General features: G+C 44.7%; 1 long non-coding RNA gene across 2 annotated transcripts; it reads right to left on the reverse strand.

The window, feature by feature from the left end:
* Positions 1 to 13,955: 13,955 nt before the first annotated feature.
* Positions 13,956 to 103,417, reverse strand: LOC135028246 (uncharacterized). Of its 2 annotated transcripts, none has more exons than XR_010224600.1 (4): positions 103,183 to 103,417; positions 102,797 to 102,957; positions 41,765 to 42,171; positions 13,956 to 14,161 (listed from the first exon to the last, which is right to left on the reverse strand). It is a non-coding gene; the product is annotated as an uncharacterized LOC135028246 (long non-coding RNA). The 2 variants fall into 2 exon arrangements; XR_010224606.1 differs by having other exon boundaries at positions 41,761 to 42,171.
* Between the last annotated feature and the right edge of the window lie 40,762 nt (positions 103,418 to 144,179).

Below are 144,179 nucleotides of genomic sequence, written 5' to 3' on the forward strand. Positions count from 1 at the left end.
AAAACACAGTAGTTAGAACTTACCACGACGATAAACAGTATCAAGCTGTAACCTGTAAAATTGAAGTAAACACTAAAAAATATATGTTCTATGATAGTGAGCAAGATATATTTTAACACTTTAACGTTTTTTATTTGTTCACGGCAAATCTATACTACTGTGGTAAAACAAGATTTCTCAGTCATGCTAATAAATATTAACAGGCACAGAAACATAGGATATTTCTCAAAATAACCAAATGCCATACAGCACAAAATATGTTTAATTGGAGATAGAAAATATAGTACATAATATGCACTTTCCAATTATTAATATTTATTTTTATAAAATGATCTTACTTTGATGGCACATTAATATATATATATATATATATACACTGCTCAAAAAAATAAAGGGAACACTTAAACAACACATCCTAGATTTGAATGAATGAAATATTCTTATTAAATACTTTGTTCTTTACATAGTTGAATGTGCTGACAACAAAATCACACAAAAATTATCAATGGAAATCAAATTTATTAACCCATGGAGGTCTGGATTTGGAGTCACACTCAAAATTAAAGTGGAAAAACACACTACAGGCTGATCCAACTTTGATGTAATGTCCTTAAATAAGTCAAAATGAGGCTCAGTAGTGTGTGTGGCCTCCACATGCCTGTATGACCTCCCTACGACGCCTGGACATGCTCCTCATGAGGTGGCGGATGGTCTCCTGAGGGATCTCCTCCCAGACCTGGACTAAAGCATCCGCCAACTCCTGGACAATCTGTGGTGCAACGTTGGTGGATGGAGCGTGACATAATGTCCCAGATGTGCTCAATTGGATTCAGGTCTGGGGAACGGGCGGCCCAGTCCATAGCATCAATGCCTTCGTCTTGCAGGAACTGCTGACACACTCCAGCCACATGAGGTCTAGCATTGTCTTGCATTAGGAGGAACCCAGGGCCAACGGCACCAGCATATGGTCTCATAAGGGGTCTGAGGATCTCATCTCAGTACCTAATGGCAGTCAGGCTACCTCTGGCGAGCACATGGAGGGCTGTGCGGCCCCCCAAAGAAATGCCACCCCACACCATTACTGACCCACTGCCAAACCGGTCATGCTGGAGGATGTTGCAGGCAGCAGAACATTCTCCTTGGCGTCTCCAGACTCTGTCACGTATGTCACATGTTCTCAGTGAGAACCTGCTTTCATCTGTGAAGAGCACAGGGCGCCAGTCGCAAATTTGCCAATCTTGGTGTTCTCTGGCAAATGCCAAACGTCCTGCACGGTGTTGGGCTGTAAGCACAACCCCCACCTGTGGACGTCGGGCCCTCATACCACCCTCATGGAGTCTGTTTCTGATCATTTGAGTAGACACATGCACATTTGTGTCATTTTGCAGGGCTCTGGCAGTGCTCCTTCTGTTCCTCCTTGCACAAAGGCGGAGGTAGCGGTCCTGCTGCTGGGTTGTTGCCCTCCTACGGCCTCCTCCACGTCTCCTGATATACCGGCCTGTCTCCTGGTAGCGCCTCCATGCTCTGGACACTACGCTGACAGACACAGCAAACCTTCTTGCCACAGCTCGCATTGATGTGCCATCCTGGATGGGCTGCACTACCTGAGCCACTTGTGTGGTGTTGAAGACTCCGTCTCATGCTACCACTAGAGTGAAAGCACCGCCAGCTTTCAAAAGTGACCAAAACATCAGCCAGAAAGCATAGGAGCTGAGAAGTGTTCTGTGGTCACCCCCTGCAGAACAACTCCTTTATTGGGGGTGTCTTGCTAATTGCCTATAATTTCCACCTGTTGTCTATTCCATTTGCACAACAGCATGTGGAATTGATTGTCAATCAGATTGACTTGGAGTTACATTGTGTTGTTTAAGTGTTCCCTTTATTTTTTTGAGCAGTGTGTATGTGTATGTATATATATATATATATATATATATATATGTCCAAGGAAGTCCTGCACTCACATCCGTGTGCAATCAACTGTGGGGTGCACCCAGTAGATTCCACACAATCATGGTGGGTCTACACATATAGTCGTAGTTCCAGTTTCCTGGGGGGCACTCTCCTTCAAAAATTGAGTCCAATCGTATTCTCTTAGATCATAACCGGCTTTATTGGGTCGATGTTTCGGCTCAACAAGCAGAGCCTTTATCAAGACAAGCCTTACATATTTTCATATTGCCAAATAGTCATAACCTGTCAGAATAACAGATACATGAAATAAATAAATACAATCAGTCTCACGGGCCCAATCAGAAATTCACCACTAAAGTGCAATGTGCTAATAAAGAAAAGTGCCAAGAGTAATGCTACCAAACATATGGATATACCTCCTGGATACCAAATATGGTGAAGAAAGGTAGATCAGTATCACCCAACAAGAACCAATCACCCAGAGGTACTAGTATCATACTTACTAGGATGAAATAACTCAACAGTATAACACTGTAATAGGAAAGACGACCAAGTCGGCATATAAGCCCTATTAGAAGAACAACACAAATATATATATGTTTGCAAATTCCCAATCAGGTGTGCTACTAAAAGATACCTAAATGTATCATGAGCAGAACTGTTAAAGAACTCTACTTACTTCACACATAATTCCAGAAAAGTAATCCATTCAAGGACACATCAGTCAATAAGCCCTCTGTAATATGAGTAATGCAACATAAGGACATCTCAAAGGTAAACCAAACCTGATATCAAATCAAATAGTCAAAGGTGTACTCATCAGGAGAGGACAAAATAACTCTTACCACTGGAGGCTAAAGGTGAACGTCCATTCAGTGTGACTGTGTGTTCCTAATGAGCACTGGGCGCCTTATATGAGTACACAACCGTAAGTGCAATCAGCACAAGCAAATTAATGCATCACCCTATTACAATATTACAGAAGGGTATATGTTAAGTCCCCTCTGATTTCTTATCCGTGAGTCCCACATCAATACCGCATGTTCATACATATCCATCACAGAAACCTGTGGAGGGAAGCTCAAAGCCGCTGCTCGTCTGAGCGGCGTGCGTTCCACAACCCGGAAATGGCGCGCCGGGTGCGTTCCACCAGCCGGAAGTGCCCAGCAAGCATTGCGGCAGTTGCCTAGCACCGCCGCACGCTAGAGGTATATTGAATTATAGGGAAAACAGCTAGCGGGGTGCGTGTCATGACTACAGACGACCACCATGTTATAGGCAAAACAGATCACATATAGCACCCTCGCAGGGCGCTTCATGGCAATCACCACACAACACATGCACACGATCACAAAACCAGTGTGCCGACGCCGGGGACAACACGATCCCAAAGTGGATACTCACTGTTCACCACAAATAATCTGCACTAGCATCTGGGCGCTCCCCCAGTAATCCCACCACAAGCAGGCAAAAACACAGGACAAAAGGCAGTATAGAGTAACTCACGCAACCTGTCCGCAAATTATAACAGATATCTTCAATTAAAGTATGCATCGAGTGCTGATGCGCCAGGGTCTCATACCAATAGACAAAAAGGTACAGATGCTAGTGCAGATTGTTTGTGGTGAATAGTGAGTATCCACTTTGGGATCGTGTTGTCCCCGGCGTCGGCACACTGGTTTTGTGATCGTGTGCATGTGTTGTGTGGTGATTGCCATGAAGCGCCCTGCGAGGGTGCTATATGTGATCTGTTTTGCCTATAACATGGTGGTCGTCTGTAGTCATGACACGCACCCCGCTGGCTGTTTTCCCTATAATTCAATATACCTCTAGCGTGCGGCGGTGCTAGGCAACTGCCGCAATGCTTGCTGGGCACTTCCGGCTGGTGGAACGCACCCGGCGCGCCATTTCCGGGTTGTGGAACGCACGCCGCTCAGACGAGCAGCGGCTTTGAGCTTCCCTCCACAGGTTTCTGTGATGGATATGTATGAACATGCGGTATTGATGTGGGACTCACGGATAAGAAATCAGAGGGGACTTATCATATACCCTTCTGTAATATTGTAATAGGGTGATGCATTAATTTGCTTGTGCTGATTGCACTTCCGGTTGTGTACTCATATAAGGCGCCCAGTGCTAATTAGGAACACACAGTCACACTGAATGGACGTTCACCTTTATCCTCCAGTGGTAAGAGTTATTTTGTCCTCTCCTGATGAGTACACCTTTGACTATTTGATTTGATATCAGGTTTGGTTTACCTTTGAGATGTCCTTATGTTGCATTACTCATATTACAGAGGGCTTATTGACTGATGTGTCCTTGAATGGATTACTTTTCTGGAATTATGTGTGAAGTAAGTAGAGTTCTTTAACAGTTCTGCTCATGATACATTTAGGTATCTTTTAGTAGCACACCTGATTGGGAATTTGCAAACATATATATATTTGTGTTGTTCTTCTAATAGGGCTTATATGCCGACTTGGTTGTCTTTCCTATTACAGTGTTATACTGTTGAGTTATTTCATCCTAGTAAGTATGATACTAGTACCTCTGGGTGATTGGTTCTTGTTGGGTGATACTGATCTACCTTTCTTCACCATATTTGGTATCCAGGAGGTATATCCATATGTTTGGTAGCATTACTCTTGGCACTTTTCTTTATTAGCACATTGCACTTTAGTGGTGAATTTCTGATTGGGCCCGTGAGACTGATTGTATTTATTTATTTCATGTATCTGTTATTCTGACAGGTTATGACTATTTGGCAATATGAAAATATGTAAGGCTTGTCTTGATTAAAGGCTCTGCTTGTTGAGCCAAAACGTCAACCCAATAAAGCTGATTATGATCTAAGAGAATACGATTGGACTCGATTTTTGAAGGAGAGTGCCCCCCAGGAAACTGGAACTACGACTATATATATATATATATATATATATATATATATATACACATACACACACAGGGACGGATTGGGATCGAACACCAGCCCGGGAAATTTATGAAAGCAGCCCTAATGGGGGCGGAGTCTGTTGAGGGGGAGTGGTCTGTCACTGCAGTCATGCCTTTAATCTACTTCTGATGTTATTGATTTTTCATTCTACAAACCCATTTTTTTAACCTTATATGTTTCAAAGTACAAGGAGGGGGAGCACACACTACTTACAGCACAGTACAGGGAGGGAGCACACACAAGTAGTGAAACACAGACACAGGGGTCCAGCGCATTAGAATCTGCCCCAGTGGTCAATCCGCCCCTGATTACATACATAGCCACCACATTATTACAGGAATAGCACCGCACTACACGTATAGCAGGTCATTAGACAAATAGCAGCACATTACACGAATAGCACCACATTACACGTATAGCACCGCACTACACGTATAGCACCACATTACACGTATAGCACCACACTACACCAGTGGTGCAAGTAGAAAAAATGACTTATGGGTACTGTGTGCGCGCGCCTTCGGCGCGCGCGAAAAAATGGGTGTGGCCAAATGCCACATGGGGCGTGGCCAATGAAAATGGGGGCGTGATACACATATGGGGGAGGGGCAGATACACGTATGACCCCAATAGTGCCAGATACACGTTGCCCCACAGTGCCAGATATACATTGCCCCACAGTGCCAGATATACATTGCCCCACAGTGCCAGATACACATTGACTAACAGTGCCAGATACACATTGCCCCACAGTGCCAGATACAGAAATGCCCCCAGAGTGCCAGATATACATTGCCTCGCAGTGTCAGATACACGTTGCCCCACAGTGCCAGATATACATTGCCCCACAGTGCCAGATACACATTGCCCCACAGTGCCAGATACACAAATGCTCCCACTGTGTCAGATATACATTGCCCCCCGTGCCAGATACAGAAATGCCCCTACAGTGCCAGATATGCCCCCAGTGCCAGATATCCCCCAGTACCAGGTATACATGCCCCCCCAGTGCCAGATATCCCCCAGTGCCAGGTATACATGCCCCCCTGTGCCAGATATCCCCCAGTGCCAGGTATACATGCCCCCCTGTGCCAGATATCCCCCAGTGCCAGGTATATATGCCCCCCAGTGCCAGATATCCCCCAGTGCCAGGTATATATGCCCCCCAGTGCCAGATATCCCCCAGTGCCAGATAGAAATGCCCCCCCAGTGCCAGGTATAACATGCCCCCCTCCCCTGCTCACCGCTGCCGCTGGCCGCTGCCGTCCTGTGTGAGGGAAGGAGAGCGCAGCCTGTGCCTCTCCTTCCCCTCAGTCTCCGGCGGGTGTCTCACAGTTTAATTCAGCGCCGATCCGTGAGCCAATCAGAGCTCGCACGGCGAGCTCTGATTGGCTCACGGATCGGCGCTGAATTAAACTATGACACCCGCTGGAGACTGAGGGGAAGGAGAGGCACAGGCTGCGCTCTCCTTCCCTCACATCAGCGGCGGTGCGAGGAGCGGCGGCCCGTCGGTGTGGGTACGGCGTACCCACGGCTAAATTCTTACGGGTACGCCGTACCCACCCGTACCCGCCCACTTGCACCACTGCACTACACGTATAGCACCACATTACACGTATAGCACCACATTATACAAATAGCACCACATTACACGTATAGCACCACATTACATACATAGCCACTACATTACATACATAGACACTACATTACATACGTAGCCACCACATTAAATAAATAGTCCCATCATCATAGACAGACATTGGGCAGCTATAGGGCTGAAGGACTTTGCATTAGAGATTGTCCCAGGGCTGGCTGTGAGTGCTGCCTGATCAGCTGGCATCCTGAGAACAAGGTACATCCTGCTCCTGTCCAGTCCCCACACCATTTACTGTGACACCCTAACCCTTACACCATCATGATAATGCAAATAATGTAATTAAAAATAACCTCTCTATGGGTATAGTGAACCTGGCTCTGACGATCGCTATGCTGCTGCTCCCGGGTCGGGCTCATAGAAGAGACCTTTGGCCGGGGCCAGGGAGAGGATGCTGCTGGGCTGGTTAACTTTCTCCAGGTCCCCCGTTGGTAGAACAGCTTCACCACTTTTCATAGCTAGCGGCACCCAGAAGTCCTTTCTAGCCTAACTTCCGGATTGCGTTCCAATGAACCGTAAGTACTGGAAGCAGTGTGAGCCAGCCCAGCCCGAGTGTGAATCAGCCTGGCTGAGGGGAATGTGGGACCAGCCCATCGGAATCTGTCATGGTGTCCTGGTGGGCCAATCCACCCCTGTATATATAACAAATAGTGATAAATGACGCTTAGCTTAGTAATTAAACACAAACATATCACACATGTGAATTTAAGAGGATAAACACTTCCCTCTTAACTGTGCACTCTCCCTATTTGTCAGTGGCAGCCATATGCCAGGTCCTACATTCGAGGTAGGTGTGATTTTCTGTAGCAAAAGACAAAAGGGACACCTCCTAGTGCAATACAACAATGATTCTTTTCAATTGTGAAGAATATATATATAGGTCTCACGTACCGTATAGTAACCCAAAAGGTTTTAATTGTGTCCCAAAATAAGGAGCATCTCCTGATGAAGTTCTAGCTGTTGGAAAGGGATGAAACGCATAGAGGCTGTTTCTGGTTTAAGACCTTTTAATCTTGATGTCCTCCTGGCTCAGATAAGCTATCTTTGCCACTGAGAAATCTGTGCCAATACTCATTGTACACTTAATATTTTTTAGTCTTAATAAATATGTTTGTTTTTTTTAAAATACTGTACTATATTCTCTATTCACTATTATTTCATGTGCACATATGATGTGAAGTCTTCTGGAAAACCAGTGAAGCCGATATACAAGTCACAGTTATTCTTATAACACAAGCTTTTATACCCAAAGGAAATTCTTTTAGGTTACTAGTGAAAAAATAATGGGTGGAAGGAAGATCAAAGGCGCTGCTATACAAGTGACGAATATAATAAAGAAAGGTGTAATATACTTGCAAAACCTTGTAATCCTTCGTTAATCTTTTTCTATTAATCCAATGATTACCAGATGTTTACATGCAATAAAAACAAAAATAAACAACATGTGTAGTAACTCTTCTCTTCCAAAAAGAATTAGTTTATTGGTGCGTGATACAATTTAAAAAACAATTAAATAAAATCTCCTTAATCAGTTACCAAAAAAATCCAGGATAGAACAAATTGTGTGTCAGAATGGAATACGACAATCACAAGTGAATTCCGGACTTACACTTGCGAACACAAATGTTGCATATTACCTTGGATTACACCAATCCAAGGTAATATGCACCAATAAACTAATTCTTTTTGGAAGAGAAGAGTTATTCATCTATTTAAAGAAACTGCTACGTGTGGAATACTATCTGCTGAAAACGTGAGTGTGGTACGTTTCATTGAACAGATCTCGTTTCACGTGTTATGATCAGAAGTAGAAAAGAAACCTTTTTGTGTATGGTGATATTTAACTCTAAGTGAGTTTTGGTACGTGTACCTATGTTTGTGAAGTGGTGGTGAGAAACTATCCTTATCTCCTATCAAGAAAAACCTCCACATCATAGGGCTCTGCTTCATCGGAGAACACACAAAAATTGAACTTATTATAGACATTACTACACATTTGTTGTTTATTTTTGTTTTTATTGCATGTAAACATCTGGTAATCATTGGATTAATAGAAAAAGATTAACGAAGGATTACAAGGTTTTGCAAGTATATTACACCTTTCTTTATTATATTCGTCACTTGTATAGCAGCGCCTTTGATCTTCCTTCCACCCATTATTTTTTCACTTGTATCTCTTTGTGATCTGGATTTGGGCAGATCATAGGAAGGTTAGGATTGGGCAGCTAGCCTTTGCGCCAGAACTCACACACATCTATATTCTTGACCTTTTAGGTTACTATATGGCATGTGAGACTTATATATATATTCTTCACAACCGAAAGGAATCACTATTATATTGCACTAAGAGGTGCCCTTCTGCCTTTTGTTTTTTGCTATAGACAGATAGATAAGCCAAACAAAGGGGTGCACTCACCAGACTTGTAGTTGAAAGTGGAAAGTTTATTCAAGCATAGGAATAATCCATATTATCAATGTTTTGGTCCCCTCACAGACCTTTGTCAAGATGAGGGGACCGAAATGATGACCTTTGGATTTCTTGATATGGGTAGCTACCTCAGCAACGAGTGTTGACAATTTGGACTATATATGTATATATACAGTATATATATATATATATATATATATATATATATACAAACAAAGAACCCAGCACTCACCAAAGTAAACTCACTTATCCTCAACAATTCAATAAATAAATGATGGGGGTTTAGTTGGTGGATTGGCCAATGCACGGAAGCCTGCATACCGATTTTCAAGGTACCCCACCATCATGCAGGTCCTACACTATCACAGAGTCTTAAAATCTATGGTTAGCTCTTATTAACCGTGGCCACTAGCTTTCTCATGCACCCCTGTGTGGACTTTATTATCCTGAACCTGTCTCAGCTGTTCCTTAGCAATCATCTTTGAGCCAGTGCAATAGGTGACTAGTGTGCCTTTAAAAGCCATAAAGTCTGTGGCAGGTACACATTAAATCTAGCAGGCAGATGATGTGTGTAACAGCAGTGAAGTAGTCAGGTTTTAAGACTCTGTGATAGTGTAGGACCTGCATAAAGGTGGGGTACCTTGAAAATCGGTATGCAGGCTTCCGTGCATTGGCCAATCCACCAACTAAACCCCCATCATTTATTTATTGAATTGTTGAGGATAAGTGAGTTTACTTTGGTGAGTGCTGGGTTCTTTGTTTGTATTTATTAGAGCGATGTGGTCATGGGCTACATGCACCCCGCCCTGTGAGTGGTAAGTACAGCTGTGTACCCCGCTTTTGTGGTGGAGAGTGCTGTGTTACATGCACCCCACCCTGTGAGTGGTAAGTGCATAGCTGTGCCCCGCTTCTGGTGCGGTGAGTGCTGTGGTTTTTACTCTGTGTGTATATGAAGGGGTTAATCTATGGTTAGCTCTTATTAACCGTGGCCACTAGCTTTCTCATGCACCCCTGTGTGGACTTTATTATCCTGAACCTGTCTCAGCTGTTCCTTAGCAATCATCTTTGAGCCAGTGCAATAGGTGACTAGTGTGCCTTTAAAAGCCATAAAGTCTGTGGCAGGTACACATTAAATCTAGCAGGCAGATGATGTGTGTAATAGCAGTGAAGTAGTCAGGTTTAAAGACTCTGTGATAGTGTAGGACCTGCATGAAGGTGGGGTACCTTGAAAATCGGTATGCAGCTTCCGTGCATTGGCCAATCCACCAACTAAACCCCCATCATTTATTTATTGAATTGTTGAGGATAAGTGAGTTTACTTTGGTGAGTGCTGGGTTCTTTGTTTGTATTTATTAGAGCGATGTGGTCATGGGCTACATGCACCCCGCCCTGTGAGTGGTTAGTACAGCTGTGTACCCCGCTTTTGTGGTGGAGAGTGCTGTGTTACATGCACCCCACCCTGTGAGTGGTAAGTGCATAGCTGTGCCCCGCTTCTGGTGTGGTGAGTGCTGTGGTTTTTTCTCTGTGTGTATATATATATACATATATACTATAAAGATACCTTGCGTGGAAATGAAAATCTTTATTCCCATGACCTCTTGTCAACTATTTTAATTACTCTCATATGTATTAAAAAACTTTTTTATTATTTATATATCTCTAGCTTTTTACAAATCATTCATGGTTTAATAACCTTTTAGTAGCAACACTGGTCGCCGACATCCCTATCCCTCCATTCTCCATACATTTTATGCAATATTGTACCAGTATTGCAGTATTTAGGGTCTGGCTGACACCTAGCAATAAGGTCATGTGTGCTTTTTTATGGTGTTTTTTATGATACTTTTATCTATATTCACATAGTATACTGAGATTCCTTCTCACAAGTGGCGCTATGCCACTCTTTTTGCACATATATATATATATATATATATATATACATATATACTATAAAGTAGTAATGAGCGGGTTCGGTTTCTCGGAAACCGAACCCCCCCGAACTTCACCCTTTTTACACGGGTCCGAGCCATACTCGGATTCTCCCGTATGGCTCGGTTAACCTGAGCGCGCCCGAACGTCATCATCCCGCTGTCGGATTCTCGCGAGATTCAGATTCTATATAAGCAGCCGCGCGTCGCCGCCATTTTCACTCGTGCATTGGAAATGTTAGGGATAGGACGTGGCTGGCGTCCTCTCCGTTATTGTTGAACTTGATTGTGCTTTATTGCTTAATTGTGGGGAGGACTGGGGAGCAGCTGTATAATATAGGAGGAGTACAGTGCAGAGTTTTGCTGATCAGTGACCACCAGTTTTATCCGTTCTCTGCCTGAAAAAAACGCTCCTTATCTGTGCTCAGTGTGCTGCAAATATCTGTGCTCACACTGCTTAATTGTGGGGACTGGGGAGCAGCTGTATTATATAGCAGGAGTACAGTGCAGAGTTTTGCTGACAGTGACCACCAGTATACGTTGTCTGCCTGAAAAACACTCCATATCTGTGCTCAGTGTGCTGCTTTATTGTGGGGACAGGGGACCACCAGTATAATATTATATAGGAGGAGTACAGTGCAGAGTTTTGCTGACCAGTGACCACCAGTATATAATATATAGCCTTACGGTACAGTAGGCCACTGCTGTACCTACCTCTGTGTCATCAAGTATACTATCCATCTAGATTCTATACCTGTGGTGCATTTCAGTTGTGCAGTTTGCTGACACAGTGACCACCAGTATATATAGCAGTACGGTACGGAAGGCCACTGCTGTACCTACCTCTGTGTCGTCAAGTATACTATCCATCTACATTCTATACCTGTGGTGCATTTTAGTTTTGCAGTTTGCTGACACAGTGACCACCAGTATACTATATATAGCAGTACGGTACGGAAGGCCACTGCTGTACCTACCTCTGTGTCGTTATTAAGTATACTATCCATCTACATTCTATACCTGTGGTGCATTTTAGTTTTGCAGTTTGCTGACACAGTGACCACCAGTATATATAGCAGTACGGTACGGAAGGCCACTGCTGTACCTACCTCTGTGTCGTCATTAAGTATACTATCCATCTACATTCTATACCTGTGGTGCATTTTAGTTTTGCAGTTTGCTGACACAGTGACCAGCAGTACGGTACGGAAGGCCACTGCTGTACCTACCTCTGTGTCGTCATTAAGTATAATGTCCATCTACATTCTATACCTGTGGTGCATTTTAGTTTTGCAGTTTGCTGACACAGTGACCACCAGTATATATAGCAGTACGGTACGTAAGGCCACTGCTGTACCTACCTCTGTGTCGTCATTAAGTATACTATCCATCTACATTCTACACCTGTGGTGCATTTTAGTTTTGCAGTTTGCTGACACAGTGACCACCAGTATATATAGCAGTACGGTACGGAAGGCCACTGCTGTACCTACCTCTGTGTCGTCATTAAGTATACTATCCATCTACATTCTATACCTGTGGTGCATTTTAGTTTTGCAGTTTGCTGACACAGTGACCACCAGTATATATAGCAGTACGGTACGGAAGGCCACTGCTGTACCTACCTCTGTGTCGTCATTAAGTATACTATCCATCTACACTGCAGTGCCACTCCTAGATGGGCCAGGTGTTTGTGTCGGCCACTTGTGTCGCTTAGCTTAGTCACACAGCGACCTTGGTGCGCCTCTTTTTTTCTTTGCATCATGTGCTGTTTGGGGACAATTTTTTTGAAGTGCCATCCTGTCTGACACTGCAGTGCCACCCCTAGATGGGCCAGGTGTTTGTGTCGGCCACTTGTGTCGCTTAGCTTAGTCACACAGCGACCTTGGTGCGCCTCTTATTTTCTTTGCATCATGTGCTGTTTGGGGACAATTTTTTTGAAGTGCCATCCTGTCTGACACTGCAGTGCCACCCCTAGATGGGCCAGGTGTTTGTGTCGGCCACTTGTGTCGCTTAGCTTAGTCACACAACGACCTTGGTGCGCCTCTTTTTTTCTTTGCATCATGTGCTGTTTGGGGACTATTTTTTTGAAGTGCCATCCTGTCTGACACTGCAGTGCCACTCCTAGATGGGCCAGGTGTTTGTGTCGGCCACTTGTGTCGCTTAGCTTAGTCACACAGCGACCTTGGTGCGCCTCTTTTTTTCTTTGCATCATGTGCTGTTTGGGGACTATTTTTTTGAAGTGCCATCCTGCCTGACACTGCAGTGCCACTCCTAGATGGGCCAGGTGTTTGTGTCGGCCACTTGTGTCGCTTAGCTTAGCCATCCAGCGACCTCGGTGCAAATTTTAGGACTAAAAATAATATTGTGAGGTGTGAGGAGTTCAGAATAGACTGGAAATGAGTGGAAATTATGGTTATTGAGGTTAATAATACTATGGGATCAAAATGACCCCCAAATTCTATGATTTAAGCTGTTTTTTAGGGTTTTTTGAAAAAAACACCTGAATCCAAAACACACCCGAATCCGACAAAAAAATTTCGGTGAGGTTTTGCCAAAACGCGTCCGAATCCAAAACACGGCCGCGGAACCGAATCCAAAACCAAAACACAAAACCCGAAAAATGTCCGGTGCACATCACTACTATAAAGATACCTTGCGTGGAAATGAAAATCTTTATTCCCATGACCTCACTGCTTAAATAATTCATGAAGTGACTGTACACTTCTCCTGTCTCTCAGTATATGAAAGCTAAAGCTGAGAATTATCAGTACGCTTCGATGGATCTCTAAAGATTACACCTGTCTAAACTTTAGATGTAATAAAAAATTCAGCAGCATCTGATAATCTGACTCTTTTGAGTAATGGAAATATCATTGTTCTCATCACAGAACACATTGCAATATTGTAAACTGTGTTCTGTGTTAATTATTAATGGCTGCTATATGATCTATAAATGTTAAACACAACAGTGGAATAACAATTCATTCTACCATACAGTATATTGGCAGAAACGTTCATTTGCAGGAATAGAAAGGAAAAATACGGGAAACGTGTTGTGATAAATTAACCATTTACTAGATACAGTTGCTAATAGATTAGCATGCAAGCATAATTACTAGCTATAATTAAGGGAACGCACATGAAAGCGGGTAACAGATTACCACATGCTGGCCTTCATTGATTCTTGTTGGCGCAATATGGTACGACAGACTTTCTTATGTTGAAATTGAATAGATTCACAGGGTCCATAGAAGTCAATACATTCCATTTTCTCTGGATTTCTGCCAACACAATGCAGAAATAAATGATTTAAAGTGTACTGCAAGATGCACTGTATGGTAATCATTTGTTATAACATAAATACATTTGTTTCTGAACTTCCTTTTTTTAATATTATCTTTATTATATTAGCTAAATACTTTTTAAACAGCATTCATAAAAAAGAGTGAATGTCTTTTCAGGGGTATTTAATGCATACGGACATTATTTTTTGTTTCACCTCCCAGTATCATTGCTTTAATTTGCTTTTACAATGTAAGAGAATTAAATCCAAAGTATACATACTGTAAATCGTTCTTGAGATGGTTGCATGCTTTAAGGAACATTGGGGTAGATGTATTAACCTGTAGAAGGCATAAGGAAGTGATAAACCAGTGATATGTGCAAGGTGATAATGCACCAGACAATCAGCTCCTAACTGTTCATTTACATATTGGAGCTGATTGGCTGGTGTGTTTATTGGTTCCGGTATGAATGGTCGACAATGTTATGGTCGACAGTCATTAGGTCGGCCACTATTGGTCGACATTGACATGGTCGACATGGACACATGGTCGACACATGAAAATGGTCGACACGTGAAATGGCGACACATGAAAAGGTCGACATGAGGTTTTTTTTACTTTTTTTGGTGTCGTTTTTTGCGTAAAGTGACTGGGAACCCCAATTAGTGCACCGCGTCCGCTCGCCATGCTTCGGGCATGGTGCCTTCGCTCCGCTACCGCTTCGCTCGGCACAGATTACCGTTCCAATCGTAGTCCACGTGGATCGTAAAGTATGGAAAAGTTCCAATGAGGTTGTGAAAGCATGTGAGGACTGGATTAGGACCATGACTTCAAGTCCAGATACTAGGGAGAAGGAAGTCACAGTTCATAAAATTGGAGAAGATGGGAAGAGGCATTGGGAAGAGGCATGGTGAGAAAGAAGAGAATTGGATGATGAGGGTCTGGTAGGATGTGTTGTCATGATTTATGGATTCAATGTTAGATTTGAAGTGGATGGGAAGAGGCACTGGGAAGAGGCATGGTGAGAAAGAAGAGAATTGGATGATGAGGGTCTGGTAGGATGTGTTGTCATGATTTATGGATTCAATTTTAGATTTGAAGTGGATGGAAAAGTTAAAGGCATAGATTAAGGAGGGGAGGTGAGGAGGAGGAGGAGCAGAGGAGGGAGATGAAAGTGGATTTTGTTGGTCTGGGAGGAGATAAGGGTCTTGAAATGAGATTGTTTAGAGAGGGACAGGGCTTCACTGTAAGTCAAGAGCATAAAAGTGAAATGGAGAAAGACAACATTGGAGTGTGATTTCCTCTACTTTCGCTCAGCGGTTCATGAACACTTTTGCAGGTATCTAGTGCATTTGGAATGCCAAGGTTGAGGTGTGGATCTGCGTAGGAGGGAAATGACCACCGGAGAAACAGTGTATAGCAAAAGTAAGGGAGATATTGCATAGGGAAACAGCCTGGGCAGAAAAGAGATATGGACATAGTGTAAATAATGTCAGGTCTATGTCGGTTCCCAGAGGGGGCACTAGGGGGTCAGTGGTGGTGCGGTGGAGGAAACTGCAATAAGTTCCTGCGCATGTGCACAATGATGTTTTATTGAGAGTACACAGAAAATATAATGATTACTGGAGTAATGACAAGCACAGGGTAATCTCGGCGTGGAAGCTGACAGAGTCTTTGAATAAATAGTCACATACAAAGGATCAGTCTGGAAACCAATAACACCTTCCAAATAACGATGGTTGACCTGGAAGCAATGGGGGTAATTCAGAGTTGATCGTAGATGTGTTAAATTTAGCACATCTATGATCATTTACTCTGACATGCGGGGGGACGTCCAGCACAGGGCTAGTCCGCCCCTCATGTCAGGCCCTGCCCCCCTTCCCACCCCCCCGCACAGGTGCAAAAGCATCACACAGCGGCGATGCTTTTGTACCTGACAAGCAGCTCCCTGCCAGCGTAGCTCCTTGGCAGGGAGTTACTGGCAGCGTCCCGGGTTGCAGTGTGTGACATCACGCAGCCGCGAGACGCCCCCACAACGGTCCGTCTGGACCACGCCCCGCCAACAGTGTTCTAACGCCATTGTCACACCCCCTCCCACCCCGCAACCGCTTCTGCCTGTCAATCAGGCAGAGGCGATCGCACCAATAAGATGCTGATGGCATCTCACTGGCTGCACATGCGCAGTGCACCCGCCGCGCGCTCGCACTGCGCATAGTAATTCAGACTGCAGTGATCCAGTCTAAATTACCCCCAATGTCCTGAAGGTGAGTAGTAAAACAGATGATCGGCCTGGAAACCGATGGTGATTTGAGCAGGATAATACAGGCAGTTAACACTGATAATCTGCCTATTAAACAGCCAATTACTCACTCAAGTACAAATAGTGTTTCCTACCCCAAGCTCTTTTAGTTTGAGAATTAGTCTCCTGTGTGGAAATTTGTCAAAGGCCTTAGCAAAGTCTAAAAAGATCACATCCACTGCTTGACCCTGATCAATTATATCGCTCACTTTCTCGTAGAAGCTTATTAAGTTAGTTTGACATGACCTGTCCTTCACAAATCCATGCTGATTCCTAGTAATATCCTTGGAGGTATCCAAGTACTCTAGTATGCTATCCCTTAATATACCTTCTAGTATTTTCCCCACTATATATGTCAAGCTTACCGGTCTATAGTTCCCGGGGAGCATTTTAATACCCTTTTTAAATATTGGGAATACCTCTGCTATACGCCAGTCCTTTGGTATCATTCCTGATCTAATTGACTGGCTGAAGATCAAATATAGAGCTTTCGATATCTCTACGTTGCGTTCCATAAGAACCCTGGGGTGGAGTCCATCCGGCCCAGTAGATTTATTTATCTTAATTTTACTTAGTCTCTCCCGGACTATTCCCTCGTTTAACGAAGTACCAAGCAACGGGTCGTTATTATTTTTTATGTTATGGTCTACTCCCGTCAACCTGTCCTCTTTCGTGAATACTGATGAAAACAATTTATTAAATAAATCCACTTTTTCCCTATCATCATTAATCAAGACATCCAACAATGGCCCTCATTCCGAGTTGACCGGTCGCAAGGCGAATTTAGCAGAGTTACACACGCTAAGCCTACGCCTACTGGGAGTGAATCTTAGCTTCTTAAAATTGTGACCGATGTATTCGCAATATTGCGATTACAAACTACTTTGCAGTTTCTGAGTAACTTCAACCTTACTCTGCCTGTGCGATCAGTTCAGTGCTTGTCGTTCCTGGTTTGACGTCACAAACACACCCAGCGTTCACTCAGACACTCCCCCGTTTCTCCAGCACTCCTGCGTTTTTTCCGGAAACGGTAGCGTTTACATCCACATGCCCATAAAACGCCGTGTTTCCGCCCAGTAACACCCATTTCCTGTCAATCACATTACGATCGCCGGAGCGATGAAAAAGCCGTGAGTAAAAATACTATCTTCATTGTTAAATTACTTGGCGCAGTCGCAGTGCGAATATTGCGCATGCGTACTAAGCGGATTTTCATTGCGATGCGATGAAAAATACCGAGCGAACGACTCGGAATGAGGGCCAATATTCTCCTTTTTCAACCTTTTACCGTTTATATACTTAAAGAACTTTTTGAGGTTTGTTTTACTCTCCTTTGCTATTTGTTTTTCGTTTTCTATTCTAGCTGCTCTGATTGCTATTTTGCATTTTTTGTTACATTCCTTGTAGAACTGGAATGATTCCACCGTTCCGTCAGACTTAAATGCTTTGAAAGCACGCCTCTTTTTATCCATTTGTTCCTTGACCTTCTTATTAAGCTACATCGGTTTGAATTTCCTACTTCTGTTTTTGTTGACTTTGGGAATATATAAATTAGTGTACTTATTGAGCGCAGTTGTAAAAACGTCCCACATTTCAGCAGTATTCTTACCATGAAATACAATTTCCCAATTGATCTCCTTCATTGCTTGTTTCAGCAATGTGAAATTAGCTTTCCTAAAGTTAAAAATCTTAGTTAAACCCTTATATTGTTGTTTTTGGAAGCTGATATCGAATGTGATCATATTGTGATCGCTATTTCCTAGGGTCTCCCCTACTTTAGTATTTGTTATTATTTCCTCATTATTAGTTAGTACTAGGTCCAGTATAGCCCCTTGCCTAGTTGCTTCCTCAATTACCTGGGACAAGTAATGATCTTTTAGCATGTTTAAGAACCTGTTACCCCTAGCTGTATTTACTGTTTCGGTGTTCCAGTTTATGTCAGGGTAATTAGAGTCCCCAACAATAATGACGTCCCCCATACCTGCAGCTTTTTCGATTTGCCGCAAGAGTTGTAATTCGTCTGCCACACTAATATCTGGCAGTTTAAAGCGTGTCCCTATTAAAAGTTTTTTTGTATCTTTACCCTCACTCGAAATCTCAAACCATAACAACTCTACGTTATCTCCAGTCCCCTTGTAAATTACCTCCTTTAAATATGGTTTTAAGAATGGTTTAACATAGAGACAAACACCCCCTCCCTTTTTATTAGTCCTATCTCTCCTGAAGAGAGTGTATCCATCAATGTTTGCCGCCCAGTCATGAGAATCGTCCCACCATGTCTCAGTAATGCCTATTATGTCATAATGGTCATTAAGTGCAATTGCCTCTAATTCCCCCATTTTACTTGTTAGGCTTCTCGCATTTGCAATCATACACTTAAGTTTATTAATTCCCTGATCCGCAAGTTTTGTTGTACATAACATTTCCTTAGGAACCTGGGTTTCCCTTAAATTACCATTGCTGACTATTTTTCTCCTTCCCCCCTCTCCACCCCATTATACTTTATCCATCCCACTATTCTTCACTCTCTAATTGTCCCACTAATTCTTTCTAATCCCTCCCCCCAGGCACCTAGTTTAAAATCTCCTCCAACCTTCTAATCATCCTTCCCCCTCCAGCACCGCTGCCCCCTCCTCATTCAGGTGCAATCCATCATGACAAAATGATGGCGCCTGACTGAGAAGTCCGCCCAGTGTTCTAAGAACACAAACCCCTCCTTCCTACACCAGTCTATAAGCCACACATTTACCTCCCTAATCTCCCTCTGCCTTCCTGGAATAGTGCGTGGCACAGGTAATATTTCAGAGAATATTACCTTAGATGTACTTGCCTTTAATTTTTGTCCTAGGTCCCTATAATCTTTCTTAAGGACATCCCACCTACCACTAACTTTGTCATTGGTGCCAACGTGCACCAAGACCGCCGGGTCGTTCCCGGCCCCTCCCAACAATCTTTCTACCCGGTCTGCAATGTGCCGTACCCGAGCACCCGGGAGACAACAGACTGTACGGCGATCACGGCCCCGGTTGCAGATTACCCTATCTGTCTTCCTGATAATAGAATCCCTTACCACCACAATTTGACTAGGTACCTAACTTTCTTTTTTACCCTTTGTCCTGGAGGGACCGCTCCTCTGGTTGTTAGAGGGAACGGTATCCTCCAGTGCCGTCATTTCCTCACTGCTATCCCCAGAATCTTCGTCCAGTCGGGCGAATTTATTGGGGTTTGGCAGATCGGAGATGTCCTGTCTCCCCCTCTTCTTCCTTCTAACGTGACCCAGCTTGCTACCTGATTGTCCTCGTCCTCGACTACTGGTGGCCCCCCCTGCAACTCCTCCACCGTTCTATCTAAGCTCAGTTCAAGATTGTGAATACTCCTCAGTCGCATAACGGTTTGCTCTAGATCAGTTCCCTGGGCTTCCAGGGCAACCGTTTGCGTAGACCTCGGGCAGATGTATTCACACTGGGCCGGTTGCTCCAGGTGCGCATACATCATGCACGACATGCACTGAGTGGGATTCCCAACTACGGACTCCCCCATTTTGTCTAAAAACTCTAACTCCCTGTACCTTTATAAAAACTATACAATATAATACAAACAATACCGACTATGTATTACAATACAACTAGTACAGACTATGCTACACAACACAATACTATAGCCTAGCTGTGGAAAGAAACAATTTTCAACACAGTAAAGTAATTGGTAATGCAATGTAAATCTATAAATGTAATAGTGTATTAATGGAAAACAGTAAAAAAAAAAAAAAAAATAGTGTTTAAGAGATGTGATACTTGCGTGTCCGGCCCGCGTATGGCCTGCCCTCAGCGATGTTCTTCTACTTTGGTGATCACCTTCCTTGTAGCAGCACTGTACAACAGGTTTTCTTTTTACTTTCAAGCACTCACACACACATAGGACAGCATTAGCTGCACTCTAACCTGTAACTCACACCCTCACCTGCAGCCTGTTCCGCTCAGTCCCTGGCTCACACTCAGTCTCCAGCTTACACTCAGTCCCCAGATCACACTCAGTCACCGGACCACAATCACACTCAGTCCCCGGCTCACACTCACACTCGGAGCAGCACACTCTCTGCTCAGACCTCGGCTCACACACACATGGAGCAGCACACTCCCCTGCTCCTGTTTGTCCCTGGCTCACACACACACAAACACACGGAGCAGCAGCACAATCTCTTGCTGCCTGCTCCGCTTGCCCCCTGGGTTCAGCGCGAGAGCCCGATCGGCTCTTAGCCCTGCTGCCCCTCCGACCTGCACAAGCGCGTCCTGTTCGTGCTTCCAGCGCCTGGCAACTGGCTCACGTCACTTCCGGGTCACGTGTCCTCTCAGCGTCTCCTCCTCTCAGCCAAGCGTCTCCTCCTATCACCTTTTCCAAACTGTGCTGCCATAAGTCCAGTGCTGCTGCTGTATAAGTCCAGTCCAGTGGTGGTGTCCTGTGCTGCCATAAGTCCAGTGCCGTTGCTGTATAAGACCAGCGCAGTGGTGCTGTGTTGTGCTGCTTCAGTCCAGTGGTGGTGTCCTGTGCTGTCATAAGTCCAGTGGTAGTGTCCTGTGCTGCCATAAGTCCATTACTGCTGCTGTATAAGTCCAGTGCAGTGGTGCTGTGTTGTGCTTCACCAGTCCAGTGGTTGTGTCTTGTGCTGTCATAAGTCCAGTGGTGGTGTCCTGTGCTGCCATAAGTCCAGTGGTGGTGTCCTGTGCTGCCATAAGTTCAGTGCTGCTGCTGTATAAGTCCAGTGCAGTGGTGCTGTGTTGTGCATCATCAGTCCAGTGGTGGTGTCCTGTGCTGTCATAAGTCCAGCGCTGCTGCTGTATAAGTCCAGTCCAGTGGGGGTGTCCTGTGCTGCCATAACTCCAGTGGTGGTGATCTGTGATGCTATAAGTCCAGTGCTGCTGCTGTATAAGTCCAGTGCAGTGGTGCTGTGTTGTGCTGCATTAGTCCAGTGGTGGTGTGTTGTGCTGCCATAAGTCCAGTGGCGGTGTCCTGTGCTGCCATAAGTCCAGTGCTGCTGCTGTTTAAATCCAGTGCAGTGGTGGTGTCCTGTGCTGCCATAAATCCAGTGGTGGTGTCCTGTGCTGCCGTATAAGTCCAGTGCTGCTGCTGTATAAGTCCAGGGGTACTGATGGATAAGTCCAGTGGTACTGCCGTATAAGTCCAGTCCAGTGGTACTGCGTATAAGTGCAGTGGTACTGCCGTATAATTCCAGTGATACTGCCGTATAATTCCAGTGATACTGCCATATAAATCCTGTGGTACTGCCGTATAAGTCCAGTCATACTGCCATATAAGTCCAGTGGGACTGCTGTATAAGTCCAGTCCAGTGGTACTGCCGTATAAGTCCAGGGGTACTGCCGTATAAGTCCAGTCATACTGTCCTATAAGTCCAGTGGAACAGCAGTATAAGTCCAGTGGGACTGCCGTATAAGTCCAGTCCAGTGGTACTGCCGTATAAGTCCAGTGGTACTTCCGTATAAGTCCAGTGGTACTGCCATATAAGTCCAGTGGCACTGCCATATAAGTCCAGTGGTACTGCCGTATAAGTCCAGTGATACTGCCTACTGCCGTATAAGTCCAGTGGTGCTGCCGTATTAGTCCAGTGGTACTGCCGTATAAGTCCAGTGGGACTGCCATATAAGTCCAGTCCAGTGGTACTGCCATATAAGTCCAGTGGTACTGCTGTATAAGTCCAGTGATACTGCCGTAAATGTCCTGTGGTACTGCCGTATAAGTCCAGTGCTGCTGCTGTATAAGTCCAGGGGTACTGCTGGATAAGTCCAGTGGTACTGCCGTATAAGTCCAGTCCAGTGGTACTGCGTATAAGTGCAGTGGTACTGCCGTATAATTCCAGTGATACTGCCGTATAATTCCAGTGATACTGCCATATAAATCCTGTGGTACTGCCGTATAAGTCCAGTCGTACTGCCATATAAGTCCAGTGGGACTGCTGTATAAGTCCAGTCCAGTGGTACTGCCGTATAAGTCCAGGGGTACTGCCGTATAAGTCCAGGGGTACTGCCGTATAAGTCCAGTCATACTGTCATATAAGTCCAGTAGAACAGCAGTATAAGTCCAGTGGGACTGCAGTATAAGTCCAGTCCAGTGGTACTGCCGTATAAGTCCAGTGGTACTTCCGTATAAGTCCAGAGGTACTGCCATATAAGTCCAGTGGTACTGCCATATAAGTCCAGTGGTACTGCCATATAAGTCCAGTGATACTGCCTACTGCCGTATAAGTCCAGTGGTGCTGCCATATTAGTCCAGTGGTACTGCCGTATAAGTCCAGTGGGACTGCCGTATAAGTCCAGTCCAGTGGTACTGCCATATAAGTCCAGTGGTACTGCTGTATAAGTCCAGTGATACTGCCGTTAATGTTCTGTGGTACTGCCGTATAAGTCCAGTCATACTGCCCTATAAGTCCAATCCAGTGGTAGTGCCATATAAGTCCAGTGGTACTGCCGTATAAGTCCAGTGGTACTGCCATATAAGTCCAGTGGTACTGCCGTATAAGTCCAGTGGTACTGCCGTATAAGTCCAGTGATACTGCCGTATAAGTCCAGTGGTACTGCCGTATAAGTCCAGTGATACTGCCCTATAAGTACAGTGATACTGCCGTTTAAGTCCAGTCCAGTGGTACTGCCGTATAAGTCCAGTGGTGCTGTCCTGTGCTGTATATTATTTACTCCAAATAAAGGGGTTATTAATATTTAATCCAAATAATGTTTACAGGGTTTGCCCTATGTGGTGTAGGGGTACGCTCTCCTGTGCCGCATATTGTTATATAACTCCAGAAAAATAATGGAGAACAAAAATTTGGAGGATAAAATAGAGAATGATCAAGTACCACTTCCTACTAGTGCTGAAGCAGCTGCCACTAGTCATGACATAGACGATGAAATGCCATCAACGTCGTCTGCCTAGGCCGATGCCCAATATCATAGTAGAGGGCATGTAAAATCCAAAAAGACAAAGTTCAGTAAAATTAACAAAAAATAATAATTTAAATGGCCTGAGGAGAAACGTAAACTTGCCAATTTATGACACGGAGTGGCAAGGAATGGCTAAGTCCCTGGCCTATGTACATGACTAGTGGTTCAGCTTCACATGACGATGGAAGCCCTCATCCTCCCGCTAGAAAAATGATAAGAGTTAAACTGGCAAAATCACAGCAAAGAACTGTGCGTTCTAAGATGGTATTACAAATTCCCAAGGAGAGTCCAAGTGTGTCGACGGTTGCGATGCCTGACCTTCCCAAAACTGGGCGGGAAGAGGTGACTCCTTCCACCATTTGCACGTCCTCTGCAAGTGCTGGAAGGAGCACCCGCAGTCCAGTTTCTGATATTCAAATTGAAAATGTCACTGTTGAAGTACACCAGGGTGATGATATGGGTGTTGCTGGCGCTGAGGAGGAAGTTGACGAGGAGGATTCTGATGGTGATGTGGTTTGTTTAAATCAGGCACCGGGGGAGATGGTTGTTGTCCATGGGATGAATAAGCCCATTGTCATGCCTGGGCAAAATACCAAAAATGCCACCTCTTCAGTGTAAAATAATTTCTCCACAAATCCGGACAACAGGGGCAAAATTTACTAATATTCGTGTTTGATTCGGTTTGTGTAGTGTTTAAACTCGTTTTGTATCGGGTGCATTTTCATGCAACTTTTTGAATCCATGGGGGGTAATTCCAAGTTGATCGCAGCAGGACATTTTTTAGCAGTTGGGCAAAACCATGTGCACTGCAGGGAGGCAGATATAACATGTGCAGAGAGAGTTAGATTTGGGTGGGTTATTTTGTTTCTGTGCAGGGTAAATACTGGCTGCTTTATTTTTACATTGCAATTTAGATTGCAGATTGAACTCACCACACCCAAATCTATCTCTCTCTGCACATGTTATATCTGCCCCCCCTGCAGTGCACATGGTTTTGCCCAACTGCTAAAAAATTTCCTGCTGCGATCAACTTGGAATTACCCCCCATATACGCAAAATTACTTTATGGTTTTCGTGTTTTCCGATGTCGATGGCAGTCGTTTTTTTTGGGCACATTTACGGCCGTCATTGTCGTTTGCATACGTGTTTTTGTTGTATTTGCTGGGTTTTTTCCTACATTAAACGCGGCAGGGTTTTATTTTTCCCGAGGCCGCATTTTCACTTTCAGTTTCGATTTTCATCCCCGTTCGTGATTGGTTGTGTTTCAGATGGTAGGAGTGTCTGTGCGCAACCATAAATACGCCCCAAACCGTCCGCACCTCGTGGGTTTAGTTAGTGGTGAGGAGGAGGGAGGTTGTGCTGTGGAGGTAGGTGAATTTGTGGTTTGGTGTGGAGTGTTGGTAGCGATTTCTGAGTGTGGTATTGTGTTTGAAAGTCATCTCGTCATTCTTGTAGTCTTGTATTTTGTGGAATTGTTTCATTTTTAGTCCAAGTTATTTTTCTTTATAGTCCCTTGTCAGTGTTTGTTTGTTTGTTTGTGTGTGTGTGTGTGTGTGTGTGTGTGTGTGTGTGTGTGTGTGTGTGTGTGTGTGTGTGTGAGTTGTGTAGTGGTAGTGGAGGAGTATGTTGTTTGTCTTTTTTTTTCTGTGTTAACTGTTTACACACACAATTATGTGTGACTCAGAGGTGGGCGAGGTGGAGGGTGTGAGTGAGGGGGAGGAGGTTGGTCAGGTGGAGGAGGTGAGTGTTAGTGAGGTTAGTGAGTTGGAGGAGGTGGGTGAGGTTGCTGCAGCAGCCTCAAGTGATAGTGACAGTCAGAGTGCTCCGCAGCCACGCACCACTACTAAGACTGGGCGGAATGTAAAGTTTAGTTTTGCAGAAAATGTGGCATTGGTGCGTGAGCTGATGAAGTATCAGAGGCAGCTATTTGGCCCTGAGTCCACCAAGGTGCCAACACGGAGGAAGACGGTGTTGTGGGCGAAAGTTGTTGCTGCTGTCAATAGTGAGGGGGTGGTGAAGCGGACGAAGGACACGTGCCGCAAACGGTACTATGACATAAAGCGACGTGTCAAGTCCAAAATGGCCAAGGAGGCCAAGTCCGCTCGAAAAAACGGTGGTGGGCAGCCCTATATTGCAAGATATCTGGAGTATGAGGAGCCCATGCGGAGTGTAATACCTCCTGAAGTTGTCTCTGCAACCCATGTCCGGGATTCAGATAGGCCCAGGAAGAATGGTGAGCATGTGTATTTGCATTTACATTCTATGACCTTTTTTTTTTTTTTTTAATGTGTGTCATGTGACGTTGCATATTACTCCCATCTTCAAGTGTGTGTCAGCAAATACATTGTTTTGGTTAATGTTTTATACAAAAGCCAATGTAACATCTTACTTTATTGTATGTCATGTGTTTTTTAGAAAGATATTTTGCATGTGTAGTTTGGACTTGGTGTGTCTCTGAATTGTCCTGCAATAATGTTTTCCTTTTGTGCCTTTTTTTAAAAATAATTGTGACTATGTTTTATATTTATGTGATCCATGTGCAATGTTGAAAAAACAGTGGTTGTCATGTTAGAGGCTGGAGTAGTGGAAAGTGGTTTGGAAACCACTTACATGTGTAATGTCATTATTAGATAATGTAATATTTTTAAACAAAATAACACTATTTCTTTGTTAATATTTAGCTTGTATTTGTACCGTGACACCACACTGCAGTGTAATTTTAAAAAGATTTATACATTTTGGTTTGGCTCATATAGTGGTAATGTGTGTTTGGAGTGCCACATCACAGAGCAATTTATATATTGCATCTGTAATATTTTTCCTTTCATTACAAAATGAAGATGTGTGTGTTTTTGGTTGGTAATGTTTTTTTTTTTTTACTTGTGGCCTATGTCAGTGTCCTGTACATGTTTTCCTGTGTTGATTTTTCCATAGTGCATATGTCTATTGGACAATGTTTATTGTTTTATGTATTGTATATTTTTTTCCGGTCCTTATTTTTTTTAAGAAATAAAGCAAGCATTTCTTAAAGAATAAATGTTTATAAGCATAATGGGTGGATGTATCAACAATAGCATGATTTTTATTTTTTATTTTTTTATTATACAGTGTTTGAAAAAAGCAGTACTACTCGTCGGCCAGTAACTCCTATCACATCTGATGATGATGACGCTGCGGAAGCAGGTAAAGTGTCCATTGTAGTATAGGGTATGTTTGTAAAGGAATGGCCATAACAAAATTGCACTTTCATTAAAAGGTCCATCAAAAGAAGTATGGAGCAGCAGAAGTGGGACTTCTGTAAGACATCACCACAAAAAACCTGTGGCCGAAAAGAAAGCAAGGTCATATGTCCCGGGCCAACCACAGCAGGCTACCCCGCCACGAAGATTATCGTCCGTATGTTCTGTCCCCCCACTCCAAATTTTGGACACACCTCCAAGATGTCATCCACACTCCCCTCATCTTGATTGTGAGTATCAAACTGAAATAAATGTAAAAAATTTCAGAACGTAATCAAAATTTTTCTTAACCGCATTAAGTGAAAACACATCAAAAACTTAGATACTTACCGCAGTAAGTAAAACCTGAAATGGAATCCAAGCTAAATGGCCTTGTCCACATCCAGTAAAGATATGTATGTCCACTTGAGCCATACAGTATGACATTGTGTGTAAGATGCTGCAACAAAAAAGCATGTTTTTTTTATTGAAAAAAGTAAGGTTGTTTTTCCAAATTTCACATGTGTGTTTGAGGTAATATTGCAAAATACATATAAAAACATTACTATGTTTGTTTGATCAAAGCTATAAGGTAACACATTATGGATTCTAATGTGTTTTTATGGTGGAGTATGTGTCAGCTACAATAAAACTAAAGTGTTTGCTTTGACAATTAAGTAACCACACACATTTGCCACAAACAGGCATATGTATGTATTTAAGTTATGAGTGATGATGTTGCTAGGCAGAATAGTTGAAAGCAACAGTGAATGACATGTGTTCCATGTGTAGTGATTTGTTTACATTTCTCAAACATATGGATAGCTAACAGAGATTTGTTTAACATTTCAGCTTCTAGTCCTGGGAACAGCATCCCTCCGCAACAACAGCAACACAGTGACATGGAGACAAACATCTTAGAAATGCAGCCATTAAGGCAAGGAATGAGCCCCCCAGCACCTGTGAGTACACCACCACCACAACACAGCCCAACAACACCAGTAACACAAGGCCCTGATCAGGTGTTTTGGACCATTTGGACTAGACAGCAGGCCACTAATGAAGATTGCCTGCGTAGGCAGACACAAATGTTTGCAAGCCTACCATCTCACCTCAGAAGAATATCAAGAAATCTGAGTAGACAAAATGAACAAACAACCAGAATTGGCAATACCATGGAACTCATGCGTACAGACATTACACAGGTCATGGGCAACTTACAGTGCATAATGGAAGAACAGCACAGACTAATGGAAGAACAGCACAGACTAATGGAAGAACAGCACAATACAACAGCAAAGTTATATGAACATTTTTCAAAACAATCAAAAGATTAATGAAAGTTTATTCCGAATTGTAGACAATCAAAATGCTGCTACACGTGAACTCAATGCCACCCTCACTAACCTGAATGAAACACTCAGATGCATGCACAAACAGCAAACAAGCAGCAGTTCTGGTACGACTACTCCAAATATCACGCCAGTCTCATCAATACCCAGATTCTCCACCAGAGCACGACAACATGACAGTGCTAAAGGCAAAGGGCAGGACAAGCAGCCACCAAAAAAAGTGAAAAAAATACAAGTTAGACATTTGTGATAAGTAACTCAAAATAGTTAGTAAGTGTATGTTTGGCAAAAAATATATAACACTTAGCTCCTTGACAATTTATACAACATCATTAATTATAAGTGGTACAAACAACAACATACAATTTGTACGCACATTTATTCTTTACCATTTTTTTTTGTATTGGAGGAGGGAAATGTTGAAGGAGCCGCACATATATGTTAGCAGGAAGTAAACAGACCACTTAATTTTTTTCTAATCATTACTCTTTCTAGATTCCAATCATTCTCATATCCTGCAGACACAATAATTGGCAGCCAGGCAGAATGTCTTTAGCAGGAAGTAAACAGACCACTTGATTTTTTTCTAATCATTACTCTTTCTAGATTCCAATCATTCTCATATCCTGCAGACACAATAATTGGCAGCCAGGCAGAATGTCTTTAGCAGGAAGTAAACAGACTACTTGATTTTTTTTCTAATCATTACTCTTTCTAGATTCCAATCATTCTCATATCCTGCAGACACAATAACTGGCAGCCAGGCAGAATGTCTTTAGCAGGAAGTAAACAGACTACTTGATTTTTTTCTAATCATTACTCTCTCTAGATTCCAATCATTCTCATTTCCTGCAGACAATCCAAATTACAATGTTATTGACAACTATTTTACCTTTCTTCTCTATACAACATTACAAGAAGAACACAATTGAGTTGCGTAAAAAGCTTTTAATATGTTGGCATTTAATTTTTATAAAAACATTGACAAAATGAATGTCAGTATTGATGGGACATGTTTGTGTGTGTTAAAATTAGTAAGAATGTTATTACACATGATGCAGAAACCAACAAATAAGAACTTTTTAACCAAAAAACAAAGAATGTGTATAATAATGTATATATGTGGCAAACTGTGTATTTACTTACACATCAGCGAGTTTACTGCGTCAAACATTAGGAAATAAATTATTTCTGATTACAGTAAGTTTGTGTCCCTTAAATATGATGGTGCATCACACATAGGGACACATGTATTCCTCAAGGCTAACATATTATATGCTGAGGAGTGTTTTTTGGGAACACAGGTTCTCAAACTCGGCCCTCAGGACCCCACACAGTGCATGTTTTGCAGGTCTACTCACAGAATCACAAGTGACATAATTAGCTCCACTTGTGAACCTTTTAACATATGCCTGTGAGTAATTCATACACCTGTGCTTCTACTGGGTTACGTGTAAAACATGCACTGTGTGTGGTCCTGAGGGCCGAGTTTGTGAACCTGTGCATTAGGACGTTACACACAATGATAAAGTAAAATACTAAATGGATTATGTGTGCTTGTAATAAATTAGCACTGCAAGTTTACGATCACTTATCCAGACTTAATGCATGCCACTCATAATCTGTTGTTTTGAGTTTAAAAATACACACAATACACATGTGACATTTGTTTTGCATAAAGCGAGGGTATGTTTGTATGTGTCAAGGAGACAGACACATTTTGAGTAATGGTTTTGCCAATAAAAATGGCAACACATCTATTTATGATTACACAACAAATGAAATAAGCAAACCAAACTTACCTTAGAAATAGCGAGTGATGAGCTCTTGCCTAACCTGCCTCCCTACATCTGTACTCCAAGTATCACCAGATGTCTCTAATTCCTCTGCTTGCTGGCTGCTTTCTTCCTCCTCCTCCTCCTCCTCCTCCTCAACATGTGGCAGATGTTGTTGCAAACACATGTTATGAAGAAAGCAGCAGCAGAACACAATTTGAGTCACTTTGGAGGGACTATACAACAAAAGGCCACCAGACTTATCCAGACACCGAAACCTAGATTTCAGCACACCAAAACATCTCTCTATTACATTCCGCGTGGACTTATGTGCATGATTGTAATTGTGTTCAGCAGGGGTATCAGGTCGGGACAATGGAGTTAGAAGCTAAGAGAAACAGCCATATCCTCCATCACCTAAAAGACAGATATAGTAACGTGATTCATGTTAACATACAGCAACACATAAGTAACACAGTGTGGGGCAGATGTATTAACCTGTAGAAGGCATAAGGAAGTGATAAACCAGTGATATGTGCAAGGTAATAAAGGCAGCAGACAATCTGTTCCTAAATGTTCATTTACATATTGGAGCTGATTGGCTGGTGCCTTTATCACCTTGCACATATCACTGGTTTCTCACTTCCTTATGCCTTCTACAGGTTAATACATCTGCACCTGTATTTGGACAAAGTATACGCAGGCCTACACATATCAAATTACATACCCAGCAGCCATCCATCTGGCATTTGTCTGTCCTCAAACTTATCAAAGAGGGATGACTGACTGAGGATGAAGGACTCATGGCAGCCCCCAGGGTAACCAGCAACAACACTCATTATTTTGAGATTTGCATCACAAACCACCTGCACATTTGTGGAGTGTTCGAAATGGCGATTAGTATATATGTGCTGCCTGCCCCTAGGTGGTCTCAGCTGAATGTGTGTGCAATCTATGGCTCCAAGCACATTGGGCTTGCCAGCCAGCTCATAGAAATCTACCCTGACTGCATGCCACTGAGACTCCTGGGTAGGGAAGCAGATTGAGGCCTCGATGTGGGGCTACAAAACAGCCAACACCTGTGTGTATATTTTAAAGAACAATAAACATGATATTTTAGGACAGAACTGGCCACCGAGAAATTAAAACAAAAAACTGAAGAGGTAGTTAGGTATACATCACCTGTGTTAAGATTCTGGAAAATGTGGGCTGTGAGATTCCTATGACATCCCCAGACACAGCCTGAAAGCTGCCAGTAGCCAGAAAGTGCAACACAGCCAGGAGTTTGTGCAGGCCTGAGACAGAGCGAGAGCGTGCTGTCTCAGGGTCTAGGCCCAGTTTGACAAGGTCATACAGACGGAAAATGTTGTTACGATTTAGACGGAACATCTGTATGACCTTATCATCGGACAATGCGTTCAAGTTTAAACGCCCCCTAAAAAAACGAGGCCTGCGCAGCCTCCGTGGAACCTGTACAACCTGCTGACCATGTTCAGTTTCTTGGCCCTGGGTACTTACAGGCTGATGTCTGAGTCTGAGGAATCCCACAGCACACAAAAGATCACTGGCCCACAGTCCTGCTGCCATTTCTGAGTGTAGGTGTATTGAAATGGGCCTAACATCCTTTTATAGGCATCCTAATTCAGGTGTGATTGATTTTTGAGTTGCAACACATGTAAACACGATTGAAAAAAGCAGGTCTATTTTTTTGCCGCTTTTTTTACCGATTCGCAAAAAAATACGACCGCAATTGAGCACTCAGAAATTAACACCCAAATACGAATGAATAGTGAATTCCCGTATTGTATGAAATAACAGCCGCGTTTGACCGATGGTCTATTCATTCGTATTTCGGAACTTTGCAAATCAAACCATTACGAATAGTCCAAACACTGCCGAGATTGGTGCTTAGTGAATTCCCGGATTGGGACTTAGAAAAAAAACACAAAACGGACAAACTCGAATTCTTAGTAAATATTGGCCCAGGTGTCAAGCCGTGTGTTCCCTTTGTCAATCCGTAATAAGTAGGAGAAAGGATGTTAACTACCTAGGAACATCCTCCCTTATACGTCACCTGCAGCGCATTCATCAGAAGTCATTGTCAAGTTCAGAAACTTTGGGTAAGAGTGTAAGCAGTCCACTGACACCTAAATCCCTTCTTCCTCTTGTACTTAAGCTCCTGCAAGCCACACCACCATCTTTTCAACGTCAATTTCCTCCTCAGTCAGGAACATCAGTAGTCATGCAGGCCTAGTCCCTGGCATGACTGACGAGTCCTCTCCTAACCGGGATTCCTCCGGAGGATCCTTGAGTGGTACACCTAATGCTGCTGCTGCTGCCACTGTTGCTGTTGGGAGTCGATCATCATCCCAGAGGGAAAGTCGGAAGACCACTTGTACTACTTCAACTAAGCAATTGACTGTCCAACAGTCCTTTGCGAGGAAGATGAAATATGACAGCAGTCATCCTGTTGCAAAGGGGATAACTGAGGCCTTGACAGCTATGTTGGTGTTAGAGTGCGTCCGATATCCGCCATTAGTGCAGTGGGATTTAGACAAATGATGGAGGTAGTGTGTCACCGATAGCAAATCCCATCTAGATTCCACTTCACTAGGAAAGCGATTCCTGGACTGTACAGGGACATTAAGAAAAGTGTCCTCAGTGTCCTGAAAAATGCGGCTGTACCCAATGTCCACTTAACAACGGACATGTGGACAAGTTCAGCAGGGCAAACTAAGGACTAGATGACTGTGACAGCCTCATTGGGTAGATGTATTGTCTCCCACAGCAACAACAGCAGCGGCAACAGTAGCAGCATCTCACAAATGCCAGCTCGTTCCTAGGCAGGCTACGCTGTATATCACCAGTATCCGTATGAGGCACACTGTTGACAACCTCTTACGGAAACTGAGGGACATCATCGCACAATGACTTACCCCACTTAAACTCTCCTGGGGATTTGTGATATCGGACAATGCCACCAATATTGTGCGTGCATTACATCTGGGCAAACTCCAGCACGTCCCATGTTTTGCTCATACAATGAATTTGGTGGTGCATAATTTTTTGAAAAATGACAGGGGCATGCATGCTGTCGGAATTACGGGCCACTTTCGGCATTCATCCACCGCGTGCCGAAGACTGGAGCACCAGAAAACACCCCTGAACCTGCCCTGCCATCACCTGAAGCAAGAGGTGGTAACGAGGTGGAATTCAACACTCTATATGCTTCAGAGGATGGAGGAGCAGCAAAAAGCCATTCAAGCCTATATGTCCACCTACGATATAGGCAAAGGAGGGGGAATGCACCTGACTCAAGCGCAGTGGAGAATGATTTCCGTCTCCAACCCTTCGAACTTGCCACAGGTGAAGTCAGTTCAGACACTGTCAGCTTGAATCAAGTCATTCCCCTCATCAGGCTTTTGCAGAAGCAGCTGGAGAAATTGAAGGAGAAGCTAAGACGGAGCGATTCCGCAAAGTATGTGGGACTTGTGGATGAAGTCCTTCATTTGCTTTGCCAGGATTCAAGGCTGGTCAATCTGTTGAAATCAGAGCACTACATTTTGGGCACCGTGCTCGATCCTAGGTTTAAAGCCTACGTTGTATCTCTATTTCCGGCAGACACAAGTCTGCAGAGGTTCAAAGACCTGCTGGTGAGACAATTATCAACTGAAGCTGAACGTGACCCGTCAACAGCTCCTCCTTCATTTTCTCCCGCAACTGGGGCTGCGAGGAAAAGGATAAAATTTCTGAGCCCAAACGCTGGCGGTGATGCAGGGCAATCAGAAGCAAGTGCTGACATCTGGTCTAGACTGAAGGAGCTGCCAACTATTACTGACATGTCTACTGTCCCTGCATATGATGCTTTCACCATTGAAAGAATGGTGGAGGATTATGTGGGTGACAGCATCCAAGTAGGCATGTCAGACAATCCTTATGTATACTGGCAGGAAAAAGAGGCAATTTGGAGGCCCTTGCACAAACTGGCTTTATTTTACCTAAGTTTTTTTGTTGGGGCCCAAACAAACCAGTCATTTCAGCCACAGTCATGTGGCAGACCCTGTCACCGAAATGATTGGTTTGTTAAAGTGGGCAAGTCCTGTTTATACAACATAAGGGTGGGTGAGTGGGAGGGCCCAAGGACAATTCCATCTTGCACATCTTTTTTTCTTTGCATTATGTGCTGTTTGGGGCTTAGTTTTTAAAAGTGCCATCCTGTCTGCCACTGCAGTGCCACTCCTAGATGGGCCAGGTGTTTGTGCAGCCCACTTGGGTCGCTTAGCAAAGTCATCCAGCTACCTCATTGCACCTCTTTTTCTTCTTTGTATTATGTGCTCTTTGAGGCCTATTTTTTAAATCTGTCATCCTGTCTGACACTGCAAAGTCGCTTAGCAAAGTCATCCAGCTAACTAGGTGGAACCTTTTGGCCTAAAAATAATATTGTGAGGTGTGAGGTGTTCAGAATAGGCTGGAAATTAATGTTATTGAGGTTAATAATTAGAGATGAGCGGGTTCGGTTCCTCGGGATCCAACCCCCCCGAGCTTCACCCATTTTACACGGTTCCGAGGCAGACTCGAATCTTCCCGCCTTGCTCGGTTAACCCGAGCGCGCCCGAACGTCATCATCCCGCTGTCGTATTCTCGCGAGATTTGTATTCTATATAAGGAGCCGCGCGTCGCCATTTTCACTCGTGCATTGGAGATGATAGGGAGAGGACGTGCAGCATTCTCTCAGTTGTGTTCAGTGTGCTGCCAATATCTGTGCTCAGTGTGCTGCAAATATCTGTGCTCAGTGTGCTTGCAAATATCTGTGCTCAGTGTGCTGAAAATATCTACGTTCTCTGCCTGAAAAACGCTCCATATCTGTGCTCAGTGTGCTTTATTGTGGGGACTGGGGACCACCAGTATTAAATAGTAGGAGGACAGTGCAGAGTTTTGCTGACCAGTGACCACCAGTATTATACGTTCTCTGCCTGAAAAACGCTTCATATCTGTGCTGCATTGCAGTATATAGTAGGAGGACAGTGCAGAATTTTGCTGACCAGTGACCACCAGTATTATATCAGTACGGTACAGTAGTCCACTGCTCTACCTACCTCTGTGTCATCAAGTATACTATCCATCCATACCTGTGGTGCATTTTAGTTGTTGTGCGCAGTATATATAGTAGGAGGACGTGCAGAATTTTGCTGACCACCAGTATATAATATATAGCAGTACGGTACAGTAGGCCACTGCTCTACCTACCTCTGTGTCATCAAGTATACTATCCATCCATACCTGTGGTGCATTTTAGTTGTGCGCAGTATATATAGTAGGAGTACAGTGCATAATTTTGCTGATCACCAGTATATAATATATAGCAGTACGGTACAGTAGTCCACTGCTCTACCTACCTGTGTCGTCAAGTATACTATCCATCCATACCTGTGGGGCATTTTAGTTGTGTGCAGTATATATAGTAGGAGGACAGTGCAGAATTTTGCTGACCACCAGTATATAATATATAGCAGTACGGTACAGTAGGCCACTGCTCCACCTACCTCTGTGTCGTCAAGTATACTATCCATCCATACCTGTGGTGCATTTTAGTTGTGCGCAGTATATATAGTAGGAGGACAGTGCATAATTTTGCTGACCACCAGTATATATTATATAGCAGTACGGTACAGTAGGCCACTGCTCTACCTACCTCTGTGTCGTCAAGTATACTATCCATCCATACCTGTGGTGCATTTTAGTTGTGCGCAGTATATATAGTAGGAGTACAGTGCATAATTTTGCTGACCACCAGTATATAATATATAGCAGTACGGTACAGTAGGTCACTGCTCTACCTACCTCTGTGTCATCAAGTATACTATCCATCCATACCTGTGGTGCATTTTAGTTGTGCACAGTATATATAGTAGGAGGACAGTGCATAATTTTGCTGACGACCAGTATATAATATATAGCAGTACGGTAAAGTATGCCACTGCTCTACCTACCTCTGTGTCGTCAAGTATACTATCATCCATACCTGTGGTGCATTTAGTTGTGCACAGTATATATAGTAGGAGGACAGTGCATCATTTTGCTGACCACCAGTATATAATATATAGCAGTACGGTACAGTAGGCCACTGCTCTACCTACCTCTGTGTCGTCAAGTATACTATCCATCCATACCTGTGGTGCATTTTAGTTGTGCGCAGTATATATAGTAGGAAGACAGTGCATAATTTTGCTGACCACCAGTATATAATATATAGCAGTACGGCACAGTAGGCCACTGCTCTACCTACCTCTGTGTCATCAAGTATACTATCCATCCATACCTGTGGTGCATTTTAGTTGTGCGCAGTATACATAGTAGGAGTACAGTGCATAATTTTGCTGATCTCCAGTATATAATATATAGCAGTACGGTACAGTAGTCCACTGCTCTACCTACCTGTGTCGTCAAGTATACTATCCATCCATACCTGTGGTGCATTTTAGTTGTGCGCAGTATATATAGTAGGAGGACAGTGCAGAATTTTGCTGACCACCAGTATATAATATATAGCAGTACGGTACAGTAGGCCACTGCTCTACCTACCTCTGTGTCGTCAAGTATACTATCCATCCATACCTGTGGTGCATTTTAGTTGTGCGCAGTATATATAGTAGGAGTACAGTGCATAATTTTGCTGACCACCAGTATATAATATATAGCAGTATGGTACAGTAGGTCACTGCTCTACCTACCTCTGTGTCGTCAAGTATACTATCCATCCATACCTGTGGTGCATTTTAGTTGTGCGCAGTATATATAGTAGGAGTACAGTGCATAATTTTGCTGATCACCAGTATATAATATATAGCAGTACGGTACAGTAGTCCACTGCTCTACCTAACTGTGTCGTCAAGTATACTATCCATCCACACCTGTGGTACATTTTAGTTGTGCGCAGTATATATAGTAGGAGGACAGTGCATCATTTTTCTGACCACCAGTATATAATATATAGCAGTACGGTACAGTAGTCCACTGCTCTACCTACCTCTGTGTCGTCAAGTATACTTTCATCCATACCTGTGGTGCATTTTAGTTGTGCACAGTATATATAGTAGGAGGACAGTGCATAATTTTGCTGACCACCAGTATATAATATATAGCAGTACGGTACAGTAGGCCACTGCTCTACCTACCTCTGTGTCATTAAGTATACTATCCATCCATACCTGTGGTGCAATTTAGTTGTGCGCAGTATATATAGTAGGACGACAGTGCATAATTTTGCTGACCACCAGTATATAATATATAGCAGTACGGTACAGTAGGCCACTGCTCTACCTACCTCTGTGTCGTTAAGTATACTATCCATCCATACCTGTGGTGTATTTTAGTTGTGCGCAGTATATATAGTAGGAGGACAGTGCATAATTTTGCTGACCACCAGTATATAATATATAGCAGTACGGTACAGTAGGCCATTGCTATAGATATATTACTGGCATATAATTCCACACATTAAAAAATGGAGAACAAAAATGTGGAGGGTAAAATAGGGAAAGATCAAGATCCACTTCCACCTCGTGCTGAAGCTGCTGCCACTAGTCATGGCCGAGACGATGAAATGCTATCAACGTCGTCTGCCAAGGCCGATGCCCAATGTCATAGTAGAGAGCATGTAAAATCCAAAATACAAAAGTTCAGTAAAATGACCCAAAAATCAAAATTGAAAGCGTCTGATGAGAAGCGTAAACTTGCCAATATGCCATTTACGACACGGAGTAGCAAGGAACGGCTGAGGCCCTGGCCTATGTTCATGGCTAGTGGTTCAGATTCACATGAGGATGGAAGCACTCATCGTCTCGCTAGAAAACTGCATTGCCACTCCTAGATGGGCCAGGTGTTTGTGTCGGCCACTTGGGTCGCTTTGCTTAGTCACACAGCTACCTCATTGCACCTCTTTTTTTCTTTGCATCATGTGCTGTTTGGGAACTATTTTTAAAATCTGCCATCCTGTCTGACACTGCAGTGCCACTCCTAGATGGGCCAGGTGTTTGTGTCGGCCACTTGGGTCGCTTAGCTTAGTCACACAGCGACCTTGGTCCACCTCTTTTTTTCTTTGCATCATGTGCTGTTTGGGGACTATTTTTTAAATCTGCCATCCTGTCTGACACTGCAGTGCCACTCCTAGATGGGCCAGGTGTTTGTGTCGGCCACTTGGGTCGCTTAGCTTAGTCACACAGCGACCTTGGTGCACCTCTTTTTTTTCTTTGCATCATGTGCTGTTTGGGGACTATTTTTTAAATCTGCCATCCTGTCTGACTCTGCAGTGCCACTCCTAGATGGGCCAGGTGTTTGTGTCGGCCACTTGGGTCGCTTAGCTTAGTCACACAGCGACCTTGGTGCACCTCTTTTTTTCTTTGCATCATGTGCTGTTTGGGGACTATTTTTTAAATCTGCCATCCTGTCTGACACTGCAGTGCCACTCCTAGATGGGCCAGGTGTTTGTGTCGGCCACTTGGGTCGCTTAGCTTAGTCACACAGCGACCTTGGTGCACCTCTTTTTTTCTTTGCATCATGTGCTGTTTGGGGACTATTTTTTTTAAGTGCCATCCTGTCTGACACTGCAGTGCCACTCCTAGATGGGCCAGGTGTTTGTGTCGGCCACTTGGGTCGCTTAGCTTGGTCACACAGCTACCTCGGTGCAAATTTTAGGACTAAAAATAATATTGTGAGGTGTGAGGCATTCAGAATAGACTGGAAATGAGTGGAAATTATGGTTATTGAGGTTAATAATACTATGGGATCAAAATGACCCCCAAATCCTATGATTTAAGCTGTTTTTGAGGGGGTTTTGTAAAAAAACACCAGAATCCAAAACACACCCGAATCCGACAAAAAATTTTCAGGGAGGTTTTGCCAAAACGCGTCCGAATCCAAAACACGGCCGTGGAACTGAATCCAAAACCAAAACACAAAACACAAAAAATTTCTAGTGCACATCTCTAGTAACTAATAAAGATTGTACAGAAAGAAACAGAAAAAAAGCCAGCTCTCTCTGGACAGGTGAACAAAACCCAAGAAACACAACCAAAAACAATTACTTTTCATCAGTATCAATTAAATTGTCTTACCACACAACATATTAGGACAGAATTGTTACAAACATACATAGGGTGGGATGTACTAATGGCAAAATGTGATCAAAACTCAGAAAACTAGAGTTTTCTGCATTTTCCATAGGTACAAAGCTCTAGAAAGCAAAACTGATAGGCAACAGCATTTATGGATGGTATTATATATAGTAGTCTATGGTCTCCATTTCATATAATTCCCATAGAGGGATTTAATAGGATCTCTCACAGTGTCCCACCATGACTCTCACATTCGTTGGAATCCAGATCCAAAACACGAGCAAGGATCCAGATCCAAAACCAAAACATAAAACACGAAAAGTGCCCGCCGCACATCATTAGTTAAAAGTAGTCCCACAGTAGCAGAAATTTCTGGCAGAGTGCAATTCTTGGGAACTAATATAATATTGGGAAGTGCTTCATCATCTTGTGCATTCCAATGATCAGATTCACATACTGTAGGTGAGACTGTTAACTTTTGGATTATATGAATTGTTTTTGCCTAAAGATTACCTTTCTATGTTTTTGTGTATACTTTAAGCATTGCTAAAACTTAATTTTAAAAGATTGGTCTTTGATTCTTATTCGATCCATTTTGTCTGTATTTTTGGCTAATCCATGGTACATATCTGTACTACAGGGTATAATTTGGGGAATGATACATGAAGCTTAATTATAGTTTTAGGGAGGACTTAAGGTTACTTATTTGGAGTGAGGAGCTCCTGAAAAAGCTTAAGTAAGTCAGACAACTTAATAGTGAGTGGGAGAGATATGGTTGAGTGTAATCATTTCTGTAGACAGACCAGAGGTTATTTTTTATTAACTCTGTGCCACGCCCACGTCACACTCGCTAAAGTGAGGGCTGATCTTAAAAAAAGTGCATTTATACCATTTAAAAATTGGAGTATCTGGAATGCAGGTCCATTACATTTTGGAAAGACAACAGGAAAGATATGATTTGTTTGGGTTTTTATCTTTTTCTTGGGATCAAATAGCAGCCTCTTGCTACCAAAGATCTGATATAGCCACCGGGGCTAGAACAGGGCTCAATGCTGAAAGTGCTGACCCCACCCCTTAAACCTGTGGCCTCGTGATTTCATGCCTAAAGGTCTGAACACGCTAGACAACGTTATTCTATACTAGAGATGTGCGGCGGTGGGCACTTTTCGTATTTTGTGTTTTGGTTCTCGTTCCATGCCCTTGCTTTGGCTTTGGATTGGTTTTGCCATCATCACCCTTTTGGGTTTTGGTTTTGGATGGGGGGAAAATGAGTGACGTCGCACATTTTCTCAACAAGTGTGTATGGGCCTTAAGGGGTGGGGCACTGACCTCCCAGAACGTCCATCTACAGCAGTGCTCCTGGCTACTGTTTATTCCAGGCACCCTGCCAGCCACATGCAGGTGCTGTCATCAGGGCAGTCTCTTTGTATAGGCTTAAGGGCCCCATGATCCTAGAGTCCCACACCGTTTTGGCCAGTAACCCCCTCCACCCCCAGCTTGCAGCCATGGTGGTAATGCCCAACCACACCCCCTCCCCATAACTTGCAGCCGTGACAGGTAAAGGATCCCCACCATACCTTGCAGCCACGCTTAGCTCCACCCCGACAGTTCCCATAGGGCTTTGAGTGGTGGCCTGCCAGGACGACATGCTGTTTCCTCCTGACTCCAAAGAGCCACAACCCACAGGCAAGTGAGCGGGGAGGTGGGCAGCACACAGGAAGGTAGAGGACCACAGCCATGCAACAGTCAGGGTGAGCAGCAGCAGTCATGCATACAGATGGAGGGGGAAGCAACAGAAGCCATGCATACAGCTGGAGTGAGAGCAGCAGCAGCCATGAATACAGTGGTGTGGAGGGATAGCAGCAGCCATGCATACAGCTGGGGATGGGAGGAGCTGCAGCAGCCATGCATACAGTGTGTGGAGGTGGAGCAGCAGCAGCCATGCACATAGTGGGGGGGGGGGTTGCAGCAGCCATGCGTACAGTGGGGGGTAGTAGCAGACATGCATACAGTGGGGGGTTGGGGGAGCAGCAGCAGCCATGCATACAGTAGGGGGTGGGGGGTAGCAGCCATGCATACAGTCAGGTGGATGGGGGCAGAAGCAGTCATGCATACAGTGGGAAGCGCATCAGCAGCCATGCATAATTCTTTTTTGTTGGGGGGTCAGGGCATTGCTTTGCTGTGATTTTTATGATACTGACTTTAAGAAGTAATACAATAAAAATGATTTAACTAATAAAATGAAATTAAAATATTATGATTTCTCCCCTGACAAACAATTTGTCTATAAATGAAATCGCATGAATATGCAAAGGTACATTCTCTTGGAAAAATTTTATACTGTATACTGTATAATGACAGAATGTAAATTTTGTACAAAAAAAGTATGACCATATTGTATTAATGTTAAAACATTCGGATAGTCCAAATTCTGGAAAAAAATTATGTTGATTTGAAAATCACCTAAAAATGCAAAGGTATACTATATATAGCGTTTTTTCTTATTACTTGTGTGAAAAGGATACGTTCAAAGCAGTGCCAAATCAAAGGATGCACAAAGCAGTGGGGGGCTGCCTCATTAAGCTCAGAATGTACTTCTTCAATAACTTCTCTTCTGCTTTTTAGTGGTAATATATCCGAAACTTTTAAATGATATCTTCTTTATTCAACAATATTCTCTACAACCACAATTCTTGGTAAATGACCCAACCTGCAGGGTTATTGCTGGTGACAGTAGTTTTATTGCAGACAGTAACCCTGTACAGTATAGGGCAAAACATAACAAAACTATCACTCCTGTGAGTGTACTAATGAGGTTTGAGCTTAATGAATAGGATGCAACAAATGTTTACTCAGCAGAAGTGATCAAAATCTAAATATATTGCTTACCTACCATCATCAGATTCATTTATACGGTGTTGGACACAGTTGTGGGGAGAGAGAAGGCAGGGCTGGATTAAAGCAGGGGCAACAGGGGTAGTTGTCCGGGGGCCCCAACTATTAGGGGCCACCACAGAGTGCATTGTCAATCAGAAGAGTCTCCCTCCAACGGCTCAGCTGTTTATTAGCAGCGGTCACCGAGGAGCACCTCTGTGTCAGTGTCGTGGGATAGTGTGACAGTGACTGTGAGCCGCCTGATGCTTCTGCGCTGTTCCGTGACAACCAGGTACTCTGTACTGTGCATTGAGTGTGTGTGTGTGGGGGGGAGGGGGGGAAGGTAGGGGATGATTTGTTGCTTCTGCAGTGGTGGGAGCCCCCACACTTTCATTGCCCTGGGCCTCCACCAGACTTATTCCGGCCCTGGAAGAAGGTGAAAAGCAAGATAAATAATGCATTATTAGGGGCACAGGGTGGTGGGGAAATAAATAAATAAACAGACACACACACACACACACACACACACACACACACACACGAGACAGAAATGCGCACACAGAGACAGAGACACTGCAATCTGTATTTCAATGTGGTTGCAGTGTAAAAATATCTCCCCTACTCGCAATGCAGTAATGTAAATTACCGCATGCATTTGCCATTCTAGAGATACCTGGACACAGCTTCCGAGAAAGCCATGTCTTGGCGAATGATTAGAAGCAAAGTGATAGCTTTAGGGTACGGACCCAACGAACCAAGGGGGTCATTCCGAGTTGTTCGCTCGCTAGCAGATTTTAGCAGCATTGCACAAGCTAGGCCGCCGCCCTCTGGGAGTGTATCTTAGCTTAGCAGAATTGCGAACGAAAGATTAGCAGAATTGCGAATAGAAAATTCTTAGCAGTTTCTGAGTAGCTCCAGACTTACTCCTACACTGCGATCAGCTCAGCCCGTTTCGTTCCTGGTTTGACGTCACAAACACGCCCTGCGTTCGGCCAGCCACTCCCCCGTTTCTCCAGACACTCCTGCATTTTATCCTGGCACGCCTGCGTTTTTCCGCACACTCCCTGAAAACGGTCAGTTTCCGCCCAGAAGCACCCACTTCCTGTCAATCACACTCCGATCACTTCAACAATGAAAATTCTTCGTTCGGACGTGAGTAAATCTACTAAGTTTTGTGCTAAAATACTTAGCGCATGCGCACTGCGTACCATGCGCATGCGCATTTTTGCCTTAATCGCTCCGTTGCGAAAATCGGCAACGAGCGAACAACTCGGATTGACCCCCCAAATGCACTTGTGCAGCCTTTGGGATGCGCATGTACGTGGACAGGCCGGCAGAGAGGGATGTGAACAAAACATGATAGAGTACTAGGGGGCTGCTTCTACAAGCAAAAATGAAGGGACTGAAAAAGATATCAAAGATATGTCTAATGCTGCGGCCCTCATTCAGAAGATACAGTACTTAGTCAGGGCTGAGCCAAGCCTAATTTTTTATACAGATATGAGCACTTCTTGGTGGACTTTTGCGTGTACCAAAGTCATATGTCCAAAAAAGAATTGGGGTGTGGTCTCACGGGAAATGTTGTCCCCACAATCCATGCCCCTCTCCATTTTCATTATATTGATGTTGCTACAGTATGTTATCAGCCTATTGATCATAAACATACTGGACATAAAGCCATGGAACGTCCCAGCAGCACTCTCACAGCAGCTGAATAGATTATGTGCACATATACACAGTCTGAGGGAGAGCCTGGGGGGCAGCACAGCATCTTCGGGAGTTCTGGCCTCGCCCCCAGAGCAATGAAATCGGGGTTGTGTCACAAGGCCATGCCCCCGCCTCATAAGGCCTTGCGTCTTTTCAGATCAGGCCTGAATCACCCCCATAGTCCATAGAAAAGGTCAATGGCAGCAGCTCACCCAACAGCTGTTTCAACCAAATACCAGTTGATTGACCTCTGAAGAAATCCAACTGGCAGTGCCAGATTAAGGTCCTCATGGGCCTGGAGTTGAAACCTAAAAAGGGCATATTGTGTGCCGCAGGGGGTGTGACCAGTGCTCTAGGGTGTGGTTCAACCACCCCAACCTCCCTCACCTCTTCAGGTATAAAAGGCCCTGTTAACCTCGCACACATTTTGGTAGGCCAATATTTGTTGCCTATGGGGCGGCCATATTTCACACTGCATTTGTGCATGCACATGTGTTGCTGCCTGTAATACACTACAGTACATTACTTCACCTATTGCTATCACCCACTGAAATACCTCTTGCCCATCAATCAGTGCTGTATCCAGAATTTCTTACCACTATTACAGATACCGGGCTAGATGCGTCATCGCTTGAAGAGTGATAAAATGGAGAGAGAAAAAGTACCAGTAATAGTCAGGATACAGGGGTGTCTCTTCAGTGAGCAGCTGTGCCAATGGTGGTGCCCACGTAGGGTCCTGAGCCCGCCAGCAACTATGTTATGTGTGTGACATCATCCAGTGCAGCAGGGCTCAGGCACACTATGCAGCGCAAGGGGAGGGCTTTTGCAGGGAGGGCTTTTGCAGGGAGGGCTTTTGCGATGCCCTCTGAATCTTTTGTATGCTGCAGGACTGGGATGCGGGAGAAGAAGAGGTTGTCCCAAGTAGAGGGGGTTAGTGGGTTTGAGTGGTGAGAGGAAGAAAAAAAACTTTACTGTCTCCAGCGCATCCCCCGTGTGATCTGGGCAGGGCCGGTGCTAGGGTGTTCGGCGCCCTCCTGCAAACTATCAATTTTGCGCCTTTCTACAAATACAAATGTGACCGATCTCATCCTCAAGGCTGTAACTAGATAGTTTGGTGCTCCCCTCCCCTTCAAGATCCACAACATGGACAGTGTGTTACAAAGGCACGCCGCAAAAATCTAGGGGCATAAAAAAATTACGTAAAGTATAGCGGCGTAAAATAATTACGATGCACAGTAGTCTCCATTATTCAAAATTACGGCACACAGTAGTACCAGTTATATACATTACGCCAGGTAGAGTCCCTTATATACATTACACAAGACAGAGCCCCCTTTTACATATTGCACCAGGATTATCTTAGACCGCAAAGCTATACCACAAGATACACTATTACCGTTGAGCCGATATGGGCGCTAGACTACGTGCACGTGTTACGCACTTTGTACGCTATTTGCGTACAGAGTCCTGCACGTGGTACGCACTTGGCGTACGCACGCTGCGCTGAGTGTACAGAGTACACACAGCGAGCGCACACACAATTGATAACCTTTAAACCTTTATAATGATACAATGTAATGATATGCTTATACTTTAAACCCTTAACAGCAAAGTACTGTAATGATGTAATACCTTTAAACCTTAAGTAGCACTAGCGATACAAAGTACTCACAGTGCGTACACCTTAACAATGCTTATACACCTTAAACAGGTTAATCTACTTTAAAGCCCAGGCAGGAAAGTGAAAACACAACACCGTTTGTAGTTGAAACCACAGGGTTCTAAGGCCTCCGTGGATTGATTCCAAAAAGGTAAAACAATACAAGTTATACACTACAGACTAACAAATAAATCTAAACAGAATAATGGCTACAGAGAATGTACGTACGTGAGAATATTCGCAAGCGCAACCCAAACTCGGTCTTCCGCTCATCATGCAGATAGCGTTTAGAGTCATCTGACCGGTCAGGCAACAATGGTCCTTATATACACAACATGCATACACAATACAATGGTCACTGTAATCTCATTGTTCATTGGACACAGAGATATGTCTCCACATTACAGCAAAGGTCATAGGTGGATTTGAAAAGGTGGACGATGTCATTCTCAACTGCTCTTGTGGGTGGTATCCTTTGGATTCCCGCCGCATATGTAATTTACAGTAAATACAGTTAATGCTCATAATCTACTTTTGTACATAACTATACGCAGGAGCAAGCGATCTTTCTCTAACTAACACCTGAATATTACCCTCAAAATACCCTACAGCTGGATACTAGACATCACCTTCCAACCTTTATCTGACCCTTCCTATCATGCAAAGGCGAATCTCTCTGTCCTGGAACTGTTTAAACTAATAATACTCGCTGTCATGGTCTAGGGGAACTATATCTACAAAATGCACTATTTGGGTTAAATATGCTATGTGCTAATAACACGCTACACACCCACAAACTCCGCCGTAAATACCCATACGGCGGAGCGATCTTACGCAACTTGCGGATATGTGCAAGTACGGCGGACTGAGTGCACGAGCAGCGGGCATGTGCATGGGATTAGTACAAGACATATGCATTATGATATTTTTCGACTTTGACAGTCCACCCTTTGGCAGTCAACAATAATTGCCACTATCTGAACATTTAAACAGAAAAATATACACTACAATATCTATAAATGATTGGGTGGTAGGAGGAGAGGAGTAGGCGGGAAATGCATGACCTAGTGGGATAGTAAAAGCATGTATGTATGAAATTCATGTCTGAGGGGCATGTATCATCGTGCCGTACATGTTCTAGATAAGCTTCGAGGTATTGCGAAGTATACATTAAATCCTTCTTATCCCGTATTAAGGGTCTGTAAGTGGGCCAACAAACACTACCGAGCTCTTTTCGGCTTCTTGTTCCAACAAATGGGGTGCACATTTAGTTGATGATACATGCGGGGGGGGGGGGGGGGGACATGTGAGTGCTAATATGTGGATATCACCTGTCGACTATGTGTGATACTACCTGAAGATTGTAGAGATGAAGATAAGACACGTATCACAAATACATTCACATAAAATTTTGTGCAATCGTCCTTGGGTGTTGATTGAAGTCTTGTCCGTATGGGTGTATCCTTGCTGTGGGTGGTAATCAAAGTCTTTCAAGTGTCCATAAAAAGTCTTTAAAGTCTTTAAAGTGTCTATCAAAGTCTTTAGAAATGTCCATCAAAGTCTGTAGTCTTCTTCCGAATGGATATATTTTTGCTTGGGAGAAAAACAAATGAGAAACGGGTGAAAGAAACGGACCGTGGAATCACGTTTTATCACAATATTGTCTCAATTGATGGGTCATAAATTAAACCAGTTTGTGTAACAATGCCCCCGCTCCTTAAACTCATCACTTTGGTACTGCGCTTGCACTGCATTAAAATCCGAACACATCTAAATATCAAACCAATCATTATGACAACTCCCAGGATACAAAGGAGAAACTTTCCTACATTCACGATAACATTTTGAGCCCATTCTCCTAAACCTGAGAACCAATTGCGTGGGTTCAACCATGAGACCCAGCCGGTCAGTTCATTACTCACAGCAGTAAGGGTAAGGTTGTGTCTCCTTCGGTACTCCCATTTCAACTGCAAGATATCGTCCATCTTTTGATCTATGACCTCGGTGGGGTCATCAGTGCTGTTTGTAATATACGTGCAGCACTTCACACCATACTGAGTTGCTAGGGTGACACAATACCCGCCTGTCACCGCTGTGATGTAATTGAGAACTATCCTGTGCTGGATCAGTTCCGTTTTGTAAGCTTGCAATTCCCTCCCAGTATACCTGAAGGTGTCATCATACATCTCGGTGATATTGTCTATCAGGTTCGCTAGCGCATGAATATACCTAAAATTTATAATTCCTCTGGCGGTATGGGTGATATCTAACGCGAGTAGGAATTGAATCCCGGTGGATTCGTGGATCAAATCAGAGGCTGCGTGCTCTGTCCTATCTATAAGGTGTCTCTTAACGATGTGTTCATAATGAGTGTGAGTGTAAGGAGCTTGAGCATTGCGGTGAACGTCTTTCATCTTATTATGGGTTATGGTCATTACTTCTGGCAACACTCTTCCAATGTAACACAATCCCTCTGAGTTTGGGGCAAACCACTTATACGCCTTCCTCCCACATATGAAATATGCATCATCGGGGAGAACATATGGGACAGAATATGACATTACCATATTGCAAACCTTCCAGGTGAAAAATCCTACCCCTAACTCTCTCATCTGTTCAGTACACGTATCAGGCTGTATGATATGCTCACAGTACCCTGGAGATACTTCTCCAACCCGCATGGTCCTACTTCCTAGCGTATACCTTACCGAAAATATCTCCCACCGTCGGCTATTTGGCGTATAAGTTCTGAGTCTACGGGCATTCTGTCAGCTCTGTGTGAAAATGCCATGGTTTGGTTATTCCATGTCACTTCCCAATTTCCCGGCTTTCGGGGATTGGAAATGTTGAAACATACTAAGGACCTATCCACATGATATTGGTGGAGCTTCAGACTAGGGGGCCTAGAAATATAAAATTTCTTGTCCACCGGTCTCCCACCCCTTAATTCAACTACCTCATCTATTGTTAAGGGATACGGTACTAGTCCTGACTTGCTCTGACCTTGAGGTACTTGTGAGCACACCCAGCATTCTGTTTGGTTTAAAACCTTACCCACTAATGAGTGATAGTCACTCAATGGATGACGGTCCATGTTGATATTAAGGCTGGACTGACATCTCTGGATGCACCCGTCCTCAACTATGTTTTCACAGTTTCTACAAATACAATTTTCCTCAGCCAATAACCCTTCACAGTGCTTCCTAGTTTCATGACTACCAGATCGTTTTCTGATACTCGCCTTTGCTCGGTGAATGTGTTGCTCTTGGAATTCTATAAATCCGTCCTTGCCATCAGAACCCATTCCAGATCCTTTCTCGACCTCTCTGGTACTTTCACCGAAACAGACTGCTCTGGTCAACAACAGGGTCAACAGGAAAACCCGGAATGCAGTCTCTTGGGGTAAGTCCACCTTGTTAAGGGAAGAGGAAAAGAATGAGAGGGGGGGAGGAAAGGAGGGTGATGGGAGGTGGAGAAAATAATAAAAGGGAAAAGAAATTTCGTGCGACAACCGCCTTTGGTCTTGTAGTTCTCTGTGCTCAGGTGCCGTCTCAACAGTGCTGCCTCTCAGTCTTCCTGTGATACGATGTTCTCTCCGAGTCAGCGACCTTTCTGTTAGGGAACATAAATCTTGCATTACCATGTGTTTAACTGTTGTGTGAAATAAACCATCCGTAGAACATGAAAAAACGAAAAAAGAGAGAGAGAGAATAATAAAAAGAAAAAATTGTCAGATTTCCGTTCACCATCAGGCTGTCACACCAACATGTATATCGGTATCTCTGCACAGTCTCCCTCCACCAGTATTTTCACTCTGCACCCTTTGTGCATGGCCAGGCACAATGATGCTGGTGAGATATACCGGGGTTGCGCAGACCTCTGAAAAGACCGAGTAGACATGTGACGCTTGAGCTGTAGTTCTGTCGGTGAACGTCAGAGATGAAAAAGGAAACTTTAAAGATAAATCACAGAGTTTACCTGGCCGCCCCTGTATCTACAAGATATGATCTACCAACTACATCAACTGTGACCTCAGGTTTACTACCAAGGCTAGCAATCAATTTCACTGGCTGCAGACTACAGGTGTGGCCCAAAATTTTTCCTATATGATCCCTGATCCCAATTACGTGTATCATAACTTTGCTCATGTTCTTGTCTAGGGGGTCTGAACTATGTGTGCTGTTACAGTTGCTGGCATAATGCCCTTCCCTTTTACACAGATAACAAACTCTTCGCTTCCTCCATGTGCCAGGGGCCTGGGGTTTTGGTCGAGTTGATGCTTCTTCCAGTGCTTGGATGCTCATCACCATCAACCGCTCTCCCTGTGCTTCCCTGGTTCTTTGGATATTACGGTCATGCTCGATAGCGGACTCTCTTAATGCAGCCACCGAAATACCTCTCCAGTTAGGTAGAGAGGTTTGTACCCTGGTTCTTAGTGTGTCTTTTAACCCATCCATTAATACGGACACAGCTACCTCTCTATGATGTACATTTTCCTCAATGTCTTCAATCCCAGTGTATCTAGACATTTCCTGCAGTGCTCGATGGAAATATTCAGAAGCAGTTTCACCTTCTTTTTGTCTAATGGAGAAGATTTTATTCCACTTGACAACAGTTGGGAAATATACTCCTAATTGCAGATTGATTTGTCGTACATTCTCCTGATTGTATTCATCAGTGAGAGGTACCTCTGCTTCTAATTTACAGTCAGCAATGAATTTCACGGGGTCAATATTAGAGGGCAAACATGCCCGTAGCACTGTCCGACAATCTTTGTTAGTGGGTTCGGTGGCATTACCTAATTCTTTAATAAACCTCTGGCATGCGACTAGATCTTTTCTGGGATCGGGAAATTCAGACATAATTGTCCTCAATTCTGTCCGGGACCAGGGGCAATGCATAGCAATGTTCCTGACAGGAGTGATTCCCAGAGCGTCAGTCTTCCCATTGGGGACTGCGATCACCCTGACAGGATTTAGTTCAATTACACCATTTTGTGTTGACTCTACAGTCTGAGGTGCTATTATTTCTGCATAATAAACAGTACCATACTTACCTGTGGACACGACCTCACCTATCCCTCCGCCAGGAGGCTTTACTACTGCTCTTACCGGTTGGGCCGTGCCCACCTGGGTAGGACACCCAGGTGGGCACGGCCCAACCGGTAAGAGCAGTAGTGGCTGCTAGGGAAACTGCCGACATTGTGCTGGGTTCATCTTCTTGCTTGTAATCCTGAGGGAAGTTTAAAATGGGGTGCAAATTGCACGGGTTAGAATTAATACATTTATCAGTTTTACTCCTATCGTCATTAATACATTTATCAACTTTACTCTTATCATATATCAGTATGCCATTCTCTGTAGCCATTTTCTCTCCTGTAATGTACGATGGTGGTGCAGTTGCTATCAGTTTCCTGCTAGGGTTGGAACCAGCTGTGTAAGCTAGCTCCCTCTGCATATCACTCTCTCGTTGCCATAAATGTAAACAGTTTGTGTGTCTGATCCTCTGTATTTGGGACTTTATCAGACAGATCCTAAGCCTTAGATTATGCAATACCTTTGAGTCAAAACTACCTATCCCAGGAAATGGTGCTTTATCCCCCACAGTCATTCGTGTCCATTCATCACAAAAGGTCTCAGTGTGGGGACCATACTTCCCCCACATTACTAACCGAGCTGACCCCCTGGGTCTGAAATCTGCAGTCTGAACCCTGACTGCTGAATGTCCCTGTGTTGTGCACTTGGCTTCCATTGTGGAACTTTTTAACACGGGAAAACTTCCTAAAATGCACCAAACACAGTAGTCTACCGGTGGAAGTCCTCAAAGTTCTTCCACTAACTTCTTCTGCTCCGAGTACCACAAATCCGCCTTCTTTAGCAGACACGTGTAGCCGTTGCAGGCCCTACCTCTAGAGATTTTCCTGAGAGACCAGCGAAAACTCCCTAAACCTTTACTTTACACAAATCACGCTTGCATGTGCTTCCTATAATGCGTATGATGACGAGATTTACGCACAAATATGCAAAACTTCGTATCACGTTGCGTCACGTGTTGCCCATACAACCGTGCGGTCCAATCGTACCGCTTATAGACACTTGCTATCTATAAGTGGTAGGATCACTGGAGTCTCCACACTGTGCTCCAAAACAGCCGGAGCGTAATACCACGAAAACTTTATCACACTCCGTCGCACGTGTACACCTGGACCGTGCTCACCACGTTTTCACCTAGACCGTGCTTCACCAAGCTTCACCAAGACCACCAAGTGGGGTTCAATATATTCACACCTTATTCAGCCCACACTAACATTCTATAGTTTTCTGATCAGAAAAATCCTTTCCTGTTAACTGATAGCTTTCCCCAGAGGTAATACAGAAAAAAAGTTTTTTTAAACTAAATATTGGAAACTGAACAAATTTGTGCTATTATCGCGTGGCTACCGTCTCGCGCTTAAACTAAAACAATGCTATCGTGTGATTTGTATTTAGTGGGCGTATCTGTACGCACGTTGCGTAAACACGCCACGTGCGTAGGCCTTTACGTTGCGTACGCAGTCCCGCATGCTGTCCGAGACACGTGTACAAAGGCCGTACCTCCGCAGTACTACAAATCCCACACTTCTATAAATGTAAGCGATATTTAACTATAATCACTTACTTAACACACACACAGTTTCCACTGTATCAACCTTTACAACTAGGCCAGGCTGTGTGTGCGTTTTACACTTACTCCCTTAAATATTAACTCTATATGTTAACTAAATAGCAACAAATTTTCCAGTACAGGTCAAAATAAATCTAGTAATCAGTAATTATGGCAATCATGTGAGTAGATATGCAAAATACAAAATACAGGTGTGTGCGTATGATGTGTTGCGTGCGCATTTGGCGCCAAGACAGAAATTTACAGATTTTAAAAGGAAAAATAGCTTTTGCGTTCTTACCTTACGGGTCCCTCCAGCATCCCTTCAAACCATGCAGGGCAGACGCTTATCTAATCAGCACTTATTGTATCCCCCGACCAAGAGAAGGTGTACAGGGGATACTCCTCCGCCCTTTGCTGATAGATAAAGTCTGCAAAAACTCTGCTAGGCTGCGGGTATGAGAAGGAACCAGACGAGCCCTCAATTGATAATGTCGGTATTATCTTAGACCGCAAAGCTATACCACAAGATACACTATTACCGTTGAGCCGCTATGGGCGCTAGACTACGTGCACGTGTTACGCACTTTGTATGCTATTTGCGTACAGAGTCCTGCACGTGGTACGCACTTGGCGTACGCACGCTGCGCTGAGTGTACAGAGTACACACAGCGAGCGCACACACAATTGATAACCTTTAAACCTTTATAATGATACAATGTAATGATATGCTTATACTTTAAACCCTTAACAGCAAAGTACTGTAATGATGTAATACCTTTAAACCTTAAGTAGCACTAGCGATACAAAGTACTCACAGTGCGTACACCTTAACAATGCTTATACACCTTAAACAGGTTAATCTACTTTAAAGCCCAGGCAGGAAAGTGAAAACACAACACCATTTGTAGTTGAAACCACAGGGTTCTAAGGCCTCCGTGGATTGATTCCAAAAAGGTAAAACAATACAAGTTATACACTACAGACTAACAAATAAATCTAAACAGAATAATGGCTACAGAGAATGTATGTATGTGAGAATATTCGTAAGCGCAACCCGAACTCGGTCCTCCGCTCGTCATGCAGATAGCGTTTAGAGTCATCTGACCGGCCAGGCAACAATGGTCCTTATATACACAACATGCATACACAATACAATGGTCACTGTAATCTCATTGTTCATTGGACACAGAGATATGTCTCCACATTACAGCAAAGGTCATAGGTGGATTTGAAAAGGTGGGCGATGTCATTCTCAACTGCTCTTGTGGGTGGTATCCTTTGGATTCCCGCCGCATATGTAATTTACAGTAAATACAGTTAATGTTCATAATCTACTTTGGTACATAACTATACGCAGGAGCAAGCGATCTTTCTCTAACTAACACCTGAATATTACCCTCAAAATACCCTACAGCTGGATACTAGACATCACCTTCCAACCTTTATCTGACCCTTCCTATCATGCAAAGGCGAATCTCTCTGTCCTGGAACTGTTTAAACTAATAATACTCGCTGTCATGGTCTAGGGGAACTATATCTACAAAATGCACTATTTGGGTTAAATATGCTATGTGCTAATAACACCCTACACGCTCACAAACTCCGCCGTAAGTACCCATATCATGCGCCCGATCGCCGGAGCGATCTTATGCAACTTGCGGATATGTGCACGTACGGCGGACTGAGTGCACGAGCAGCGGGCGAGTGCACGAGCAGCGGGCATGTGCATGGGGTTAGTACAAGACATATGCATTATGATATTTTTCGACTTTGACAGTAGTATCCGTTATTCACATTACACCGCACAGTAGTGTCCGTTACTCACATTACACTGCATAGTAGTGTCCGTTAGTCACATTACACTGCACAGTAGTGTTCGCTAGTCACATTACAACGCACAGTAGTGTTCACTAGTCACATTACACCGCATAGTAGTATCCGTTATTAACATTACACCGCACAGTAGTGTCCGTTACTCACATTACACCGCATAGTAGTGTCCGTTACTCACATTACACTGCACAGTAGTGTCCGTTACTCACATTACACCGCACAGTAGTGTCCGTTACTCACATTACACCGCACAGTAGTGTCCATTAGTCACATTAAACGCATAGTAGTGTCCATTAGTCACATTAAATTACACCGCACAGTAGTGTCCGTTAGTCACATTACACGCATAGTAGTGTCAGTCACATTACACAGCACAGTAGTGTTCGCTAGTTACATTACACCGCACAGTAGTGTCCATTACTCACATTACATGCATAGTAGTGTCCGTTAGTCACATTACACCGCATAGTAGTGTCCGTTAGTCACATTACACTGCTCAGTAGTGTTCGCTAGTCACATTACAAAGCACAGTAGTGTTCGCTAGTCACATTACACTGCATAGTAGTATCCGTTATTCACATTACACCGCACAGTAGTGTCCGTTACTCACATTACACCGCATAGTAGTGTCCGTTACTCACATTATACTGCACAGTAGTGTACGCTAGTCACATTACAATGCACAGTAGCGTTCGCTAGTCACATTACACCGCATAGTAGTATCCGTTATTCACATTACACCGCACAGTAGTGTCCGTTACTCACATTACACCGCATAGTAGTGTCCGTCACTCACATTACACTGCACAGTAGTGTCCGTTACTCACATTACACCGCACAGTAGTGTCCGTTACTCACATTACACCGCACAGTAGTGTCCGTTACTCACATTACACCGCACAGTAGTGTCCATTAGTCACATTACACGCATAGTAGTGTCCATTAGTCACATTAAATTACACCGTACAGTAGTGTCCGTTAGTCACATTACACACATAGTAGTGTCAGTCACATTACACCGCACAGTAGTGTTCGCTAGTTACATTACACCGCACAGTAGTGTCCATTACTCACATTACACGCATAGTAATGTCCGTTAGTCACATTACACCGCATAGTAGTGTCCGTTAGTCACATTACACCGCACAGTAGTGTTCGCTAGTCACATTACACCGCACCGTAGTGTCCGATACTCACATTACACTGCACAGTAGTGTCCGTTACTCACATTACACCGCACAGTAGTGTCCGTTACTCACATTACACTGCACAGTAGAGTCCGTCATACACATTACACCACACAGTATTGTCCGTTATTCACATTACACGCATAGTAGTGTCCGTTAGTCACATTACACCGCACAGTAGTGTTCGCTAGTTACATTGCACCACACAGTAGTGTCCGTTACTCACATTACACGCATAGTAGTGTCCGTTAGTCACATTACACCGCACAGTAGTGTTCGCTAGTTACATTACACCGCACAGTAGTGTCCGTTAGTCACATTACACTGCTCAGTAGTGTCCATTAGTCACATTACACCACACAGCACAGTAGTGTTCGCTAGTTACATTACACCACACAGTAGTGTCCGTTACTCACATTACACTGCACAGTAGTGTCTGTTAGTCACATTACACGCATAGTAGTGTCTATTAGTCACATTACACCGCATAGTAGTGTCCGTTAGTCATATTACACTGCACAGTAGTTTCCGCTAGTCACATTACACTGCATAGTAGTGTCCGTTAGTCACATTACACCACATAGTAGTGTCCGTTAGTCACATTACACGCATAGTAGTGTCCGTTAGTCACATTACACCGCTCAGTAGTGTCCGTTAGTCACATTACACCGCACAGTAGTGTCCGTTAGTCACATTACACCGCACAGTAGTGTCCGTTAGTCACATTAAACAGCATAGTAGTGTCCGTTAGTCACATTACACACATAGTAGTGTCAGTCACATTACACCACACAGTAGTGTCCGCTAGTCACATTACACTGCATAGTAGTGTCCGTTAGTCACATTACACTGCACAGTAGTGTTCGCTAGTTACATTACACTGCACAGTAGTGTCCGTTAGTCACATTAGACTGTACAGTAGTGTTCGCTAGTCACATTACACTGCACAGCAGTGTCCGTTAATCACATTACACTGCACAGTAGTGTTTGCTAGTCACATTACACTGCACAGCAGTTTCCGTTAGTCACATTACACTGCACAGTAGTACTCTTATACACGTTACACTACACAGGACAGCCGCTTATACATTTACGCCAGAGTAAAAGCCTCTAATACACGTTACACCTCAGTAGAGCACCCTATACATGTTATGCCAGGTAGAGCTGCTTATACACATTATGCCAGGTAGAGCTGCTTATACAAATTATGCCAGGTAGAGCCCATTATGCCAGGTACAGCCCATTATTCCATGTACAGCCCATTATACACATTATGTGGGTCATTTAGACCCCGCCACATTAGTGGCCCCGCAGTGCAGTTTGCCAGTGGCAGGAAACTGTGCATGCGCAGTGGGCATATACATTGCGGTCACATCCCGATGGATGCAACCCCAATGTGATAGACAGGCGACAGCGCAGCAGGGTTAAGGTGATGCGGGGGTGGCGACGGAAAAACGGGGGTGGTTCGGGACCATTTTTGGGGCAACTGCATGATGTCACACACAGCCACTTCGAAAAAAAGGCTGCTGACAGCGCTGCCAGGGGTCAAACTTAGATCAGATGCGTCGGCAATGTAATTGCGGATGCATCGGGAGGCGGTGCTACACATGCTGGATAGCCTTGCTTTTTGCTGGGCGGCCCTCAGCATGTACAGAGATGAACGCAGAACTGGCTGCATATGCAGCGCACTGCGTTCATCTCTGAATGAACCCCTATGCCAGGTACAGCCTCCATTCCCTCCACAGTGTGGCCCCGGTACCTGCAAAAGTTCCCGGCATGGGCGCTGCTCCTCCTCTCCCTTCTTCTCCGGTTTCTTGCTGGCTCCTTTACTCCAGTGGCTCTGTAGTATGTTGTCAGTGACCACGAGAGGAAGGGGGGGAGCGGGTACTAATTACCCGGGCCTGGGACTGATGGTGGGGTGTGGCGGGGGCCCTGGTCCGCTGCACTCCCACCCCACCTCCTACCTTATGATAAAGCTAAATATTTATCTTATATAACACCCTTTATGAGGTCTAAGAACACTGTACGCTATTCACGTATGGAGTACCGTAAGGGTACGCACGTTGCGTAACAATCGCTTAGCCGTAGTCGAGACGCTCAAGCGTCACGTTCGCTCACGGCCAAGAGATCACAGGCAGGCACGCTATTGGCTGCCGACTAACGTAATGATTCGCTATAGCGTAGCGGACGCTCGGGACCACGAGGAGATCACCAGCGGCGCAGACGCTCACAATGTTAAACCTTTATATCTAAACCATAAACAATGTAATATGCAGTAAAACCTTAGTGTAATGATAGAGTGTAGATGCAACCTTGTGTAACCTTATTAACTTAAAAGCTGTTCGAGCGTCACCGACGCTCTGAGAATACTTAACACTATAAGAAATACACAGATACCGTGCTTAGGGTCTAACGCCTTATATGAATGTTATTACTTGCAAAAAGAATAATACAATACAAGTCACACACTACAATATAACATAGACTAACTAACCAGATAACTACACAGGAAATACAATATAATACAATTACGTTTGCAGGAAAATTAAGAGAGAAAGGGGAGAAGAGAGAGAGAGAGAAATGGCCCACAATAACAAGAAATACAATATGATTGCGGAGAAAAACTTACGCACAAAGGGGAACGATCGCATGCGCCTCTGGACATCCAGCTCCCGATTATCAGCAATGAGAACCGTTGAAGAGTGAGAGCTGGATGTGATCGGCTTGTCTATTTATGCCCCACACACAATACGATTCAATGGTCCCTACAATCTCATTGTTCATTGGACACAGGAATTCCTCCTCGCATTATAACAAAAGGTCATAGGTTGATTCATACAGGTGGGCTGTGACAATTTCCAACTGCTCAGGTGGGTGGGAAACTAGGTTTCCCGCCGCATGGATAAGTAAGTGCAAATAATAGTAAATGGACATAAACTTCTTATGTCCATAACTATTCGCACAAGCGATTTATACGCTTCAAACCAACACCGGAATATTGCTAATTAAATACTCTTCCGATGGATACTAAACACCACTGTATTACTCCTGTCTGACCCTTCGTATCAAACAAAGAGGGATTTCTCCGTCCATGAACATTCTACATTAACCAAACTTTCAGATTCTATCAAAGGGACCATAATCTACAAAGTACATTATATGGTGAAAATATGTAACGAAAGAGTCGCCCGCTAGACGCATACAATCTCTACCGTAAATGCGCATACCGTGCGCCTGCGGGTGCCCGCAACAGCGAGTATGCGCACGCACGGGAGAGCGCACGCATGCGCAGCAGGGACACATATGAGGTGCAAATATGGCAGTGTGCATAGTGATATTTTTCTGACTTTGACAGTCCACCCTTTGGCAGTCAACAATAACTGCCACTTCCTAAAACATTTCAAAACGAGAAAAATATATGTCAGGGGTTAATACATTTCCATGGTTGGGTAGGGGAGGAGAGGAGAAGGTAGGAGAAAGGGTATGACCTAGTGAGATAGCAGAAGCATGTGTGTATGAATCCGTGTTTGGGGGTCATGTATCATCGTGCCGTACGTGTTTTAAATCAAGCTTCGAGGTATTGCGAAGTATACATTTGAATTCCTTCTTATCCCGTGGTACGGGTCTGTGGATGGGCTGTCAAACTTTACCGAGCTCTTTTCGGATTTTGGTTGCAACAAAATGGGGAGCACATTTTAGTTGATGATACATGAATGGGGGAATATGTGATTGCTGATATCTGTGCCTGTATTCCCTATCGACTATGTGTGTAATTACCTGAAGGTTGTAGAGATGAAGAAAAGACATAATTACGGTAAATGCAGTGGTATTCTATGTCAGGTTAATGAACATTTGTCGGTTGAAGTCTTGTTCGGTGTCTGTTGAATGCAGTCTTCTTTGTGCTTTTGCCAAAAGGCGTGTGGGCAAAAAGCTTGGTCAATGTCCATAGGCTTACAAAAGTGTTGGGCTAGCGTAATTTTAACATTTCTAGGGAAACTGGGGGTCTATGGCATTGTTCATCAAATATCTGTGTATTAGGTTGTCAAAACTTCTTCTTTAATCCATCAGTTGTCTGTATACAGGATCATCAAATTCCTCGTCAAAAGTGGGTCTTTTTACCTTGGAAAAACCAGAAAAAACAGGTGAAAGAAACGGACCGTAGAAATCGCATTTTCATCACATCATTGTTTCTACATTTGGGTCATAAATCAAATCCATTGGAATTACAATTTCCTCACTCCTTAAACTCATCACCCTGGTACTTCGTTTGCACTTCATTAAAGCCTGACCGCATCTAAATATCAAGCCAATGGATATGACGACACCTAAGATACATAGAAGAAACTTCCCAACATCCATTATGACTCCTTGAGCCCATTCTCCTAAACCAGAGAACCAATTTCGCGGGTTCAACCATGACACCCAACCAGTCAGCTCATTACCTACAGCAGCAAGAGTGAGATTGTGTCTCCTGCGAAATTCCCACTTCAGTTGGAGAATATCGTCCATCTTTTGGTCTATGACCTCGACCGGGTCCTCGGTGCTATTCGTAATATATGTGCAGCATTTCACGCCGTACTGCGTTGCCAGTGTGACACAATATCCGCCTGTCACTGCTGTGAGATAATTAAGAACCATTCTATGCTGGACCAGTTCTGTTTTATAAGCTTGAAGTTCTCTTCCAGTATACCTAAACGTGTCATCATACATTTCTGTGATATTGTCTAGCAAATTTGCAAGCGCAGATATGTATTTATAATTCAACACTCCTCTGGCGGTGCGAGTGATGTCTAACGCGATTAGAAACTGAATCCCGGTGGATTCATGGATCATGTCAGAGGCCGGATGCTCTGTTCTTTCTATCAGGTGCCATTTAACTACGTGCTCGTAGTGGGTGTGAGTATAAGGAGCTTGGGCAACACGGTGAATATCTTTCATTTTGGCATGTGATACAGTCATTACCTCAGGCAGTACTTTTCCAATATAACACAATCCTTCAGAGTTTGGGGCAAGCCACTTATACGCCTTCCTCCCGCATATGAAATATGCATCATCGGGGAGAACATATGGGACAGAGTAGGACATAACCATATTACACATCTTCCATGTGAAATCTCCTAACCCTAATGCTCCCATCTGTTTAGTACACGTATCAGTTTGTACGATATGTGCGCAGTATCCTGGTGATACCTCTCCAACTCTCGTAATCCTACTTCCTAGGGTATACCTATACCGGAAAGATTTTTCTCTACTGGCTATGTGGCGTATAAGTTCTGTATCTGTCGGCATTCTATCTGCTCTATATGAAAAGGTCATGGTTTGGTTGCTCCATGACACTTCCCAATTTCCCGGCTTTCGGGGATTGGTAATGTTAAAACATATTAGGGACCTATCCACATGATATTGGTGGAGCTTCAAACTAGGAGGACTGAAGATATTAAACCTCCTGTCCACCGGTCTCCCACCCTTTAGCTCAAGTACCTCCCCTATCGTTAAAGGAAATGGTACTAGTCCTGATTTGCTATGGCCTTGAGGTACTTGAGAGCATACCCAACAATCTGTCTGATTTAACACACTACCCACTAAGGAGTGATAGTCACTCAATGGATGCCGGTCCATGTGGATATTAAAACTGGATTGGCATTTCTTAATGCACCCATCCTCAACCACATTGTCACAGAGCCTACAGATAGTTTTCTTCAGCTAACAATCCTTCACAATTCCTTCTATTGTCAATGTTATCAGATCGTTTTCTGATACTCGCCTTTACTTGTTGATTAGGTTGCTCTTGGAAAACTACGCCTCCATCTTTGTCATCAGAACCCATTCCAGAACCTTTCTCGACCTCCATGGTACTCTCGCCGGAACAGACTGCTCTGGTCAACATCATGGTCAACAGGAAAATCCGGATCACAGTCTCTTGGGGCAAGTCCATCTTATAGGAGGAAACGGAGAAGAATGAGAAGGGGGAAAAAAATAATTGAGGGAGAGGGGATGGGAAGTGGAGAAAAACAATAAAAGGGAACAGGGAATCGACAACTGCTTTAGATCTTGTGATTTTCAATGCTCAGGTGCCGCCTCAGTCCTCCTGGAACAGACACTCCAGTGATACAACTTCCTCTACCGTCTGTTCCTTATCACGAGACCTCTCTGGATCAGCAACCTTCTTACAATGGGACGAATGAACCCAAGTCTCTCTCTCGGCAACCTTCAATGCTGTAGTGCTAGTCAATAAGACTTGGTATGGTCCTTCCCATCTGTCAATAAGGCAACCTGAGCGTAGAAAATTCCGTATCATTACATAATCCCCAGGTTCAATGTCATGACAATTACTATCTGGTAAATCAGGAATCACCAACTTCAAATTATCATTTTGATTCCTTAGCTGTTTACTCATGTTAATCAAGTATTTTACAGTCACTTCATTGTTACACTTCAAATCATCCTGAGGGTTAATCATAACATGCGGTTGTCGACCAAACAAGATTTCAAAGGGAGACAGATTAAGAGGGGACCTGGGAGTGGTTCTGATGCTGTACAGTACAATGGGTAAAGCTTCTGGCCATGTAAATCCTGTTTCTGCCATAACTTTGCTCAGTTTATTTTTAATAGTGCTGTTCACTCTTTCCACCTTCGCACTCGCCTGTGGACGGTATGGAGTGTGCAGCTTGCTATCAATTCCCATCAACTTACACATTCCTTGAAAGACATCACCTGTAAAATGGGTACCCCTATCACTTTTGATAATTCTATGGATACCATATCTACATACAAATTCCTGCACAATTTTCTTAGCAGTAAACATAGCGGTATTTGTGGCCGCAGGAAATGCTTCGACCCAATTTGAAAAAACATCTATACAAACAAGTACATATTTCAAATTTCGACAAGGGGGTAATTGAATGAAGTCAATCTGTATTACCTGGAAAGGGCCGCCTGCAGGTGGGATATGAGATGGTTCTGTTGGTATTGCCTTTCCGATGTTCTTTCTCAAACAGGTAAGGCATGACATTGCTCTCTTACCTGCATGAGATGAAAATCCTGGGGCGCACCAATATGCTCTTACCAACTTGCACATTCCTTCCTTGCCCAGATGAGTCAGCCCGTGAGCTGCCTCAGCTAAACATGGGAGATATGCTCTGGGGGCCACCGGTTTACCATGTCCATCCATCCAGAGTCCTGAGGACTCCTGGCCATATCCCTTTGCCTTCCAGACTGCCTTTTCCTGTGTGGAACACAAATTTTGCATTTCACACAACTTCTGTGTGTTGATGGTATTAAATACCATCAGTTGTGTGGTGTCTGTCTGTCTGGGGGTACCGGCTGCTAACTTAGCAGCTTCGTCTGCTCGGCTGTTACCAAGTGATACTGGGTCTTGGCTATATGTGTGTGCTTTACACTTGATAACAGCCACTCTGTCGGGTTCCTGTATCGCTGTTAGAAGCCTTTTGATGTGAGCTGCATGCGCTACCGGTGTACCAGCTGCCGTCATGAAATTTCTGAGGCGCCATAGGGCTCCGAAATCATGGACTACCCCGAATGCGTATCTAGAGTCGGTGTAGATATTGGCTGATTTGCCCTTAGCCAATTCACATGCTCTGGTTAGGGCGACCAGTTCAGCAACCTGGGCTGAGTGAGGTGGGCCTAGCGGTTCTGCTTCTATGGTGCCTTGGTCATCTACGACTGCGTATCCAGTACACAAGTCTCCCGAGTCTGACTGTCTGTGACAACTACCGTCCGTGTAGAAAGTTAGATCTACATCTTCCAGTGGGTTGTCACTGTTGTCAGGCCTTGCGGTAAAATTTTGGGTCAAATATTCCATACAATCATGTGTGTCCTCCTTTGTATTAAATTCTCCTTCCCCACCACTCTCATCCTCCACCCTTTGTGCCTGTCCAGGCACACCTGGGAGATATGTTGCAGGATTTAATGCACTGCATCTCCTTATGGTGATGTTTACGGGGGCCATTAGTGCCAATTCCCATCTTGTAAACCGCGCTGATGAGACGTGCCTGGTTTGGGCAGAATTTAGCAAGGCTGACACTGCATGTGGTGTATGAATTGTGAGGTTGTGACCTAGCACTACATCTTCGCTTTTTGTTACTAGCAATGCTATCGCAGCAACGCTTCGCAAGCATGTGGGGAGGGATCGCGCTACCGTATCTAGCTGAGCGCTGTAGTATGCTACCGGCCTGCTGGCATCACCGTGCTTTTGGGTTAGGACGCCTGCCGCGCAACCAGCACTTTCTGTTCCGTACAGCTCAAAGGGTTTCCCATAGTCTGGCATACCTAATGCTGGTGCCTGCGTTAGGCACTGTTTAAGTCTCTCAAATGCCATCTCGGACTCGTCTGTATGCGAAATCCGATCAGGTTTGTTTGAGGAGACCATCTCCTGCAAAGGTAACGCTAGAATGGAAAATCCTGGGATCCAGTTATGGCAATACCCACACATTCCTAAAAATGTTCTGATCTGTTGCTGGGTTTGTGGCAGAGTCATGTCTCTAATTGCTTGAATTCTATCAGCGGTCAGGTGTCTCAGTCCTTGTGTTAGACAGTGTCCTAAATATTTTACCTTAGTTTGGCATAATTGCAACTTGTCTTTGGAAACCTTGTGTCCTGTGTCTGAAAGATGAAACAGGAGCTGTTTCGTATCTTTCAGGGATGCTTCCACTGAATCAGAACACAGTAGTAGATCATCCACGTACTGTATTAATACTGATCCACTCTCTGGTTGGAAAGACTGTAAACAATCATGCAAAGCCTGGGAAAATATACTTGGACTGTCTATGAAACCTTGTGGTAATCGAGTCCATGTATATTGGACTCCTCTGTATGTGAATGCAAACAAGTATTGGCTGTCAGGGTGCAGAGGTACCGAAAAGAAAGCGGAGCAGAGGTCAATAACAGTGAAAAATTTCGCAGTGGGAGGGATTTGCATAAGGATGACAGCTGGATTTGGCACTACGGGGAACTGACTCTCAACTATTTTGTTAATCCCCCTTAGATCCTGCACTAGCCTGTAACCCCTCCCCCCACTCTTTTTAACAGGGAAGATGGGACTATTGGCAGTGCTGGACGTTCTTACCAGAATGCCCTGTTGTAGCAAGCGCTCTATTACGGGATACACTCCTAACTCCACCTCTGGCTTCAGAGGGTACAGTGGGATTTTTGGAGCTATCCTACCATCTTTTACTTGTACAACTACCGGAGCTACGTTCGCCATTAATCCAGTGTCCTGTCCATCTTTAGTCCAAAGTGACTCTGGTATCTGGGATGTAATTTCTTCTACTTGGGATGGAGTCCTACTTGTCATAATGGTATGTGACATTAAGTTTGATGGGGAGTCTAACATGTCTCGCACTTCCTGAGCGTGATTCTCAGGTATGTCCAAGAATACACCTTCAGGAGTACAATAAATGACGCACCCCATTTTACACAATAAGTCTCTTCCCAGGAGATTAGTCGGTGCCGATGCAGCCAGCAAAAAGGAATGCTTGGTATGTAAAGGCCCTATTGTAATCTCGGCTGGTTTGCTAACAGGGTAGTGCTGGACTACTCCCGTTACTCCTATGGCTGGAATTGTCTTACCAGTGGTTCTCATGCCCACTGTCGAATTTATCACTGATTTGGCCGCCCCCGTATCTACAAGAAAGTTTAATGTTTTACCAGCTACATCTATTGCAATCTCGGGTTCACTTCCAAGATTTGCAATCAATTTTACTGGCTGGAGATTACAGGTATGGCCACACCCCTATTGGGTATGGTGACCTCCCTGAATCCCGCTGGCAGCAACTACTTGTAAGGGAGTTAGCTGGGAACTACCAGAGGCGTGCCAGTCTCTGTTCGGGGGGTATCTTTTTGTTTCCCCTGTATGTGGCTCATAACTCCGTCTCTGCGGACCCTGATCCCAATGTCGTGTGTCGTGTCGTTGTCTAGGGGGTTGGTATGATCTTTGCGAATTCTTCGCTCTACAGTCTCGTGCTATGTGTCCCTGTTTATGACAAAAATAACATGTTACCACATTTGACTTACCCACAGGGTTTGCTGATATAAACACAGGCTGTTTTGTGGTCAGGGCCTGTATACTTACTGACATTAACTTATCACCTTGTGACTCCCTGTGTCTGGTGATATTCCGGTCATGATCAATAGCAGCCTCTCTCAAAGTAGCCACCGACAGACCTCGCCAACATGGTTGTGTGGTCTGTACCCTGGTCTTTAATGCCTCTTTTAAACCATCCATTAGCACAGATACTGCTACTTCTTGATGGTTTGCATTGGTCCTAATGTCCTCTATGCCAGTGTACTTTGCCATTTCTAATAATGCCCGGTGAAAATAATCAGCAGCTGTTTCTGACTCTTTTTGTTTAATGGAAAAAATTCTATTCCATTTGGCTACAGCTGGGAAATACTCCTTTAACTGTAAATTTATTCTTTTTACGTTATCTTTGTTGTACACATCTGTAAGAGGTACATCCTGATCCAATCCACAGTCAGCTAAAAATTGAGCTGCGTCGACATTGGAGGGTAAACAAGCCCTCAGCAATATCTGCCAATCTTTGTTATTGGGCTCTAAAGTGTTTCCTAGGTCTCTGATGTATTTTTGGCTAGCAACTAGATCTTTTCTGGGGTCAGGGAATTCAGACACTATGGTCCTTAATTCCATTCGGGAAAACGGGCTGTACATGGCAATGTTCCTGATAGGAGTGACTCCTGTAGTGTCCGTTTTCCCATTTGGGACTGCTATTACCCTCACGGGAGCAAGTTTAACAACATCATTCTGTGTAGATTCTACAGTCTGTGGTGAAATGGTTTCAGCATAGAGTATGGTGTCGTACTTACCCGTTGATACGACCTCACCTGTCCCTCCGCTAGGGGGCTTTGTTACTAATCTTATGGGTTGGGCCATGCCTACTGTCGTTTCCGATATAGTGGCTGCTAGAAAGAGCGCCGATATTGTTGCCGATTCGTCCTCTTGATCACACTCCTGGGGAAAGTTCAAAACAGGGTACAACTTGCACGGGTTAATACTTGCATGGGTTAACTTATTAACATTATCCTTAACATTTATACAGTTGCTAAGTGCCTGTTTGTTACCCCCTGATGCGTCATTCTCCGCAACCAATTTCTCTCCTGATATGTATGGTGGCGGTGGGGCCGTGGCTATCAGTTTCCTGATAGGGCCAGATCCCGCCGCCTGAGCCAATCCTCTCTGTATTTCACCCTCCTGTTGCCATAACTGCAAATAATCATAATGTTGGATTCGTCTCTTTGTTGATTTAATGAGACATATCCTTCTCCTTAAATTTTGCAACACTTCTGGGCTGAAGCTGCCTACTCTTGGGAATTTCTCCCCGTCATGTACAGTCATCTTCTCCCATTCATCACATAAAATTTCTGTGTGTCTTCCGTATTTTTCACACATTACATACCTTGCCGACCCGACTGGTCGGTTTACAGAATCAACCCGAACCGAGGTTGATCGCCCCCTTCCTGAACAACTGGCCCCCATAATTTGCAGGTGTTGCTTGCTCTACCTCTGACCTTTATATCAGGGTCTTCAGCGAACCCTTACAAAAAACCAAAATATTCAAAGATAGGTTGACGGTGAAGTTTACCGAGCACCTCACTCACTCGCCCACGCCGACCAATATGCCCACACACTGATATAGTGCTGGCGTACTCGACCCAGGGCCCCTATTAACCTTCGTTTACTGGAACATGTGAGTGTGATCCGAAGAGCACTAACCCTTTCCAGTAAAGGTGGGGTTGTCGGATAATTCCTGAGTGACCAGCGAACTTCCCTTTTTGAAAAAAGAAAAAATTACACAAATCACGTTAGAATGTACAAATAGCGTTTATGACCGGGTTCGTACACAAATGGTACTGGTCAGGTTACTAACTAATGCACACAATTACGTGCGGTACAATCGTTCAGTACATAAGCAACTAATCTTATGTACGGAGCGACCAGTGGAATCGACATTCAGCAGCTGCGAATTCCTTCAGCCTGAGCTTTATGGCCTATATGGGTGTTGCACCAACCCTTCTTGGTGTTGTGCCTTGTCTCTATAGCGGACTTCTTTGTACCTAGACCTCCTGGTCTGTTATATGACCTCCTGGTCTGACCTCCTGGTCTGCTATACCTCCTGGTCCGCTACACTCTAATGCTCAAATTTTATGTTTAACCAGAGATGCCTCCCTAGCCACCACGTATGTCACTTACACGTATGTACCTTCACGAGAACTCGATGATTTCTGTGGTTCAATCCCCAAAATTGTAAAAACAAACACTCACTCACCACATATACACTCTTGTTTCTATTTCTATTTCTGCGCAGAAATTTTCTTTAGACCAGATGTGTTGTAAATTCGGAGAAGGATCTGTTAATTTAAATTTCGAATACTAAAATAAACTTGCGCTATTTATCGCCTGTTGCGCTACTTATCGCCTGTTGCGCTATTTATCACCTGTTGCGCTATTTATCGCCTGTTGCGCTATTTATCGCCTTGCCACCTTTTCGCTTGTTAAAAATCAACACTATCGTGTGACTTGAGTTACGTGGGCGTACCCAGACGCTCCGTTGCGTAATTTACGCTGCGTGCGTCGGCCTTTGCGTACGCGAGTCTCAGCCCTTTGTTAGAGACACGTGTACACAAAACCAATGTCCACCGTAACACAATGTACACGTTTATCAATGTAGATAATCCTCGATCATCTACTGAACCCCACACCAATCTCTCCTTGTACCTTTAGGTAGAGCTGCGTGTGTGCTTTACACTTTATCCCTTAATGCATTACTTTTACACTTTAACTATGAAATAGCGACAAATCTCTCTTAGCACGTTTTATCAATTATAAAATGGCAAACAGGAGAGTGATATATGAAAATACACGAAAAAGAAATGCAGATATGCGTGTGTGCGTACGCAAGATAAAAATAAACAGTTTTAAAAGACACTAGCGTGTTGTTCTTACCTCCGGTTCCGGATTCCCTCAGCACCCTTTACTAAGCGAAGCAGACGCTTATCCCGTTAGCACTGCGAAGAATATGATCTCCCGCCCTTTGCTGATGGATAATGTCTGCTGAAATTACCTAGCAGAGATATGTGAAGGACAGGACGAGCAGCCAATTGATAAAGCTAAATATTTATCTTATATAACACCCTTTATGAGGTCTAAGAACACTGTACGCTATTCACGTATGGAGTACCGTAAGGGTACGCACGTTGCGTAACAATCGCTTAGCCGTAGTCGAGACGCTCAAGCGTCACGTTCGCTCACGGCCAAGAGATCACAGGCAGGCACACTATTGGCTGCCGACTAACGTAATGATTCGCTATAGCGTAGCGGACGCTCGGGACCACGAGGAGATCACCAGCGGCGCAGACGCTCACAATGTTAAACCTTTATATCTAAACCATAAACAATGTAATATGCAGTAAAACCTTAGTGTAATGATAGAGTGTAGATGCAACCTTGTGTAACCTTATTAACTTAAAAGCTGTTCGAGCGTCACCGACGCTCTGAGAATACTTAACACTATAAGAAATACACAGATACCGTGCTTAGGGTCTAACACCTTATATGAATGTTATTACTTGCAAAAAGAATAATACAATACAAGTCACACACTACAATATAACATAGACTAACTAACCAGATAACTACACAGGAAATACAATATAATACAATTACGTTTGCAGGAAAATTAAGAGAGAAAGGGGAGAAGAGAGAGAGAGAGAAATGGCCCACAATAACAAGAAATACAATATGATTGCGGAGAAAAACTTACGCACAAAGGGGAACGATCGCATGCGCCTCTGGACATCCAGCTCCCGATTATCAGCAATGAGAACCGTTGAAGAGTGAGAGCTGGATGTGATCGGCTTGTCTATTTATGCCCCACACACAATACAATTCAATGGTCCCTACAATCTCATTGTTCATTGGACACAGGAATTCCTCCTCGCATTATAACAAAAGGTCATAGGTTGATTCATACAGGTGGGCTGTGACAATTTCCAACTGCTCAGGTGGGTGGGAAACTAGGGTTCCCGCCGCATGGATAAGTAAGTGCAAATAATAGTAAATGGACATAAACTTCTTATGTCCATAACTATTCGCACGAGCGATTTATACGCTAAAAACCAACACCGGAATATTGCTAATTAAATACTCTTCCGATGGATACTAAACACCACTGTATTACTCCTGTCTGACCCTTCGTATCAAACAAAGAGGGATTTCTCCGTCCATGAACATTCTACATTAACCAAACTTTCAGATTCTATCAAAGGGACCATAATCTACAAAGTACATTATATGGTGAAAATATGTAACGAAAGAGTCGCCCGCTAGACGCATACAATCTCTACCGTAAATGCGCATACCGTGCGCCTGCGGGTGCCCGCAACAGCGAGTATGCGCACGCACGGGAGAGCGCACGCATGCGCAGCAGGGACACATATGAGGTGCAAATATGGCAGTGTGCATAGTGATATTTTTCTGACTTTGACACTTACTGGGCAGCAGCAGCAGCTCTCATCTTGGCAGCACATGCAGTGTTCTGTGCTGCAGTGGGGCAGATAGGCTGCTGCTGCTGAGCCTCTCTGTTCCTCTGTCCCTGTACGGGTGGGGGCCGGGGGGGGAGTGATCACACTCCCCCCTCGAATTGACCCTGGCTGAGGGCTCAGATATCAGGCACTGCAGACTGCACCCACCCTGCTCGGTACTGGAAATATTTTTTTAAAATTACTTTTCCCATAAAAGGGCATGGCCACGGCTCCCGCGATTTGGCCATGCCCCCAGACCTCTAGGCAGCACGGGATATGACAGCGGCAGCAGCGCTGTGTGTGGGCTGAGGCCGCACACTACGTGCTCTCTCTAGGGAAGGACGAGAGGGAGGGAGCCGCGCTGTAAGCTGCGAGCGCCGCTACCTGTCATCCACTGTGACAGGTGCAGCGGCAGTAGCAGGGATGTAGAGCAGGAACAGCGCCTCTTCAGCTGTGCGCCTCCCTGCACTGCATCCCTTTGCTGAGTGGCTAGCGCCGGCTCTGATTCTGGGCCTATTTTGATGGGGGGTGGGGGGCCTAGAGCTGCAGCTCCACCTGCGCCATTGTTAATCCGGCTCTGACAACTGGGATTTGGTTGAAACGCCTGTCGGGTGAGCTGCTGCCACTGACCTTTTCTATGGACTATATGTGATTCTACATTGCAATGTCGGACTGGGGCGAGAAGGGCCCACCTGGGGGATGCAATAGTAGGGGCCCATGCTTACAGATGTGTCTAGCCATCATCAATTAGAGAGTGCATGGTCTGGGCCCCTTGATAAATATATACAGTAAATACTGCTAGTGCATGCGTGATAATGTACCAGATTGATAACAGCAATACACTGTACAAAATACACCATAGTAGTGCAGTATAATGTAACATAATGGGAGGAATTCAATTGTTTGAAAAGTCGGTTGGGTGTCTGTTTTTTCCTGTCTATTAGATAGGGAAAAACAGACACCCAACTGACTTTTTAAACAATTGAATACCCCCCACTGTATGTATAATGCATAATTCAAGTGCACAGTCTGGAACCTAATCTAAACCATAATTCAAGTGCACAGTCTGGGCCCTCAGGTCATGGGGCCCACCAGGGTTTTTCCATGTACCCCTGTGGACCAGTCCAGCCCTGTCTGCTATGCATGGCCAGACTTTTGTACCAAGCTCCGCCAAATTCGGCATGGTCGTGTAGTTTGACAACTGTGCCATACATAATGCATACACACTCTGATGCATAAAACACACAGTCACTCTCACACTCTCATCCATAACACACTCAGTCACACTCTAATGCATAATCTTCACACGCACACACACACTGCCACGTTCTCAGGTATAATACACACACACACTGCCACACTCTCAGGCATAATGCGCACACAGTCACACTGTCATACATAATACACACACACAGTGACACCTTCATGCACAATACACACACAGTCACACTCTCATGCATAATGTCACACACACAATCACACTCTGTTGTCTAATACACACACTGTCACACTCTCAGGCTTAATACACACACAGTCACACTCAAATGCATAATACACATACAGTCACACTCTCATGTATAATACACACATTGTCACACTCTCATATATAATAAAGACACAGACACACTCTCATGCAAAATACATACACACACTATCACACTCTCACGCATAATACACACATACATACACAAACACTGTCACACTCATGCATAATACATACACACAATGTGACATTCTCATGTATAATAAGCACACACAGTCACACTCTCATGGACAATGCACGCACACTGTCACACTCTCATGCATAATACACATACACTGTCACACTCTCATGCATAATGCACACACACTGTCACACTCTCATATATAATATACACACACTGTCACACTCTCATGCATAATATACACATACTGTCACACTCATATATATAACATGCGTGCTTCCGGTGAGGGGGCGTGACCTCATTAAAATGGGTGTGGTTTTACTAAAATGGGCATGCCCTTGCAGGTAAAGACGGTCTTACACCCCAGTTTTTGACCCTGCACAGACCTCAGCCAACACAGGGAAAAAAAACACATTACACCATATTAAGCCACACAGTAATGCCCCTTGCACCATATTATGCCACACACCGCAATGCCCATGATACATTATGCCCTACATTAAAGCATCTAATTACTTTTAAATTACCTCCTGGTTGCCGGGGGTTTCACGCGCTGGGTATCATGCTCATTGCCAGGGGTTTCATGGGCTGGGTGCCTTGCTCATTGCCAGGGGTTTCATGCTCTGGGATTTATGCTCTGGGACGACTGTGATGCTGGTTGCCAGGGGTGTTCTAATGCTAGTTGCCAGGGGTAATGCTAGTTGTCAGGGGTGTTATAATGCTAGTTGCCAGGGGTGTGTAATCCTAGTTGCCAGGGGTAATGCTAGTTGGCAGGGGTGTTGTAATGCTATTTGCCTGGGGTAATGCCTGCCTAGTCCCGCCACCTTCAAGTTCCGCCCTGCCAGCTCCCGTCTGCCAGCATTCTCCACTCTCCCTGACATACTCCACTCTGGGGGCAGAGTTTTGCGGAATGAAGCGCCTGCATCGTCACGTCACGACGCAACGCATCCTTTCACGAAACATTGCCTCTGAATCGGAGTATGTCAGGGAGGTGGGGGAGCAGACTGCAAGTCAGGGAAAAGTTCCATGGTGGGAGCCCTGTGCAGTTGCACGGCGCGTCCGCCTCTAGAAACTGCACTGCTGTCACAGTCTTAGGAAATGCCAGGGACGACTGCTAGAATCTCATTGATGGGTGTTGGGGTATAACCACAATATCTATAGCTGATGTTCATAAATAAATGATGCAGTCGGCTGTCTGTAAGCAAAGCAATCCTGTGTCCCAATTCCTACAGCCCCATAGTGATCCTAACTCTGCAGCAATAGGTAATACAAACTTTAAAAACTCTGTAGTTAGTCATCTCTTCCAAGATGCTGTGTTATATCAGTTTTCCAACATTAAGGGGTCTATTTACTAAGCCTCGGATGGAGATAAAGTCGCTGGAGATAAAGTACCAGCCAATCGGCTCCTAACTGTCATTTTTCAAACACAGCCTGTGGCATGGCAGTTAGTAGCCGATTGGCTGGTACTTTATCTCCAGCAACTTTAAATCTGAACTAGTTTTCAAGTGGACATATATTTAGTCAGCCCTGTGTTTGCATGCTAAACTTGTCATTAAATAGTGTGCATTATTACCATTTAACTCACTGTCTGATCTTACAGGTCATCCTGCAGGCAGTGATATATACAGCAGCTCCCCCGGGGGTCTTAGCAGAGTGCCGGGCAGGCTTGTGAGCAGCTCAGCACTCGATTGATTTAGGGGGTAATTCCAAGTTGATCGCAGCAGGATTTTTGTTAGCAATTGGGCAAAACCATGTGCACTGCAGGGGAGGCAGATATAACATGTGCAGAGAGAGATAGATTTGGGTGGGGTGTGTTCAATCTGCAATCTAAATTGCAGTGTAAAAATGAAGCAGCCAGTATTTACCCTGCACAGAAACAAAATAACCCACCCAAATCTTACTCTCTCTACACATGTTATATCTGCCTCCCCTGCAGTGCACATGGTTTTGCCCAACTGCTAACAAAATTCCTGCTGCGATCAACTTGGAATTACCCCCTTAGACTGTAGTATATCATTGTAATGGGGTTATAGGCAAGGACAATATAAAACAATGAAGGTTGCAGGTGTACTTCAGGGGTCCAGTCTTCAACCCGGGCAACCCAGGCTGGGCATTCGAGCTAGTACATACATTTATATATTTTTCTTGTCGTGGTAATGTGTGTGACATTTTTCCTGTGTGGGGGCAACTTTTTTTTTTTCCTCCAGTGGCAGAAACAGGTTTGATTTTTTTTCCCTGTGTGGGGAAAATGTACTGTGGGGGCCAATATGTGATTTTGAGTGAGACAGTCCCTTCATTCCTTCCAGCACGGCCATGTCCCCTTTTTATGATGTCACATCACCTTTTTAGGGGGCCTATGGCATGTGCAAGTGTACTGCCCTGGTAGATCATGAAAACTTTTTAGCTTTCCGAATAGATCTCTGGGTGAGGGGTGATGGATGATAAATGTTGTGGGTGATGGGTATTGTTGGCTACTGCTGTGATATGTGCTGCTGGGAGAGAGGTGCTGGGTCAGAGGCGAAACCAGTGGTGGCACTAGGGGGCACTAGCCAAAATCTTCCCTAGGGCATCTAAGGTTAGGGTCGGCTCAGAACAGATGTACTAATTCTTGGAGAGTGATAATGTGGAGAGAAACTACCAACCAATCAGCTCATGCCATTTTTCAAACACAGCCTGTAACATGGCACTTAGTAGTTGATTGGCTGGTACTTTATCTCTCTCCATGTTATCTCTCTCAAAGGCTTAGTACATCTTCCCTTACAGAATGCTGCACTTTAATAGGCGGATAGCTGCAGCCATCCACCAATCAGCATGCTGACAGCCACTCACTGTCTGGCTGTGGGCTGGGGGCAGGTAGAGAATGTTAATTACACACAATCATAGTGACCAGCAACATTTTCTTCTGGCCTCCCATGAAGGTCCAGGGGCACCACTCCAGATGGGTAGATGCCCCCTTGCCCAGATCAGCCCTGCTTGAAGGCCCCTAGAATCACGGGGCCGTGGGCAGCTGCCCAGTGTGTCCACATGTTAAGATAGTCCTGAGAGTCAGTGGATCAGTCAACTCATGGCACCAGCAAGTAGGCAGCCACATGAATCAATCAGTCACTCAGCGCAGTAGGCGCTAACACGGCGGGAGCTGGGCAGAGTTGGTGCCCTCACAGCTTGGCTCTGTAGGAGGCTGCGTACTATGCATTTGCTGGGCCTTGTACTTAGTTTTTGCATGTGTTTTCCCGGGAGGTGGTTGATAGATACACAGTTAAAAGATTGAGAGTCAAAAGGTCAACACCATAGGGTCGGAAGTCAAAAGGTCGATAGGAACAAATGGCCGACAGTCAAAGGTCGACAGGGTCAAAAACGTTGGCATATGATCGACGCATTGTATGTTTTTTCACGTTTTAACAACTTTTACTGCATTTAATATCCATGTCACAAACTATTACATTATTTAGTAACCTTGTGGCGAGCGAAGTGAGCCACTGAGCCCAAAGCGTGGTGATTGATGCGAGCCCGCGAGGGGACGCATTTCAACAAATTTGGGTAAAAAATGTTCAAAAACACAAAATACTACTGAAATCTATTTTTGTTGTGTTGACCTTTTGATCCTGTTGACCTTATGGTGTAGACCTAATGACTGCCTATCTTTATAATGTCTATCTTCTGTATCACACCTGTTCTCCCACAGAAACTATTTGCTGAATATGCCCCTAACTATAATACAGTAAGGAAAAACAACAGAAACCATAAAATAGGCTGACCATATTATCTCTTTAATCCGGGACGCTCATGGATTACACAGGTTCTGTGGCTGGATGACTACAAGCCTGCATTTCACCTGGTTTTAATCAACCACAAAACCTGTGCAATCCATGAGCGTCCCAGGTTAAAGGGATAATATGGTCAGCCTACATAAGATCACCAACAATAGTCAGAAGTCCATATTCATTTGTCAAATATTTCATTACTTTTGGAGTTAAAAAGCAGCAAATTTTATTATGAACAATATGATCAGTGTGATGTGGGCAGTTGTGGGGGCTTCAGATTAGAGGGGCAGAGGCACAAATTGGAAGGCTGAGACAAATAAAAGGGAGGTGACTGAGACTGGGGTACTAGATAGAGGTGGGGGGGTTTGAAGGATGCAGATATGGACTATGAAAGACGTAGGGGAGAAAGATGTGCTCAGTCATGCTTACTGTAATTAGAGGAGGGGCAACAGCAGAAGTGAGGACAGCAGAAGTGGAATACAGTATGCATTGTGCAGAGGAATAGCGTACATACTGTGACAATATTTTGTGATGAAGGGGTCCACTGTCAGGGGGCTTGGAGGGAATATTGTGTCTTTTGATGATGCAGAGGATTGTGGCTTCACACACAGAGGGTGGGGTCATAACACGATACATCAAGAATCACCTCATCACACCTCTGTTTCGACTATTTTAGATGTGGGTACAATCTTAATATTCAGGAATCTCCCTGATGTTCTGAGAGAGTTGGCAGCTATTAGGAAGAGCCTGCATCCTCTAATTAAGCAGAGTGGCTACATGCTGCTTCTATTTTGCAATAGGCAGTGTGCAACTCAGAAGAGGTAATACAGTATAGTATGGTATATAGCATAGGTTCTCAAACTCGGTCCTCATTACCCCACACAGTACATGTTTTGCAGGTAACCCAGCAGGTGCACAGGTGAATTAATTACTCACTGACACATTTTTAAAGGTCCACAGGTGGAGTTAATTATTTCACTTGTCATTCTGTGAAGAGATCTGCAAAATATGCACTGTGTGGGGTCCTGAGGACCGAGTTTGAGAACCTGTGGTATATAGTATGATACTAACTACAAAATATATTTCCTTCTTTCCCAAAATATGCTATCTGTTTTCTTGTCCACACATAAGTTTACACCCATATTCCATTTTCCAGAACTGTCTCCGCAAAGTAAATCCTCAATACATTTACATAATGCTATATTGCTCCTCTAAACTATATGCTTTGTGTTCAAAATGGGTACATTTGTGCAAAAATGCCCATGATGTTACATTTTTGCGTTTTTGTCTGCTGAACTCACACATCTTAAAACACAGCTTCTGGGCCTTCTTTAATAGACTGCGAGATGCGGGCACGGGTAACATTCCAATGAGTCTGCTCATATATTTTTAAAGGGGCAGTAATTTAAAAGTAATAACCAACCTGGTTTTGCCTTTTAAATTATTGCCACGGGTAGACTCAGACAAGACTCTTCATACCTGAATCTTGCTGGCTATTACATAAGGCCTCTATAATTTATAATATACTAGCTTTATAATAATAGAAATTGATGGAATTAAATTTAGTAGCACAGACACTGGAAATGTTACAGTTATGGATTTACATATATATTTCCATTTTTTTTTCTTGCAGTACAGACTTTGTAAAGCTAATCACCCCTACAGCTGTCAAGATTGTTAATGCGTTAGTTAGTTAGTTAGTTAGTTAGTTAGTTAGTTAGTTAGTTAGTTAATGGTACACAGTGATCTCTTGATGAGTATTGATAATCTTAAAATAATTATAAATTACACAATGAAATACATATATAAAGAACTCAGTGCTTTCCTTTGCCTCTTATTAGCAAGCTCCAGAAAATTGCTTGGCTGCCCAGTTCAGTTGGCAGTGAGTAAGTTGCCAACTGCTATAGTTTTGAAATGTGTCCTGAAGCCAACAAAATGACTTGTCACTAAACATGTAACTCTGCTGTATGGAATCCTGAAATAAAATACTGTAAGTAGCTCAGTACAGCGCTGCTAATAACAACCCTCAGCTAAACGGTCTAGCAAGTATTTGGGGTACTCGGAGATGGATGCCTTCAGGATGCCTGCAGTAGTGGTCAGTGGCAGGATGAGTATAGTTTGATAGGTGGTTATTTAGATATCTTATTTTGGGCGAATATATATTGTGTTATCCCTTAGTGGGGCCTATTCATGAAGCAGTGAAAAGTGTGGAGAAGTGAGCCAGTGGAGAAGTTGCCCATGGTGACCAATCAGCATTGTAGTAACATTTATAAATTGCATACTATACAATTGCATGGAGCAGCTGATTGAGGCTCACGTCTCCACTCTTTTCACTGCTTCATAAAAAGACCCCAGTGTATTTTCAAGAAATGCCTTCCCTGACTAACAGCTGATCTTAAACTAGCCACATATGGGAAGACATGTTGCACTGGGATTCCGGGTGTTGGCATTGTCGGCTGTCGGGATTTCGGCGTCGGTATCCTGAACGCCGGGATCCCGACTTCCGTCAAACTGACTGCATCCCAATAATTTTATATATGTACGTGCAGCATTTTTCCAAAAGTTAGAGAATAAACAATTTTTTTTTTTTTAATGTCCTTTCTGGTGCATTTACAGTCCTCAGTGCCAACTAATTCGTGCTCAGCCCAGGGCTAAAGCAGAGTGACACTATGCCAGTGTGCGTACTTATGCACTGCACATGCCAAGAATGTAAACACACGCAAATACTCAATCGCAGATATACCAGCTCTTATGACCAAAGAAGCAGAACGTGGGTGGAAATGGGTGTTCTTATGTATGCAATGTACAGTAAAGGAATGTTCCACAAATGTGGTACATGGCACCAGACGTGTTGCTGATATGTACAATACAGGGTAGGTGCCGGAAATACATGATGATGATGATGAAAGGCGGTAACATGACCTAATCAATTCTCATTGGATGATTGTGTGAGTCACCGACTGTCCTCAATAGTGATATTAAACTATTGCATTCTCATTTCATCTTGCTACACTAGTTGTCAGGTTTAATATTCAAATTTGGAAAAGTAATTTATTTTTTATTGGTTCTGCAAATAAATCCAATCAAACTTTACCCACTGAGTATAACAATCATAAAGTGTGAGGCTGATCCAGAAGTGGACGCTAATGGTACAGCCGACGCATGTTAGTAAGCAGCAGCTGTGTGCAAAATGATGCAAAAGCCACAGGAGGCGTCTTAAAAGATGTCTACTGCCGGCTTCTGTGAGCGACAGCATTGGATCCACTGCGTGAACATTGGACATCTGAGTAATGCTCAGGTTACTCAGGCCGTCCGGCAAAATTACGCTGCCAGTGTTTGGGCCAGTGAAGCTGTGTATTGCAGTGAATTGCAGTGCTGCAACCTCCTGCCTCCACGGGTGTGATACAGAAGATCTACACTGTCTAGATAGACAGTCAGTAGGTCGACACCATATGGTCAACATGCAGAAGGTCGACAGGGTCAAAAGGTCAACAGATAAAAGGTTGCCTTAAGCACTGTCAACCTTTCCTCTGTTATCCTTCTGTAGCTGTCACCCTAATGCATGTCGACCAATAGTGTCAACCTATTGACTGTCTAACTAGATAGTGTAAATCATCCGGATACTGCCCTCCACCTTAAGGGGTCTATTCAATTGATGGCGGATCCTTACCGACGGAAAGGGTCCGACATTTCAGTATTCAATTTGCGGCCAAATCCGACAGGTTTTGGCTGCTCCCAACAATGCCAATCCGACTTTTTTTAAAGTCAGATTGACATTGTCGGAAACGGGGCTATAACCTGTAGGATTTGCCCATGAATCTGACAAAACACGTGGATCTGCAGCTAATCTGACGATCCACGTGCTTTCTGACAAGTCATAATTTCTGACTTGTCAGATAAATTGCAGTTTGAGTGAATAGGTCGAATCTGGATTCGACCTTAAATTGACGTTTTTCCGACAAATTGGGAATTCCGACTTGAATTGAATAGACCCCTAAAGCAACACACATTAATCTACAGTCCTATTACATGCATGTACCTGTAATCCACAGTAGGAAATGCTACTGTATAGTAGGTAGAATGAGCCTCTAATGCTGATCTTTCTTAAACCAGAGAAAACAATAGCTTCAGCTTTACAATGTTAAGGCACAATGAATACAGATCATTGTTAGCAGCACCAAAGCTGGCAGCATATACCCGTTTCACATCTCCAATGCCGGATCCCACCTGAGAATTGGAAACGGGTCAGGTCAGTTGCCATAGCGGCGCGGAGCCGGCAGCGGGGGCAGAGCTTGGAGATGAGCTAATCTCTGCGCCGCCTCTCCCTATGTAGTAAACGGGTCCCGGTTCGCATCGACCCGGGAACCCGTTTACACTGCCACTGACCCGGTATTCAACCAGGGAGTAACCATTCTTATAATCCGGGTTGAATAACCGGGTCAGGCGACCCGGGAATTCTCCAAGGCCCCTTTCACATCGCACACTGGACCGTGTCAACCCGGCAATATGCCGGGTCAATACCGGGTTATTTTTGCGATGTGAAAGGGGTAATAGAGAGCTTCTAACTAGCACATACTATAGACTAGGAGCTGTAATCCAATGTACAGTTGTCCATCTTGGAGTAATCTGCAACACAGCAGCCTGACCTCCTAACAAATCTCAGCAGATGATTCGCCAGTGTAAGTATGCAAACAAGATGGGTTTCACACCTGTACACTAGTTGCATAGTTAACAAAACTAGAGAAGCCATGAAAGTAGTTGTTTTAATAATATGAACATTGTACAGCAGAGGGCATGCTTCAATATATGAATTTAAAATGTGTAATCCACCATAAAAGAATAAAGGAGTGAAATGTGTAATCCACCAATTTGCATCGAGTGGAATATGCATTGTGTCAATTCAGTATGGGAACCCTTTATGTAAATAAACATCATGTGTAATACTAGATACTTCTCACGTGTATGTAACAAGTCCTTCATTGATATCCTGTCATTTTTATTTACTGTATCTGAATTTTTTTTATATGGTCATCATGTAGCCTGAGTGTTGAGTGTTGCTATTTATGTGACAGTATGAAAACAAACAAGTACTCTTTTTTAGGTGTGTTTGACAGGGTACTGATGCACACAGGCCCAGAAGGAGGAGGGGGTAGTGGTGTAGGAGGTGAAGGTGAAGGCAGGTATATAAGGGGAGGGGCAGGTAGAGGAGGAGGGGCAAGTGGAGGACTAGAAGCTAGTGATGAGCGGGTTCGGTTTCTCGGAAACCGAACCCCCCCGAACTTCACGCTTTTTACACGGGTCCGAGGCAGACTCGGATCTTCCCGCCTTGCTCGGCTAACCCGAGCGCGCCCGAACGTCATCATCCCGCTGTCGGATTCTCGCGAGGCTCGTATTCTATCGCGAGACTCGGATTCTATATAAGGAGCCGCGCGTCGCCGCCATTTTCACACGTGCATTGAGATTGATAGGGAGAGGACGTGGCTGGCGTCCTCTCCGTTTAGAATAGAAATAGATAGTGAGAGTGAGACACTTGATTTACTGGAGCAGTTATAGTAGGAGTACATATATTTAACAGTGCACACTTTTGCTGCCAGAGTGCCACTGCCAGTGTGACTGACCAGTGACCACCAGTATATTGTGATTGTCTGCCTGAAAAAGTTAAACACTCGTCGTGTGGTGTTTTTATTCTATAAACGCATTCTGCTGACAGTGTCCAGCAGGTCAGTCATTATATAATATATACCTGTCCTGCAGTAGTGATATATATATATTTTTTATATCATTATCATCCAGTCTATACTAGCAGCAGATGCAGTACGGTAGTCCACGGCTGTAGCTACCTCTGTGTCGGCAGTCGCTCGTCCATAATTGTATACCTACCTGTGGTGGTTTTTTTTTTTTCTAACTTCTTCATACTAGTAGTTAACTTTAGGAGTCTGCAGTGCTGACAGTGTCCAGCAGGTCCGTCATTATATAATATATACCTGTCCGGCTGCAGTAGTGATATATATATATTTTTTATATCATTATCATCCAGTCTATATTAGCAGCAGACGCAGTACGGTAGTCCACGGCTGTAGCTACCTCTGTGTCGGCAGTCGCTCGTCCATCCATAATTGTATACCACCTACCTGTTGGGGTTTTTTTTTCTATCTTCTTGATACTAGTAGCTTACTTTAGGAGTCTGCAGTGCTGACAGTGTCCAGTAGGTCTGTCATTATATAATATATACCTGTCCGGCTGCAGTAGTGATATATATGTATTTTTTATATCATTATCATCCAGTCTATATTAGCAGCAGACGCAGTACGGTAGTCCACGGCTGTAGCTACCTCTGTGTCGGCAGTCGCTCGTCCATCCATAATTGTATACCACCTACCTGTTGTGTTTTTTTTTTTTCTATCTTCTTGATACTAGTAGCTTACTTTAGGAGTCTGCAGTGCTGACAGTGTCCAGCAGGTCCGTCATTATATAATATATACCTGTCCGGCTGCAGTAGTGATATATATATATATTTTTATATCATTATCATCCAGTCTATATTAGCAGCAGACGCAGTACGGTAGTCCACGGCTGTAGCTACCTCTGTGTCGGCAGTCGCTCGTCCATCCATAATTGTATACCACCTACCTGTTGTGTTTTTTTTTTTTAATCTTCTTGATACTAGTAGCTTACTTTAGGAGTCTGCAGTGCTGACAGTGTCCAGTAGGTCTGTCATTATATAATATATACCTGTCCGGCTGCAGTAGTGATATATATGTATTTTTTATATCATTATCATCCAGTCTATATTAGCAGCAGACGCAGTACGGTAGTCCACGGCTGTAGCTACCTCTGTGTCGGCAGTCGCTCGTCCATCCATAATTGTATACCACCTACCTGTTGTGTTTTTTTTTTCTATCTTCTTGATACTAGTAGCTTACTTTAGGAGTCTGCAGTGCTGACAGTGTCCAGCAGGTCCGTCATTATATAATATATACCTGTCCGGCTGCAGTAGTGATATATATATATTTTTTATATCATTATCATCCAGTCTATATTAGCAGCAGATGCAGTACGGTAGTCCACGGCTGTAGCTACCTCTGTGTCGGCAGTCGCTCGTCCATCCATAATTGTATACCACCTACCTGTGGTGTTTTTTTTTTCTATCTTCTTGATACTAGTAGCTTACTTTAGGAGTCTGCAGTGCTGACAGTGTCCAGCAGGTCCGTCATTATATAATATATACCTGTCCGGCTGCAGTAGTGATATATATATATTTTTTATATCATTATCATCCAGTCTATATTAGCAGCAGACACAGTACGGTAGTCCACGGCTGTAGCTACCTCTGTGTCGGCAGTCGCTCGTCCATCCATAAGTATACTAGTATCCATCCATCTCCATTGTTTACCTGAGGTGCCTTTTAGTTGTGCCTATTAAAATATGGAGAACAAAAATGTTGAGGTTCCAAAAATAGGGAAAGATCAAGATCGACTTCCACCTCGTGCTGAAGCTGCTGCCACTAGTCATGGCCGAGACGATGAAATGCCATCAAAGTCGTCTGCCAAGGCCGATGCCCAATGTCATAGTACAGAGCATGTAAAATCCAAAACACCAAATATCAGTAAAAAAAGAACTCAAAAATCTAAAATAAAATTGTCGGAGGAGAAGCGTAAACTTGCCAATATGCCATTTACCACACGGAGTGGCAAGGAACGGCTGAGGCCCTGGCCTATGTTCATGGCTAGTGGTTCAGCTTCACATGAGGATGGAAGCACTCAGCCTCTCGCTAGAAAAATGAAAAGACTCAAGCTGGCAAAAGCACAGCAAAGAACTGTGCGTTTTTCGAAATCACAAATCCACAAGGAGAGTCCAATTGTGTCGTTTGCGATGCCTGACCTTCCCAACACTGGACGTGAAGAGCATGCGCCTTCCACCATTTGCACGCCCCCTGCAAGTGCTGGAAGGAGCACCCGCAGTCCAGTTCCTGATAGTCAGATTGAAGATGTCAGTGTTGAAGTACACCAGGATGAGGAGGATATGGGTGTTGCTGGCGCTGGGGAGGAAATTGACCAGGAGGATTCTGATGGTGAGGTGGTTTGTTTAAGTCAGGCACCCGGGGAGACACCTGTTGTCCGTGGGAGGAATAGGGCCATTGACATGCCTGGTGAAAATACCAAAAAAATCAGCTCTTCGGTGTGGAAGTATTTCAACAGAAATGCGGACAACATTTGTCAAGCCGTGTGTTGCCTTTGTCAAGCTGTAATAAGTAGGGGTAAGGATGTTAACCACCTCGGAACATCCTCCCTTATACGTCACCTGCAGCGCATTCATCATAAGTCAGTGACAAGTTCAAAAACTTTGGGCGACAGCGGAAGCAGTCCACTGACCAGTAAATCCCTTCCTCTTGTAACCAAGCTCACGCAAACCACCCCTCCTTCCCCAGGAATGCCAATAGTCCTGCAGGCCATGTCACTGGCAATTCTGACGAGTCCTCTCCTGCCTGGGATTCCTCCGATGCATCCTTGCGTGTAACGCCTACTGCTGCTGGCGCTGCTGTTGTTGCTGCTGGGAGTCGATGGTCATCCCAGAGGGGAAGTCGTAAGACCACTTTTACTACTTCCACCAAGCAATTGACTGTCCAACAGTCCTTTGCAAGGAAGATGAAATATCACAGCAGTCATCCTGCTGCAAAGCGGATAACTGAGGCCTTGGCATCCTGGGCGGTGAGAAACGTGGTTCCGGTATCCATCATTACTGCAGAGCCAACTAGAGACTTGTTGGAGGTACTGTGTCCCCGGTACCAAATACCATCTAGGTTCCATTTCTCTAGGCAGGCGATACCGAAAATGTACACAGACCTCAGAAAAAGACTCACCAGTGTCCTAAAAAATGCAGTTGTACCCAATGTCCACTTAACCACGGACATGTGGACAAGTGGAGCAGGGCAGGCTCAGGACTATATGACTGTGACAGCCCACTGGGTAGATGTATGGACTCCCGCCGCAAGAACAGCAGCGGCGGCACCAGTAGCAGCATCTCGCAAACGCCAACTCTTTCCTAGGCAGGCTACGCTTTGTATCACCGCTTTCCAGAATACGCACACAGCTAAAAACCTCTTACGGCAACTGAGGAAGATCATCGCAGAATGGCTTACCCCAATTGGACTCTCCTGTGGATTTGTGGCATCGGACAACGCCAGCAATATTGTGTGTGCATTAAATATGGGCAAATTCCAGCACGTCCCATGTTTTGCACATACCTTGAATTTGGTGGTGCAGAATTATTTAAAAAACGAGAGGGGCGTGCAAGAGATGCTGTCGGTGGCCAGAAGAATTGCGGGACACTTTCGGCGTACAGGCACCACGTACAGAAGACTGGAGCACCACCAAAAACGCCTGAACCTGCCCTGCCATCATCTGAAGCAAGAAGTGGTAACGAGGTGGAATTCAACCCTCTATATGCTTCAGAGGTTGGAGGAGCAGCAAAAGGCCATTCAAGCCTATACAACTGACCACGATATAGGAGGTGGAATGCACCTGTCTCAAGCGCAGTGGAGAATGATTTCAACGTTGTGCAAGGTTCTGCAACCTTTTGAACTTGCCACACGTGAAGTCAGTTCAGACACTGCCAGCCTGAGTCAGGTCATTCCCCTCATCAGGCTTTTGCAGAAGAAGCTGGAGACATTGAAGGAGGAGCTAACACAGAGCGATTCCGCTAGGCATGTGGGACTTGTGGATGGAGCCCTTAATTCGCTTAACAAGGATTCACGGGTGGTCAATCTGTTGAAATCAGAGCACTACATTTTGTCCACCGTGCTCGATCCTAGATTTAAAACCTACCTTGGATCTCTCTTTCCGGCAGACACAAGTCTGCTGGGGTTCAAAGAACTGCTGGTGACAAAATTGTCAAGTCAAGCGGAACGCGACCTGTCAACATCTCCTCCTTCACATTCTCCCGCAACTGGGGGTGCGAGGAAAAGGCTCAGAATTCCGAGCCCACCCGCTGGCGGTGATGCAGGGCAGTCTGGAGCAACTGCTGATGCTGACATCTGGTTCGGACTGAAGGACCTGACAACGATTACGGACATGTCGTCTATTGTCACTGCATAGGATTCTCTCCCCATTGAAAGAATGGTGGAGGATTATATGAGTGACCGCATCCAAGTAGGCACGTCAGACAGTCCGTACTTATACTGGCAGGAAAAAGAGGCAATTTGGAGGCCCTTGCACTTTATTCTACCTAAGTTGCCCTCCCACAAGTGTGTACTCCGAAAGAGTGTTTAGTGCCGCCGCTCACCTTGTCAGCAATCGGCGTACGAGGTTACATCCAGAAAATGTGGAGAAGATGATGTTCATTAAAATGAATTATAATCAATTCCTCCGTGGAGACATTGACCAGCAGCAATTGCCTCCACAAAGTACACAGGGAGCTGAGATGGTGGATTCCAGTGGGGACGAATTGATAATCTGTGAGGAGGGGGATGTACATGGTGATATATCGGAGGATGATGATGAGGTGGACATCTTGCCTCTGTAGAGCCAGTTTGTGCAAGGAGAGATTAATTGCTTCTTTTTTGGTGGGGGTCCAAACCAACCCGTCATTTCAGTCACAGTCGTGTGGCAGACCCTGTCATTGAAATGATGGGTTGGTTAAAGTGTGCATGTCCTGTTTATACAACATAAGGGTGGGTGGGAGGGCCCAAGGACAATTCCATCTTGCACCTCTTTTTTCTTTCATTTTTCTTTGCGTCATGTGCTGTTTGGGGAGTAGTTTTTGGAAGGGCCATCCTGCGTGACACTGCAGTGCCACTCCTAGATGGGCCAGGTGTTTGTGTCGGCCACTTGGGTCGCTTATCTTAGTCACACAGCTACCTCATTGCGCCTCTTTTTTTCTTTGCGTCATGTGCTGTTTGGGGGGTGTTTTTTGGAAGGGCCATCCTGCGTGACACTGCAGTGCCACTCCTAGATGGGCCAGGTGTTTGTGTCGGCCACTTGGGTCGCTTATCTTAGTCACACAGCTACCTCATTGCGCCTCTTTTTTTTCTTCTTTGCGTCATGTGCTGTTTGGGGAGTAGTTTTTTGAAGGGCCATCCTGCGTGACACTGCAGTGACACTCCTAGATGGGCCAGGTGTTTGTGTCGGCCACTTGGGTCGCTGAGCTTAGTCATCCAGCGACCTCGGTGCAAATTTTAGGACTAAAAATAATATTGTGAGGTGTGAGGTGTTCAGAATAGACTGAAAATGAGTGGAAATTATGGTTATTGAGGTTAATAATACTTTGGGATCAAAATGACCCCCAAATTCTATGATTTAAGCTGTTTTTTAGGGTTTTTTGAAAAAAAACACCCGAATCCAAAACACACCCGAATCCGACAAAAAAAATTCGGTGAGGTTTTGCCAAAACGCGTTCGAACCCAAAACACGGCCGCGGAACCGAACCCAAAACCAAAACACAAAACCCGAAAAATTTCCGGTGCTCATCACTACTAGAAGCTGGGGTCATTGGAGGATAGGACATAGGAGTCTCCTACAGATGTTGCAATAGTTAAGAAAATATGTACTTTTCTCTTGTTGAGAAGTATCAAATGAAAATTGTGCAGTAAATCCTCAGAAATCTGCCGTTTTCTGAGATTACCACAATACATACTGTATGCAATGCGTCCCTATATGTATTTAAAATGTCCACAATAGAAAGGAAAGGGGGGACATGATAGAAACTTTCAAATATATCAAGGGTTTTAACAAAGTCCAGGAGGGAAATATTCTGCAAATGAAGAGAAGCAATAGGACACAAGGACATGCACTGAGACTGGAGTGGGGGGAGGGGGGGGGGGGGGGGGGGAATTTGAGGAAACATTACTTTACAGAAAGGGGAGTGGACAAGTGGAATAGCCTCCCATCAGAGGTGGTAGAGGCTAAGACAGTAGAGCAATTTAAACATGCATGAGATAGACATAAGGATATCCTTACAAAGAAATAAGGATCAAATAAGGTTTGAGATAAAAATATGGGCCCTCATTCCGAGTCGTTCGCTCGGTATTTTTCATCGCATCGCAATGAAAATCCGCTTAGTACGCATGCGCAATATTCGCACTGCGACTGCGCCAAGTAATTTAACAATGAAGATAGTATTTTTACTCACGGCTTTTTCATCGCTCCGGCAATCGTAATGTGATTGACAGGAAATGGGTGTTACTGGGCGGAAACACGGCGTTTTATGGGCGTGTGGATGAAAACGCTACCGTTTCCGGAAAAAATGCAGGAGTGGCTGGAGAAACGGGGGAGTGTCTGATCGAACGCTGGGTGTGTTTGTGACGTCAAACCAGGAACGACAAACACTGAACTGATCGCACAGGCAGAGTAAGGTTGAAGTTACTCAGAAACTGCAAAGTAGTTTGTAATCGCAATATTGCGAATACATCGGTCGCAATTTTAAGAAGCTAAGATACACTCCCAGTAGGCGTAGGCTTAGCGTGTGTAACTCTGCTAAATTCGCCTTGCGACCGATCAACTCGGAATGAGGGCCATGGTAAAAAAGGGGCAGACTAGATGGGCCAAGTGGTTCTTATCTGCCGTCTGTTTCTACATCGGAGATAGTGGCACAGCAGTTCTCATAGGATTCCATGGGGTTGCAATGTGCACATGCAGCAAGCTCTAAACAATGGAAGGTTCCTGAGCTTGTGCCCACTAGCCAATGCCATCATTTGTAAATATTTTTAAATATCATTGGAGAGGAACCTTCACATGCTCAGACCAACAGGCACACTTATGTATTTCAAACACTGGGTATGAAACCCAGAAATGATTACAGCACTGGGACAGCTCTATTTTGGAAGAGCTGTCCCTACAAGCAGGTAATATTGCATGCCAGTTGTCATATATGCCAGTATGCCAGTGGAGACTGGGGAAGAGGATTGCCAAAGATTTACAATTAATGATACATCTCCCCCAATGTTGGTATGTTTATGTTGTTACATTTCTAAATATGATAGTGTAGTGCTCAGATGAGTGCATGTTGGCCAAGGACATTCATAGTGTAGTTGTGACTTCATACATAACTATAATTACACTCTATGGTCTTTATCTTTTTCCATTTTGTAGACGCCCAATACCCCTCTCAAAAACACTGTACAGTCAATGTTTCCAAAAGTAAGTCTGTGATTTAAAAAAAGGCCTCCTGTTATTTCTAGATGCAGCATTATGCTGGTTCAGTAATTGCTACGTTCTCAGAGACAGATTGGTCCAACGATATAGATTGTCTGTTGATGTCTCCAACGGATACTAGGAAAGTAGTATCTAGATACTACGAACAGTTACAGCTTTCTATAGACCACTCACTTGTTCAGTGTATGAGGCAGTGGTTGTCAGATTTTCCGACGCTCACCTGTGAATTATTGCTCAAAAATGTAATAAAATCACGTTGCCTACTCTCCTCTGCACAGTATCAAGAGATGTTCTCAAATATATTTTCTAAAACATATTATTTGCCCCACAGATGATATTTGGCGGGTATGTCCACTACATGGGAGTGTCACCGGTGTCGTACACCGGAAGCAGATCTCTTTCACTACTTCTGGACATGTCCATTGCCCTGTGACTTTGGTTTGCAGGTCCGACGCTACACTACAGAACATTTTGTGAATTATTTGCCTTTTAAAATGGAATGGGCAATTTTTGGGATTATCACCACAAGCCAGAGGGTTGCCAAGGGTTGTAGGAAGTTGTTATTGTCCATTAGCGTGGCAGCCCTCAAGTCTTTCTTACAGACATGGATCCTTCCTAACCCTCCTTCTCTAACACTTTTCAAGGGGAAATTGCACAATCTCTTTCAGATGGATTGGTTGGAGACAACTTTAGAAAAGGAAAAAAAAGCCCTCAACATTTTTGGATACCAGGGAAAGCTATGTGACTACCCTCCCAGGAGACTCCTTCAGACACATGGAGTGGTATGAAACTAGGCTGCTGTTGGAAGATTCCCCTATAGTACTTAATTATTAAATTTCCTGGGATACTGCGGCCCCCTTGGACACTGGACTCCTCCTGTGCCTCTTAAGGTGCGTACACGCGGTGCGATGTGCATAGCACCCAACATTGACTATGCGATGTGGCCGGAGCCCGGCACAACTGATACATCAGCATCGCAAGCTCTATAGATACGGTGCGGTATGGACTATATAGTCCATATCGCAAGGAAAATTGCTCCGTGTGTATGCAGCTTTAGACGAAATCTCTGACAACTGTTTGGACCCTGTGGGCTATAGCTGATTTCTCAATGTGATTTTAGTTAAAAAAATAATAATAATAATAATAATTATTATTATTATTATTATTATTATTATTTTATCCAAACATAGAAACATCGATCGGGAACATTGCGACCATCGGTAACATTGCGACTTTAGGTTTTAGAGCCCGGACAGCTGCCAGGTACATGGGGGGGGGTCTGGTGGTGGCTTGGGGTCGATGATTTACACTTACCAGCGGCTGCTATTGTCTGCAGCTGCTGGGGGTGGGGGATCCTGCCATGCTGACCGATCAGCAATGATCGGCAGTGCGGCAACACGGGGGGCTGGAATGCAGTTGGACCTTCCGGGCCCTCTGACAGCAGCAGCGGAGGGAAGTTTCCCTCTTACCTGCCGCTGCTAACACAGTTTAACCGACTGCTCGCATCCTGTGCGACAAGGTCAGATAAAGCACTTGCAGGCATGCCAGGCAAGAGGTTAACGAATACTATATGCTGAGTTCAAACCATCATTATGGAGTTTTACAAAAAATAAGGATGTGTTCATAGACTCTAAATCATCTGAGTCCATGTAAATGGTTCAATATTCTGTTATAATTTTTACATTTGTCTGAACATACAAGAGGAGCATTTGTGTCTATGAGATCTACGTACTAAAAGCCTTGCAGAGAGATAAAGTGGACAGAAATAAAGTACCAGCCAAACCAGCTCCTATCATTTTTCAAACACAGACTGCATCATGGCAGTTAGGAGCTGATTGGCTGGTTTTTTTTTATCTCGGGTGTGGTATAGCACATAGACAGTTAAAAGATAGACAGTCATTAGGTAGACACCATATGGTCGACAGTCAAAAGATAGACAGGGTCAAAAGTCAGACAGGGTCATAAGTCAGAGAGGGTCATACAGTAAGTCAGAGAGGGTCATAAGTCAGACACAAAAAAAATTTTTTTTGGTGTTTTTAAAAAAATTTAAGCCAAATTTGGTGAAATTCATCCCCTCGCAAGCTTGCTATGCTTGCCACAGTCGGGCTCGGTGTCTCGCTCTGCTCCGCTTCACTTGCCACAACTTTACTAAAAGGTAATAGTTTGTGACATGGATAGTAAATGAGGCAAAAGTTGTAAAAAACACAAAAACAAAAAAATAAAAATTTTGTGTGTGTCTGACTTATGACTAGAGATGTGCAGCGGGCATTTTTTGTGTTTTGTGTTTTGGCTTTGGATTCGGGTCCACAGTCGAGTTTTGGCAAAACCAGCCTTTCGGATTTTTGTCGGATTCTGATGCGTTTTGGATTCGGGTGTTTTGTTTTTTTTTAAACCTCAAAAACAGCTAAAATCATAGAATTTGGGGGTAATTTTGATCCTATAGTATTATTAACCTCAATACCCATAATTTCCACTCATTTCCAGTTTATTCTGAACATCTCACAATATTATTTTTAGTCCTAAAATTTGCACCGAGGTCGCTGGATGACTAAGCTAAGCGACCCAATTGGGCAGCACAAACACCTGGCCCATCTAGGAGTGACACTGCAGTGTCAGACAGGATGGCACTTAAAAAAATGGTCCCTAAACAGCACATGATGCAAAGATAAATAAAAAAGAGGTGCAAGATGGAATTGTCATTGGGCCCTCCCACCCACCCTTATGTTGTATAGACAGGACATGCATACTTTAACAAACCAATCATTTCAGCGACAGGGTCTGCCACACGACTGTGGCTGAAATGACTGGTTGGTTAGGGCCCCCAGCAAAAAAGAAGCATTCAATCTCTTCTTGCACAAACTGGCTCTATAGAGGCAAGATGTCCACCTCATCCTCCAATTCCTCACCCGTTTCACTGTGTATATCCTCCTCCTCACAGAGTATTAATTCGTCCCCACTGGAATCCACCATCACAGGTACCTGTGTACTTTCTGGAGGCAATTGCTGGTAAATGTCTCCACGGAGGAATTGATTATAATTCATTTTGATGAACATCATCATCTCCACATTTTCTGGAAGTAACCTCCTACGCCGATCGCTGACCAGGTGACCGGCTGAACTAAACACTCTTTCGGAGTACACACTGGAGGGGGGGCAACTTAGGTAAAATAAAGCCAGTTTGTGCAAGGGCCTCCAAATTGCCTCTTTTTCCTGCCAGTATACGTACAGACTGTCTGACGTGCCTACTTGGATGCTGTCACTCATATAATCCTGATACTGAGCACTGATGATACTGAGCACTAATGATACTACGGAGAACTGACATTGAGCAGCACGATTAGCACAAGACACTGTACTAGTAATGTAGTATTACTGAGCACCACAAGACAATGAGCAGTGATACTGAGCACTGATGATTGTTATGATGTTTGGAAGCACCTGTATTCTGGAAGCAGACCCAGAGCAGAGGCGGAGTCTAACACACCGGGGGGTGTTTACCAGGGAACCCCGCAAGGGGATTTGGGCTTCGCTGCCCCTGATGTGCAGGTCGCGGCCCTCTGCCTGGGTCACCTGGTATCTGCACAGGAGTCCACAAGGTATAAACAGGATAATTTACCTGGAGAAGTGCAGCTGGTAAGTCAGGGGTTAATTCCAGATTGACTAACACAGCAGGGCTAATGGCAGAGGTTTGATGAGAGCTTAACTGGGACAAGAGGGAAACAAACTTGCAGGCTGTAAGTTCTGGATAGCAGAGCTGGAATTTGGCAGGATTCACAGGGGTTTGTTTGGAGTCTGGATACAGAATTGCAGGTACTGATGGAGATGAACTTGCAGAAAGGTCTGAGTGATTAGACTGCTGTTTGCAAAACTGGACAGGTGCAGGATTACTGAGGCAAGGTGCAAGACTGGCTGGAATGGTGCACAGATATCTTGAAGCAGGGATTCCAAGGCAGAAGGACACACTGGATATATAATTGTAGTAGATTCAGGTCCAAGATGAACTGGATGCAGGACTGGCTGGAATACTGGGACCAGTTACCAGGACACAGGAGACTGGGAACTTGCACAGCGTGCAATGGCCACGTGCTGAGCACACAGGAACAGGCTCTAATACTCTCTGATACTGAACTCTATCACTGGCACAGTGGTATGTGAATACTCCCTAGTTAAAGGGAGACAGACCAATCACATGATAGTCAGGCTGGAGTTGCAGGTAATGAGGTCCAGGTGATCAGTTGCTAGGAAACGAGAACAACAGAAGGGAGCAGCCGGATCCAGGTACTAATCAATGCAGAAAGCAGAACTGACAGATTTGCAGCTGCTGCACACATAACAGTACCCCCCTCTTCAGGGGTGGACTCCGGACACCCCACCTGGACCAAAGGGAACTAATAACAAAACAAGAACAAGAATTGACAAGACAGACTCAATTCCTCCGACGAGACTTCTTTTTCTTTTTCCCAGGTTGTTTAGGTTTGAACACAGTAATGCCAAATATATTGTCTGAACAGAAGGTACCTTCAACCAAAGGAATTTCATCGGCTTCAGAGTTGTAATCTGAGTTGGAGTCCACATCCAAAGGAAGGATTATGGTTTTCTTCTTTGTAACAGATGGCACTGGAGAAGAAGTATGGCAAGACTGAGCATAGGTAGGGCTCTTGACAGATTGGTTGGACACTGGAATTTGGGGGTCATGCTTATTCATAACTTCAGAAGAATGAGACAGAGAGGCATAGCCAGCAGTTAATGTCCGGACTTGTGGTCTAGGTGAAGATGGTACTGAGCTGTGAACAACCTGGGACTGACAGTCCATAGATACTTGGTTCTTAGAAACTTGATTCTTCTTGTTAGAACCTGAATCCTTGCTCAAAGATCTAGAATTCTCAGGAGATTCAGAAAGTACTAACTCAGGACTCCCAAACTTCCTGATCACCGCCCGGCTGTAGGCATCCACGTTCTGCAGAACAGGATCACTGGACTCGATTAACTGGTTAGTCCATTTTCTTGCCTTCCCTCTGAAAGACATAAGAATTAGTAACACAATCTCTGCCGGAGAGGTACAGAGTGGAGCCGTCTCCATAATCTGTAGCATTAATTTGTGATACTGTTCCAGTTTTCCATAGAAGAGAGCTGGATCTGGATCTTGGTCTTTAGGAGGAGTCTGTGATCTTTGTGGTTGGAGTTTCTTCCCAGATTTTATAGGGTTGGAAGCAAGATCAGAAGTCTTTTCAGAAGTCCTGTCTAAGGACAAAGCATGAACCACCCCTCCTGGGGTCACGGTTGGAATTCTCCCTTCAGAGATCTTGGCTGGAATTATTCATTCAGAAGAATCAACTTGAATCTCCCCTGCAGGGGTCATGACAGGAATTACCTTTTTAAGGGTCCCTACATGAATCCTCTTTTCAGAGGTCTGGACAGATAATTCCCCTTCGAAGGTCTCGGCTGGAATCACCATTTTTGAGATCTCGGCTGGAATTTCCCCTGCTGAGGTCACGACAGGAGCTACTTCTTCAAGGGTCACGACTAGAATCCTCTTTTCAGAGGCCTCAACTGCAGTCACCCTTTCAGGGATCTTGGTTGGAACTCCCTTCTTCAGAGGAACCTTCCTTTCATGGGTTTCAGGTAGATCTGATGCACTCTCAGGAACTGATAAATCCAATGCTCTTTCTAGGACTATGCAATCATATGCCCCCTCAGGGGCTCCAAGCTTGGATGCTCCTTCTGGAGTCCAAACATCGTACCCCATGCCTGAGGTCGGTAAAGTGGACGCTTTTCTTGGGATGCATACATGAGATTCCTCTCCTAGGGTCGGCACCTGGCACAACTTTTCTGGAGGCTGGACATCACATATCCCCTCTCGAGTCCTAACATTGGACTTCCCTTCTGGAGTAAAAATATCTTCACAGACTTTCACTTTGCTGTGCAAAATCTGACCGGATTCACTTCCTGGATTCTGGATTGAAGTGGAAGACTGGACCGGATTAGACATGACTGGACTTGAATTTGCCTGGACCGGAGTGGATTTGCCTGGACCGACCGGACTGAAGTGGATTTGCCTGGACCGAAGCTGGACCCCTCTTGCTATTCTCCAGTAAAGGGCCAGTGATAATGTTTTGATGTTTGGAAGCACCTGTATTCTGGAAGCAAACATCAGGTGGTTGGCGCGACCCAGAGCAGAGGCACGGAGTCCGACAGACCGGGAGGTGTTCACCAGGGAACCCTGCAAGGGGATTTGGGCTTCGCTGCCCCTGATGTGCAGGTCGCGGCCCTCTGCCTGGGTCACCTGGTATCTGCACTGGAGTCCACAAGGTATAAACAGGATAATTTACCTGGAGAAATGCAGCTGGTAAGGCAGGGGTTAATTGCAGAGTGACTGACACAGCAAGGCTAATGGCAGAGGTTTGATGAGAGCTGAACTGGGACACAGAGGGAAACAAACTTGCATGCTGAAAGTTCTGGATAGTAGAGCTGGAATTTGGCAGGATTCACAGGGGTTTGTTTGGAGTCTGGATACAGAATTGCAGGTACTGAATGGAGATGAACTTGCAGAAAGGTCTGAGTGATTAGACTGCTGTTTGCAAAACTGGACAGGTGCAGGATTACTGAGGCAAGGTGCAAGACTGGCTGGAATGGTGCACAGATATCTTGAAGCAGGGATTCCAAGGCAGAAGGACACACTGGATATATAATTGTAGTAGATACAGGTCCAAGATGAACTGGATGCAGGACTGGCAGGAATACTGGGACCAGTTACCAGGACACAGGAGACTGGGAACTTGCACAGCATGCAATGGCCACGTGCTGAGCACACAGGAACAGGCTCTAATACGCTCTGATACTGAACTCTATCACTGGCACAGTGGTATGTGGATACTCCCTAGTTAAAGGGAGACAGACCAATCACAGGATAGTCAGGCTGGAGTTGCAGGTAATGAGGTCCAGGTGATCAGTTGCTAGGAAACGAGAACAACAGAAGGGAGCAGCCAGATCCAGGTGCTAATCAGTGCAGAAAGCAGAACTGATAGATTTGCAGCCGCAGCACACATAACAATGATACTGAGCACTGATGATACTACGGAGAACTGACACTGAGCAGCATGATTAGCACAAGACACTGTACTAGTATTAGTAATGTAGTATTACTGAGCACCACAAGACAATGAGCAGTGATACTGAGCACTGATGATACTACGGAGAACTGACACGGAGCAGCACAAGACACTGTACTAGTATCAGTGAGCAGCATAAAAGCACTCCCTCCAGCGCAGTGTGAGAGGTCACGCTGCGCCGTCAGCAGCGATCAGAGGAGGTTCCCCACCTGCCCGCCCCCGGTATATGGTGAGTTATGTGTGCGGGGCGGGGTGGGGCGAGGGGGCGGCCACATAACAAAAAGCCAATCCCGGGTATCCCGGAATTGGCCATTTTTCAATCCCGATACCCGGGATTGAAAAAATGGCCCGGGATTGGATTCCCTAAGTGTGACTGATAACCATGGCCGCCTTCGCCTTCAAGGGGGTACTGCAGGTACAGCAGTCCCGGGGCCCCGGACACTGTGACAAAGAAGGGGGGCCCCGGCCCGCTCCTATCGCCTGCAATAAAGTTTATTATGCGGCGTGTGTGACGTCATGATGTCACACAGCGCCACTGGAAGATAGAGCAGCAGCGCGCTACCTGTGGCTATCAGCGCACTACCATGGATCATAAGAGCAGCAGCAGTATATGGAGACCTCTGAGATTTCCACGGCGCCGGCGATGCGGAGGCCACAGATGTTAAAGAGGAGGCAAAAATGGCTCTGAGGGAGATCAAATCTATGCAGGCTAAGGAGAGGATGACGCAGGGTGCATACCTGATATTTCCCCTTTAAATAAAGAAGTATAAGTTACCTATGCAATTTAATTTTATCCCTATTTATTATTATTATTATTATTATTAATATATATATATATATATATATATATATATTCCGTCTGTTACAGTAGACCTGACGCTGCAGGTTTTCCTGTGCATCTATGGATGTTAGGAAACCATGATGCACTGTAGTTCAATGTCTTTGGCTGTTCTGGAACGGCAAATCATGTTTGCTGAGAATGGAGCCCCAAAGATTCCCCCCCCCCCCCCCCCCCCAAGAGTCTTGACAATGGAAAAATTTACTTGACAATCCTGCTAGAAATTAAAGAACACCTGTTCCATAATTGTACGTATGTTTCTTCTGACTAGACTGTTGCTTTGATTAAACATATTGCCCATCTCCACCTTACGTTATTGGTTCCAGTGTTAAGTAAGCATCAGTGGATCATGATTCGGTGTATGTACCTTTTAGGAAAGCGGACATATCATTTATATCTAATGCAATAGTGAGGGAGATGTAAGAAGAGGGCAGCACAGACCGTGTAATGGTTAGCATTACTGTCTCACAGCACTGAGGTAATGGGTTAGATTCCCATGATGGCACTAACTGTGTGGAGTTTGTATATTCTCCCTGTGCCTGCGTGGTTTTCCTCCAGGTACTCTGGTAGGCTAACTGGCTCCTGACAAAATGAACCCTAGTGTTTCTTGTACATGGGCAGGTTAGATGTGCCAAGTGGTTCTTATCTGCTATCACATTCTATGTTCTAGGCAGAAGGGGGCTAAATAAGAGTGTGTGGCTGCAGAGTGAGAGTGCATGGCTTAGAAGTGTCAGGTGCATATAGTGGCATTAACTTGCACCTACACCATCACATAGAGACAGATTGAGGGGGCAGTGTAAGCACAGCACTTTGATTTTAGCCAGCAACTTCACTTACCAATAATGTGTTTACCCAAAGCTGCCTATACGCTGCCACACGGTATGTGTTACATGGGGCCCTGCTTATTTTGTCAGTCCCGGGCCCCACAATTTCTGATGGCAGCCCTGCTGATAACACACAATGGGTGCACTCCTAGTGTTGCTGCAACTCCATATATATATATATATATATATATATATACTGTATGTACTACTTCATCACTGGGCACTGTGTGCGTATATTATGTATATATTATACACACACAACGCCCAGTGATGAAGTAGTGTATACAGAGGGTACTCCCAGTGCTGGAACAGTATATATAGCCCACATGCAGCCTGCATTGTACTAGTGGCACTGAGTGAACAGATCGTCCCCATTGATGAGTGTAGAGGAGTACTGGCCCCGCCCCCAATCCCACCTCTGATCTCACCCCCAATATCGCCTCCTGCCAACCGCGCTGCAGGGTTTTTGCGCATGCGCAAATCATATAAATAGTTTTCCCCATCGAATGCTTTTGATGTGATGGTTAGTAACCATCGCATCGAAAGTTTAGTTTCAATGGTGATGGTTAGTAACCATCGCATCGAAAGTTTCGTTTCAAAGCCTCTGTGTATCAGTTTTAACAGGACAGTACCAAAATCTTGAGCTCGCAATGTGTTCTAGGGGTGCATTGATAATCCTATATAATAAAAGGCTAATGCTGCTCCGCGCCTCTATGGGGGAATTCAAGTGTTTTGCACACTGGTGGCCACTAGATGGCGTCTGACAGAGCAAGTCAATTGTTTCTCCATTGGGGTGCGCACAGCCGCTGGCACTGACATTGCTGTTACAGTATGTTGTTCTGTCATTTTGATGGGCTGGTAACTAGTTCTGTATATATCTATACAGTATTGCACTTACTTTGTTCAGTGCATTCTAAAGGGCATATTCAATTAGCCACAGGTTTTACTCCATGGCTAAGTAACGCACCAGGCTGATTCAATTAGTGGGGTTTATCCGCATGCTACTCCCAGAGGGTGTACTTTTCAGGATCTGATAGAAAAAAAGGACAATCAGGGGTTAATTCACAGGGAAAACCCATTGATTTCGTAGTTTACATGGCCCACCACTGTCAATCATGTTGCGGACGCATCATCCTTTGCCGATGTAAGGCAAACTGCGATGTGGCCACATTAGCGGCCAACTCTGAATTAGGCCCATTGAATGATGTAATGAAGGTTGGAGCGACACTTCGCTCCTTCCTTCATTACACATGCCACGGTCGCTAGCATTGTCATCCGGTTGGCTGTACAGCTGACCTGACCTGGCGACGTTTCTAATGACCACAGGCACCCACAAATCGGGCATACACACTAAGCGATATGCCTGACTTGTCGCTTCAGTACATAGAAACCAAAGTACCAACCAACCAAATCCTGTAATTTTTCAAGGACAGCCCATAAAAGGACAGTAAGAAGCTGATTAGTTGGTACTTTATATCTCTCAAACACTTGATACATCTCACCCTGTATACTTTATCTAGTACATTCTATATAATGATAGCTAAAATATGACTGGTTGCAAAAGGTACCTCCACTTGTCCTCTTTAGAAGACGTACTAAATCTCCCCCAATGCTTTGTCCACCTCTCAGCCATCATAGATCAGAATGGATCTCCAGCTGGTTGTGGCTTCAAGGGATGGTATGCAAAGGCCAATCAGGAATCTGTGACAGAATAGGACAGTAGAGGACTGGAGTATAATAAGAAAGGGAACCAAATGAGAAGAGGTGGGACCAGGAATTGGCGAACACAAGACTTTGGAGGAGGGAGGGTGAGATAGGGATAGAGGACCCTGGTAAAAAAAAACAACAATAAACATTGCTACATATGCTCAAAGATGTTTCTTTCATAATAGATATGACTTACTTATATTTGCTATATAAACCAGAAAATGTTGCCCGTCACATTTATTTTACATGGGAGGGGCAGATTAACAATTAACTTGGGGTATGAGGCTTCTGAAATTATGGAAACAACTATTACCTGATTTCCTGAATAAAACCATCTGTTGCTTATAACCAGCGAAAATGTAGTCCATCAAATATACTTTAAAATTAACTTAGTGTCCTCTTTCAGTGTTCATCCACGACCTTAAAATAACATTATCATGAAGAACAATAGAGGTTGTGCCTTACTGTTCCATACACAACTGTAACTTTAATGTCATTATTTTGCTACAAGAGTATACACAATATGTACTGTAGAGCAAGAAGGCTGAAGGTCACGTTTATGCTTAGACTTACAGTATAAAGTTCAGTTTGGCAATTCCTATACATTATTAAGATTGGCTTGCATGAAAACAGATCCCGTCCTCTTAAATCAGGAACATGACAAGTGTGATAAATAAGAGTACAACCTTTCCAAGCAGTGATTGATATCAGCTGTCACACTATACCAGCGCATAAGCCACAACTCCTGGCTATTAATTAGCTTTTAAACACTGCAGCTCTGGAGAACAATGTCTCTTCTAAATCCATGGACCACTGATGAGCATAAACGCAGCTTTTAATATAAATCGCAGTGTTCTTGTCTGTAGTTTTCAAAATAGTTTTTTCTCCATGGTGTCTCTTAAAGGCAATCAATCTAAATGACTGCAATGAGATTAAATACCATAGCACCTTCAGACTTCATACCCAGCGTAATAGCTATCACTCATTTTGATGTTAGTGCACAGACCTGAAAATAGAACCCATGGTTTCCTTGACATGATAACTAATCACTTTTTTATTAGTGTTCAAGTTCGATGTCCTATTTTTCCGAACAATCGTTTAAATGTATTTATCACAAATTAATGTAATCAGGAAATCCCAGGAGGAAGCAAACACAAAATGTGAGAATATTTACTTTAAAACTGTGTATGTAAGAGACACTGTTTAGTCCTTTTGAAACAGGAATTTAACACCAGTGAAGAGCACCATTTGGCTATATCAGAGAATAGATTGTAAGCTTGCGAGCAGGGCCTTCCTACCTCTATGACTGTTTATTACCTGGTTTTGTTTTATCATTGTGTACAATTGAAAATTTGCTGCAGTATATAAGAAACGTTTAATAAATAATAAATAAAAACATCAGTCCGGTGCTCGCTACCTGCACACCCTTGTTTTGTATATAAAAAATAAAGATCATTGAGAACATTATATTATTATTAGTAGTATATATTGCATCAGCTTGTAGAGAGAGAGAGTTTTGTGCCTTGGTGTTGGTAAAATCAAAGAGCTAGGAGGGTATTATAAAGCAAGGCTGAAGAAGTGGAGGCAACAGATTTGAATGTGATCACTGGAAATCCCACACAAACTTCAGGGATCCGAGGTAATCCAAGCTCCTGCTTGCCCAGATTCCACAATGAGGCAAAACGTCATTATTCCAGCATCAGAACTTGGAATCGATATAAGTACCTGCAGTAGTGACTCGGGCCCCTCAGATGCTGGAGACGCCGTAATAATACTGGTATACTATAGTTTTTTTTAGTACAACTTGTATGTGCGTTCACAAAAATATAAGCACGGAGTTATTATGAATCCCGATTAGTCGATAGAAGAGCAGGAGCAGCAACCAAGTACTAGTGTCATGGCTGCTGCCAGTCATGATGCTACTACACCATCTAATAAAGGTGGTCCAGGGGACAGAAAGTTTATGAAAGGGCACCTGAAATCAAAATTGCTCACACTGTTAAAAAAGGGGTAGAAATGTCACATTAAGCAATGACAAATCAGTGTAAAAAAAATAAGAACATTGAGGCTGAAAAACAAACTGTGTGTACATAAATCCCTGAGGAGATCCTGGTGGTGTCCAGGTTAGCTTTGCATGAGTCTGACATTGCTGATGCTGTACTTGTAGAAAAGCCTCCATCCACCCTTTCTGCATCATCTGCAAAGGTGGTGATTAGTAGTTCAAGTAAGATGATGATGATGATGATGATGATATAATAGACATTGAGGATGCTTTTGTGGAAGTAGAACAGGATGATGGGGATTTTTGTGTACTATCTGACGCTACTGAGGATGATTAGGATATGTTGATGATGTTATTTGTGTAAGTTAGCTACCTGTGGTAGTAGTTCTTGCCCATGATAAAAAGAAAGCCATTGAAGTAATCTGCTCCATTTTAAATGCCAAATTTAGTAGCGGTGGGGACATTTACCATCTAGGCACCTCATCCCTGTTATATCATTTGTGGCTAGTTCATGAAATTTATTTTACAAAATTATATCAACCTCCTCATCAGTGATTGGAGAAAGTCCTTCCCAAAAATTTGCAGCAACTGAGGAGAGATAAGGCCATAACAGAACACCAGAATGGATTAAGTAAAATTGACATGTGTGATGTTTCATTCGAGAGATGTAGCTTTTTAGAGCAACTGAGGAGAGAAAAGGCAACAAATTTTGAATATTCAATACCCTCCCCAATGCCTACCTTGATCAATATTTTCAGAATCCAAAAATTCAAATTAACTTACAAATAAATACTTCCTTCCGATTTAGTTCTTCATAAATTAAACCATTGTTGGTTACTTTATATGGGGTCATGTAGTTTATTAAACTGCCATCCTGTCTGCTACTGCAGTGCTACTCTGTTTCTCAGATATGCCATTTTTGAAGTTGAACAGCCACATGTTTGTGCCGCCCACTACTGTCACTTAGCTTAGTCAGCCAGCTAGCTCGGTGCAACCTGTTGGCCTAAACTAGAGGGAAACATTATGAGCTGTGAGGTGTTCAAAATGGACAGGAAATTAGTGAAAATGAATGTTATTAATACCAGGAACAAAAAAGGTCACAATTATGTGATTTTAGCTGTTTTTATAAATTTTTTAATTAAATAAATATCCGAATCCAGTCAAGGTGGGATCTTGGCAAAACAAAAACCTGAAGATGAATTAGAACCAAAACCATCAAAAAGGGGTCGGCACACATCTCTATTGCAAAGTAAGCAACTGTAAGCAACTGCATTCACATAAGCTGGGTACCTAAAATTTCCACTTTCTGCTGCTATCACATATCACATCACAGATGCAGTGACTTAAAAAACAGAGTGTTCCTTTTGGCAGCCTGAAATTGCGCAAAATCAACACAGCAGCTTCTAGGTACACACAATCCCCAAGGAGTAACTCTCCAAAGTACTCCACAATGAGATAAATGTAATGAGGGTATTGGAGATGTGTTCTCTCAAGCGCTCACCACTGACATAACCAGACGAATAGAAAGGAAATAATACGTCCCTTATCCTGAGATAAACATCCAAAGGAGTTAGTCCTCAATTAGTGTGTTCCCATATACAGATTCACATGTGGATAAAAAGGGGTGGTCTTCAGTATGCCGGCGGTCGGGCTCCCGGCGACCAGCATACCGGCGCCGGGAGCCCGACAGCCGGCATACCGACACTTATTCTCCCTCGTGGGGGTCCACGACCCCCCTGGAGGGAGAATAAAATAGTACCGTGCCCGTAGCGTGGCGAGCGCAGCGAGCCCGCAAGGGGCTCATTTGCGCTCGCCACACTGTCGGTAAGCCGGCGGTCGGGCTCCCGGCGCCGGTATGCTGGTCGCCGGGAGCCCGACCGCCGGCATATCATAGTGAACCCGATAAAAAGAATGGGTATCATGTGTAGTAAATTCACAATTTTAATAATACATAAACACACATGAAATGACACATCTACTGGTTCTCAAACCTGCTGGTAATTATTCTGACTCTCCCCTAGCAGGACTGAGCAAGTCCCCATATATGTTAGATGTGTCATGTGGATGTTTATCTCAGGATAAGGGACGTATTATTTCCTTTCTATTCGTCTGGTTATGTCAGATTATGTGACTACCTGTGCAGGCTGACACTGGCTGCAGTCTCGTGGAAAAAAAAATAGAGCAGCAAAGTTCTGATTATATAAGCATGTAAGGTGTGCTAATTTGGCAGGGACATGGAGTAGTCAGATACCCAGCATACTGTATATGAGACAATGTGAGTGGCTTTGACTGACCTAATATTAGTAATTATTGCTATATCTTAAATTCTTTTCCACTCATCCGTATGCAAACCAACCACCATCCATTACTATGGGGGACATTTATCAAATCTTGAAGAGAGATAATGTACCAAACAATTTGCTTCTTCTTATGTTTATAGCACGGCCTTTGAGTACGCAGCTGGAGAGATGTGGAGATGCTTTGGTGGAGGAGACAGTACTACTGCATAGAAGAGGAGCAAGGTAGCCATTTTACCACTTGTTCTGTGGTGTGGGGATATAGAGGAGAAGTCTAGCAAGAGAGAGAGAGTAAGAGGGAATGAAGTTGGGACCCTGTGACTGTGAAGATTACTTACAATCCAGTGTGAATGTAGCAATCATCACATCAGCGATCATAGCATACATGTACTAAGAAAAAACTAATACAAAGCCTGTCCAGGTCTAAAGAATAAGCTGTCATCAGCTTCAGTACAGACAAACTGCAAAAGACTTGTGGTGCCACAAACAATGTACCCACCTTCAGGAGAAGTCAGACATCCACTGAGTTCTGCTTTGGGTGAGATCAAACTGTTGCTTCTTGTTTGTACAATTGTAAACTTTCAATGTAAGGGAGACAGACAAGAAGAAAAAAAAAGATAGAGACTTTGTTTAAAGACACGCCGGCGTTGACTGTGTGAGGCAGGATTGGGAGTGCAGTGTGACAGGTGCTCTCAGCTTATGCACACTGCTGCGTGCAGTGTCAGTGTGACACTGAGAGGGAGAGTCACGCTGTGTGACCATATGCTCCAGAGACTGAGGCCAGAGGGAGTGCCTATGCAACAGCAGCACAGCCTTTGACTACCCTATGGGACGGACCTCTTTCTGACATAAAGAGGGGTCTTGGATTACACACACAGGCTGGAAAGACAAGAGGCTAGAGAGACAGGAGGCTGGAGAGACACAAGGGGTTAGGAGGCCGGAGATACACAAGAGACAGGAGGCTGGAGTGACTGGAGGCTGGAGTGACGGGGCAGGAGGCTGGAGTGACGGGGCAGGAGGCTGGAAAGACAGTAAACTGGAGTGGCAAGGTAAGAGACTAGAGAGAGACAATGGGCAGGAGGGTGAAGAGACACAAGGGGCAGGAGGCTGGAAAGATGTGGCAGGAGGCTGGGAATGATGGGACAGGAGACTAGAGAAACCCAAGGGGAAGAAGGCTGGAGAGACAAAGGGCGCAGGAGGCTGGAAAGATACGGGGCTAGAAAGACAGAAGGCTGGAGAGACGGGGCAGAAGGCTGGAAAGACATAAGGTCCAGAAGGCCAAAGAGACACAGGAGGCTGAGGAGACACAGGGGGCAGGAGGGTGGATGGAATACATGGGACAGAAGGTGACACAGGAGGCACAAGTCTGGTTAAACCTCTGCTACAGTATATGATTATGACATTGGTTATATTCCTACACAAACAGGCATCTTGCAGACCATGCGATCTCCTACATGAGTAATGAATAGCGACCGAAGACACTATAAGCCACGGAGGATCAATTTTCCTGTTGCGAGAAACCACCATATAGGCAAGGTGTATTTGGAATGGAATGGAGAGGAATGCTAACCAGTGATGAGAAATGGGTGGTGTTTCATGTAGGCCACACCCTTCATGACATGTGAAATAGACCATTTCTGTATGTGGGGGGAAGGTGAACACATTAAATGCCACTCAAAAATGTTATCTATTTGCACTGTTGGGGTCAACCATGATATCTGGGGAGTGGCTGTGAATGACCAGACGCCGTAAACTAGTATATAAATCGCCTGTATAAAATGGATCACGTAGCAGTGACTCTCCTTTGAAATGTACTCCATTAAAATGTGAGAAAGTTATGCGTCTTTAATATGGGATTACACAAAATGCCTGTGTTAATAAATGGCTGAAATATAGTTTGAAAACAGAAGTAATTACATATACGCACAATTCTGCATAGCCTGCTATTATACCAGCACATCTTTGGTGAACTTAGCCTAATTGTGAATGCCAGATACTCCCATTTTCCATACTTCTGTACACGAGAGCTTGCACAGTGTGAAACACACAACATATGTCTGTGAAACCAACCTTCGTTCAACTGTGGATTAGCAGTATATAGATCTTACATACTTGCTGTCACATCATGATTCAATATAAGTATCTTTATATGCAGTAGGTTACGCAGGATTAAATACATTCATTATACTGTACATTATGTGGAGTGCAGGTCAATCTGGGACATTTACTAGAAATACTGGTGTGAATTTTTTGTACCGGCACTCAGCTATCTAATAGTAGTTTCTCTATGTGGAGTCTCGGATAGCAGTTGATTTACCAACGGACACAATACCGATGGTAATAATCCCGACAGCCACTGACCAACAGTCAAAATACCGACACGGTCAACACGCCGACATTAATTATGCTGACTTATTCAAAATGCTGACATAGTCGGAATACCAACATTTGAAATGGCGAAATGTCAAAATGGCGACATGCATTTTTAAGGAATTTTTGCCCCAAAGCTGACTTGTTCATACTTTACCATCACAGTGGACCTGGGAGTGGGGGGAATATGATAGTGTGCAGAGTGCAGCAAGCTACCGTGCCCAAAGCGCCATGCGAGGGGACGCGGTACACTTAGACTGTGTCCATGTCGACATTCACACAAAAAATAACAGAAAAATGCATGTCGGTATTTTGACATGTCGGCACTTCAGATGTCGGTATTCTGATTATGTCAGCATAATGAATGTCGGAATTTTAACCGTGTCAGTATTTTGACTGTAGGTCAATGGCTGTCAGGATTATGACCGTTGGTGTTGTGTCTGCCCCTGACATGCACTGTGAGAGCCAAATGGAGGCCTTCCCCCACTCACAGCTCTCAATGCCACCAATGAATGGCAACCAACACCCCCCCCCCCCCCAGCCAACCAGCCACACCCCTTTCCTAACTCCAGGATAGTGTCCTTTCTAATGTTTTTGGAAATCACCTGCCATGTCTCAATTTCTTGACAGATCTAGAACTCATTGAGGCTACACATCTGCAGTGAGCTCATGCCATTGATAACATTTTGTGTGTGACAGCAGACAGTTTAAGCCCTGCATTGCTCTGATTGAAAGAGTTAATAAAAAAAACAAGAAAAAAAATTAAAGGAAACACTGTTTTCAGATATACAGTATAGACAGAAATACACATTAAAATCGAGAGAAGATGACCTAGGAGTTACAAAGAAAGATAGACAGGGGAAAGGAGTGGTAAAGTGATACAGAAAAGAGGGGGGCGCAGAGCAAGAGAGACATATGGGTCAGAGAGATGGGAAAGAAGGGTAGACAGAGATAGGAATGAAAGGGTATCCGGTTGATAGATCTACAGTAAACTGATAGTCAACAGTAAACTGATAGTCAATAGGTTGACACCATACGGTCAACATGTATAAAAGGTTGACATGTAAAAGGTAGACAGTGCTTAAGGATGACTGGTTCACAAGGTCAACGTGATATTGGTCGACACACTTTTTTGTGTTTTTCGTTCATTGTTTACCATCCATATGGACTACAAAAGGGAATAGTAAACCGGTGCCGAGTGCAGTGTCAGTGGAGCAACTCACCTTACCTGAAGCATGACAAGCGAAGCGAGCCTCGCAAGGGGACACATTACACTAATTGGATAACATGTGGGCAAACATAGAAAATGAAACTAAAAACACTTAAAATACATATGTCGACCTTTTTGTGTTGACATTTTGACTCTGTCGACCTTTCATACATGTCAACCTTTTATACATTCTACCTTTTCCATGTCAACCATTTGGGGTTGACTTATTGACTGTCTATATGTTTCTTGCAGATCTAATGAACCAAACCAGAGAAAAAGAGATGGGGAGAATGGGGGTGGGAGAGACAAGGGTGGTAGTGGGGGGAACAGGATAGGAGAGAGTAGAGAGAAAAACAGGAGAAATATATGGAAAGTGAGGGAAGAGACAAAAAAAAGTATTTACTGCTAGTATTATTATTATTATTATTATTATTATTATTATTATTATTTGACCAATAGACTATTTTTTTTTAACTATGTCTCTCTATATTGTTGGGTATATTAAACTAATAATACATTATTATTATTATTATTATTATTATTATTAATAATAATAATAATAATAATAATAATAATAGGACAATGGCTGCACTAGTGTACAAACAAAAACAAACAATACACCCAGCAGTAACATGATTAGGTAACAAGAAAACATACTTAAGACAGAGTGTTTGGTTGAGAGAGACAAGGCAATAGCAGATCATCAATATAATTATTTTTACTGAGTATTCACTACAGAAGGAGAGGGGAAGTAAGGACATTCATAAAAATAAGGTAGATGAAAGTACATGTACAGAGGAGAAGGTACTTACAGAACTCTCAAAACTGAAGTGGATAAATCAATGGGGCCAGATGGGCCAGAACAGGTCAACTTTCATTAAAATATAAAAGATTCTCAGCACAACAATTTCTCTCTCTGTTTTCCAGCTTTCTATTAGGTTTTAGGCTTCTTTGTTTATTAACAATGCACTGAAAACGGCAATTAAAAAAGGTGTTAAGAAATCAAAAGAACAGAATTCCCAATTCCTCCATCACAAAATGTGTTAATGTTAGAGAGCAGTCATGAGATGGGCTGTCAGCTGTAGACACCGTGCAGTAAAAACAACAAGATTGCAAGCTTTCTTCATCTATTTATTGTACATGTGTAAGAAGAACATAAAACCCCAGTCATATTGATATATCAAGTAGAACATGCTGTAAAGACTCTTTAACAAGCATAATAACCAGTAAATTATATATTAGCACCTAGAATAGAAATGAATGACTGAAGAACTGAAAACAGAGATATAGGAGTCTGGTAAAAGTTTACAATAACTACATTATTTCTGTTGTTGGAGAATGAAACATTGAGGTATATTGAGTATACTGTACCGTGTTTGTAATGATGAACTACAGTATCATAATTAGGTAAAACAGTCATGCACTGGGGCTAGTTTATCTCCCTCTACATGGAGTATAAATTCTGTTAGTCTAGATCAAGGTCTGTTCCCAACTGTAGAGCTGGTATTTAGTGCTCTAGTCCTTTTTGCAGCCAGTTGCAATGCTTGCTGCCATATCTACCCCTGGGCCAGGATGGCACTTCGCCAGGAGCTCCGGATGAATTGGGGGTGCCACCTGGTGGGTAGAATCAGTGGGTAGAAACTACCCGTATGCCACCGTGTTTTTCACTGGTTACATTGTGCCTGCAAGTGGCACACACAGCCGCCTATAATAGCCGCTTTGGTTTCATGGGTTGTGAGAACAATTCCCAGCGGTCAGTCATGGAGATCCACAGGTGTTGACCGCAGCTTGCCAGCTTCTTCCACATTCTAAGAAAACTGTGCTACAGATGGCTCACTGAGGGTCTAAATTAAGCTGAGAATCCCATTTATCAACAAGGTTGTTATAATGATATTTAGGACTACCAGTCACTGCAAAAAAAAATTTTTAAACTGGAATTCATTACTGACCCGCTCGCCAGCCGGTGGTAGTGGTACTGAATCAACCAGTGTTGTGTTTTTCTACACCCTTCCCCTGTCCTGGCCACCAAAGAGTAAAGAGGACCAGTGTTTACCCAAATACACTGGAGGAAGGGGGTGGGAGAGCTGAGGGGTGGAGACCAGGAGGCTTGTAAGTATGTTTTTAAAGTTTTTGATGTAATGTCTTGCTTATAATTGGTATTGCCTGTGTGGGGGTGTTGTTCAGTGAATTATAGTTTATTGTTGCTTGCTGCCTGGTGTATACTCAAACACAGTGCAGATAATAAGAATTTACTCACCGGTAATTCTATTTCTCGTAGTCCGTAGTGGATGCTGGGAACTCCGTAAGGACCATGGGGAATAGACGGCTCCGCAGGAGACTTTCATCTAAAGAAAGATTTAGGACTATCTGGTGTGCACTGGCTCCTCCCCCTATGACCCTCCTCCAAGCCTCAGTTAGGACACTGTGCCCGGAAGAGCTGACACAATAAGGAAGGATTTTGAATCCCGGGTAAGACTCATACCAGCCACACCAATCACACGTATAACTCGTGATAGGAACCCCGGTTAACAGTATGATAACAAAAGGAGCCTCTGAACAGATGGCTCGCAATAATAACCCGATTTGTGTAACAATAACTATTTACAAGTATTGCAGACAATCCGCACTTGGGATGGGCGCCCAGCATCCACTACGGACTACGAGAAATAGAATTACCGGTGAGTAAATTCTTATTTTCTCTGACGTCCTAGTGGATGCTGGGAACTCCGTAAGGACCATGGGGATTATACCAAAGCTCCCAAACGGGCGGGAGAGTGCAGACGACTCTGCAACACCGAATGAGAGAACTCCAGGTCCTCCTCAGCCAGGGTATCAAATTTGTAGAATTTTGCAAACGTGTTTGCCCCTGACCAAGTAGCAGCTCGGCAAAGTTGTAAAGCCGAGACCCCTCGGGCAGCCGCCCAAGATGAGCCCACCTTCCTTGTGGAATGGGCTTTTTACAGATTTAGGCTGCGGTAGTCCCACCGCAGAATGCGCCAGCTGAATAGTGCTACAAATCCAGCGCGCGATAGTCTGCTTAGAAGCAGGAGCACCCAGTTTGTTGGGTGCATACAGGATAAACAGCGAGTCAGTTTTCCTGACTCCAGCCGTCCTGGAAACATAAATTTTCAGGGCCCTGACTACGTCCAGTAACTTGGAATCCTCCAAGTTCCCAGCAGCCGCAGGCACCACAATAGGCTGGTTCAAGTGAAACGCTGATACCACCTTCGGGAGAAACTGAGGACGAGTCCTCAATTCTGCCCTATCCATATGGAAAATCAGATAAGGGCTTTTATAAGACAAAGCCGCCAATTCTGACACACGCCTGGCCGAAGCCAGGGCCAACAGCATGACCACTTTCCCCGTGAGATATTTCACATTCACAGTCTTAAGTGGTTCAAACCAATGTGATTTCAGGAACTCCAAAACCACATTGAGATCCCAAGGTGCCACTGGGGGCACAAAAGGAGGCTGAATATGCAGAACTCCCTTGACAAAAGTCTGAACTTCAGGCAGGGAAGCCAGTTCTTTCTGGAAGAAAATCGACAGGGCCGAAATCTGGACCTTAATGGACCCCAATTTGAGGCCCAACGTCACCCCTGCTTGCAGGAAATGCAGGAATCGACACAGTTGAAATTCCTCCGTTGGGGCCTTCCTGGCCTCACACCAAGTAACATATTTTCGCCAATGCGGTGATAATGTTTTGCGGTGACATCCTTCCTGACTTTGATCAGGGTAGGGATGACTTCCTCCGGAATGCCCTTTTCCTTCAGGATCCGGTGTTCAACCGCCATGCCGTCAAACGCAGCCGCGGTAAGTCTTGGAACAGACAGGGCCCCTGCTGCAGCAGGTCCTGTCTGAGCGGCAGAGGCCAAGGGTCCTCTGAAAGCATCTCTTGAAGTTCCGGGTACCAAGCTCTTCTTGGCCAATCCGGAACCACGAGTATAGTTTTTACTCCTCGCCTTCGTATTACCTTGGGAATGAGAGGCAGAGGAGGAAACACATAAACCGACTGGTACACCTACGGTGTTACTAGAGCGTCCACAGCGATCGCCTGTGGGTCCCTTGACCTGGCGCAATTCCACCTGTGGTCTTTCCCACCGGTTTACCAGTATTTGGAAGACTTCTGGATGAAGTCCCCATTCTCCCTGGTGGAGGTCGTGCCTGCTGAGGAAGTCTGCTTCCCAGTTGTCCACTCCCGGAATGAACACTGCTGTCAGTGCTAACACATGATTTTCCGCCCATCGGAGAATCCTTGTGGCTTCTGCCATTGCCCTCCTGCTTCTTGTGCTGCCCTGTCTGTTTACATGGGCGACCGCCGTGATGTTGTCTGATTGGATCAGTACCGGCTGGTTCTGAAGCAGGGGCCCTGCTTGGCTTAGGGCATTGTACATGGCCCTTAGCTCCAGAATATTTATGTGAAGCGAAATCTCCTGATTTGACCACAGTCCTTGGAAATTTCTTCCCTGTGTGACTGCCCCCCAGCCCCGAAGGCTGGCATCCGTGGTCACCAGGACCCAGTCCTGTATTCCGAATCTGCGGCCCTCTAGTAGATGAGCCCTCTGCAGCCACCACAGCAGCGACACCCTGGTCCTTGCCGACAGGGTTATCCGCTGTTGCATCTGGAGATGGGACCCGGACCATTTGTCCAACAGGTCCCACTGGAAAGTCCTTGCGTGGAACCTTCCGAATGGAATTGCTTCGTACGAAGCTACCATTTTTCCCAGGACTCGTGTGCATTGATGTACCAACACCTGTCCCGGTTTTAGGAGGTCTCTGACTAGAGATGACAACTCCTCGGCTTTTTCCCCTGGAAGAAACACTTTTTTCTGGTCTGTGTCCAGAATCATTCCCAGGAACAGAAGACGTGTCGTCGGGACCAGCTGTGACTTTGGAATATTGAGAATCCAGCCGTGCTGTTGTAGCACTTCCCGAGAAAGTGCTACCCCCACTACCAACTGTTCCTTGGACCTCGCCTTTATCAGGAGATCGTCCAAGTACGGGATAATTAAAACTCCCTTCTTGCGAAGGAGTATCATCATTTCGGCCATTACCTTGGTAAAGACCTTTGGTGCCGTGGATAACCCAAACGGCAGCGTCTGGAACTGATAGTGACAGTCCTGTACCACAAATCTGAGGTACTCCTGGTGAGGGGGGTAAATGGGGACATGTAGGTACGCATCCTTGATGTCCAGGGCGACCATGTAATCCCCCTCGACCAGGCTCGCAATAACCGCCCTGAGCGATTCCATCTTGAACTTGAACCTTTTGATATAAGTGTTCAAGGATTTTAAATTTAAGATGGGCCTCACCGAACCGTCCGTTTCGGTACCACAAACATTGTGGAATAGTAACCCTTTCTTTGCTGAAGGAGGGGTACCTTGACAATCACTTGCTGTGAATACAGTTTCTGGATAGCCACCAACACTGACTCCCTGACAGAGGGAGTTGCTGGTAAGGCAGATTTTAGAAAACGGCGGGGGGGGGACGTCTCGAATTCCAGCCTGTACCCCTGAGATACTACTTGAAGGATCCAGGGATCCACCTGTAAGAGAGCCCACTGTGTGCTGAAATTTCTGAGACGGGCCCCCACCGTACCCGGGTCCGCCTGTGAAGCCCCAGCGTCATGCTGTGGACTTACCGGACGCGGGGGAGGACTTTTGCTCTTGGGAACTGGCTGTATGCTGCAGCTTTTTCCCTCTACCTTTGCCTCTCGGCAGAAAGGATGTGCCTCGAGCCCTCTTGTGTTTATGGGGCCGAAAGGACTGTACTTGATAATATGGTGCTTTCTTTTGCTGTGGGGTAGCCTGTGGCAAAATGTCGATTTCCCAGCCCGTAGCTGTGGAAACGAGGTCTGAAAGACCATCCCCAACAGTTCCACCCCTCAGCAAAATATTGTCCCTATCCAGGGTATCAATATTATCCGACAGGGAATCTGACCACGCAGCAGCAGCACTGCACATCCATGCTGATGCAATCGCTGGTCGCAATATAATGCCCGTGTGTGTATATATAGCTTTTAGGGTAGCTTCCTGCCTTCTATCAGCAGGATCCTTTAGGGCGGCCGTATCCGGAGACGGTAGTGCCACCTGTTGTGATAAACGTGTAAGCGCTTTATCTACCCTAGGGGACGTTTCCCAACGTGACCTATCCTCTGGCGGGAAAGGGTACGCTGCCAATAACCGTTTAGAAATTATCAATTTCTTATCGGGGGAAGTCCAGGCTTCCTCACACACCTCATTTAATTCCTCAGATGCAGGAAAAACTACTGGTAGTTTTTTCTCACCGAACATAATACCCTTTTTTGTGGTACCTGGGGTACTATCAGAAATGTGTAATACATTTTTCATTGCCTCAATCATGTAACGGGTGGACCTATTGGAGGGTACACTAGTCTCATCGTCGTCGACACTGGAGTCGGTATCAGTGTCGACATTTGTGTCTGTCATCTGAGGTAGCGGGCGTTTTAAAGCCCCTGATGACATTTGAGACGCTGGAACAGTCACAAGCTGAGTAGCCGGCTGTCCTATGTCGTCAAACCTTTTATGTAAGGAGCTGACACTGTCACGTAATTCCTTCCATAAGTCCATCCACACAGGTGTCGACCCCTCAGGGGGTGACAACACATTTACAGGCATTTGCTCTGCCTCCACATCATTTTCCTCATCATACATGTCGACACAGCGGTACCGACACACAGCACACACACAGGGAATGCTCTGACAGAGGACATGACCCCACAAAGCCCTTTGGGGAGACAGAGGGAGAGTATGCCAGCACACACCAGAGCGCTATATACCACAGGGATATCACCTATAAAGAGTGTTTTCCCCATATAGCTGCATATATATATTATACTGCGCCTAAATTTGTGCCCCCCCTCTCTTTTTTACCCTTTCTGTAGTGCAGGACTGCAGGGTAGAGCCAGGGAGCGATCCTTCCAGCGAAGCTGTGAGGGAAAATGGCGCCAGTGTGCTGAGGGAGATGGCTCCGCCCCTTTTTCGGCGGGCTTTCTCCCGCTATTTTAATATTTCTGGCAGGGGTTAATATACACCTATATAGCCTCTGGGGCTATATATGGTGTCAGTTTGCCAGCCAGCATTGCTCCTCATGCTCCCCCCCCCCCCCCCCCCAGTGTGTGGTGTGCATGAGGAGCAATGGCGCACAGCTGCAGTGCTGTGCGCTACCTTGGGGAAGACAGAAGTCTTCAGCCGCCGATTTTCCGGACCTTCTTGCTTCTGGCTCTGTAAGGGGGACGGCGGCGCGGCTCCGGGAACGGACGACGAGGTCGGGTCCTGTGTGCGATCCCTCTGGAGCTAATGGTGTCCAGTAGCCTAAGAAGCCCAAGCTACCACCACTTAGGTAGGTTCGCTTCTTCTCCCCTTAGTCCCTCGGTGCAGTGAGCCTGTTGCCAGCAGGTCTCACTGTAAAATAAAAAACCTAAATTATACTTTCTTTCTAGGAGCTCAGGAGAGCCCCTAGTGTGCATCCAGCTCAGCCGGGCACAGAAATCTAACTGAGGCTTGGAGGAGGGTCATAGGGGGAGGAGCCAGTGCACACCAGATAATCCTAAATCTTTCTTTAGATGTGCCCAGTCTCCTGCGGAGCCGTCTATTCCCCATGGTCCTTACGGAGTTCCCAGCATCCACTAGGACGTCAGAGAAATAACATTTGCAGAGAGAGTTAGATTTGGATGGGTTATTCTGTTTCTGTGCAGGGTAAATACTGTCTGCTTTATTTTTACACTGCAATTTAGATTTCAGTTTGAACACACCCCACCCAAATCTAACTCACTCTGCACATGTTATATCTGTCCCCCCTGCAGTGCACATGGTATGGCCCAATTGCTAACAAATGTTCTGCTGCAATCAACTCTGAATTAAGCCCAAAGTGCAATGAGAATAATGATTGGGACATAGCTATACCAGGATACAATTGTGACACCCAAGTAAGTTGACGACTTATGGGTGATGTGTACTTTTTACCTGGAGATTTGGATCCCCGTCCTATATACAGGTTCATTCAACTTCCTTCAGAGAGAGGTAAGGAGGACGTATTCACACCAAGAATTAGGTCAATAACTTCTCAGCTGAGAGCTTGTTTATTAGTTGATTTTATTCTGGATGCTTGCAAGAAAATGAGGAACTCAAACTTTACACCATTGGCATGCATGATCAATTGATACTTTCACAATCAATAATACAAAAAAAAATAATGGCTTTATTTGACTGGAAACACTGTGTGCTTGGGTGTTTTTCAGACGAATCTGCCAGAACCTAACTGTATAGCATTTCTAAAGTTATCATCACAGTAGAAGTACAATAAGGCAACGGTATTAGGCAACAAAACTCTAGTCAACCTTATTCACGTTAAGACAACCTATGTCTATGAAGATGGTTACACTTTGGTATTACAAGAAATTGTGTATATACTGTTCACAAAAGTACTTTATAACATTAGGGTAATTAGGTCTGCTGAAGTTGGTAAAATAGTGCACTTGGTAAGGGGGTAGTCCCTGGTCTGTGAGATATGTGCAGGGCTATTAACGTTGCACTCTAACTCAAGCACTTATGGGACTGTTAAGCAGTTGTGTTGACATATATGTAGACATCCCTAAACATCCTGAGAAGGGAATATAAGCAAGCGGTCTCTACTTTGAATGTAGTGTGGCTACAAATAAGCTGTCTCGCCACTTTTAACAACAGTTAGCAGGAGGTGAACCAGTCTGATGTACAGGCAAGCCTAACATTGCATAGATTGTAAGCCTTCTTTAGCCAGAGGCAGTCTGCCCTTACTTATCATTCTGCTGCAAAGACAACTTTAAAATACACATATAAAAATAAAATCTATAATTTATCTTGTCACATGCAAGAATAGCAGCAGCCTCTGTACTACTTGCACATAGGGACAGGACTCAGGAGGAGTGTGTGTGTGTGTGTGTGTGTGTGTGTGTGTGTGTGTGTGTGTGTGTGTGTGTGTGTGTGTGTGTGTGTGTGTGTGTGTGTGTGTGTGTCTCTCAAGACCAGAATGCTCTCATTAGATAACAGGTTACACAGGACTCAGACACCCAGGCAGGGAGGAGGAGAAGCTGGGTTTCCCCTAAAAGGGTTGGCAGTCCCTTCAAGCAGCAGCTTTACAAGTGATTTTTTTTTGCCTTGAGTCTGTTAAGGCCCATACACACTGGGCGATTTTGAGCTCAAAGTAGCTCACTTTTGGCATTTTGAGCTGTTTTGAGCTCAACCTCATCCAGTGTGTATGGACTAACAATGAGCAGTGAACACTGATGCGCGCTCCCGCATCATCGCTAGCCGCCGGCGTCCGTCGGGCTGTTTGTACAGCCAAGTGAAGCACTTTCCACAGTCTCCTACTGTGGAAAGTGTATCATCCCCCCCCCCCCCCCCCCCCCTGTGAACATCGCTGGCACAGGCAAAATAGCTTAGTGTTTGAGCTATTTTCCTGCCAGAGATGATCATCGCTGTGCAGTGGGCATTCACGTTGGGCAAAAATGCCCAGTGTGTATGCACTCTTAGAGTAATTTTGCAGCTCCCTCCTAGCTGCTGAGGAATACTGCACTATGGGTGGCAGGGTGATTTGCATAATGTGGGGGAGTCTCTAGTGTTCGTGTCAAACTTGCTATTTACATAACATTCTTATTTTCTGTCAGCTGATGTTCTCCCATATTTCTCTGTCTTGCCCCTCCTCTTTGCCTGTCACTGTTTTGTGTATTTCGATTCATTGTTACAGTATTCAAAACAAAAAAACACTAAAACATAAGTTAATTATAAAAATAACACATTCATTTAAACTATGTATTACAATAGAAGCCATAGCTGAACTAAGCAATGGAAGAAAATAATCTTGAAAGAATAAAAAAAAAAAAATAATAATAATAATAATAATAATAATAACAACATTTCCAATAATTATGAAAAAATATGAGAAATAAAATTGATATTCAGAATTGGTGATATATTTCCAACATTGTAAGCAATAAACAAATCTAGTTATAGTAACTTATTATTAAATGCGGTCTCCAACCCCTGATACAACAGGTATCTCTGGTAGCTGCTGACAATTATTATAAACTTTAGGTAAAAAAGTTAAATAAAATAAAGTTGTCCTACAGTAGTATGCTGTTTATACAAATGATCAATAATCCCTCATGGCATGACATTTCTTCAATACATCATAAAGCTCTTTCTTAAATGCTAACAAAGGATCATCGCTAAATTGATGTCAGCAATATTTTGTCTTAAACCTCCCTTAATATACTGTGATTTATTATATACTACAATCACACCTTTTGTATCAGTTTTTTTTTGTGTCACTTCAGTTCAGAATGATTTTCTAAGAAATGATTTAGTAAGGCAATAAAGCAATGCTATAACTATTGAATTTGTAGAGAATGACATGAGCCGACACCAGCAAAACAAGCAGTCCCCCCAAACACCTGAGGGGCAGTCCACAGTAGAGGAAAGCTGAACCACCGGTTACTGTGAGTGTAAAGTGCACACAGCAAGAGAAAGATACAGTAGATAGACAAGGGAAATGATGGTAACAGTTGATGATTTGCTATCATGTTTGAAGTCGTTGAGCCGACATTGCTAAAATGCTGTAAATCCCATTATTAGTAGGTCTGCATCCTAAGTTCAACTTAACAGTGTCTATATTCCCAGTGTCAACCTTTTAACTGTCTAAAGGTGGGCATACAGTATACAATTATCTGGCAGATCATCTGCCAGACCTGACTGGTTGGAATGAAAATCTGGTAATAGGTAAGAGCAAAAGACAATCAACCATTTGCTCCCTAACACTTGAAAACAGACAAAAACTGTCATTCATATACATTTTTTAGCTCTGTGATTTACACAATTTCTATGAATGACAGTTATTGTTCATTTTCCAGTATTTAGGAGTAATTGGTTGATTATCATTTGCTCTTATCCATTACCAGATTTTTATTCCAACCAGCCAGATTGGACAGATGATCTGCCAGATAATTCTATGGTGTACGCCCAGCTTTAGGGGCAGATTTCTCAAAGATTGGAGATCGATAAAGCGGAGAGAGATAAAGTACCAACCAATCAGCTCATAACTGTCATGTCACCAGCTGGGTTTGAAAAATGACAGTTAGGAGCTGGTTTGCTGGTACTTTAGGCCTAATTCAGATCTGATCTCTGCTGTGCGTTTTTGCACAGCGTGCAATCAGATCTGAACTGCGCATGTGTATGCACCGCAATGCACTAGCACATCACACGGCTGCAACGGGCATCGGCGCCCTGCGATGGGATTGTGTGAAGAATCTATTCGCATGGGTGTTCGCAAGCAGATTGACAGGAAGAGGGCGTTTGTGGGTGGCAACTGACCTATTCAGGGAGTGTCGGGGAAAACGCAGGCGGGACCAAGCGTTTAAAGGAAGGGTGTCTGACGTCAAATCCGGCTCCGAACAGGCTGATGTGATCACAGTGACTGAGTAAGTCCTGGGCTGCGCAGAGACTGCCCAAAATCAGTTTGTACAGCTCTGCTATACATGTGATCGCACACTTGCACAGCCAAAATACACTCCCCCTGTTGGCGGTGACTATCTGATTGCAGGGCTGCAAAAATCGCTGCACAACGATCAGATCTGAATTAGGCCCTTTATCTACGTCCACTTTATCACCATCCAAGGCTTCGTAAATACACCCGTGTTTGAAAACAAACTAGTAAGAAGATGATTGGTTGGTATCTCTCTCCAAGCTTTGATTAATGTACCCCTGAGGCACATACCAAACCCAAGATTTCATACCAGTAACCACAATGCAGTTTATCAAAAGAAAGCTGTTAACCCAGTTAACACGGGTTGTGTGTTTATTTAAAGTCATCGGTTCACTTTATTTGTTTAGGGAAACAATGGACATAGAGCTGTGGCAACCAGTGGCGTAACTACTGCCCCCGCAGTCCTCGCGGTGGCTTGGGGGCGAGGGGCTGCGGGGGTGCCACTGACTTTGCACACAGTGACATGCGGACGAGCGTCCGCATGTCAATCTGCGGTCTCCCTCCCTGCTGTAAGGACTTGGAGGGACACGGAGCGCATAGCGCGTCTCTCCTGTGTCCCTCCTGGCTCTCCCCCGGCCGGTCTAATAAAGTAAGTGCCGTTCATGAGCTCTGATTGGCTCACGAACCGGCACTTCCTTTATTAGACCGGCCGGGGGAGAGCCAGGAGGGACACAGGAGAGACGCGCTATGCGCTCCGTGTCCCTCTAACACAAAGGAGCGCGGGGGGGGGGGCACTGGGCGCATATACCTGGCACTGGGGGCATATACCTGGCACTGTGGGGGAAGATCTGGCACTGGGGGCATATACCTGGCACTGGGGGCATATACCTGGCACTGTGGGGGTAGATCTGGCACTGGGGGCATATACCTGGCACTGGGGGCATATACCTGGCACTGGGGGCATATACCTGGCACTCGGGGCATATACCTGGCACTGTGGGGGAAGATCTGGCACTGGGGGCATATACCTGGCACTGGGGGTATATACCTGGCACTGTGGGGGTAGATCTGGCACTGGGGGCATATACCTGGCACTGGGGGCATATACCTGGCACTGTGGGCATATACCTGGCACTGGGGGCATATACATGGCACTGTGGGGGAAGATCTGGCACTGGGGGCATATACCTGGCACTGGGGGCATATACCTGGCACTGTGGGGGAATATCTGGCACTGGGAGCATATACCTGGCACTGTGGGGGAATATCTGGCACTGGGGGCATATACTTGGCACTGTGGGGGAATATCTGGCACTGGGGGCATATACCTGGCACTGTGGGGAAATATTTGTCACTGGGGGGGAGCAGGCACTGAGGGGGCATATGTGGCACTGTGGGGGAAGATCTGGCACTGGGGGCATATACCTGGCACTGGGGGCATATACCTGGCACTGTGGGGGAAGATCTGGCACTGGGGGCATATACCTGGCACTGGGGGCATATACCTGGCACTGTGGGGGAAGATCTGGCACTGGGGGCATATACCTGGCACTGTGGGGGAATATCTGGCACAAGGGGCATATACCTGGCACTGTGGGGGAGCAGGCACTGAGGGGGCATATGTGGCACTGTGGAGGAATATTTGGCACTGGGGGTAGCAGGCACTGAGGGGGCATATGTGGCACTGGGGGTGGGGTATATTTGGCACTGGGGGCATGTACCTGGCACTGGGGGCATATACCTGGCACTGTGTGGGAATATCTGGCACTGGGGGCATAAGTGGCACTGGGAGCACGGCACTAGCAACAAGCACTACCCCCTAGCAACGAGCATGACACCCAGTGCATGAAACCCCTGGCAACGAGCATGACACCCAGCGCATGAAACCCCTGGCAACGAGCATGACACCCTGAGCATGAAAACCCCTGGCACCATGCATGGAACCAGGAGCATGAAACCCCTGGCAACGAGCAGGTAATTTAAAAGTAATTAGAAGCCTTACTGTAGAACTTAATGTGTAATGGGCATTACGGTGTGTGGCATAATGTATCACGGACATTGCGGTGTGTGTCATAATGTGTCGGGCATTACGGTGTGTTGTATACTATATCACGGCATTGTGGTATGTGGTATAATGTCTCAGGATCATTGTGGTGTGCGTCATACTGTGTCACAGACATTGTATGTGCTATAATGTATCAGGGGCATTGCAGTGTGTAGCATAATGTATAACGGGCATTGTGATTCCTGTCATAATGTGTCACAGGCATTACGGTGTGTGGCATAATGTGTCGGGGGCATTACAGTGTGTGCATATTGTGTCATGTGCATTGTTGTGTGTGGCATAATGGCTAAGGGCCATTGCAGTATGTGGAATAATGTATACTGGGCATTACTATAAGGAGGAAAAATGACAAATAATGTAAGGGGCATGAATTAGGATTATTTTTCTTTCCTGTGGTGGCTAACGTCTGGGCGTGCAGGTTGCAAAACTGGGGTATAAGGTAGTCTTTTCCTGCAATACCACGCTGTCAAAGTCAGAAAAATATCATGATGCACCCTACCATATTTGCACCTCATGCGTGTCCCCGCTGCGCGTGCCCACGCTCTCCCGTGCGTACGCATACCCGCTGGTGCGTGCACCCGCAGGCGCACGGTATGCGCATTTACGGTAGAGTTTGTGTGCGTCTAGCGGGCGACTCGATCGTTACATATTTTAACCATATAATGTATTTTGTAGATTATGGTCCCTTTGATAGAATCTGAAAGTTTAGTTAATGTAGCATGTTCATGAACAAAGAGATCCCTCTTTGTTTGATACGAAGGGTCAGACAAGGGTTATACAGTGGAGTTTAGTATCCATCGGAAGAGTATTTAATTAGCAATATTCCGGTGTTGGTTTGAAACGGATTAATCGCTCATGCGAATAGTTATGGACATAAGCAGTTTATGGACTTTTACTATTATTTGCACTTTATTATCCATGCGGCGGGAAACCTAGTTTCCCACCCACCTGAGCAGTTGGAAATAGTCACAGCCCACCTGTATGAATCAACCTATGACCTTTTGTTATAATGCGAAGACGAATTCCTGTGTCCAATGAACAATGAGATTGTAGGGACCATTGTATTGTATTATGTGTAGGGTATAAAAGGACAAGCCACTCTGGGCCAGCTCGCTATTCTCTTCAACGGTTCTCATTGCTGATAATCGGGAGCTGGATATCCAGAGTCGCATGCGATTGTTTCCCTTGAGCGTAAGTTTCTCCGCAATCATATTGTCTTTATTGTTATTGTGAGCCATATCTCTCTCTCTCTCTCTCTTCTCCTCTTTTCTCTCTCTTTTCCTCTTAAATTGTTATTGTACTGTTATTGTATTTTAAGTGTAGTTATCAGGTTAGTTAGTCTATGTTATATTGGTAGTGTATGACTTGTATTGTATTATTCTTTTGCAAATAGAACGTTCATATAAGGTGTTAGAACCTAAGATCGGTATCTGTGTATTACTTATATTTCTAAGTATTCTCTGAGCGTCGGAGACGCTCGTACAGCTTTCAAGTTAATAAGGTTACACTGTGTTACATTTACACCCTATCACTACACCAAGGTTTATTGCATAGATACATTGTTTATGGTATAGTTATAAAGGTTTAACATTGTGAGCGTCAGCGCCGCTTGTGATCTCCTCGTGGTCCCGAGCGTCCGCTACGCTAATAGCGAGTCATTACGTTAGTCGGCAGCCAATAGCGTGCCTGCCTGTGATCTCTTGGCCGTGAGCGAACGTGACGCTTGAGCGTCTCGACTACGACTAAGCGATTGTTACGCAACGTGCGTACCCTTACGGTATTCCATACGCCAATAGCGTACTGTGTTCTTTGACCTCTTAAAGGGTTTTAAGTAAGATAAATATTTAGCTTTATCAATTGGCGGCTCGTCCGTCCTTCACATATCTGTGCTAGGTAATTTCAGCAGACATTATCCATCAGCAAAGGGCGGGAGATCATATTCCTCGTAGTGCTGCCTGGATAAGCGTCTGCTTCGCTTAGTAAAGGGTGCTGAAGGAATCCGGAACCGGAGGTAAGAACAACACGCTAGTGTCTTTTAAAACTGTTTTTTTCTGTTTTGCGTACGCACACACGCACGCATATATCTGCATTTCTTTTTCATTCGTGTATTTTCATATCACTCTCCTGTTTGCCATTTTATAATTGATAAACGTGCTAAGAAAGATTTGTTGCTATTAACAGTTAAAAAGTAAAAGTAATACATTAAGGGGTAAATTGTAAAGCACGCACACAGCTCTGCCTAAGGATACAAGGAGAGACCGGTGTGGTGCTCGGTAGATGATCGAGGATCACCTACATTGATAAACGTGTTAATTGTGTTACGGTGGATATCTGCCTTGCGTACACGTGTCTCTAACAAAAGGCTGAGACCCGCGTGCGAAACCCAAAGGCCGACGCACGCAGCGTATATTACGCAACGAAGCGTCTGGGTACGCCCACGTAACAAATCACACGATAGTGTTATTTTAAACAGGCGAAAAGGTGGCAACGCGATAAATAGCGCAAATCGATTTTAGTGTCCGAAATTTAAGCTAATAGATCCTTCTCCAATTTACGACTCATCTGGTCTAAAGGGAAGAAATTTCTGCGCAGAAATAGAAAGAAATAGAAACAAAAGTAAAGTGTACATGTGGTGAGTGAGTGTTTGCATATATAAGTTTCTACAATTTTTGGGATTGAACCACAGGAAATCATCGAGTTCTCGTGAAGTACATACGTGTAAGTGACATACATGGTGGCTAGGGAGGCATCCCTTGTTAAACATATAAAGAGCATTAGAGTGTAGCAGACCAGGAGGTCATACTGTAGCAGACCAGGAGGTCCGGAACAGACCAGGAGGTCTAGGTACAGCAGACAAAGAAGTCCGCTATAGAGACAAGTAGCACAACACCAGGAAGGGTTGGTGCGGAACCCATATAGGCCATAAAGCTCAGGCTGAAGGAATTCGCAGCTGCTAAATTTCGATTCCACTGGTCGCTCCGCACATAAGATTAGTTGCTTATGTGCTGAACGATTGTACCGCACGTAATTGTGTGCATTAGTTAGTAATTTGACCCAGTACCATTTGCGTACGGAAGGGGTCATAAACGCTATTTGTACATTCTAACGTGATTTGTGTAATTTTTTATTTTTTAAGGGAAGTTCGCTGGTCACTCAGGAATTATCCAACAACCAACAGTTACTGGAAAGGGTTAATGCTCTTCGGATCACACTCGCATGTTCCAGTAAACAAAGGTTCATAGGGGCCCTGGGTCGAGTACGCCAGCGCTAAGACAGTGTGTGGGCGTATTGGTCGGCGTGGGCGAGTGAGTGGGGTACTCGGTAAACCGCCACCGTCAGCCTATCTTGAACATCTTGGTTTTTGCAAGGGTTCGCTGAAGACCCTGATATAAAGGTCAGAGGTAGTGCAAGCAACACCTGCAAGTTATGATTCAGTAAACCGGCCAATCGGGTCGGCAAGGTATGTAATGTGTGAAAAATACGGTTCACACACACAGAGGTTTTATGTGATGAATGGGAAAGAATGACTGTACATGACGGGGAGAAGTTCCCAAGAGTAGGCAGCTTTAGCCCAGATGTGTTACTAAATCTAAGGAGGAGGATATGTCTCATTAAATCAACAAAGAGACGGATCAAACATTATGATTATTTACAGTTATGGCAACAGGAGGGTGAAATACAGAGAGGATTGGCTCAGGCGGCGGGATCTAACCCTATCAGGAAACTGATAGCTACGGCACCACCGCCACCTTACATAACGGGAGAGAAATTGGTTGCGGAGAATGACGCACTAGGGTGCAATAAACAGGCACTTAGCAACTGTATAAATGTTAAGGATAATGTTAATAAGTTAACTAATGCAAATATTAACCCGTGCAAGTTGTACCCTGTTTTAAACTTTCCCCAGGAGTGTGATCAAGAGGACGAATCGGCAACAATATCGGCGCTCTCTCTAGCAGCCATCATATCAGAAACAGCAGTGGGCACGGCCCAACCCGTAAGATTAGTATCAAAGGCCCCTAGCGGAGGGACAGGTGAGGTCGTATCAACGGGTAAGTACGGCACCATACACTATGCTGAAACCATGTCACCACAAGCTGTAGAATCTATTCAGAATGATGTAAGCAGACTTAATCCCGTTAGGGTAATAGCAGTGCCAAATGGGAAAACGGACACTTCAGGAGTCACTCCTGTCAGAAACATTGCCATGCACTGTCCATTTTCCCGAATGGAATTAAGAACAATAGTGTCTGAATTCCCTGATCCTAGGAAGGATCTAGTTGCTAGCCAGAAATACATTAGAGACCTAGGGAATACGGTAGAGCCCAATAACAAAGACTGGCAGATATTGCTGAGGGCATGTTTACCCTCCAATGTCGACTCAGCACAATTCTTAGCTGACTGTAAATTAGATGGAGAGGTACCCCTTACGGATGTGTACAACTCAGACAATGTAAAGAGGATAAATTTACAGTTGAAGGAGTATTTTCCAGCTGTAGTCAAATGGAATAGAATTTTCTCCATTAAACAAAAAGAGACAGAAACAGCTGCTGATTATTTTCATCGGGCACTACTAGAAATGGCAAAATACACAGGCATAGAAGACATTAAGACCAATGCAAATCATAGAGAAGTAGCAGTATCTGTGTTAATGGATGGTTTAAAAGAGGTATTGAAAGCAAGGGTACAGACCACGCAACCATGTTGGCGAGGTCTGTCGGTGGCTACTTTGAGAGAGGCTGCTATTGATCACGATCGAAATATCACCAGACACAGGGAGTCACAAGGTGATAAGTTAATGGCCGTAAGTATACAGGCTTTGACCACAAGGCAACCTTCGTATAAACCTCCGACCCCTGTGGGTAAGTCAAATGTGGTAACTTGTTATTTTTGTCAGAGACAGGGACACATGGCACGAGACTGTAGAGCGAAAAATTCACAAAAATCATACCAACCCCCTAGACAACGACATGACACACGAAATTGGGATCAGGGTCCGCAGAGACGGAGTTATGAGCCACATACAGGGGAAACAAAAAGATATCCCCCAAAAGGAGACTGGCAAGCTTCTGGCAGTTCCCATTTAACCCCTTCTCAAGTAGTTGCTGCCAGCGGGATTCAGGGAGGTCACCATACCCAATAGGGGTGTGGCCACACCTGTAATCTGCAGCCAGTAAAATTGATTGCAAGTCTTGGAAGTGAACCCGAGATTGCAATTGATGTAGCTGGTAAATCATTAAATTTCCTTGTAGATACGGGGGCGGCCAAATCAGTGATAAATTCGACAGTGGACATGAGAACCACTGGTAAGACAATTCCAGCCATGGGAGTAACGGGAGTAGTCCAGCACTACCCTGTTAGCAAACCAGCAGAGATTACAATAGGGCCTTTGCATACCAAGCATTCCTTTTTGCTGGCGGCATCGGCACCGACTAATCTCCTGGGAAGAGATTTATTGTGTAAAATGGGGTGCATCATTTATTGTACTCCTGAAGGGGTATTCTTAGACATACCTGAGAATCACGCTCAGGAAGTGCGAGACATGTTAGACTCCCCATCAAAATTAATGTCCCACACAGTTATATTAAATAGGAATCCATCCCAGGTAGAAGAAATGACATCCCAAATACCAGAGTCACTGTGGACTAAAGATGGACAAGACACTGGATTAATGGCAAACGTAGCTCCGGTAGTTGTACAAGTAAAAGATGGTAGGATAGCTCCAAAAATCCCACAATACCCTCTGAAGCCAGAGGTGGAGTTAGGAGTATATCCCGTTATAGAGCGCTTGCTACAACAGGGCATTCTGGTAAGAACATCCAGCACTGCCAATAGTCCCATCTTCCCTGTGAAAAAGAGTGGGGGGAGGGGTTACAGGCTAGTGCAGGATCTAAGGGGGATTAACAAAATAGTTGAGAGTCAGTTCCCCGTAGTGCCAAATCCAGCTGTCATCCTTATGCAGATCCCTCCCACTGCGAAATTTTTCACTGTTATTGACCTCTGCTCCGCCTTCTTTTCGGTACCCCTGCATCCTGACAGCCAATATTTGTTTGCATTTACATACAGAGGAGTCCAATACACATGGACTCGATTACCACAAGGTTTCATAGACAGTCCAAGCATATTTTCCCAGGCTTTGCATGATTGTTTACAGTCTTTCCAACCAGAGAGTGGATCAATATTGATACAGTATGTGGATGATTTACTACTGTGTTCAGATTCATTGGAAGCGTCCCTGAAGGATACGAAACAGCTCCTGTTTCATCTTTCAAACACAGGACACAAGGTTTCCAAAGACAAGTTGCAATTATGCCAAACTAAAGTAAAATATCTGGGACACTGTCTAACACAAGGACTGAGACACCTGACCGCTGATAGAATCCAAGCAATTAGAGACATGATTCTGCCACAAACCCAGCAACAGATCAGAACATTTTTAGGAATGTGTGGGTATTGCCATAACTGGATCCCAGGATTTTCCATTCTGGCATTACCTTTGCAGGAGATGGTCTCATCAAACAAACCTGATCGGATTTCGCATACAGACGAATCCAAGATGGCATTTGAGAGACTCAAACAGTGCCTAACGCAGGCACCAGCATTAGGTATGCCAGACTATGGGAAACCCTTTGAGCTGTACGGAACAGAAAGTGCTGGTTGCGCGGCAGGCGTCCTAACCCAAAAGCACGGTGATGCCAGCAGGCCGGTAGCATACTACAACGCTCAGCTAGATACGGTAGCGCGATCCCTCCCCACATGCTTGCGAAGCGTTGCTGCGATAGCATTGCTAGTAACGAAAAGCGAAGATGTAGTGCTGGGACACAACCTCACAATTCATACACCACATGCAGTGTCAGCCTTGCTAAATTCTGCCCAAACCAGGCATGTCTCATCAGCGCGGTTTACAAGATGGGAATTGGCACTAATGGCCCCCGTAAACATCACCATAAGGAGATGCAGCGCATTAAATCCTGCAACATATCTCCCAGGTGTGCCTGGACAGGCACAAAGGGTGGAGGACGAGAGTGATGGGGAAGGAGGATTTAATACAAAGGAGGACACACATGATTGTATGGAATATTTGACCCAAAATTTCACGGCAAGGCCTGACATCAGTGACAACCCACTGGAAGATGTAGATCTTACTTTCTACACTGACGGTAGTTGTCACAGACAGTCGGACTCGGGAGACTTGTGTACTGGATACGCAGTCGTAGATGACCAAGGCACCATAGAAGCAGAACCGCTAGGCCCACCTCACTCAGCCCAGGTTGCTGAACTGGTTGCCCTAACCAGAGCATGTGAATTGGCTAAGGGCAAGTCAGCCAATATCTACACCGATTCTAGATACGCCTTCGGGGTAGTCCATGATTTCGGAGCCCTATGGCGCCTCAGAAATTTCATGACGGCAGCTGGTACACCGGTAGCGCATGCAGCTCACATCAAAAGGCTTCTAACAGCGATACAGGAACCCGACAGAGTGGCTGTTATCAAGTGTAAAGCACACACATATAGCCAGGACCCAATATCACTTGGTAACAGCCGAGCAGACGAAGCTGCTAAGTTAGCAGCCGGTACCCCCAGACAGACAGACACCACACAACTGATGGTATTCAATACCATCAACACACAGAAGTTGTGTGAGATGCAAAATTTGTGTTCCACACAGGAAAAGGCAGTCTGGAAGGCAAAAGGATATGGCCAGGAGTCCTCAGGACTCTGGACAGATGGACAGGGTAAACCAGTGGCCCCTAGAGCATATCTTCCATGTTTGGCTGAAGCAGCACATGGGCTGACTCATCTGGGCAAGGAGGGAATATGCAAGTTGGTAAGAGCATATTGGTGCGCCCCAGGATTTTCATCTCATGCAGGTAAGAGAGCAATGTCATGCCTTACCTGTTTGAGGAAGAATATCGGAAAGGCAATACCAACAGAACCATCTCATATCCCACCTACAGGCGGCCCTTTTCAGGTAATACAGATTGATTTTATACAATTACCCCCTTGTCGAAATTTGAAATATGTACTTGTTTGTATAGATGTATTCTCAAATTGGGTCGAAGCATTTCCTGCAGCCACAAATACCGCTATGTTTACTGCTAAGAAAATTGTGCAGGAATTTGTATGTAGATACGGTATCCCTAGAATAATTGAAAGTGATAGGGGTACCCATTTTACAGGTGATGTCTTTCAAGGAATGTGTAAGTTGATGGGAATTGATAGTAAGCTGCACACTCCATACCGCCCCCAGGCGAGTGCGAAGGTGGAAAGAGTGAACAGCACTATTAAAAATAAACTGAGTAAAGTTATGGCAGAAACAGGATTGACATGGCCAGAAGCTTTACCCATTGTACTATACAGCATCAGAACCACTCCCAGGTCCCCTCTTAATCTGTCCCCCTTTGAAATTCTGTTTGGTCGACAACCGCATGTTATGATTAACCCTCAGGATGATTTGAAGTGTAACAATGAAGTGACTGTAAAATACCTGGTTAACATGAGTAAACAGCTAAGGAATCAAAATGACAATCTGAAGTTAGTGATTCCTGATTTACCAGATAGTAATTGTCATGACATCGAACCTGGGGATTATGTAATGATACGTAATTTTCTACGCTCAGGTTGCCTTATTGACAGATGGGAAGGACCATACCAAGTCTTATTGATTAGCACGACAGCATTGAAGGTTGCCGAGAGAGAGACTTGGGTTCATTCGTCCCATTGTAAGAAGGTTGCTGATCCAGAGAGGTCTCGTGATAAAGAACAGACGGTAGAGGAAGTTGTATCACTGGAGTGTCTGTTTCAGGAGAACTGAGACGGCACCTGAGCATTGGAAATAATAAGATCAGAGGCAGTTGTCGATCCCCTGTTCCCTTTTATTGTTTTTCTCCACTTCCCATCCCATCTCCCTCAAGTATTTCTTTCCCCCTTCTCATTCTTCTCCATTTCCTCCTATAAGATGGACTTGCCCCAAGAGACTGTGATCCGGATTTTTCTGTTGACCATGATGTTGACCAGAGCAGTCTGTTCCGGCGAGAGTACCATGGAGGTCGAGAGAGGTTCTGGAATGGGTTCTGATGACAGAGATGGAGGCGTAGATTTCCAAGAACAACATAATCACTGAGTAAAGGCGAGTATCAGAAAACGATCCGATAGCATTGACAATAGAAGGAATTGTGAAGGATTGTTAGCTGAGGAGAACTGTATCTGTAGGCTCTGTGACAGTGTAGTTGAGGATGGGTGTATCAAGAAATGCCAATCCAGTTTTAATATCCACATGGACCGGCATCCATTGAGTGACTATCACTCCTTAGTGGGTAAAGTGTTAAATCAGACAGATTGTTGGGTATGCTCTCAAGTACCTCAAGGCCATAGTAAATCAGGCTTAGTACCATTCCCTTTAACGGTAGGGGAGGTACTTGAGCTAAGTGGTGGGAGGCCGGTGGACAGGAGGTTTAATATCTCCAGTCCTCCTAGTTTGAAGCTCCACCAATATCATGTGGATAGGTCCCTAGTATGTTTTAACATTTCCAATCCCCGAAAGCCGGGAAATTGGGAAGTGTCATGGAATAACCAAACCATGACCTTTTCATACAGAGCCGATAGAATGCCAACAGATACAGAACTTATACGCCACATAGCTGGTAGTGGAAAATATTTCCGATATAGGTATACCCTAGGAAGTAGGTCCATGAGAGTTGGAGAGGTATCACCAGGATACTGTGCACATATCATACAAACAGATACGTGTACTAGACAGATGGGAGAATTAGGGTTAGGAGATTTCACATGGAAGATGTGTAATATGGTTATGTCCTACTCCGTCCCATATGTTCTCCCCGATGATGCATATTTCATATGCGGGAGGAAGGCGTATAAGTGGCTTGCCCCAAACTCTGAAGGATTGTGTTATATTGGAAAGGTACTGCCTGAGGTAATGACTGTATCACATACTAAAATGAAAGATATTCACCGCAGTGCCCAAGCTCCTTATACCCACACTCATTACGAGCACATCGTTAAACGGCACCTGATAGAGAGAACAGAGCATCCGGCCTCGGACCTGATCAGTGAATCCACCGGGATTCAATTCCTAATCGCGTTAGATATCACTCGCACCGCCAGAGGAGTGATAAATTATAAATATATATCAGCGCTTGCAAATTTATTAGACAATATCACAGAAATGTATGACGACACTTTTAGATATACCGGAAGAGAGCTCCAAGCTTATAAAACAGAACTGGTTCAGCATAGGATGGTTCTTAATTATCTCACGGCAGTGACAGGTGGATATTGTGTCACACTGGCAACGCAGTACGGCGTGAAATGCTGCACTTATATTACGAATAGCACCGAGGACCCGGTCGAGGTCATAGACCAAAAGATGGACGACATTCTCCAATTAAAGTGGGAATTCCGCAGGAGACACAATCTCACCCTTGCTGCTGTGGGTAATGGGCTGACCAGTTGGGTGTCATGGTTGAACCCGCGAAATTGGTTCTCTGGTTTAGGAGAATGGGCTCAAGGAGTCATAATGGATGTAGGGAAGTTTCTTCTATGTATCTTGGGTGTTGTCATATCGATTGGCTTGATATTTAGATGCGGTCAGGCTTTAACGAAGTGCAAACGGAGTACCAGGGTAATGAGTCTAAGGAGTGAGGAAATTGTAATTCCAATGGATTTGATCTATGACCCAACGATAGAGACAATGATGTGATGAAAATGTGATTCTACGGTCCGTTTCTTTCACCTGTTTCTCCTTTTCTCCAAGATAAAAAGACCCGCTTGGAAGAGGAATTTGATGACCTTATATACAGACAACAGATGGATTAAAGAAGAAGTTTGACAACCTTGTACACAAACAACAGATGGACTATGCCATAGACCCCCAGTTTCCCTAGAAATTTTAAATTTACGCTAGCCCAACTTTTTTTGTAAGTCTATGGACATTGACAAGGCTTTTTGCATACCGTTAATAGCAAAAGCCCAAAGGAGACTTCAGACAAGACTTCAGACAAGACCTCAATCGGCAAATGTATATTAAACTCACATAGTTTATCAATGCATTTACCATAAGTGTTCTTTATCTTCATCTCTACAACCTTCAGGTAACAACACACATAGTCGATAGGGAATACAGGCACAGATATCAGCATTCACATATTCCCCCATTCATGTATCATCAACTAAAATGTGCTCCCCCATTTTGTTGCAACCAAAAGCCGAAAAGAGCTCGGTAAAGTTTGACAGCCCATCCACAGACCCGTACCACGGGATAAGAAGGAATTCAAATGTATACTTCGCAATACCTCGAAGCTTGATTTAAGACACGCACGATGATACATGACCCCCCAAACATGGATTCATACACACATGCTTCTGCTATCTCACTAGGTCATACCCTTTTCTCACCTTCTCCTTTCCTCCCCTACCCAACCATAGAAATATTTACACATGACATATATTTTTCTCTTTTTGAAATGTTTTAGGAAGTGGCAGTTATTGGTGACTGCCAAAGGGTGGACTGTCAAAGTCAGAAAAATATCATGATGCACCCTACCATATTTGCACCTCATGCGTGTCCCCGCTGCGCATGCCCACGCTCTCCCGTGCGTACGCATACCAGCTGGTGCGTGCACCCGCAGGCGCACGGTATGCGCATTTACGGTAGAGTTTGTGTGCGTCTAGCGGGCGACTCGATCGTTACATATTTTAACCATATAATGTATTTTGTAGATTATGGTCCCTTTGATAGAATCTGAAAGTTTAGTTAATGTAGCATGTTCATGAACAAAGAGATCCCTCTTTGTTTGATACGAAGGGTCAGACAAGGGTTATACAGTGGAGTTTAGTATCCATCGGAAGAGTATTTAATTAGCAATATTCCGGTGTTGGTTTGAAACGGATTAATCGCTCATGCGAATAGTTATGGACATAAGCAGTTTATGGACTTTTACTATTATTTGCACTTTATTATCCATGCGGCGGGAAACCTAGTTTCCCACCCACCTGAGCAGTTGGAAATAGTCACAGCCCACCTGTATGAATCAACCTATGACCTTTTGTTATAATGCGAAGACGAATTCCTGTGTCCAATGAACAATGAGATTGTAGGGACCATTGTATTGTATTATGTGTAGGGTATAAAAAGACAAGCCACTCTGGGCCAGCTCGCTATTCTCTTCAACGGTTCTCATTGCTGATAATCGGGAGCTGGATATCCAGAGGCGCATGCGATTGTTTCCCTTGAGCGTAAGTTTCTCCGCAATCATATTGTCTTTATTGTTATTGTGAGCCATATCTCTCTCTCTCTCTCTTCTCCTCTTTTCTCTCTCTTTTCCTCTTAAATTGTTATTGTACTGTTATTGTATTTTAAGTGTAGTTATCTGGTTAGTTAGTCTATGTTATATTGGTAGTGTATGACTTGTATTGTATTATTCTTTTGCAAATAGAACGTTCATATAAGGTGTTAGAACCTAAGATCGGTATCTGTGTATTACTTATATTTCTAAGTATTCTCTGAGCGTCGGAGACGCTCGTACAGCTTTCAAGTTAATAAGGTTACACTGTGTTACATTTACACCCTATCACTACACCAAGGTTTATTGCATAGATACATTGTTTATGGTATAGTTATAAAGGTTTAACATTGTGAGCGTCAGCGCCGCTTGTGATCTCCTCGTGGTCCCGAGCGTCCGCTACGCTAATAGCGAGTCATTACGTTAGTCGGCAGCCAATAGCGTGCCTGCCTGTGATCTCTTGGCCGTGAGCGAACGTGACGCTTGAGCGTCTCGACTACGACTAAGCGATTGCTACGCAACGTGCGTACCCTTACGGTATTCCATACGCCAATAGCGTACTGTGTTCTTTGACCTCTTAAAGGGTTTTAAGTAAGATAAATATTTAGCTTTATCAACACCCCTTTACGCGAAGCCACACCCATTTTAACGAAGCCACACACCCTTTTTGGCGGCGCGCACCTACGGCGCGCACATATTTGTCCCTTTGCTAATGCCAATTATGGCGGGTATGGGGGGGGGGGGGCACCGAAGGATTTTTTGGCTTGGGGGAGGAAAATTTCTAGTTACGCCACTGGTGGCAACAAAGATACTAATCAGTCAGGATTTAAAGAAATATGAATGTACCAAAAGTAAATAATTTTACCCAACATAAAGCCAATGTCCTACCACCCACCCACTAAGCATTGTATACTTTACTGTACTTTATCCAGTTGCAAGTCAGACCAATGAGGATAAAAATGATAGTAGACTATAAACACCCAAAGCATCCACACTATGAAATCTTTTAGTGATATTAGGTACTTCTAGTCCAGGCTGTTTCTAGGTTAATATTTGTTCTTCTAAATGATAAGCTTCAGGCAATGCTTATACAATGGCAGCAACATAATTTCTATTTTATTCTTTGTAACTATTTTCCATTATCTGCTACTAACAGCTCATGTTCTTTAGTTGTTTTAAATTGATCCTATTATATTGTACCAAATATAATGTTTACTTACTTGATTTTATCGTTTTTCAATTATTTCCTTCTATTATAGCATTACAAGTTTCTTCAAGCTTAGATAAATCATTCCTGAGAACCATGCTTCTACAGTATGTTGTCTCTATGAATAAAGGTTTCTTCAGACATCGCATACACTTATCCTCTCAACCTTCATATACAGTGGCCTTTAAAAGAAACTTCTAATAGCACGGACCCATAATTATTTTTGTGCTGAACCACCTTTTTTATAGGGTATCCAGACTCCAGGACGACAACAAAAAGGTCGACACACCTTAGGTCAACACCAATTGGTCGACACACCTTAGGTCGACATGGACAAAAGGTCGACATGGAGAAAAGGTCGACAGGAACAAGGTCGACATGGAAAAAGGTCGACGTGAGTTTTTCGCGATTTTTTTCTTTTTTGGAACCTTTTCATACTTAACGATCCACGTGGACTACGATTGAAACGGTAATCTGTGCTGAGCGAAGGCACCATGCCCGAAGCATGGCGAGCGAAGCGAGCCATGCAATGGGATGCGGTGCACTAATTGGGGTTCCCGGTCACTCTACGAAGAAAACGACACCAAAAAAACATAAAAAAACTCATGTCGACCTTTTTCCATGTCGACCTTGTTCCTGTCTACCTTTTCTCCATGTCGACCTAAGGTGTGTCGACCAATTGGCGTCGACCTAAGGTGTATCGACCTTTTTGTTGTCGACCCTGAGTCCCAGACCCATTTATAGTATGTAATTTGTATCCTATTATCAGTCTATTTTATGCCTTACATTAAACTCGACAGTGGAGAGACATACTGTAGTTACTTCCTCAGAATGCCTAGAAGTGTGACGAATTTCGAGGGACTCTCCTGGACTCTAAAAAAGTACTATAAATTAGGGATGAGCGGTTTGGATTCTATGGAATCCAAACCGCTCAGACGCTGGGGATCCGAGCGCAGTTCCCGCTAGACTTGGATCCAAGTGCAAGTCTGAACGTCATCGTCCCGGCATCAGATTCTTGCGAGACTTGGATTCTATAAAAGGCGCCATGGCCGGGACTTGGCACCATTTTCCCTGTAATGCATGCTAGTGTATGCACACTGCTGTATGCTGCGCTAAACTCTGCTGATCAGTATGTGTAGTATTCTGTGTAATAATAAGAATTTACTTACCGACAATTCTATTTCTCGTAGTCCGTAGTGGATGCTGGGAACTCCGTAAGGACCATGGGGAATAGCGGCTCCGCAGGAGACTGGGCACAAAAGTAAAGCTTTAGGACTACCTGGTGTGCACTGGCTCCTCCCCCTATGACCCTCCTCCAAGCCTCAGTTAGGATACTGTGCCCGGACGAGCGTACACAATAAGGAAGGATTTTGAATCCCGGGTAAGACTCATACCAGCCACACCAATCACACCGTATAACCTGTGATCTGAACCCAGTTAACAGCATGATAACAGAGGAGCCTCTGGAAAGATGGCTCACAACAATAATAACCCGATTTTTGTAACAATAACTATGTACAAGTATTGCAGACAATCCGCACTTGGGATGGGCGCCCAGCATCCACTACGGACTACGAGAAATAGAATTATCGGTAAGTAAATTCTTATTTTCTCTGACGTCCTAGTGGATGCTGGGAACTCCGTAAGGACCATGGGGATTATACCAAAGCTCCCAAACGGGCGGGAGAGTGCGGATGACTCTGCAGCACCGAATGAGAGAACTCCAGGTCCTCCTCAGCCAGGGTATCAAATTTGTAGAATTTAGCAAACGTGTTTGCCCCTGACCAAGTAGCTGCTCGGCAAAGTTGTAACGCCGAGACCCCTCGGGCAGCCGCCCAAGATGAGCCCACCTTCCTTGTGGAATGGGCTTTCACAGATTTTGGCTGTGGCAGGCCTGCCACAGAATGTGCAAGCTGAATTGTACTACAAATCCAACGAGCAATAGTCTGCTTAGAAGCAGGAGCACCCAGCTTGTTGGGTGCATACAGGATAAACAGCGAGTCAGATTTCCTGACTCCAGCCGTCCTGGAAACATATATTTTCAGGGCCCTGACTACGTCCAGCAACTTGGAGTCCTCCAAGTCCCTAGTAGCCTCAGGTACCACAATAGGCTGGTTCAGGTGAAACGCTGAAACCACCTTAGGGAGAAATTGAGGACGAGTCCTCAATTCTGCCCTGTCCGTATGAAAAATTAGGTAAGGGCTTTTATAGGATAAAGCCGCCAATTCTGAGACACGCCTGGCTGAAGCCAGGGCCAACAGCATTACCACTTTCCATGTGAGATATTTTAAGTCCACAGTGGTGAGTGGTTCAAACCAATGTGATTTTAGGAATCCCAAAACTACATTGAGATCCCAAGGTGCCACTGGAGGCACAAAAGGAGGTTGTATATGCAGTACCCCCTTGACAAACGTCTGAACTTCAGGAACTGAAGCCAGTTCTTTCTGGAAGAAAATCGACAGGGCCGAAATTTGAACCTTAATGGACCCTAATTTTAGGCCCATAGACAGTCCTGTTTGCAGGAAATGCAGGAAACGACCCAGTTGAAATTCCTCTGTAGGGGCCTTCCTGGCCTCGCACCACGCAACATATTTACGCCAAATACGGTTATAATGTTGTGCGGTTACATCCTTCCTGGCTTTGATCAGGGTAGGGATGACTTCATCCGGAATGCCTTTTTCCTTCAGGATCTGGCGTTCAACCGCCATGCCGTCAAACGCAGCCGCGGTAAGTCTTGGAACAGACAGGGTCCCTGCTGGAGCAGATCCCTTCTTAGAGGTAGAGGCCACGGGTCCTCTGTGAGCATCTCTTGAAGTTCCGGGTACCAAGTCCTTCTTGGCCAATCCGGAGCCACGAGTATAGTCCTTACTCCTCTCCTTCTTATGATTCTCAGTACCTTGGGTATGAGAGGCAGAGGAGGGAACACACACACTGACTGGTACACCCACGGTGTTACCAGAGCGTCCACAGCTATTGCCTGAGGGTCCCTTGACCTGGCGCAATACCTGTCTAGTTTTTTGTTGAGGCGGGACGCCATCATGTCCACCTTTGGTTTTTCCCAACGGTTCACAATCATGTGGAAGACTTCTGGGTGAAGTCCCCACTCTCCCGGGTGGAGGTCGTGTCTGCTGAGGAAGTCTGCTTCCCAGTTGTCCACTCCCGGAATGAACACTGCTGACAGTGCTATCACATGATTTTCCGCCCAGCGAAGAATCCTTGCAGCTTCTGCCATTGCCCTCCTGCTTCTTGTGCCGCCCTGTCTGTTTACGTGGGCGACTGCCGTGATGTTGTCTGACTGGATCAGCACCGGCTGACCTCGAAGCAGAGGTCTTGCTAGGCTTAGAGCATTGTAGATGGCCCTTAGCTCCAGGATATTTATGTGAAGTGATGTCTCCAGGCTTGACCACAAGCCCTGGAAATTTCTTCCCTGTGTGACTGCTCCCCAGCCTCTCAGGCTGGCATCCGTGGTCACCAGGACCCAGTCCTGAATGCCGAATCTGCGGCCCTCTAGAAGATGAGCACTCTGCAACCACCACAGGAGAGACACCCTTGTCCTTGGTGACAAGATTATCCGCTGATGCATCTGAAGATGCGACCCGGACCACTTGTCTAGCAGATCCCACTGAAAGGTTCTTGCGTGGAATCTGCCGAATGGGATTGCTTCGTAAGAAGCCACCATCTTTCCCAGGACCCTTGTGCATTGATGCACTGAGACTTGGCCTGGTTTTAGGAGATTTCTGACTAGCTCGGATAACTCCCTGGCTTTCTCCTCCGGGAGAAACACCTTTTTCTGGACTGTGTCCAGGATCATCCCTAGGAATAGAAGGCGTGTCGTCGGGATCAGCTGCGATTTTGGAATATTGAGAATCCAACCGTGCTGCCGCAGCACTATCTGAGATAGTGCTACCCCGACTTCCAACTGTTCCCTGGATCTTGCCCTTATCAGGAGATCGTCCAAGTAAGGGATAACTAAAACTCCCTTCTTTTGAAGGAGTATCATCATTTCGGCCATTACCTTGGTAAAGACCCGGGGTGCCGTGGACAATCCAAACGGCAGCGTCTGAAACTGATAGTGACAGTTCTGTACCACAAACCTGAGGTACCCTTGGTGAGAAGGGTAAATTGGGACATGTAGGTAAGCATCTTTGATGTCCAGAGAGACCATATAGTCCCCTTCTTCCAGGTTTGCAATCACTGCTCTGAGTGACTCCATCTTGAATTTGAACCTTTGTATGTAAGTGTTCAAGGATTTTAGATTTAAAATTGGTCTCACCGAGCCGTCCGGCTTCGGTACCACAAATAGTGTGGAATAGTACCCCTTTCCCTGTTGCAGGAGGGGTACCTCGATTATCACCTGCTGGGAATACAGCTTGTGAATGGCTTGCAATACTGCCTCCCTGTCTGAGGGAGACGTCGGTAAAGCAGACTTTAGGAAACGGCGAGGGGGAGACGTCTCGAATTCCAATTTGTACCCCTGAGATACCACCTGAAGGATCCAGGGGTCCACTTGCGAGTGGGCCCACTGCGCACTGAACTTCTTGAGACGGGCCCCCACCGTGCCTGAGTCCGCTTGTAAAGCCCCAGCGTCATGCTGAGGACTTTGCGGAGGCGGGAGAGGGCTTTTGTTCCTGGGAACTGGCTGTTTGCTGCAGCCTTTTTCCTCTCCCTCTGCCACGGGGCAGAAATGAGGCGCCTTTTGCCCGCTTGCCCTTATGGGGCCGAAAGGACTGCGCCTGATAATACGGCGTCTTCTTAGGTTGAGAAGCTACCTGGGGTAAAAATGTGGATTTTCCAGCAGTTGCCGTGGCTACCAGGTCTGATAGACCTACCCCAAATAACTCCTCCCCCTTATAAGGCAATACTTCCATGTGCCTTTTAGAATCCGCATCACCTGACCACTGCCGCGTCCATAAACCTCTTCTTGCAGAAATGGACAGCGCGCTAACTCTTGATGCCAGTCGGCAAATATCCCTCTGTGCATCACGCATATATAAAAATGCATCTTTCAAATGCTCTATAGTCAGTAATATACTGTCCCTATCTAGGGTATCAATATTTTCAGTCAGGGAATCCGACCACGCCACGCCCGCACTGCACATCCAGGCTGAGGCGATTGCTGGTCGTAGTATAACACCCGTGTGAGTGTATATACATTTTAGGATATTCTCCTGCTTTCTATCGGCAGGTTCCTTTAGGGCGGCCATATCAGGAGAGGGTAGTGCTACCTGTTTAGACAAGCGTGTGAGCGCTTTATCCACCCTAGGGGGTGTTTCCCAACGTGCCCTATCCTCTGGCGGGAAAGGGTACGATGCCAATAACCTTTTAGGAATTATCAGTTTTTTATCGGGGGAAACCCACGCCTCATCACACACTTCATTTAATTCCTCCGATACAGGAAAAACTACAGGCAGTTTTTTCTCACCAAACATAATACCCTTTTTAGTGGTACTTGTATTATCAGAGATATGCAATACATTTTTCATTGCTTCAATCATGTAACGGTGTGGCCCTACTGGAAGTCACGTTTGTCTCCTCATCATCGACACTGGAGTCAGTATCCGTGTCTGTGTCTGCCATTTGAGGTAACGGGCGTTTTAAAGCCCCTGATGGCGTTTGAGACCCCTGGACAGGCACAAGCTGAGTAGCCGGCTGTCTCATGTCGTCAACTGTCTTTCGTAAAGAACTGACACTGTCACGCAATTCCTTCCATAAGCTCAGCCACTCAGGTGTCGACTCCCTAGGGGGTGACAACTCTATAATAGGCAATTGCTCCGCCTCCATCTCATTTTCCTCCTCAAACATGTCGACACAATCGTACCGACACACCGCACACACACAGGGAATGCTCTGATAGAGGACAGGACCCCACTAGCCCTTTGGGGAGACAGAGGGAGAGTATGCCAGCACACACCAGAGCGCTATATATAGACAGGAATACCACTATAAAACGTGCTTTTCCCTTTATAGCTGCTGTTATTATTAGAACTGCGCCAAATTAGTGCCCCCCTCTCTTTTTTACCCTTTTCTGTAGTGCAGGACTGCAGGGGAGAGTCAGGGAGACGTCCTTCCAGCGGAGCTGTGATGGAAAATGGCGCCCGTGTGCTGAGGAGATAGGCTCCGCCCCCTTCTCGGCGGCCTTTTCTCCCGCTTTTTGGTGAGTTCTGGCAGGGGTTAAAATACATCCATATAGCCCTGGGGGTTATATGTGGTGTATTTTCGCCAGCCAAGGTGTTTACATTGCTGCTCAGGACGCCCCCCCCTAGCGCCCTGCACCCTCAGTGACCGAAGTGTGAAGTGTGCCTGAGTAACAATGGCGCACAGCTGCAGTGCTGTGCGCTACCTTGTTGAAGACTGATGTCTTCTGCCGCCGATTTTTCCGGACCTCTTCTTGCTTCTGGCTCTGTAAGGGGGCCGGCGGCGCGGCTCTGGGACCGGACTCCGAGGCTGGGCCTGTGTTCGGTCCCTCTGGAGCTAATGGTGTCCAGTAGCCTAAGAAGCCCAAGCTGGCTGCAAGCAGGCAGGTTCGCTTCTTCTCCCCTTAGTCCCTCGATGCAGTGAGCCTGTTGCCAGCAGGTCTCACTGAAAATAAAAAACCTAAAACTAAACTTTCACTAAGAAGCTCAGGAGAGCCCCTAGTGTGCACCCTTCTCGGCCGGGCACAAAAATCTAACTGAGGCTTGGAGGAGGGTCATAGGGGGAGGAGCCAGTGCACACCAGGTAGTCCTAAAGCTTTACTTTTGTGCCCAGTCTCCTGCGGAGCCGCTATTCCCCATGGTCCTTACGGAGTTCCCAGCATCCACTAGGACGTCAGAGAAAATTAATAAATAATAGAGTGTGACTGTATAGGGATACACTGCATGTCTGTGCTAACATAACTGCTGTGTCCAAAGTCTCACAAGGGGCTGTTTTGTTATAGCCAGTGTGGAGGCACTAATAGTGGGTGTAACTGTATAGGGGGGAACTGCATGCTGCTGTATGCTGTGTTGACTCAGCTATATATATTAATATTAGAATAGCTGTGCTGTGTCCAGAGTCTCACAAGGGACTGTGCTGAATAGCCAGTGTGTATATGGGGCACAGTACTGTTTGCTACAGTATACACTGCTGTATTTAAGTGCACTGTGTCCAGACTCACAAGGAGCTGTGGTCTATAGTCACAGTGTATAGGGGTATGCTGCTGTGCTATACTCTGCTGTAAATTGTACTGTTTGGTGCGCTGTGTTCACGCGTGTCTATTAGAGATGAGCGGGTTCGGTTTCTCTGAATCCGAACCCGCCAGAACTTCATGTTTTTTTTCACGGGTCCGAGCGACTCGGATCTTCCCGCCTTGCTCGGTTAACCCGAGCGCGCCCGAACGTCATCATGACGCTGTCGGATTCTCGCGAGGCTCGGATTCTATCGCGAGACTCGGATTCTATATAAGGAGCCGCGCGTCGCCGCCATTTTCACACGTGCATTGAGATTGATAGGGAGAGGACGTGGCTGGCGTCCTCTCCATTTAGATTATAAGAGACTGAGAGAGATTTACTGGAGCTGACTAGGAGGAGTACTGTTACTGTAGAAGTGTAGAGACTGAGTGGAGAGAGTTTACTAGTGAGGACAGTGCAGTTTACTTTATAATCCGTTCTCTGCCTGAAAAAAGCGACCATACCATATCTGTGTGCACTGCTCAGGCTCAGGCCAGTGTGCTGCATCATCTATTATCTATATATAATATTATATATATCTGTCTGACTGCTCAGCTCACACAGCTTATAATTGTGGGGGAGACTGGGGAGCACTACTGCAGTGCCAGTTATAGGTTATAGCAGGAGCCAGGAGTACATAATATATTATATAGTGAGTGACCACCAGACACACAGTGCAGTTTATTTAATATATCCGTTCTCTGCCTGAAAAAAGCGATACACACAGTGACTCAGTCAGTCACATACCATATCTGTGTGCACTGCTCAGGCTCAGGCCAGTGTGCTGCATCATCTATTATCTATATATAATATTATATATATCTGTCTGACTGCTCAGCTCACACAGCTTATAATTGTGGGGGAGACTGGGGAGCACTACTGCAGTGCCAGTTATAGGTTATAGCAGGAGCCAGGAGTACATAATATATTATATAGTGAGTGACCACCAGACACACAGTGCAGTTTATTTAATATATCCGTTCTCTGCCTGAAAAAAGCGATACACACAGTGACTCAGTCAGTCACATACCATATCTGTGTGCACTGCTCAGGCTCAGGCCAGTGTGCTGCATCATCTATTATCTATATATAATATTATATATATCTGTCTGACTGCTCAGCTCACACAGCTTATAATTGTGGGGGAGACTGGGGAGCACTACTGCAGTGCCAGTTATAGGTTATAGCAGGAGCCAGGAGTACATATTATATTAAAATTAAACAGTGCACACTTTTGCTGCAGGAGTGCCACTGCCAGTGTGACTGACCAGTGACCTGACCACACTGACCACCAGTATAGTTAGTAGTATACTTATATTGTGATTGCCTGAAAAAGTTAAACACTCGTCGTGTGACTTCACTTGTGTGTTTTTTTTTTTTTTATTCTATAAAAATAAAACTCATTCTGCTGACAGACAGTGTCCAGCAGGTCCGTCATTATATAATATATAATATATACCTGTCCGGCTGCAGTAGTGATATATATATATTTTTTATATCATTTATCATCCAGTCGCAGCAGACACAGTACGGTAGTTCACGGCTGTGGCTACCTCTGTGTCTCTGCACTCGGCAGGCAGTCCGTCCATAATTGTAATACCACCTAACCGTGGATTTTTTTCATTCTTCTTTATACATACATAGTTACATAGACATCTTCTCTTTATCAACCAGTCTATATTAGCTGCAGACACAGTACAGTACGGTAGTTCACGGCTGTGGCTACCTCTGTGTCTGCACTCGGCAGGCAGTCCGTCCATAATTGTATACCACCTAACCGTGGTTTTTTTTCATTCTTCTTTATACATACATAGTTACATAGACATCTTCTCTTTATCAACCAGTCTATATTAGCTGCAGACACAGTACAGTACGGTAGTTCACGGCTGTGGCTACCTCTGTGTCTGCACTCGGCAGGCAGTCCGTCCATAATTGTATACCACCTAACCGTGGTTTTTTTTCATTCTTCTTTATACATACATAGTTACATAGACATCTTCTCTTTATCAACCAGTCTATATTAGCTGCAGACACAGTACAGTACGGTAGTTCACGGCTGTGGCTACCTCTGTGTCTGCACTCGGCAGGCAGTCCGTCCATAATTGTATACCACCTAACCGTGGATTTTTTTCAGTCTTCTTTATACATACATAGTTACATAGACATCTTCTCTTTATCAACCAGTCTATATTAGCTGCAGACACAGTACAGTACGGTAGTTCACGGCTGTGGCTACCTCTGTGTCTGCAGTCGGCAGGCAGTCCATAATTGTATACTAGTATCCATCTCCATTGTTTACCTGAGGTGCCTTTTAGTTGTGCCTATTAAAATATGGAGAACAAAAATGTTGAGGTTCCAAAATTAGGGAAAGATCAAGATCCACTTCCACCTCGTGCTGAAGCTGCTGCCACTAGTCATGGCCGAGACGATGAAATGCCAGCAACGTCGTCTGCCAAGGCCGATGCCCAATGTCATAGTACAGAGCATGTCAAATCCAAAACACCAAATATCAGAAAAAAAAGGACTCCAAAACCTAAAATAAAATTGTCGGAGGAGAAGCGTAAACTTGCCAATATGCCATTTACCACACGGAGTGGCAAGGAACGGCTGAGGCCCTGGCCTATGTTCATGGCTAGTGGTTCAGCTTCACATGAGGATGGAAGCACTCAGCCTCTCGCTAGAAAAATGAAAAGACTCAAGCTGGCAAAAGCAGCACAGCAAAGAACTGTGCATTCTTTGAAATCCCAAATCCACAAGGAGAGTCCAATTGTGTCGGTTGCGATGCCTGACCTTCCCAACACTGGACGTGAAGAGCATGCGCCTTCCACCATTTGCACGCCCCCTGCAAGTGCTGGAAGGAGCACCCGCAGTCCAGTTCCTGATAGTCAGATTGAAGATGTCAGTGTTGAAGTACACCAGGATGAGGAGGATATGGGTGTTGCTGGCGCTGGGGAGGAAATTGACCAGGAGGATTCTGATGGTGAGGTGGTTTGTTTAAGTCAGGCACCCGGGGAGACACCTGTTGTCCGTGGGAGGAATATGGCCGTTGACATGCCAGGTGAAAATACCAAAAAAATCAGCTCTTCGGTGTGGAGGTATTTCACCAGAAATGCGGACAACAGGTGTCAAGCCGTGTGTTCCCTTTGTCAAGCTGTAATAAGTAGGGGTAAGGACGTTAACCACCTCGGAACATCCTCCCTTATACGTCACCTGCAGCGCATTCATAATAAGTCAGTGACAAGTTCAAAAACTTTGGGTGACAGCGGAAGCAGTCCACTGACCAGTAAATCCCTTCCTCTTGTAACCAAGCTCACGCAAACCACCCCACCAACTCCCTCAGTGTCAATTTCCTCCTTCCCCAGGAATGCCAATAGCCCTGCAGGCCATGTCACTGGCAATTCTGACGAGTCCTCTCCTGCCTGGGATTCCTCCGATGCATCCTTGCGTGTAACGCCTACTGCTGCTGGCGCTGCTGTTGTTGCCGCTGGGAGTCGATGGTCATCCCAGAGGGGAAGTCGTAAGCCCACTTGTACTACTTCCAGTAAGCAATTGACTGTTCAACAGTCCTTTGCGAGGAAGATGAAATATCACAGCAGTCATCCTACTGCAAAGCGGATAACTGAGGCCTTGACAACTATGTTGGTGTTAGACGTGCGTCCGGTATCCGCCGTTAGTTC

Source organism: Pseudophryne corroboree, chromosome 2 (genome assembly GCF_028390025.1).
Source record: "Pseudophryne corroboree isolate aPseCor3 chromosome 2, aPseCor3.hap2, whole genome shotgun sequence".
Classification (NCBI taxonomy): domain Eukaryota; kingdom Metazoa; phylum Chordata; class Amphibia; order Anura; family Myobatrachidae; genus Pseudophryne; species Pseudophryne corroboree.